Genomic DNA, 120144 nt, shown 5'->3' on the forward strand with positions numbered 1-120144 from the left:
GTGTCGCTTACTTATATTGATAGGTATTGACGTTCCACTTTATAACAGTAATTTGTCCTACATTATACCCTCATAGACTATCCGCAATGTCGCCAAAACCGTTTGCCTGTAAATCAACGAAGCCAATATACTCAATTGGAACACAAAGAAGAGAAACGTTATACCTCATTCTAAAGAGTGCTGGAGAAGTTTAAGAGGGAAACTAGAAAGAAAATGTTGTGTCATGGTGTATCATGGCTGAGATATATCGGTAGCAATATATAGAATACATGTCCCCCTTTTATACTATTTTGGGCTCTTTATCTGATAACCCAATGATATCGTCTTACCTTAGAAAGTTCTATACATAATAGCGACATGGCATTTTAGTACTAAAGTAATTATGCTTCACATATCTATGCTACATTCAATAAGAGATACAAACGACAAAAACAAACAAAAAGGAAGCTACATTAATGAAACAAAAGGATCATGTTTGTTGGTTTTGTAACACAGCTAGACTTAACTATCCTAAAATGTTCACTTCATACAAGAGACGTGCACGAAACACCAAATTACTATTGCACAAGTACTAAATAAATTTTAATTCATATCCGTCCAATTGTTCAGTGGAAATGATATTTTGGAAAATACCACTTCACTTAAATGTTGGCTGCTTATATAGATTTCGTGATATTCACAAGTGTCAACATGGTATCCATGTTTCTATAAAACCATTCCTCTATTAGTGCTTATATAGGGACTTTCATCAGTAATGAACTGAAATTTCAAAATCAAAAGATCTGCATTTGCTAGAAATTATCAACTATATACAATGTATGTTATAGTGTTTTGAATGCTATAATGATTCAATAATATAAATTCCCCGCCAACTGGCATGCAAAACGTGTCTACATCATATAAAGATATAGCCTTTTCATATGCTATACTCTTGTACATCATTCATATATTACACGCGCAATCATGCATCATTCATATGTGATGCATTCTACAACGAAAAGCAGGAAGCGTTAACCTATAGATTAAGATCTCTTGTCAGATTGTAAACTAAGGTAGTGCATATGCACCTATACAAATTAAAGATGAGAGGATACACAGCAGTACAATATGTAATATATATAATAGCAGCATGGTATTGATTTAACGTGATACGTGAGACTGGCTGCTATGGCAACCAGGCCTTGGAGCTAAATGTCCATTATAGAGTTTCATGTGACTGAGTTTCTGTTCCATGCAGGCAGCTTCAGTGTATATGATAGTAGTTGTAAACAAAGGAACACATGAGCCTTACACTTCCTACAAATCTATAACACGTTCACTAATACATAAAGCATAGCATGTCACTATAAGGTGATTCATCGCGTAATCATAGGCTCGTGATAAATTACCACTGAGGAAATAAGAAGCAGTATACTTTAGTATATAATTATGTCTGTTACTACAATATACCAATCATCATGACACGTGCATCCAATCATAATACGTCACTGTTTAACATGCATTAATAAACCAATCAAGTCACGTGAAACAACCATAGTACGTCACTATTAGACTGATAAAGCAATCTAGTCCCGCACATCGGATCACACTGTGTCACTAACGTATAGCAATGAAGTCATATACATAAAGTCATCAAAATTAATTCAAACTAAAACAACCAAACCACGTGCACACATTACAATACGTCACTACTCGACTAATGTACCAATCAAGATACACGAAATCATAATACGTTAATTACTATACTAATATAGCAACATACAATCATGACGCGTCACTATGCAATAAAGTGTGTAAACACATATAATAACGTAGGACGAGTAGATAAAATCTTAAAAGTGGTGGATCAAAGTAAAACAAAATATTACTTACAGACTTGGAATTTTGTGGAACCAAAACCCGGAAAAAGGACGTAAAAACTCAACATTATGGAACAAGTTTTTAAATCCTGAAACAGATTGTTATATCTATAATGTTTCTCAACTAAAGCCTGTCACCATGGAGCTTAGTTGAAAACTGTTGAGCGATAATCAAGAACAGTGTGTGCAATTCAAACCCAGGAAAAGTTAAAATCTCAACATGCAAGAAGTTGTAGAATCTGAACACCAGGAACCAAGTCTATACAACCAATAATATGTTTTGGAAGGGGTGCTTAGTCTATAAAGGTTCTGATCAATGTTGTGGAATATAAGAATCGGAGCAGGGTGTCAGACTGCATGTTATAAGCATTCACTATTACACTTATTCAATCGTCCCTATATTTAACCTTTTAAATTATCAAACAACATAGGCTTAAAACAAAATGATGTGTTCTGTCAAACTATCTTTTTTTCAGCTTCATTTCAGCATCTATGTTAATATGTCAATTCATAAATAACCGTAATTTACATAAACGCATAATATAACATATGTGACTATCTATAGCTAACTACAAAACGCATTACGTCACTAGCGTCATAATAGACAGGTGATACACACATGCGGAAATAACATTTCTCTTAACTATGATGCACATAAATCGGTTAAAATGCAATATTTGATGTCATTGTTTTGCCGTATATGAATAACAGGGAAACGGTGACAGGAATACAAAATGTCTATGATTTTAAATGATTTACGTCAGACAAGGCTAATCGGTTTTTCAATAGGATATACAGATATGTAGGTGTTACCTTAAACATTTTTAACAGTTAAATATTGATTGATTATGAAACATATATGATACGTAACACGTGAAGTCAAATATTAATAGACGATTACAAATCCCTTTGGCGTCAATTAATACTATGAATAACATAATATTATATTGATCATGTAATTCAATAATACACATTTCCGTTTGATTAACATGTTCAGGGTATGAAATCATGAAAATGACAAACGTAGAGAATGCATAACGAAGTATATCAAGTAAGTTATCATAAATCATATCATCCTGCGTGTATCTATTTGATTATCTGTCCATTGTATTCAGGTGCATTTTCCCCTTTTAGTCTTTTCAGGAGAAAAAATGTTCACGTGGATATAAAAATATGCATATTTGATGGAATGCCAAATTAACTTTGTAAGTAATAGCATACTAGTAGTAGATAAGTAATATAGATAATCATTTCATTATTTCGTCAGCAGACAGCAATTCAGCTTCTTAAATTCAATATTTTAAAAATAATTATAAGTATAACTTGTATGTACCATTTGGTTCATTAAAGATTAAAATTTATACGTTATAACTATTTCCAACGAATAGTAATTTGCTAGAAAATGTATATGACAAGGGGTTACTCACGTCACACAGTAACGACGATGAAAACACTTGTGTTATATAACCTAAGGTTATGTTAATCTGTTAATATCGACTGTCTGAGCATAAATATATGGCATGTAACATATTGCAAATGATACCTCACGCTGTGAAACGCCTGATAAGTGTCACATGACAATTAAGTATCCGTCCGCGTTGATACTATATTTATCTATTTATTTATTTTATCTATTTATTTATTCAAATCAACCTATCGTGATAGATGGTTGGAGAGTTTTCGAAAAGAGAGTCCTCTTTATTCTTCCAGTGATACTTCTCGAACTGGTAGATTATATCAATAGAGGTACTCAGTCAATATTATTCTGACAAGTCGATTGAACACTCTATTGGTCGAAATCAAATATTCTTGATATCTATGTTACATTTAGTTGTACATATTTAACAGTAATTTGAAACTCGTGTAGGAGTGGGGAAATGATAGCCTGCTGTATCTCGCTGAATATAGTAGGGAGGCGACTAATTGTGGCACACCCCGCCCCTGGCCCCCTGCAGGGTCGGGAGTGGTTTCTATCATGTCTTCTGTTAACATCAGAGAGCCTAATGATAATATCATGTCTTCTGTTAACATCAGAGAGCCTAATGATAATATCATGTCTTCTGCTTACATTCGAGAGCCTAATGATAATATCATGTCTTCTGTTAACATTCGAAACTCATGATAATATCATGTCTTCTGTTAACATTCGAGAGCCTAATGATAATATCATGTCTTCTGTTAACATTCGAGAGCCTAATGATTATATCATGTCTTCTGTTTACATTCGAGAGCCTAATGATAATATCATGTCTTCTGTTAACATTCGACGGCCTAATAATAATATCATGTCTTCTGTTGACATGCGAGAGCCTAATAATAATATCATGTCTTCTGTTAACATTCGAGAGCCTAATAGTAATATCATGTCTTCTGTTAACATTCGAGAGCCTAATAATAATATCATGTCTTCTGTTAACATTCGAGAGCCTAATGATAATATCATGTCTTCTGTTAACATTCGAGAGCCTAATGATAATATCATGTCTTCTGTTAACATTCGAGAGCCTAATAATAATATCATGTCTTCTGTTAACATTCGAGGGCCTAATGATAATATCATGTCTTCTGTTAATATTCGAGAGCCTAATGACAATATCATGTCTTCTGTTAACATTCGAAGGCCTAATGATAATATCATATCTTCTGTTAACATTCGAGAGCCGAATAATAATATCATGTCTTCTGTTAACATTCGAGAGCCTAATGATAATATCCGCTGTATTCCACTGCAATTTGATCATCTGAGGAATCGGGATTTCTTTTTTTTTCTCTTAAGGGGACACTGAAGAGACCAAAATAGATATTCTGTCCCAATTGCAACACTTTCGTGCAAAACTTTTCTATTTCCTCGCTACTTTATCTTTCTGTTAAAATTCGAGTTCAATTTATTCCGTGGACCTATCGCCCCTAAGTAAAAATAAAAATATGATTATACATAAATATTCAATAGTACAATTACATGAAAAACGGAGAGTGATTAACAATACATTTTATTTAACAATCGGATTAATTATCCAATCGAAAATCGCATCCGTTTGCGAACGTATTAACTACCGTTTTCACATCATCATGATCGTTGAATCTCGCCGTTTAATCAAAAATGGGCGCCGCCATTTGTTGTGTCATGTGATCGAAAATAGTCCAAAATGGTTACTACTTTTGTCCGAGTCTAGTTTCAGGGAAAATGACGAGGGGTTTCGATTGCTCGGGATCGTTACTTTTTTAAGTAGAAATAATTGTGCTGTGATAAATATGTTTGCACTATGATCTCATTGGGATTTCCTTATACGATTCGAATTTTTAAATGTTTGATGCATGCTGATATGACAGGTGGTTCTGTTGTCACTTTATTGAGAACGCGACATTACACTGATTAAAATGTACTATGTATCCAATTACGGGCTGTCATTTTGTCACGTGATTCTCTGTTTACTTCCTAAAACAGTTTTCTGACCTGACTCACAGATTAGGCTATATAAGGCGGGTGTACCTACCGAATCCGAGATAAAGTCTTTTCATTGGATTACTTATACCGCGAATTACTTTATAACGTTAGTATTAAAGCAAAGCTCAACGCTAGGCATTAGATGAAAAATAGAAAATTATCAAAAATTTTCACGTAGATATTTACATAAATGTGCATTTATGGTGAGATGCCTTCGATTAAACTGAGGCATCACCGTCCCGCTCGTCTATCGGGAAATTAAATATATCTTGATATAGAAAACATGTTTCGAATATTTTCAATTATGTTAATATTTTCTTTATCGCGATGTTTTACCATAAAGCGCAGTTTCTGTTTAGCTGTTTGAGGTCGCCCACGTGACTACAGGTAAAACCACAAACGTCTGCGCTTGCCTTGTCAGCGAGTAATATAAGCGGAAACAGAGAAGTTCTGTAGCTAGGGGCCCTGATCTGATAAATAGAAACATTTCCATTCCTTTTTATCATTGACAGATTGAATATTCAAACATGACGTATACATCGACACAGAATTTCAACCCAAGTGAAAAAAATAGACAGCCGTCCTTGGTGAGATTGTTTAGGCTATGATGGTAGGAAGGGTTTATGAGCATTTAACTCTATACACATATGATTAAATATCCAAGAGTATTTTGTGCACATTTTGTATAACCCGATATCCACCCCGACAGAAGTCGGTCCACGGTTCCCTTGTGCTCCTTTATACTATTCCCAGCTATTCACAGTGGTGTTGTTTGACAGCATTTTACACTATATACCAAACCTATGGCTGTTTGTATAAAACGTCGTTCTTTATAATTACTTCACAAGGCCAAATCAGAGAGTATATACAAAAACATGATCAAAGCTGCTGATGAATGATAAACAAAGCTGTTTATACAAGGCGATGAAGTATTCTTGTCACTGAAACTAAAATGAAATCAATTTTAAAGGACAAAAACTTGAAAAATGTTCGGCTTCATGGTTATATTGAATTATGATTCGTATCAAGGATTTGTCCTTCTTCACAAAAGTCATCTTCATACGACCTTAGTTCTTGAGAGAGGATAATACATTCTGGGGAAAATATGTGAAATCCATAGTAATCTTCGAGTTCAGTATATTTCGTACAAAAAACAAGATATGATGTAAATCGGTTTAATCGATTACCCAGGATATTTCGAAAGTTTTCATGATCTGATTTAAACATATTTCATTTGCATATTGATTATACAGTTATATACACAAATGGATTGGGCACACGTGTTCAAACTTATACTAAGCCCGTTAAAGGATATTCACCGACTTCGAGATAAAGAGATTTAATCATATTTAGAAGCTTCGAAACGGATTGTTTATTTTCTTTTTATTGAATACCAACCACAGCAACAAAGAAAAGGATAACCTACCGGTTATGACGTACCTGATTTCTAATTTATATGAATCATTAAACCTATATAGATAAATGAGACTTTATCCTTCAACATCTGAACTGGTTTATCTTTTTGGTATCGATTAATGGGTTTAGTTCAATTTCCGATTATGTTCTTTGAAAGGCACATCAATTTCTTGTTCAAATGTATAACGTATCTTAAGGTATAAATGCATCCCTTTAACATATATGATGGTATATAATACATTACATATCTCATGATTAAAGTATGGATATCTCTTAGATGGAACCTGGTTTAAACATCCCACAAAACGATGATATCAACATGACAAATTCCAGTATTTGCGATCATGTTTATTTGAATACATTTATCTAGTTTATTTATCGTCGCTTTAAGAATGTGAAGGAAGCCTTGTAACATCCATTAAGTTAATGCCGTCCGACGCCAAATGTATAAAATACTAATTTCTCGTTTAAACTTTTTTTTCTTCTAGTAAATGGAACATGAACATTTGAAAGCATGCATACAAAGGATGCTATGGAAACATGACGTACCGACACATAGTCCTTCTCATCAAATACAACAAACTGCTGTAAATATGTGAAACCTTATCAGGGACATCTTGTTAATTAATATACAGTAATTACAGGAATTAACAGCGAAAACAGAGGCTTTGTAATTTTGAATTATAAAATAGGAAATGAGAATGGAGGAATGTATAAAAAAAAAGAGGGAGCAATAATGATTTGTAATTCAAATTAACCGGTTAGATGGGAAGTTCGATTACCAGGGTATTATTAAACTGATTCATGACATAATTAATATGATCCATTGCATTTTCAATATGATCCATGACATTATAAACATGAATCATGACATAATTAATATGATTCATGACATAATTAATATGATTCATTGCATAATTAATGATTCATGACATAATTAATGATTCATGACATAATTAATATGATTCATGACATTATCAATACGAATCAGGATATCAATATGAGTCATGACATTATTTATATGATTCATGGCACAATAAGATCCATGGCAATATTAGTATGATTCAAGAAATTATTGATATGGTCCAAGACATTATTAATATGATCAATGATATTATCAATATGATTCATGACATTATTAATATGATTCATGTATCATTAAATGATCGATGGCAATCTTGAATACTTATTGTTTTGTAAAGCCTCTACTTGATTTTATGTACTTTTGAGTAGCTCTAAATATTTCAATATTTTGATGAAAAGTTAAAGATACATCACCAAACAATAGCGAATCAACAAGGGAGATAAGTACATTCGTCGTGAGTTATATTAAATTGGTTGTGTGTTCCCTTTATCATATAAATATTTACTTATGTTTTAATATGTGTATGTCTACAAAGGACATTGGACTGTATGAGGTAGGAGCACTTATACATTGTATTGTGCTGCGTTGAGAACTAACCCAGATGACCTTGATATATTTTAAGGCTGGCAATCAGACCAGGTTTGATATATACAAACTAACAGTGCTATCTTGATCAATATTATATTTATATTACCCTGGCTGTATATAGTGACGTCCGGTATAGAGATAAATGATGGTGGAATTTTATAGTTTCGACATTCTAAGGACTACACAATACATTTATCACGTAGAGTAAGTTTTCTAAAATAAACGCCGCAGTAAAATGAAAGAGAATATGACAAAACTTCAGCCGATAAATATGAAAAACACTCCTGAGAGCCCTGTACAATCATAGGCGTTTACAGCGCTGACAAATGAACCGTCCAAGAATGGATTTAGGAACTTCTGGTTAAGGACGCTAATGGACAGATATGTTTTTGCAATATGAACAAAATCGATGAAAGAGCAGTGATCCAATATTTACATAAAAAGGTGTTTAATGCCTAAGGATATCCATAAAGATATAGTAGCAACACTAGGGAAAGATGCCCCTCCATCTGCTACAGTGAAATGGTGGGTGGCGGAATTTAAGCGCGGCCTACAGAGCCTTGAGGATGACCCCCGTCCTGGAAGGCCTGTCAATGTTGCAACCCAAGAATGGTCAATAAAGTTCATGATATTGCTATGACTGACAGACGAGTCACAGAAAGATATATAGCCAGTAGAGTTGGCATTTCTCAGGAAAGAGTACATTCCCTTCTGAACGAGGATCTTGCAATGAGAAAGCTTTCAGCCAGATGGGTACCAAGAATTCCGACAGTTGATCAGAAGCACACCAGGCGCACATTATCGCGTGCTAATCGTTACCTTTTTGCGGAAGATCCTGCCAACTTTGTTAAGAGATTTGTGACTATGGATGAAACATGGGTCCATCATTTTATCCCAGAGGCCAAACAAGAATAGAAAAAATGGAGGAACCTAGCTCTCCCCGCTAAAGAAGGCAAAGACTGTTCCATCAGCTGGGAAGGTTATGGCATTGGTTTTCTGGGATGGAGATGGTATTCTGCTGATAGATTATCTCCAAAACGGGCAAACAATTAACGGCACATACTATGCTTCAATTTTGAGGCAGTTACGGGAAAATATTAAACTCAAGCGCCGCGGAAAGCTAACTAAATGTGTGTTATTCCATCAGGACAATGCCCCTGTTCACAAGTCTGTCATTTCCATGGCTGCCATTCCCGATTGTGGCTTTAAATTGATTAAGCATCCGCCTTATTCATCTTATCTCGCTCTATCAGACTTTCATCTTTTTCCAAAACTGAATACAGCTATTTCCGGCACCCACTTTTAGTCCGATGATGACGTCATACATGCAGTGGATGACTTTCTGAACAGCCAAAAAAGGAATTCTATAAAAGTGGCATGGAGGCCCTTAAATACCTCTGGCAAAAGTGTATAGATACTGAAGGGGATTATGTTGAAAAATAATACAATATGTCTGGCAAAATTCAAATCCATCAATATGAGGCTTAAACATATCAATCAGCCCTCGTATATTTTAGTGCATAGTCATACGGTAAAGGTTGCTTTCTGACTATTCAAACAACTATTTTTACAAAAAGGTTGCAAGTGAAATCATGAAAAAGAACTTAGTTTTTATGAGTGGTACGATACTCGCGTGAGGAATCTAATCTTTAATGACATGGTACAACTGTTTAATGTTACATCTACAGTCACTACACAGTCAACTTCAAAATATTCCGCATCTAACTTCTACGTATACTTTTTAACGATTATATACAAATTATATGCTAAATAAATACATATACATGTATATGACCGAAATAGTGTTTACATCGTCAGTCCCTGTCCACGTGGCTAGCAAGTCTGGATGTGTTCAAGTTGAAAACAGCAAATGGCTGCCGGCAAGCCGTCGCGCGCTTTTGATGCTAATTATTTATCCTCTATATACAAATTTAATGACCCATTACCAGCGGTCAGGAAGTAGGCAATAATTGGAAACATGCATTATCTGATTGTGGTTGATCCAGACCAATTAATTACTTGACTAGTTCAGGAGGAGTGTTTGAATGCTGAGTATATTTGACTTTGAACACATTGTGTGTCCGAATAATAAAATGCACTGTCATTCAAACCTTACTGCTATTGACCGATATCAATGTACATTTGATAAGTGGTTACTATGATAATAAAACGCTACAATAAAACTAAATTGGTAGTCCAAGAACTCCTCTGCTCTTGTTTATCGTCGTAATTAACTCTGAACTCTGAACTCTGTCCTCCTCTGTCGACAATGTGGTATATTACTTTTTGTGTTGACGGTTGACATATTGAGGGGAAACGTTGCGTTAACGTTAGCGTACGTCATACTCCACTAGTGTATGTTGACGTTAAGGCGTGATCTTTCATTAGGTTTTGTATTTATGAAAAAAAACGTATATGGTATGCTTTATAATTGAGTGATGACGTTATGAGTTAGTATATCATAAGTTCTGAAGTTATGATTTTGGTTTGTTTTTGTTTAACGTCCTATTAACAGCCAGTGTCATTTAAGGGCGTACCAGGTTTTGGAGGTGGAGGAAAGCCGGAGTAACCGGAGAAAAACCACCGGCCTTCGGTCAGTACCTGGCAACTGCCCCACGCAGGTTTCGAACTCGCAACCCAGAGGTGGAGGGCTAGTGTTAAAGTGTCGGGACACTTTAACCACTCGGCCACCGCGGCCCCTGAAGTTATGAGGAAATGTATGATATTGCATATTTTATCATGGTGTGTTGACATGGCAACCCAGCGTTACATAGCATTACGATCAGGAAACAAGTGGGGAGACTGACGTTATGGCTGATTTTCACAGTGAGGTCTTGAACCATATGATTTGACCTTGCGTCCGCCAAATCTATGAAAGTTTATTTGGGTTTTTAAAAACGTATTCGACCCTAGAATTAAAAAGTCTAATGAATGAGATAAAAAAATTCTTTCGCAGGAGATAAACAGTCGTACGAACGAGATAAACAGTCGTACGAACGAGATAAAAAGTCGTACGAACGAGATAAACAGTCGTACGAACGAGATAAAAAGTCGTACGAACGAGATAAAAAGTCGTACGAACGAGATAAAAAGTCGTACGAACGAGATAAAAAGTCGTACGAACGAGATAAAAAGTCGTACGAACGAGATAAAAAGTCGTACGAACGAGATAAAAAGTCTTGCGCACAAGACAAGTGTCTTGCGAAAGAGATGAAAAGTCCTACGAACGAGATAAAATTAAGTTCGTACGAAGGAGATAAAAAGGCGTTCGAAGGAAAAAAACAAGTCGTATGAAGAGATAAAAATCCTACCAACGAGATAAAAAGTTGCACAAAAGAGAAAAAGGTCGTACAAATGAGATAAAAAGTCGTATGAAGGAATTAAAAAGACGTACGAACGAGATAAAAAGTCTTGTGAACGAGAAAACAGGTCTTGCTAGTGAGCATAAAGTCTTACGAACGAGAAATAAAGGCGTGCAAACGAGAAATAAAGGCGTGCGAACGAGAAATAAAGGCGTGCGAACGAGAAATAAAGGCGTGCGAACGAGAAATAAAGGCGTAGGAACGAGAAATAAAGGCGTGCGAACGAGAAATAAAGGCGTGCGAACGAGAAATAAAGGCGTAGGAACGAGAAATAAAGGCGTGCGAACGAGAAATAAAGGCGTGCGAACGAGAAATAAAGGCGTAGAAACGAGAAATAAAGGCGTAGGAACGAGAAATAAAGGCGTGCGAACGAGAAATAAAGGCGTGTGAAGCGAGAGAAAAAGTCGCATGAATGAGATAACACGAGACCGATTGGCCTTAACGGTCACCTAAGTTTTGATACATTGGACCTTGAATGAAGGTTAAGGTCATTCATTTGAACAATCATTATAGCCCTTTACCCATGAATGCTAAAAATCCAATATCAGGTCTTAGGGCCTCTTGGTTATCAAGAAGCTGTTTAAAGATTTTGACATATTTGACCCCTGTGACCTTGAATGAAAAGTCGTACGAAAGAGATAAAGAGTCAAACGAAGGATATAAAAATACGTACGAAAGAGATAAAAAATCTTGCTAATGAGAATAAAGTCGTACGAAACTGATAAAAGTCAAACGAAGGAGATAAAAAGGCGTGCGAACAAGATACGAGGTCTTGCGAAAGAGATCAAAGTCGTACGAAAGAGATAAAAATCTTGCTAATGAGAATTAAGTCGTACGAAAGAGATCAAAAGTCTTGTGAACAAGATAAAAAGGCGTACGAACGGGTAAAAAATCGTATAAATTGGATAAAAAGTCGTACGAAAGAGATAAAAAGTCTCGTGAACGAGATAAAAAGGCGTACGAACCAGATAAGAAGTCTTGTGAACGAGATAAAAAGGCGTACGAACGAGATGAAAAGTCTAATGAACGAGATAAAAAGTTATACAAATGGGAAAAATAGTCGTACGAACGAGAAAAAAAATTGTACGAGCGAGAAAAATATTCCTACGAGTTAAAAGTCTTACGAACGAGATAAAAAAAATATCTCTCACTTTAAATATTACGCAAGAAACGCGATTGTTGTAGGTAATTATTATAGGTATATCAAACAATCGTCCATATTTCTTAGTAACCATTCTAAGAGTGATAATGAAACAATGTAAGGTATTTTTGTAATTCGTTTATATATTTTCACACGAATATCGTAGAATCTATGACTTTATTTACAAACCCAATGTTATCCTAAGTTCATACCTATATAATATACTGTAGTATATATTGTTACGTATAGTGCTATGTGTCACTACACAATGTATGTCAACACGCTATGTTATCATATGGTAGGACTACATAAGTCCTAAGATGGACTATTTAAGGCTAGGACCGTTGGAGAACGTATTTGTCTATGCCCTAGGTTACCATCTCAGGTCCTAGATTTATATTGTACATAGTTCACCAGAACTAAGCTGATGAACCTGATATTGTTCGTCTGGTTTATGAGTTTGTATGCAATATTTTACCAGGACGCAATAAACATGGCCAGGTTTACGGGGTTTTAATAGCTGTGTGTGCGGCATGTTGATTAATCCACTGCATCAAGCAAGCAGCCGCACACAACATTATAACAGTCTTTGTCATACCAAGGCGCGACATGCATGCGAACATGAATTATCGGTAAAGTCGATAGCGGTACTAGGCAGCATGTGCCAACACCAATGTTTCTCTAGATAGCATCTAACTCAGAGGTTCTAAGAATCATATATAGATCACTTATATAGACACCTCACTTATAAATAATTTCACGTTTTTTATATTTAACTATTATTACCTTAGAACTTTTGATGATTTACTAAAATTTCCCCCATTTTATGACAAATTATCATAGTTTCATCTGTATATTGACAAAACCGTGGTCTCACCTGAAGTTTTGACAAAATCATGCGGTGTCACCTGTTTTTTTATGACAACTGATCATTACCTCACTGGTATATATATGGAAAAAAACCTAAGTTTTGATACATTGGACCTTGAATGAAGGTTAAGGTCATTCATTTGAACAATCATTATAACCCTTTACCCATGAATGCTAAAAATCCAATATCAGGTCTTAGGGCCTCTTGGTTATCAAGAAGAAGCTGCTTAAAGATTTTGACATATTTGACCCCTGTGACCTTGAATGAAAAGTCGTACGAAAGAGATAAAGAGTCAAACGAAGGATATAAAAATACGTACGAAAGAGATAAAAAATCTTGCTAATGAGAATAAAGTCGTACGAAACTGATAAAAGTCAAACGAAGGAGATAAAAAGGCGTGCGAACAAGATACGAGGTCTTGCGAAAGAGATCAAAGTCGTACGAAAGAGATAAAAATCTTGCTAATGAGAATTAAGTCGTACGAAAGAGATCAAAAGTCTTGTGAACAAGATAAAAAGGCGTACGAACGGGTAAAAAATCGTATAAATTGGATAAAAAGTCGTACGAAAGAGATAAAAAGTCTCGTGAACGAGATAAAAAGGCGTACGAACCAGATAAGAAGTCTTGTGGACGAGATAAAAAGGCGTACGAACGAGATGAAAAGTCTAATGAACGAGATAAAAAGTTATACAAATGGGAAAAATAGTCGTACGAACGAGAAAAAAAATTGTACGAGCGAGAAAAATATTCCTACGAGTTAAAAGTCTTACGAACGAGATAAAAAAAATATCTCTCACTTTAAATATTACGCAAGAAACGCGATTGTTGTAGGTAATTATTATAGGTATATCAAACAATCGTCCATATTTCTTAGTAACCATTCTAAGAGTGATAATGAAACAATGTAAGGTATTTTTGTAATTCGTTTATATATTTTCACACGAATATCGTAGAATCTATGACTTTATTTACAAACCCAATGTTATCCTAAGTTCATACCTATATAATATACTGTAGTATATATTGTTACGTATAGTGCTATGTGTCACTACACAATGTATGTCAACACGCTATGTTATCATATGGTAGGACTACATAAGTCCTAAGATGGACTATTTAAGGCTAGGACCGTTGGAGAACGTATTTGTCTATGCCCTAGGTTACCATCTCAGGTCCTAGATTTATATTGTACATAGTTCACCAGAACTAAGCTGATGAACCTGATATTGTTCGTCTGGTTTATGAGTTTGTATGCAATATTTTACCAGGACGCAATAAACATGGCCAGGTTTACGGGGTTTTAATAGCTGTGTGTGCGGCATGTTGATTAATCCACTGCATCAAGCAAGCAGCCGCACACAACATTATAACAGTCTTTGTCATACCAAGGCGCGACATGCATGCGAACATGAATTATCGGTAAAGTCGATAGCGGTACTAGGCAGCATGTGCCAACACCAATGTTTCTCTAGATAGCATCTAACTCAGAGGTTCTAAGAATCATATATAGATCACTCATATAATAGGTTTGAAAGGGACAATAGCTAAATACGGTGTAAATGTTAAAATACTGTATTTTTAAAACTTACCTGTATCTCGTTCGTTCTCCATCTCCTTTATACCAATTTCTGGTGTACGTTCACTTCGATGTGTAATTGTTTTTTCGCAGAAATATGTTATTGTTGTGAAGGCATTCAGTTGACTCTTGAAAAACATTTTCAAAGTAAAACCACGTTTTCATTAAATCTGAAAGTTAAAACGTTACGTAGAATAAGACATGCCCATTCAAACCTAAACGTCCAGTTTGTTTAGGGGTCCAACATAAACTGATGATGGTCTCCTAAAAGCGCTTTTGTTTTTGTAAATCACAGTAGAACAGAAAAAGAAATACTGTGCCGTCTAAATGCCTTATGAAATATTCCTATGCCACCAGTTAATGACGAAAGAAATTGATCATCATTTGTGTCTTCGAGGTCAGGCAAATAAATCTCAATACGAGGGATGACATTCTTAAAATTTCAGCCAAGGGGTTAGCCAAAGAAAGACTTCCCTGATCAGCCGATAGAGTCCTTCACTTGGGAAATTTACTTCTGTTGTTTTTCCTCAGTTGGATATGCCCATGGATCTCGTCGCTGTTTCCTTTAGCTATTTTTCATTTTCATTTTTTTTTCATTATTGTTTTGCCGGAGTTTGTGACTTCTGTAGTTTCTGTCTGTATGTGTTGACGATGCGATACTATTTCTACTGGGAAAAAACAATGATCAGCATACACTGTATATATACTAGTATTACATGAACAAGATCATATATTCTGATGATGTTGATCAACTGTTACCGAATGATGTTTGCAAACAAATATCACCTGCGTTATTTAAAGAGGTGACACGTGTTAACATCAGTTACATTCATTTTGATACCAATTACATATTGATACATATATAAGCGTACTTTTCACTCTGGAGAAATTGATTTAGAGGAGCTAAATCCTGGTGCTTTTTGTACAATCACTCTAAGACGAACTACACGCGTTTATCACGACACGTACATTAAGTTGTGAGAAGTAACAACGTGTTGTTTTTTTTGTTAATTACTTCCTTGAAATATGCTTTCGTTGTCAGGGCTTTCACTTGACCCAAAATTAACCTTTTCCATTTCTTTTAAGATCTCTGCTGTATTGTCTTCAACAGTTGTTGTTGTACATGTACCTCGATTTTGGATGGTTTCTTTTCTATGGTTTCGTTATGGATCCTATCTCCTTTTAAATTTCGGTTTTATCTTCTTTTTATTATTCCTTTTAATTTTACTTTACCCAGTTCTCCGTTGTTGTCCTTCACAATGGATCCGATATTTGGAATTATAAAGTTCTTATTTTATTTGGCTGTGTCAGTGTTATAATTCTGGTTTTTCTATGGATCCCGTCGCCATTTTCTTCAGTTTTGCTTTTATGGCGCCTTTTAATATTTCCGGAGTTTAAGTATTCTAAACTTTTCTTTTTGTACGATGCAGTGTATAAAGCTACATAGTTTCAACATGAACAAAAGGTCACATATTGGAACAGCATTGCCGAGCTGTTACTCAATGATGTGTGTAAACAGATCTCCTATCCGACATTCTGAGATATGAGATGTGTCAAGGACAGACTTATTTAAACAGCTAGGCTACACTTCACATCAAATATTTACATTCTCTACACTACGATATCAATTTTGATTGAAGCATATGATATGCTTACTTGTGTAAGTCATGGGCAATTTATAGTTAAAAGTTAATTCCATTCAGCAAACGAAAGGCAAAATATTATTACATATTAAAAGATCTTTACCTGTAATCTACATCTAACTGCAAAATTCTTCTTTTTTTTTTTTTTATTTTGAAGTTTTTGAATTTTGTCTTCGATATGAATGATTCAGGCAGATGTTCTCAGACTGTTCAGAACTGTGACCAAATGACGGTACAAGCGAAGAGTGGTCTATCTTTTTAATGACCAATGTCGGCCTTACTCAGAGTCAAGGGAGGTAATTCATTTTTGAAAAATATAAGAAAGTGTTTGTTTGCCGTTTATTCCACAATCAAATTAAAATCTAGATGGTCATTCTCACTACGTTACATGGACATCTAACAACATCGCATATGGGGTCACGTCAGAATGACCTTTTGGATTAACCAATCAAATTACTATTTACAGAATCTTGGAAATGATTTCCGTTTGTCCGAAATAGCATGACTAGAGTGCATGGCTTACATGTGTCAATCTATTTCAAGTCATTTCGTCGAACGAAGCATATAGCTATATACCTGCTGTACCGAAGTGGTTAGCTTCAGATGCATGATGTGACGATTGGGTAAGATCGATGATATCGAAAAATTGTCAATTGGACCTGAAAGCGAAATATTGAGGTAACAAAGGTCACCAGAACGTGACCCGCGATGTCGTTAGATGTTCATGTAACGTATTGAGAATGAACATCTATATTTTAATTAGATTTTTTACTCCAATGCCATCGTTCACACGGAACATATCAATTTTAAGCATCCATCTTCCCTATAAACATCTACATGTATAGAAACATTACATCAAGTTACCAATTATGTCAAGGAAAACAACTCAATATCTAAACCTTAAAAACAATTGTATTTCCAAACTTAAACAAAACAATGCACTTACATAGTAACTCATTCAGTCTGAAAATGTTCCAAAACAAGAGATCACAGAACAGAGTGATCTTGGCGCTCACCGTTGAATGATCTTCATTGGATCTATGTAAGAATGATTCGTTCCCTACTTTTCCCTCTTTTCCTCTTAATTATCCAACAACCAGGACAACCTTCATATAGATAAAATCTTATAAAGATCTCAGAAAAAAAACACAAATAACAAACTCACACCATCAAAATTCAAGATGGCTACCTGTCAGCCATTTTGTTTTCCTTATCGGATTCACAAAATTGAATTGTTACAACTAGGGAGCAAGGAAAACCTACCTGTGAAGCTTGAGAAATATCCTTCCAGTATTTTTCAAAAATAGTGATAACAAACATTGTCAAAATCCATGATGGCTATTTGTTAGTTTTTCTTATCAGAATCAAAACTTAATGGGCACAACTAGGGACAAACGGGAACCTACACGCAAAGTTTGAGAAATATCCCTCCTTTGCTTTTCAAGAAATAGGGATAAATAACTTCCATTGTCAAAATGGAAGTTGACCATCTTTCGGCCATTTTGTTTCACCAATTACAATCAAGGTTGAATGGGCACAACTAGGGATCAAGGGGCATAGAGTGATTAGACTAGTGCACCATCAACAACAGGTGGCTTATAATTTTAATGAACATGTAAACATGTGTAGTACTACAGCAGGTTTGAACACATCACACAACCACACTGCAACATATATATGATTTAACATCAAACTAAATTTAAAGATATTATGTTATGTTCAGGAACAGTTCATATCAAATCACCCAATATGCATGCGACATGTTACAAATCACATGTATAAATGTTTACGGTACAAGAGTACCATCATCGGTACAATAATTTATCCTATTTCAACATTAACATTCTTGCACACAAGGTAATTGTTATCTTCAAAATTTATATCTCATTTTTTTTTGGTTTTTTTTGGCACTTACTTTTGGAGGATTGGGTCTAATAAATTATAATTAATTGATAAGATATTTGGACAAAATCCACCTGCTTAAAATGACATTTGGTCAGAGGATCGTATATAATAAATCAGATTCTTTTGGTCGGTAGACACCACAAAAAACTATTCTTTAGTCAGTAGACACCACAAAAAACTATTGTCCAAAACAAAATCAACAAAGATCTACAATTCTATACTCAACACAATAAGCAACCATTTACAACAGTGATTTCACCCTTGTAGTTACTTCTATATCAACTGTAATCTTGATCTTTGTACAATACCACACAAGTTTTCAATTTTAAACTGACATGTACCAGGACAAAAACATTTAATGCATGTCTGAACTGTAGCAGTCTAAATCACACAAGAAGACAAGATGTCACAGTACCACTGAAATATCTGGAGACAGCAATACTCGATAATTCACTTGTTGCCTTCTTCAAAGTCACTTTCGGGAGAGAATGCATCACTAAGATGGTTATCTATGGAAGGGTAGCGCCACCTTATTCTAGCCACCACACAGCTGGGGGGTTTCGGTACTTCTATGTCACCTTTCCCAAGGTTATTCCACTGCCATAGGATAAAGCAGCGATAGGCTTGGCGTCTGTACTGGGCATTGGAGATATTACCAAGTTCTGTAAAGTTTTCGGTTGGTAACCCAATGTCTAGAAGGCCCATGAGGAGATGGTCTGGCCTGAGACACACACTGCGGAACGTCGGGTGAAAAGTGAGACAGGGAGTCTGGCCACAACACATCCGCATCAGGCTATTGTCCATCTCCACACACTGAGTACAGGTGCACCATTTAGGGGGCGTGTCTATCTGGACCCGGTGGTAGGGGGCGTGGTCAGGTTTTACATAGGACTCCACATGGAAGGGGTCATCTTCCAGCATCTGTATCAGTGCTTGTCGTGTTTGTTCAAGTGTCATCCCCAATATTTCTTGCTGAAATCAAAACAATGAAACATTCATTCATCATAATTAATTTGGAAAATCAGGCATGATAATATAGATAATCAAATATTGCATTAGCTTAGGACTCTTGACAGAAGTTCATGAGAAGCCCAGCACCATTCTAAATCATACTTCAATCTGCCCCAATTATACTATAGATGTATACTATAGGTGTGTTACTTGTGTGGAAATTTAGTTGAGAATCTGGCTAGAGTAGGGTTTTTGTCTTTTTTCCAGTCTTTTGTAACTCATCATAATTTTACATTTGGTTCATTAATCTGCCTTTCAATGACACCTCACTTATAAATAATTTCACGTTTTTTATATTTAACTATTATTACCTTAGAACTTTTGATGATTTACTAAAATTTCCCCCATTTTATGACAAATTATCATAGTTTCATCTGTATATTGACAAAACCGTGGTCTCACCTGAAGTTTTGACAAAATCATGCGGTGTCACCTGTTTTTTTATGACAACTGATCATTACCTCACTGGTATATATATGGAAAAAAACCTACATACTTAACATACATTTGTATATCTATGTTTCCAGGACAACAGACTCATAGTACCTTATATATATTTGTGTGAGTTTCGTAATTTAATAGGATTTTAGTACACTGTATAACCTTTCCTGAACCCTGGGGACACCTCTGCCACCATAATCTCACCTGAATTTTCAGAACAACAGAATGTTCTTGATAAGTTTCCAATTCTGCTTCTCTGTCAAGTTGTTCATTCATAGAAAATTCATCTGCGTTAATCCTAACGTTACGAATACTTTTGATAGCATATGGAGTTGTTTTCTTCAACTTCGTTCCTTTCTTTTTCCTGCTTTGTCTCAATGGCAAAAACATTCCCTGACAGAAAAGTAAACATAATATTAAATGCTTTACATTATAAAGATACACAGTTCGAAATGTTTCATTTCATTTCAACTTATAAAATTACAAACTACTCTTCATATGAACAACATCCTCTTTGTATCCTCTATGATATAATATCAACTTGTTCTATTTTACAACAATCATGAAACAAGTGTTATTACAGTTATATACCGTTACTAGTTATATCAACAGCCCTTGTTGGAAACATGTGAGGACTCTTATTGTGGCCAGTAGGAGAAAACTAGTCTCATTGAAAAGACAAGTGTGTTACCATTGTACCACCTGACCACATACTTTGTTTTGTTTTTGTTTAACGTCCTATTAACAGCCAGGGTCATTTAAGGACGTGCCAGGTTTTGGAGGTGGAGGAAAGCCGGAGTACCCGGAGAAAAACCACCGGCCTACAGTCAGTACCTGGCAACTGCCCCACGCAGGTTTCGAACTCGCAACCCAGAGGTGGAGGGCTAGTGTTAAAGTGTCGGGACACTTTAACCACTCGGCCACCGCGGCCCCTGAAGTTATGAGGAAATGTATGATATTGCATATTTTATCATGGTGTGTTGACATGGCAACCCAGCGTTACATAGCATTACGATCAGGAAACAAGTGGGGAGACTGACGTTATGGCTGATTTTCACAGTGAGGTCTTGAACCATATGATTTGACCTTGCGTCCGCCAAATCTATGAAAGTTTATTTGGGTTTTTAAAAACGTATTCGACCCTAGAATTAAAAAGTCTAATGAATGAGATAAAAAATTCTTTCGCAGGAGATAAACAGTCGTACGAACGAGATAAACAGTCGTACGAACGAGATAAAAAGTCGTACGAACGAGATAAAAAGTCGTACGAACGAGATAAAAAGTCGTACGAACGAGATAAAAAGTCGTACGAACGAGATAAAAAGTCGTACGAACGAGATAAAAAGTCGTACGAACGAGATAAAAAGTCGTACGAACGAGATAAAAAGTCGTACGAACGAGATAAAAAGTCTTGCGCACAAGACAAGTGTCTTGCGAAAGAGATGAAAAGTCCTACGAACGAGATAAAATTAAGTTCGTACGAAGAAGATAAAAAAAACATTCGAAGGAAAAAACAAGTCGTAAGAAGGAGATAAAAATCCTACCAACGAGATAAAAAGTTGCACAAAAGAGAAAAAGGTCGTACAAATGAGATAAAAAGTCGTATGAAGGAATTAAAAAGACGTACGAACGAGATAAAAAGTCGTGTGAACGAGAAAACAGGTCTTGCTAGTGAGAATAAAGTCTTACGAACGAGAAATAAAGGCGTGCAAACGAGAAATAAAGGCGTGCGAACGAGAAATAAAGGCGTGCGAACGAGAAATAAAGGCGTGCGAACGAGAAATAAAGGCGTACGAACGAGAAATAAAGGCGTGCGAACGAGAAATAAAGGCGTGCGAACGAGAAATAAAGGCGTACGAACGAGAAATAAAGGCGTGCGAACGAGAAATAAAGGCGTGCGAACGAGAAATAAAGTGGTACGAACGAGAAATAAAGGCGTGCGAACGAGAAATAAAGGCGTACGAACGAGAAATAAAGGCGTACGAACGAGAGAAAAAGTCGCATGAATGAGATAACACGAGGCCCATTGGCCTTTAACGGTCACCTAAGTTTTGATACATTGGACCTTGAATGAAGGTTAAGGTCATTCATTTGAACAATCATTATAACCCTTTACCCATGAATGCTAAAAATCCAATATCAGGTCTTAGGGCCTCTTGGTTATCAAGAAGAAGCTGCTTAAAGATTTTGACATATTTGACCCCTGTGACCTTGAATGAAAAGTCGTACGAAAGAGATAAAGAGTCAAACGAAGGATATAAAAATACGTACGAAAGAGATAAAAAATCTTGCTAATGAGAATAAAGTCGTACGAAACTGATAAAAGTCAAACGAAGGAGATAAAAAGGCGTGCGAACAAGATACGAGGTCTTGCGAAAGAGATCAAAGTCGTACGAAAGAGATAAAAATCTTGCTAATGAGAATTAAGTCGTACGAAAGAGATCAAAAGTCTTGTGAACAAGATAAAAAGGCGTACGAACGGGTAAAAAATCGTATAAATTGGATAAAAAGTCGTACGAAAGAGATAAAAAGTCTCGTGAACGAGATAAAAAGGCGTACGAACCAGATAAGAAGTCTTGTGAACAAGATAAAAAGGCGTACGAACGAGATAAAAAGTCTTGTGATCAAGATAAAAAGTTATACAAATGAGAAAAATAGTCGTACGAACGAGAAAAAAAATTGTACGAGCGAGAAAAATATTCCTACGAGTTAAAAGTCTTACGAACGAGATAAAAAAAATATCTCTCACTTTAAATATTACGCAAGAAACGCGATTGTTGTAGGTAATTATTATAGGTATATCAAACAATCGTCCATATTTCTTAGTAACCATTCTAAGAGTGATAATGAAACAATGTAAGGTATTTTTGTAATTCGTTTATATATTTTCACACGAATATCGTAGAATCTATGACTTTATTTACAAACCCAATGTTATCCTAAGTTCATACCTATATAATATACTGTAGTATATATTGTTACGTATAGTGCTATGTGTCACTACACAATGTATGTTGACACGCTATGTTATCATATGGTAGGACTACATAAGTCCTAAGATGGACTATTTAAGGCTAGGACCGTTGGAGAACGTATTTGTCTATGCCCTAGGTTACCATCTCAGGTCCTAGAATGTACATAGTTCACCAGAACTAAGCTGATGAACCTGATATTGTTCGTCTGGTTTATGAGTTTGTATGCAATATTTTACCAGGACGCAATAAACATGGCCAGGTTTACGGGGTTTTAATAGCTGTGTGTGCGGCATGTTGATTAATCCACTGCATCAAGCAAGCAGCCGCACACAACATTATAACAATGTGTGTCATACCAAGGCGCGAAATGCATGTTATGTACATGCAGAACATGAATTATCGGTAAAGTTTCAATTATCCCTTATCATGATTCGTCACCTACTGTCGCTGTGATAGCGGTACTAGGCAGCATGTTTCTCTAGATAGCATCTAACTCGGAGGTTCTAAGAATCATATATAGATCACACATATAATAGGTTTGAAAGGGACAATAGCTAAATACGGTGTAAATGTTAAAATACTGTATTTTTAAAACTTACCTGTATCTCGTTCGTTCTCCATCTCCTTTATACCAATTTCTGGTGTACGTTCACTTCGATGTGTAATTGTTTTTTCGCTGAAATATGTTATTGTTGTGAAGGCATTCAGTTGACTCTTGAAATTTAACATTTTCAAAGTAAAACCACGTTTTCCATTAAATCTGAAAGTTAAAACGTTACGTTGAATAAGACATGTCCATTCAAACCTAAACGTCCAGTTTGTTTAGGGGTCCAAAATAAACTGATGATGGTCTCCTAAAAGCGCTTTTGTTTTTGTAAATCACAGTAGAACAGAAAAAGAAATCCTGTACCATCTAAATGCCTTATGAAATATTCCTATGCCACCAGTTAATGACGAAAGAAATTGATCATCATTTGTGTCTTTGAGGTCAGGCAAATAAATCTCAATACGAGGGATGACATTCTTAAAATTTCAGCCAAGGGGTTAGCCAAAGAAAGACTTCCCTGATCAGCCGATAGAGTCCTTCACTTGGGAGATTTACTTCTGTTGTTTTTCCTCAGTTGGATATACCCATGGATCTCGTCGCTGTTTCCTTTAGCTATTTTTCATTTTCATTTTTTTTCCATTATTGTTTTGCCGGAGTTTGTGACTTCTGTAGTTTCTGTCTGTATGTGTTGACGATGCGATACTATTTCTACTGGGGAATATATACTAGTATTACATGAACAAGATCATCATATGATGATGTTGATCAACTGTTACCGAATGATGTTTGCAAACAAATATCACCTGCGTCATTTAAAGAGGTGACACGTGTTAACATCAGTTACATTCATTTTGATACCAATTACATATTGATACATATATAAGCGTACTTTTCACTCTGGAGAAATTGATTTAGAGGAGCTAATCCCTCGTGCTTTTTGTACAATCACTCTAAGACGAACTACACGCGTTTATCACGTCACGTACATTAAGTTGTGAGAAGTAACAACCCGTAAACATGTTAAATACACTCTTCACGTGATGTGTTACTGTTTCTTCATTGAAATATGCCATCCTTGTCAGGGCATTCACTTGACCCTGAATCAACCTTTTCCTTTTTTAAGATTTCTGCTGTGTTGTCTTCAGCATCTGTTATTGTACCTCGATACTGAATCTATTATTTTCTATAGTTTCTTTATGGATCCTATCCCCTGTTTTATTTAGGTTTTTTTTTTTATTTCTTTTAATTTTACTTTACCCAATTCTCCGTTGTTCTCCCTTCACAATAGATCAGATATTTGGAATTACAAAGTCATTATTGTTTGGCTTCGTCAGTGTTATAATTTTGGTTTTTCAATGGATCCCGTCGCCATTTTCTTCAGTTTTGCTTTTATCACGCCTTTTAATGTTACCGGAGTTTAGTATTCTAAACTTTTCTTTTTGTACGATGCAGTGTATAAAGCTACATAGTTTCAACATGAACAAAAGGTCACATATTGGAACAGCATTGCCGAGCTGTTACTCAATGATGTGTGTAAACAGATCTCCTATCCGCGACATTCTGAGATATGAGATGTGTCAAGGACAGACTTATTTAAACAGCTAGGCTACACTTCACATCAAATATTTACATTCTCTACACTACGATATCAATTTTGATTGAAGCATATGATATGCTTACTTGTGTAAGTCATGGGCAATTTATAGTTAAAAGTTAATTCCATTCAGCAAACGAAAGGCAAAATATTATTACATATTAAAAGATCTTTACCTGTAATCTACATCTAACTGCAAAATTCTTCTTCTTTTTTTTTTTATTTTGAAGTTTTTGAATTTTGTCTTCGATATGAATGATTCAGGCAGATGTTCTCAGACTGTTCAGAACTGTGACCAAATGACGGTACAAGCGAAGAGTGGTCTATCTTTTTAATGACCAATGTCGGCCTTACTCAGAGTCAAGGGAGGTAATTCATTTTTGAAAAATATAAGAAAGTGTTTGTTTGCCGTTTATTCCACAATCAAATTAAAATCTAGATGGTCATTCTCACTACGTTACATGGACATCTAACAACATCGCATATGGGGTCACGTCAGAATGACCTTTTGGATTAACCAATCAAATTACTATTTACAGAATCTTGGAAGTGATTTCCGTTTGTCCGAAATAGCATGACTAGAGTGCATGGCTTACATGTGTCAATCTATTTCAAGTCATTTCGTCGAACGAAGCATATAGCTATATACCTGCTGTACCGAAGTGGTTAGCTTCAGATGCATGATGTGACGATTGGGTAAGATCGATGATATCGAAAAATTGTCAATTGGACCTGAAAGCGAAATATTGAGGTAACAAAGGTCACCAGAACGTGACCCGCGATGTCGTTAGATGTTCATGTAACGTATTGAGAATGAACATCTATATTTTAATTAGATTTTTTACTCCAATGCCATCGTTCACACGGAACATATCAATTTTAAGCATCCATCTTCCCTATAAACATCTACATGTATAGAAACATTACATCAAGTTACCAATTATGTCAAGGAAAACAACTCAATATCTAAACCTTAAAAACAATTGTATTTCCAAACTTAAACAAAATAATTCACTTGCATTGTAACTCATGCAGTCTGAAAATGTTCAAATCAAGAGATCACAGTGATCTTGGCACTCACCGTTGAATGATCTTCATTGGATCTATGTAAGAATGATTCGTTCCCTACTTTTCCCTCTTTTCTTCTTAATTATCCAACAACCAGGACAACCTTCATATAGATAAAATCTTATAAAGATCTCAGAAAAGAAACACAAATAACAAACTCACACCATCAAAATTCAAGATGGCTACCTGTCGGCCATTTTGTTTTCCTTATCGGATTCAAAAAATTGAATTGTTACAACTAGCGAGCAAGGAAAACCTACCTGTGAAGCTTGAGAAATATCCTTCCAGTATTTTTCAAAAATAGTGATAACAAACATTGTCAAAATCCATGATGGCTATTCGTTAGTTTTTCTTATCAGAATCAAAACTTAATGGGCACAACTAGGGACAAACGGGAACCTACACGTAAAGTCTGAGAAATATCCTTCCTTTGCTTTTCAAGAAACAGTGATAAATAACTTCCATTGTCAAAATGGAAATTGACCATCTTTCGGCCATTTTGTTTCACCAATTACAATCAAGGTTGAATGGGCACAACTAGGGATCAAGGGGCATAGAGTGATTAGACTAGTGCACCATCAACAACAGGTGGCTTATAATTTTAATGAACATGTAAACATGTGTAGTACTACAGCAGGTTTGAACACAACATCACACAACCACACTGCAACATATATATGATTTAACATCAAACTAAATTTAAAGATATTATGTTATGTTCAGGAACAGTTCATATCAAATCACCCAATATGCATGCGACATGTTACAAATCACATGTATAAATGTTTACGGTACAAGAGTACCATCATCGGTACAATAATTTATCCTATTTCAACATTAACATTCTTGCACACAAGGTAATTGTTATCTTCAAAATTTATATCTCATTTTTTTTTGGTTTTTTTTGGCACTTACTTTTGGAGGATTGGGTCTAATAAATTATAATTAATTGATAAGATATTTGAACAAAATCCACCTGCTTAAAATGACATTTGGTCAGAGGATCGTATATAATAAATCAGATTCTTTTGGTCGGTAGACACCACAAAAAACTATTCTTTAGTCAGTAGACACCACAAAAAACTATTGTCCAAAACAAAATCAACAAAGATCTACAATTCTATACTCAACACAATAAGCAACCATTTACAACAGTGATTTCACCCTTGTAGTTACTTCTATATCAACTGTAATCTTGATCTTTGTACAATACCACACAAGTTTTCAATTTTAAACTGACATGTACCAGGACAAAAACATTTAATGCATGTCTGAACTGTAGCAGTCTAAATCACACAAGAAGACAAGATGTCACAGTACCACTGAAATATCTAGAGACAGCAATACTCAATAATTCACTTGTTGCCTTCTTCAAAGTCACTTTCGGGAGAGAATGCATCACTAAGATGGTTATCTATGGAAGGGTAGCGCCACCTTATTCTAGCCACCACACAGCTGGGGGGTTTCGGTACTTCTATGTCACCTTTCCCAAGGTTATTCCACTGCCATAGGATAAAGCAGCGATAGGCTTGGCGTCTGTACTGGGCATTGGAGATATTACCAAGCTCTGTAAAGTTTTCGGTTGGTAACCCAATGTCTAGAAGGCCCATGAGGAGATGGTCTGGCCTGAGGCACACACTGCGGAACGTCGGGTGAAAAGTGAGACAGGGAGTCTGGCCACAACACATCCGCATCAGGCTATTGTCCATCTCCACACACTGAGTACAGGTGCACCATTTAGGGGGCGTGTCTATCTGGACCCGGTGGTAGGGGGCGTGGTCAGGTTTTACATAGGACTCCACATGGAAGGGGTCATCTTCCAGCATCTGTATCAGTGCTTGTCGTGTTTGTTCAAGTGTCATCCCCAATATTTCTTGCTGCAATCAAAACAATGAAACATTCATTCATCATAATTAATTTGGAAAATCAGGCATGATAATATAGATAATCAAATATTGCATTAGCTGAGGACTCTTGGCAGAAGTTCATAAGAAGCCCAACACAATTCTAAATCATACTTCAATCTGCCCCAATTATACAATAGACATATACTATAGGTGTGTTACTTGTGTGGAAATTTAGTTGAGAATCTGGCTAGAGTAGGGTTTTTGTCTTTTTTCCAGTCTTTTGTAACTCATCATAATTTTACATTTGGTTAATTAATCTGCCTTTCAATGACACGTCACTTATAAATAATTTCACGTTTTTTTATATTTAACTATTATTACCTTAGAATTTTTGATGATTTACTAAAATTTCCCCCGTTTTATGACAAATTATCATAGTTTCATCTGTATATTGACAAAATCGTGGTCTCACCTCTATTTTTGACAAAATCATGCGGTGTCACCGGTATTTTTATGACAACTGATCATTACCTCACTGGTATATATATGGGAAAAAACCTACATACCTAACATACATTTGTATATCTGTGTTTCCAGGACAACAGACTCATAGTACCTTATATATATTTGTGTGAGTTCCGTAATTTAATAGGATTTTAGTACACTGTATAATCTTTCCTGAACCCTGGGGACACCTCTGCCACCATAATCTCACCTGAATTTTCAGAACAACAGAATGTTCTTGATAAGTTTCCAATTCTGCTTCTCTGTCAAGTTGTTCATTCATAGAAAATTCATCTGCGTTAATCCTAACGTTACGAATACTTTTGATAGCATATGGAGTTGTTTTCTTCAACTTCGTTCCTTTCTTTTTCCTGCTTTGTCTCAATGGCAAAAACATTCCCTGACAGAAAAGTAAACATAATATTAAATGCTTTACATTATAAAGATACACATTTCGAAATGTTTCATTTCATTTCAACTTATAAAATTACAAACTACTCTTCATATGAACAACATCCTCTTTGTATCCTCTATGATATAATATCAACTTGTTCTATTTTACAACAATCATGAAACAAGTGTTATTACAGTTATATACCGTTACTAGTTATATCAACAGCCCTTGTTGGAAACATGTGAGGACTCTTATTGTGGCCAGTAGGAGAAAACTAGTCTCATTGAAAAGACAAGTGTGTTACCATTGTACCACCTGACCACATACTTTGTTTTGTTTTTGTTTAACGTCCTATTAACAGCCAGGGTCATTTAAGGACGTGCCAGGTTTTGGAGGTGGAGGAAAGCCGGAGTACCCGGAGAAAAACCACCGGCCTACAGTCAGTACCTGGCAACTGCCCCACGTAGGTTTCGAACTCGCAACCCAGAGGTGGAGGGCTAGTGATAAAGTGTCGGGACACCTTAACCACTCGGCCACCGCGGCCCTACGTACACATACATACAAACAAACAAGAACTTCTAAACATTAACAGGTAAGGTTAATTATGTATAAACTTATATGTTAGACTTTTAAATAAAAAACACCAATAAACAGGTTACCTGAAGAATAATGATAAGTGTACATGTATATTTACATTGTATATTCTATTAAAATTGTAAGTCTGACGTATAAGAGACTGAAAACCATAAAGTCTGTCTTCCACATAAGTACTGATTACTACCATCTCTGCTGATCTGCCTACTGATCTCTTAAGGAAGAGGATTAGTCAGATTGTAACCCTTGGCTAGAGAGTATGGACTGAAATCCTGTGAACTACTCACTGTTAACCCTTGGCTAGATATAGAGAGTATGGACTGAAATCCTGTGAACTGCTCACTGTTAACCCTTGGCTAGATATAGAGAGTATGGACTGAAATCCTGTGAACTACTCACTGTTAACCCTTGGCTAGATATAGAGAGTATTGACTGAAATCCTGTGAACTACTCACTGTTAACCCTTGGCTAGATATAGAGAGTATGGACTGAAATCCTGTGAACTACTCACTGTTAACCCTTGGCTAGAGAGTATGGACTGAAATCCTGTGAACTACTCACTGTTAACCCTTGGCTAGATAGAGAGAGTATGGACTGAAATCCTGTGAACTACTCACTGTTAACCCTTGGCTAGATATAGAGAGTATGGACTGAAATCATGTTAACTACTCACTGTTAACCCTTGGCTAGATATAGAGAGTATGGACTGAAATCATGTCAACTACTCACCGTTAACCCTTGGCTAGATATAGAGAGTATGGACTGAAATCCTGTGAACTGCTCACTGTTAACCCTTGGCTAGAGAGTATGGACTGAAATCATGTGAACTACTCACTGTTAACCCTTGGCTAGATATAGAGAGTATGGACTGAAATCCTGTGAACTACTCACTGTTAACCCTTGGCTAGATATAGAGAGTATGGACTGAAATCATGTGAACTGCTCACTGTTAACCCTTGGCTAGATATAGAGAGTATGGACAGAAATCCTGTGAACTACTTACTGTTAACCCTTGGCTTGATATAGAGAGTATGGACTGAAATCCTGTGAACTACTCACTGTTAACCCTTGGCTAGATATAGAGAGTATGGACTGAAATCATGTGAACTGCTCACTGTTAACCCTTGGCTAGAGAGTATGGACTGAAATCATGTGAACTACTCACTGTTATCCCTTGGCTAGATATAGAGAGTATGGACTGAAATCCTGTGAACTACTCACTGTTAACCCTTGGCTAGATATAGAGAGTATGGACTGAAATCATGTGAACTGCTCACTGTTAACCCTTGGCTAGATATAGAGAGTATGGACAGAAATCCTGTGAACTTCTTACTGTTAACCCTTGGCTAGATATAGAGAGTATGGACTGAAATCCTGTCAACTACTCACTGTTAACCCTTGGCTAGATATAGAGAGTATGGACTGAAATCATGTGAACTGCTCACTGTTAACCCTTGGCTAGATATAGAGAGTATGGACAGAAATCCTGTGAACTACTTACTGTTAACCCTTGGCTAGATATAGAGAGTATGGACTGAAATCCTGTCAACTACTCACTGTTAACCCTTGGCTAGATAGAGAGAGTATGGACTGAAATCCTGTGAACTGCTCACTGTTAACCCTTGGCTAGATATAGGGAGTATGGACTGAAATCCTGTGAATTACTCACTGTTAACCCTTGGCTAGATATAGAGAGAGTATGGACTGAAATCCTGTGAACTACTCACTGTTAACAAGAGACTTTTACTCAACTGTAGGTCCCTTTTACTCACCTGTAGGTCCCTTTTACTCACCTGTAGGTCCCTGAAGCGACATGCATTGTTGTTGCAGTTTGAGCAGCCACTTGATTTACACGGACATGTCCCACATGTACCTGTCCTGTAGCACGGACAACACGGGGTTTCAAACTTCTACAAAGAAATATAACATGTACTTGTCTAGAGTTGGGTGACACACTTGATAATTGTTGATGTTTTTGAACACAAAATAAATGAAATTTGATAGAATTTGGATAACAAGAGTACCACAGAGTGGAACAATGAACTATTATATTATATCTGATGCCAAAGAGACATAGATTATTGTATCAAAATGTTGTTCAATAAAAAGTAATAACTATATGTCATGGTAATATATTCTACCAAGTTTAGAAAGATCTGTTTAAATTATACCAAGTCAGGAAATGTCTGGATCAGATTAGAACATATGTGAAAAAAAATGCAGCAACAACTTTTTCAAAACAGGAATTCCACAGAAGTGGATGTGTCGCCTGCGAAGCATGTTGGGTGATTACAAAGAAAGTGATACAATTCAAACAAAAAGGAAAGACTTTTTGGGGTGTTTGAAGCTCATAAAACATTTCCCGACAGATAATGCACATTATATACAAAACAGGTTTTTTTATTCATTAATATACATATTATGTAGCTTTATAGCTAAACAGTGTATTCAATGGTTTCTTTTCTGAGAACTACCAGTTACCACAAGTCATTATTTCATGTACCAGGTAATTTAAATAAGCACTTGTACTTTTGGTAATGAATGTCTGTATGAATGTCTGTTTGAGCTTAATCAGCCCAAGGAAACTTGAGTTATGGCACAGAAACTAATTTTCTAATTTTAGTAACAGTGACCTTGATTTTTGACCTTCAGGTCTGAAAAGCAGTCCCATGCAAGCCCTTTTGGTAAGGAAGGTCTGTATGAAGTTTTTAGCTTGATCAGCCCAAGGAAACTTGAGATATTGCACTGAAACACATATTATATGTATAGTAACAGTGACCTTGACCTTTAACCTCCGAACCTGAAATGAAATCCCATTCAAGCACTTTTGGTAAGGGAGGTATGTGTGAAATTTGGGTTTGATCGGCCAAGGAAAGCTGACTTATCGCATAGAAACTTCTTGTGTGGACGACACTGCTGCTACTGTCGTCGACAACATTGTGATCCCTATATGTCTCTTGCTTTTCGCAGGCGACACAAAAATTACTGCATTAGAAGTGGCTAGGAAAATTCAACTACATGCATATCAAAATTATAAAACTACAAAGTTTACAAAGTATCAGTGGAATATAACAAAGGAGATCCCCAGACAAACAAAAGTTTACACGAGATGGACAGATGGACATGTACAGTACAATACCATACCATAATACTCCCATCAAATGACATGCATATGAAAAGAGAATCTAAAAAGAGGACTAGAGTGCATGTATTGCTCAGCTGGATATTCAAGTGATTATGGTAAAACACCCCCATTTGAGTTACATTACAAATACTGTCTGGGTTTGGGATCCGCCACTAAGTATAATGCATTGAGGTCAACACTTTCCTTTATGTAATGTTTCGCTTTCTGGTTCCAAACGTTGGACGTTAGGACTTCAAAATCTATTGCAATTATACATACAGTTAAACCTGTCTTAGAGACCACCTTAATTATGCCCCTGGGTAAGCGACTCCCTCTCCTATTTGACCGTAATTTTCAATTCCAATGTCATTTATATTCACTAGTTAGCTGAACCTGGATTATAGACCACCTGTCATTAGTGACCTTTTTATTACATCCCTTGGAAGGTCACATATGACAGGTTTGACTGTATTATGATGGGACTCTTGCTCATGTGACTTCCTTCTTGTTCCACAGGGATCTGGATGCTTCCAGTCAAACTAAGTTAAATTTCAGTCATTGGTTACGAAGTAATTTGAAGAATTTATTCAACTTACCGGACAATGGAAGATACGATGGTTTTGATGAACTTCAATACTGGGCAAAGTCACATATATGCGTTTTTCTTGGCGAATTCTCATCTTCAGCTTTTCCACTAACTCCAAACCACACCTCAGGTTTTTGGACATCTCTACCCTTTTCTTTTTAGTACTAGCCTGAAATGAATGAAAAAATGTCATAATAATAACAAATGTAACGACAAGTCCACAGTACTACAGATTACACACTGAGACTCAATAGTCCAGAACAAGTTTAGATTTTCTGATGTTGTGAATCACTTCACTAGCCCACGGACCACATGGTTTTTACCCATTGTCCATGAAAAATCCCATTAACACAAGGATACTCCAATCATGTAAACTGCCTTCACATGTACTAAAAGAGCCGACTTAATTTTAAAACAGTTAAATTTAATTTTCTATTTCTTTCCCAAATACTAAACTTGACATACTATATACTAGATTGAAATGACACTAAATTATGTAGAATCCAATTCCTAAAATAGATAACATTACGATTTTATATGAGTTTAAGGACATCTTATTACCAGGATAACCTGGTGTTGTTGTAGTATTGTTGTGAAAGATGACCAAATTTACAATATTATATACTCAATATCTATAATGCCGACAATGGCAGGTGTAGTCTACGATCACAAAAGTACAGGTACAGTGATGTATCATGAATTTTTTTTGTCAGTTCCACCACTTTGGTCTTTGGGGTCAGTCATGGCCCTAAAACCATATAAATCCCCCTTGATAATTAGGGCTGCAATAGGTACAATGTAACCTGTCACAGGTCATGGTCAGGTTTGAGATCTGAACCAGGGTTGAAAAACATGTACCAAACCTTAAGTATGTGTACTACAATTTTATCAGATCCCAATCAAAGTACAAATATTTTTTTCAAAAATACTCTGGTGCCTTTACTGTTTGTCATTGGACCTACGTTAAATCCTATCATGTTCTGTGCTCTTCAATAAGGTTAGGAACACTTACATTGTTACACACACTTTCTCATGGTCAACTTTTCTCACTCTAACTCAGCAAAACACAAAGGCTATACTTAGTCTATTACTTACAGTGATCCAAGAGTTGGTTTCCTTTGGCACTTTTTTAATAACATATATAGATATATAACCGACTAACACTAATACCCGCTTAAAAATATTTCTTGAATACATAATTATATACTAGATTAATAATTTATTAAACAATCTTACCAGATTATTGATTTGAATCAAAAATGCTAAAACTTTAAATACAAGTACTTGCAACCAACTTCTATTAAAATGGTACAATTGTTTCCCAATCAGAAATGACATATTGCTGTGCTCTACATATACTTGGTTTGTTTTTGTTTAACGTCCTATTAACAGCCAGGGTCATTAAAGGACGTGCCAGGTTTTGGAGGTGGAGGAAAGCTGGAGTACCCGGAGAAAAACCACGGGCCTACAGTCAGTACCTGGCAACTGCCCCACGTAGGTTTCAAACTCGCAACACAGTGGTGGAGGGCTAGTGTTAAAGTGTCGGTACACCCTAACCACTCGGCCACCGCGGCGCCTTCTCTACATATAATGACAGAAACCAATCAAGTCAGAACCATAGCTAACATGTTGTACGACATACAGAATGCGGGTCTTGCTTTCATAGTTTTATCAAAATAAGCAAGATATCCAGAAAACCACACTAAAATAGGGACATTGACATTCTGTAAATGAAGGACCATAGCTAATTGAATATAAACAAATAACTACTGCTATCAAAGAGTATTAATACATTTCATGTCATCAAAATTGATCAACCATTCCAATAGTGATCAGTTTTTCTTACCCTGAAGTCTGTAAATCTGATGATGCTGTGTATGGATATCAAAGCAGGACATGGCTGTTTCATGCCAGCAGTTGAGGATTTGCGAAGTCTACATGTACATTCTTCTGTGCAATCCTGAAAAAGAAGCGAAAAATGAAAACAAAATAAACATTAACAACAAATGTCTCACATTCTGTCTCACACCATATCCCGCCTTCTATATCACACCATGTCTCACATTCTATCTCACACCATGTCTCACATTCTATCTCACACCATATCTCACATTCTATCTCACACCATATCTCACATTTAATTTCACACCATATCTCACATTATGTATCACCCCATATCTCACATTCTGTCTCACACCATATCTCACCTTCTGTATCACACCATGTCTCACCTTCTATCTCACACCATGTCTCACATTCTGTCTCACACCATATCTCACATTCTATCTCACATTCTATCTCACCTACTGTCTCACACCATATCTCACATTCTGTCTCACACTATGTTTCACATTTAATATCACACCATATCTCACATTCTGTCTCACACCATGTTTCACATTTAATATCACACCATCTCTCCTACTACAGCTCACCTTCTGTTCCTCTGATGTTTTGTTACACAATGCACACCAGGATTTCTTCTTTACTTTACTTATTTTAGGGTTGCGGTTGAAGCGACACATTCGAGTTTCCCTCCCTAGTATCAAGTAAGGTACATTGTCCGCCACAAAGTCAGCTGGCTTCCAATGGTCCGTGAGAGGAGCCCATCTTACCCGATGATTGTCCAAACACTTAACCTCTGTAAATGAGTATTTGAATCTGACAGTCATGGAACAACAGTCATATTAGTTTTTAGAATTGAATTCTTATCAAATCATGAAACAGTACTTAATGTTCAGTAACAAACTCAAGTGTGAGATATCAAAAAGTGAAACTTACAATTCTTTCTGTTAATTCAGCAATAAATATTGATACTGTCATGTAATTTCACTTTTATCAAATATTGGAAAATAATTTTGGGAATTTATAATATTTGTCAATTTCCATATCCACAGAACTTCGACACAGTTTTACAGTAAGACTAATCATAGAAATAGCTTTAGCTGGCCCATTTCAACTGCCCCTTTGGGATTGGGGAACTTTTTATATGACAGAGCTGGACCTCATATTATCCAAGATGCTACATTTGAAATTTGGTTAAAATCCATGTTGGAGTTCCTCAGTAGAAGTCACTTAAAGAAAATGATGAAAAAATAAAGGACACAGCAAAAGCTGACCATGGTCCTTTGAACCAAGTTTGATATGTAGTGTACTTAGTTTCAGGGTAATTGGATCATTTATAAAGTTGGTCGAGCGAGTCTATCCCTAAATAACCTCGCCGATTCATCAGAGGGAATAATGAGCTAATTTAAATCTTAGTGCAACAAATCATTATAAGATGAACAGTTTGTATATTGGTAATATATAACCTTTGTGATATAGAACATATATAAAGGTACACCTATCCACATCATTACCTGTTAATCCTAAATCAGTAATCCTCGTAGTTTTATTGCACCGAAATATACTGAACGTGTCCTCTTCATACTTTGTGATACATTCTTCCATAACACTTCTATCGTCGGTGTAGAAACAAGTATCTGACACAGCAACGCTTCCTGCTATACCTCTCCATGGCACTTCCTTCATCGGCCTTTCCGGTGAAACATGTACAGATTTCTTGTACTTTTGTTGAATATTTAATTTTGGAGTCTGGAGTGACTGGGCTTGCTGCCTAGGTGATGCGGAATTTGACAGTGTCTGTTGGACTTTCTCTCCTGGTGTGTTTATCAACACATACCCCGGAGTCTGGCCTGGTGTCTCTAACCAAACCAATTTTGCAGGTGTGGGAGCTGTTTGGGACACTGATTTGGTTGGAGAAGACATCAGGTCTGGTGACAAAGTATTCATTGATGCCAGAGCACTAGCTGCTATATTCCTTGGTGAGGGGGGTTCCAATTCCAGACCTGTTGGTAAACTAGTTGGGGACGACATATCCATTTCCCCATCTGCAATCTGTTTTAAAAACAAGTGCATGTTCTGAAAATTTTTTTCTCTTCCTGCCGTGCAGAAATATGATCCAAAAATCAGTCGCTGCAATTTTGTGTAGGATCAGAGAACAATTCTGTTACAGTTAAATATCGTTATTTCGAACTCTGATTACTTGAAGGCCATGCTTAATTCAGAATAAACATTCAGTTCCAATACCAAAAATATATAATTTACTTGAGAGCCCTCGAATCCTCAGAATATGTCAAGTTTTCCTGTTTTTCCTGACCCAATAACTTCGAGATAGCGAGGTTTGACTCTATTACATTTGTTATCAGAATATTTTGTGCATCAAATTTCCCGGTACAGTGCAATTTTACAGAGTGTATATATACTGTAGAAGTTTTTTTTTATGGTTCAATTTGCTGGTTTTACAAAACAATAGATGGACTTTTGGCAGAAATTGTTAAACAAACTATCCCCTGAAAAAAAATAGTGGTAACCATGACAGCCCATAAGGTACTATATAATGACCTGGATCTCTACTCGACAGTGCTCCTCCTCCACCTTATCCATTGGCTCCTCTTTTATCCTACTACCTATCAATTTCTCAGGCAGGGACTGCAGTAGCTCGTTCAGTGGAATCTTGATGACTTTCTACAATGAAATATTTAACACTGTATCTTCTCAAATACTGAAATTGGTTCAGAAAATTAGGTACTGATTGATAACTTGTGATCTGAAGTAAGATGGTGGGTGTGTAAAAGGTGATTTACCTCTTTGAAAAAACTATCCTGGAATCACAAAATATTTGTATAGGCAGAAAGACAAAGATACTGCTCTCCAATTAACTTTGAATAAATACATTAAGAACCAAAGGTTGTCAATTTTACCCGCGGGTATATACATTGTATGTGTTGCCATACAACAATTTTCCATTTTGTAAGTGAATGGAAACCTAATAGCTATGTAGAGTGGATGCAGGGTATGTCATGTATGTGTTAAATTTTCTGTATTTGACATGCTACTTCTGACTGATGAACAATGACACATGCTACTTCTGACTGATGAACAATGACAAGTGCTTGCAGAGTACATGTATACATACCCCTGTTGGAAGTGAAGGTGCATGATTATGATCCTCTTCCTCCGGCATTCTTACATAAACTTTGTACTCCTTTATAGTGGACTTGTTTTTAAAACTTTTCTTCAGCTTCTCTGACAGAACTGTCCTCCGGGCCCTGCCCATCATGTCTTTACCTTCGCTCTGCATCAAAATCAGGAGAAATCGGTTACATTCATTAATGTTTGGTAAAGAATGGCCTTAACAAATAAAACAATAAATTCAACTCCGATATTTTGTCAGTTGAAATATTGTGTTTGATTATGAAATCATAATACATAAATTGTATCATAATTATACTACTTTGTCATGCTTTCACCCATCTGTTTAGGTCTGGTAAACGGACCCATTTCCAATGAAAAAAAAGTGTGATTTTCCCAATTTCCCACTTGAAAATTTCCAAAAACAAATCATATAGAAAATATAATATTCTTTCCAATTATCATGTTGAGCGTGTCGAGAAAATAAAAATATGACTATTAGCAGCACAACTACCATTGTCATTTGACAGCGGGCAGCGGAACTAGGCAATGAGTATGGTGATTAATTCATAGAGGGTTCCAAATTCATAGCCATTTCAATGATCAACGTTTTATGAAATACGTCTGTGGCACTAGGTGTTTATAATTACAAGCGCTGATAGATCACAATAGGAACACGATGTTACACAATAGCAAGTATTATGCATTACTAGCAAACGTAAGAAATCCTACAATAAGTCTGTTAACTATATGCCCAATGCTGATCTTTCTGACCAGCGAGAAATGGACCTAGCAAGATACGAGCATTTACCGATTACGATAGCTGTACTCTGGATATAATCATTAGAGATCACCCTTGCCGACAGCTATCTAAACATGATATTGTTGCACAGGAGAGATACTTTCAATCATGGTTGGAATTTTCACACGTTTATAAAAAATAGATGTGTGTCATTGATAAAATGGTGAAGGGAAAGAAAAGCAAAGAGAGTTAACAAACAAAAAACCAAAGTGTCCTAAAAACAGTTCTAAATTTGCTATTTCATTGTTAGAAAAAAACGGGCTTAGAGCAGTTTTGAGGATGTTTAGTCAGATTTGTTGCTGCATGATTAGGGGTTCAAGATCTAGCTTAACATCTGGAAGTATCACCTCCATATGCTCATATGTTTCAGTAACAAATGTTACTGAACTGATAAATTATTGTGATCACCTGGAGAGAAAGTTGGTGAATTCTATAAATCAGGGTCAATTCTTCACACTGACCCTCTTATTTTTTGGTATTAAATGTTATATGAAACCCTAGACATTAGTTATAAATCATAACAACCATATTCAATTCAACCATTTGAATGATAAACTTTAAAAGGTTAACAATGAATATCAGAAATCAACTGGTTGGTTGGTCTCTCTATATGGAGACAAGAAATATGATGTATTTAATTTACATACATTGATTTTGGGACCTCCTGGACATTGTTTTAGGTCAAAATTTTCTTGCGCAAAATATATATGGAAAGAAGGTTTTTTCCGGCATTTTCAGCCCCAAAAAGTTACTGCACAAATTACACTGGTTTTTGCGGTAGTTGTTACAATAATATTTGTCAGAATTTCCCCAAAAAGCTGTTTTGTCAATCAATTTTTCCTAATTTGACCACAGGATCCGTTTCCCAAAACCCCCTGATAAAGCCCTGTTTTAAAGCTGTTGTACAAAACGTTATCTTTAAAAGTTCTTATTAAAAATTAAGGGAGATAACTTCTTTCCCTTCTTAATGGCAATGAATGTTATCAGTACGTTGTACCATTACCTATGTGTAAATAACCTAACCAAAACTTTGACTATTTCATCATATGCTGTAAACCAAGCAAGTTCCTAAGTTCACAATTATCTCAGAATCTCAACAAGTCAGCATAATTCCCTGGTCATAAGCTGAAGTCTCTCTAATGGTACAATTTATGATTAAGGAAATAGATCTATGGGCAATTTCAGTAAATAACTACTCAACAGGAGGGTTTGTCAAAATGGAACCACCAACAGAAATGATTAAATATCAGATACACTTTCTCCTATGACCACCATGCTGGAATAGCCCTATATATGCTTCTTCAAATGAATATGTTGTCCTGTAAGAACTCAAAAGCTCATTCTACCTACTTGACTGAGGTATTATGTGCCGAGCGCCTTCACCATCTTGGCTTATTGCAAGTTAAATATGGCATATGCTTTCTTGATCCACCTGTACAATATATCATACCTTGAATTGAGGGAATTTGATAACTTTGCATATTTTCACTTGTGCTGGACAATTCCTCAATATTCCATAGTCATGATCATCTTCATTCTGTAAATAAACGAAAAGAAAATTTCTCATTGATGGGAAGTGCTATTTGTAGATGTTGCAGTTATTCATCAAAGCTTCTATCAAGGATCATATGATTCTTTAATTCATAGCTTTTGTTTCATACATAATTGTAGTTTAAACAAATAAAGTTAGAATTAAAAATGGATGATTGACCCTGTCCAGTTCTGTTACATATGAAATGGGACAACAGACAGACAGAGTGATAACGGAAAATATTTGTTTACACAGAGAACTGTCCATGTATGGAACACTCTCCCGTCGAATGTAGTAAATGCTAAAAACTGTAAAGCCATTTGAATAGAAGTGAGAAGAACATTGGAAAAATCAACCGCAAAAATATTATTTGAAAGAAAACCTGAACTGTGAATGTTTTAGTTTTTATATATATTATTTATTACAGAAATGACTGCCAAGGAATGTAATTTCCTACTTTTGTCAGAATAAATTTATGTATCTATGTAAAATAAAATGAGATACATTATATATATATATATATAGGAACAACTAGGTATTAAAGAATTCAGAAAGTGTAATATTATTTATCAAACATAACAGTTATGTCTCATATTTACCAATTTACGCTTACGACTTTCCCTTGGAGTGTCTTGTATACAGGTCATTTCTTCATTCCCCACAATGATAAAAGGGATACTGTCAGATGCTAGGACAAACCCAAATCCACTGGCATTGTCTAGGTCCTCCCAGCATATATCACATCCAGAGGTCTTATCTATATTGAAGTAAACATTAATGTGTGCATACATAATATATGTGCAATGCATATTCACAATTTAAGTTGCTACAGCCTAAAAAAAAACACTAAAAATGACAACATATTGTCCCCCTAGTTCATACACCAGACATGGTGTCAGGGCCAGAGGAAAAAATCGGGCTAATATCCACAAATCCCCATGAATTTACATAAAGTATGTGCCCAAACCAACCGTCGATTTATCTACCCTCGCTCAACAGTGACGCCCAATACATATTATTTATAAACACCGTGCATTCATAATTTCACTTATACTTGCAGTTTCTTTGCTTATGTAAATATGTTTTGTACAATTTGGGGCCGTGTACTACTCTGATATCAATTAAGATATACCTCGACGGCAAAAAAAAAAAGTAATTTTTCTTGACGAGTGAAACCGAAAGCATAAAGTACTGAGTGGGTAACATTTAGCGTTCATAGGCGGGCGCCTGGGAAACGACACTTCGCAATCTTACCATGTACGCTTGTAGCTTTCTGGGTTTTGTATTTCATGCAGGTCCTGGATTCCTGATCAGATATGAACCTGTAAGCGTCTTCATCCGATGAAAATTCATGGATTTCTCCTATATTATGTCGCATTAAAACCTCACTGGTTTTCTCAGTCGACTCCGCCATCTTTGATGTCGACTAAAGAGGGACAGTCTGGGTTACCGGAAGTGAACGATAGTCGTTTTTAAGGACTCACACAACTAAATAATTTACTAGCCTATAACTATTGACCCCATCCCTTCATTCGCTCGTTTGAAGTTCAATCAAACCCTTCGAGGATTGAAGAACCAGAAAAATATGACAAAAAAGGAAAGGCCTGAATCAGCCAAATACCTAACTTGCTTCAGATAATCTACACCAATGTTGAATCCAATATTTTACTTACTAACAAGATGGATGAACTTAAGACCAATTTGGATTGAACGGTGTTTTTATTGCGTTTACGGTTGTATGAACGCAATGGGATACAGACGTATTCAATATATATAAACGCAACAAAAACATCGTTCAATGCATATATTTACATCAAACGAATCGTTGAAATACCTTACGAAGAAAATAAAAGTCGGATCGATGTATTGCGACGTTGGTAGTTCTACTTTGTACGACAGCCGTGGTTGCTAAGATCATATAGTTCCAGTGAATCTACGTAAAGATAATAATTTCAAAGAAAGTATCTGGGTCGGGACAAAGTTACATATTGTACATGGAAATAAATGTGTCCTGGTCGGATGCATACAGAAGTCCTGATACAACAGAGGAAAATTCTGAGAAGCTGACGAGGGAGCTTATCTGGGGTGCGAAGAATCACCGAAACGGACCGAATCGGAACCGAAACGGATCTATCAATAGGGATGAATAGCCAATAAATGTCATTTTAAAAGAATGAAATACCTCTTATATTATTTATAATCAAACTGGAACGGGAATAAAAGTATACGCTGCGTTTTCATATATATATATATATTTATCATATGACTACCGTTATATACGGTGTCATAAACCCATCACATAAATTTTCTTTATGACACTAGTGTAATAACACCTTTCGCTACGCTGATTGGCTGGTTCCGTGAGAACTGTATTCATACGCGTGGGAACGACCTACTTCTTTTTCTACGACTCGTAAAAATGGCGACTAGTGCTTGTAAACTTTGAAAAAAAATCAACTGAACGACAAATTGGTCTATTAACATAACATATTGTACAATCAAAGATAAAATCCAAGATGTAAACATCCACAAAAACGTATAGTCATCTACTGCTTATGGGCGATTTTAATCTACCCTAAATAGACTGGAAGTCATGATCTACCAAAAATGACAAGGAAAGCGAATACTTCATAGAATGTCTGAGGGATAATTTCTTATACCTTATACCAACATGTGACAATTTACACACGGTGTAGAGAAGGAACAATCCCATTAGCTTTGATCTGATTGTAACAAATGAAGAGGAAACGATAAATGAAATCAGATAGGATGCAGTGACCATTTAGTATTAAGCTTTAATTTCAATTGCAAGGAAACCATCAATAAACAAGAAATATCTTTAACAAGAAATATCTTTAAAAAAAAGATAAACGGCATAGTTTTAATGGTGGTGGTTATAACGTAAAACTACTGGTGAAATAAATTAACGAACTACATTTTAATTAATAAATGCGCAGTTTCAGCACGGATAACAAAATTATATCAGTTTGAATCATTTTTGGTGATTATAGGACTGCAAATGTGTCATTTGAATAGATGCATCCACTTATTCAGCTTGCATTCAATGTAAAAGGGAACCTTTGCTTACTCATATCCATATTGAAACAAATGACATTTATTCCGTCTTATCTAATCTGGACTGTTCCAAGGCAGTGGGACCTGATCTTGTAAATCCAAGACTACTTAAGGAAGCGGCAGCAATTTTGTGTTATCCCCTTCAAATAATCTTTAATTATTCTTTAGCCACTTCATCTTTTCCTAGTACATGGAAATTAGCAAATGTTACCCCTGTGTTTAAAAAAGACGATCCTTCTCTTCTCAAAAACTATCGACCAATATCTTTAATTTCAATAGTAGGTAAAGTAATGGAGAAATGTGTTTTTAAGTACCTTTATAAGTTTATTACTGAAAATTCTCTATTATCACCGTCTCAGTCTGGATTCAGAGCTGGTGACTCTACAGTAAATCAGTTAATTGCAATCACTAATGACATTTATTCAGCTCTAGACAAGGGTAAAGAAATTCGAATGATCTTTTGTGATATTAGTAAGGCATTCGATCGAGTTTGGCATACGGGTTTACTTTCCAAATTACGCAAAATAGGCATCGGTGGAAGATTTTTATCATGGTTTCAAAGTTATTTAAATAATAGGAAGCAAAGAGTTGTTGTTGATAGTAAGACTTCCGAATGGATGGAAATTAGTGCTGGGGTTCCCCAGGGGTCAATATTAGGCCCTCTATTGTTTTTGATTTTTATTAATGATATCGTTGAAGGCATCAACACCACAATAAAATTATTTGCAGACGACACTTCTCTTTATGCTATAGTAGATACTCCCACTCACTGTGCTGATATGTTAAATGACTGTTTAAGGAAAATACATGAATGGTCTGAACAGTGGTTGGTTAAGTTTAACCCAGAAAAAACCGAATCTCTTTTAGTGAGCAGGAAAATTAATAAACCCCGTCACCCCACATTATTCATGAATAACGTTCCTGTTAGTGAGGTCAAACATCATAAACATATAGGGCTATTCCTCTCCCATGACGGTTCTTGGTCTGAACATATAAATTATATGATTAAAAAAGCATCAAATAAACTAGCCATCTTGAGACGTTTCAGATTTAAAATAGATAGGAATTCACTTCAAACCTTATACTTCTCCTTTATCAGGCCCATACTAGAATATGGGGATATCGTCTGGGATAATATTACTATTCAACAGTCACAATCTCTAGAAAATATTCAACTGGAAGCTGCAAGAATTATAACGGGTGGGACCAAACTTACAAGCCATGCTAAATTATATGAAGAAACTGGGTGGGACACTCTACAATATCGCCGTAAAGTGAAGAAAATTGTTCAGGTACACAAAATGATTTTTGACCTCACTCCCCCATACCTTTCTAATTTACTCCCTCAACGCAGAATGGACGTTCATCAATATAACACACGCGATGCTGATAACTTAAATAATGTATTCTGTAAAACGAACTTCTACAAAAACTCTTTTCTCCCTTCTTCTATTGACCTGTGGAATTCACTACCCCCAGATATTAAAAATAGCCCCTCCCTTAGTAACCTGAAAAAATACCTACACAGACACTCACCGACAGTCCCTCCTTATTATAGTTATGGGAAACGTTCTGATCAGGTTCATCATGCTAGATTGAGGATGAATTGCAGCTCTCTAAATGCCCATCTATTTAGTCGTAATCTTATCGACAGCCCTGTATGTTCATGTAGACAAGCGCATGAAACCACTGAACACTTTCTATTGTCTTGTCCAAACTATACCATTGTAAGAAACGAATGTTTTGTAGATCTACCAATAGACTATACTTTTGATATGCTTCTATACGGAAATCCAAATCTATCGATTACAGAGAATGAAAATATTTTCCATTGCATCCAACTTTATATTTTAAAAACCAAACGTTTTTTAAATTAATAGTGCCATTTTACGAGTCCCAAGAGGTCACTAGTGCTGTATATTTACATTATATTACTATGTTTTATTATGTCATTTTGCTTATGTAGTACCTATAGTATCACTAGGTCCCATTACATCTCTCTCTCTCTCTCTCTCTCTCTCTCTCTCTCTCTCTCTCTCTCTCTCTCTCTCTCTCTCTCTCTTCTCCCCCCTCTCTCTCTCCCTCTATCTCTCTCTCTCTCTCTCTCTCTATCATCAATAGTTTTGTTTTTAAGTTATACTATTTGACTAATAAATGGCTATACAGTGTTGTCACCCGCCAATCTATTATTTAAGGAGACAGATTTAAATAAGTATTTTCATACTTTTTTTCTGAATCCTTTTATTATTATGTATCATATATATGACATGTAAATATTGAATAAAATATTGTTTAAACTAAAAGGGACATCACGGTAAAAACGTTGCAATTTTCACTGAATGTACGCGTTTTGTTCCTTTCCAGTTATGTTTCTGTGCTGTCTCAATGTCCACAGTCAATCCCTATGTCCAGCTTGACCACTAGTTGGGAATCCCCCTCTTAATTTAGCGCGGAAATTGTTTTTAAATCATTACGAGCATGACTGTTTTGAAATCGTGGCAGCACAAACACACGATAGTTTACAAGGCGATATCTATATTCCATCTAGGTTAGTTGGATAACGATATTATAGTGGTTTAAATGTTAAATAACACGTTCTGTATATATTACGGCACACATATTTACGTGAAAATAAGTGTAAGCACTGTTCATATAGTATAGTGACAGTAGCGATGTACTGGTACAGACTGTGTAACTATTACCGAGTTTGTGGAACTATTACCGAGTTTGTGTTAATATTACCGAGTTTGTGTAAATATTATCGAGATTGTGGAAATCTTACCGAGTTTGTGTAAATATTACAGAGATTGTCATGACCTACTATCAAACAATCAAGCAGAATACGAGCGGCGTCCGTATTACTGCTGTTTTCATGTTTGAACTGTTACAGTCTATTGTACTGCTTCCCAAGTTTAATTCTAGGATTGTGTTTGACCCATTTTCCTATTATTCTCTTCATTGCGGAAGCTGTTATCGTTTTCAACCGCAGTCGATTCACATTGGAAGCCATTTTTGTTTCCATGTGTTTTAGTTTGTTGTGCGCATGCGTTTATCGTATATGTCACCAAATTTTTGCATATTAGCGAATTGTGATAACCTTTTAATAATTGATAATTCTTTTTTTATGTACATATATCATCGAATTCGAATGGGTATTGTTTAGAAGGTTATTTTTTTTAAAAGATATACCCAATAATATGATAAAAAATACAAAATAAATATTGGTTTACCGTGAGGTTCCTTTAACTTTGTTTCGTTTTTAACTGTATATCTGCATTTTGCATTGACCGCTACATTGACCAATCACATATTTCATCTTGGCCAGTAACGCCACCTGTCGCGTCATATCCGGGGCCAAAACAAAATTAGACGGCTATGCCGAAAAATCAACAAAAAAACACAGAATGTGGCCACGATATATGAAAACAGGATGTGAGAGGCAAAATACAGGGAATGCACTAAGGCTATACAATACATTCATCAAAGCATTTCTTTTATTTTTTCGATCAAATGGTCTGTCTGTTCATATTTCCTTCTTCAAATAAATTTCACCATTCTTAAATTTATTAAGAATAAATAAGAGCCATTCGTACTGCACAGCTCGGCATGTATCCGTTTTGGATGAATTATGCAGTTAATTTCCATATACAGTTGGTGCTCATTTCTAAAAGTATTTAGTATGCGCTAGGCTGGTTGACACTAGGATATGAAAGTTCATGTCATCAGATTCCATATATACCATTTATACAACTTGCACATCTGCATCTGGTTAGTAATCATGATAGAAACATATTAGCCCCTACTCTGCTATACAATATTTCTTTCTATAATATATATTAACCAGATGTCTGCGATACAATATTCTTAGGTTGTGTTAAAATATTGCATCAAAATCTTAGCCTATGTTGATCTTTGACGCGAGCCAGCTGATATATATACATGTATATATATAGCTGAGACCTTTGACCTTGATTTAACAGATTAGAAAAAAATGAAATACATCATTCTACTTTTGCGAATTTTTTTTCTTCAAAATGTAAATAAATTATATCAGGTCCTAGTAAATAGGTCATATGGTCTTAATTAGTTCCATTGTTTCATTACTATCATTAAAGAGTAGCAGAATCATCCCCTACCTTGGGATGTGCTGGAGAAATCTCTTACCCTTGGGGATATTCTTGATTGTCGATCTAACTCTCAGCTCAGGCTGGGACGTATAGGAATGAGTCCAAGTCCATGGCTCAGAGGATGATTATTTTCACCCATCCTGCATACTTCCTTGAGTCGCAGACGACATAGTTGTCACTATGTTGGCTATGGCGGTGTCAGAAGCGTCAGTGTCGGTGTCGTTGGGATTCATGTCCAAAGGTCAAAGATCAAAGTCACTTACTAAAAATAGAAAAGTTGTTTCCGTGCGATAACTTATGTTCCCTTGAGCTAATCAAAATTCAACTTAAAGCAGATTTTCCTAATCAAAAGTGCTTGATTAGGATTGCTTTCAGGTCCAAAGGTCAAGGCCACTGTTACTAGACATAGAACATTTGTTTCTGTGCAATAACTGTAGTTTCGTTGTACCGTTCAAACTCAAACTTCATGCAGATTCTCCTTACCAAAAGTGCTTGTATTGAATTGCATTTCATGTACGAAAGTCGAAGGTCAAGGTCACTCTTACTAAAAATAGAATTCACTTGCTGTGAGAACTCAAGTTTCTTCAATTTTCATGCAGTTTTACCTTAACACAGTTGCTTGCATGGAACTGTTTTTCACTGGTCCAAAGGTCAAGGTACCCGTTATTATAAATAGAAAATCAGTTATCAAAAATAGCAAATGTGTTTCCTTGTGATAACTCAAGTTCCTTTTGGACCATCAAACTAAATTTTCATGCAGTTTTTCCTTACCAGAAAAAACTTGCATGGGATTGCTGTTTGACTGGTCCAAAGGTCAAGGTTACTGTTACTAAAAGTAGAAATTTATTTCTATGCAATAACTCTTTTAATCACTCAACTTCCTGCGCAGGTGACACATCCACTTCCGTGGAATTCTTTGTTTTATTTACCCAGGGTCCAAAGGTTCAAATGATAATCTTTATGACAACACCAACACAGAGGGTTGAGATCTCCTTGTCACACTCCCACAGGGCAAATGACTTTTTTATGATCTTACTCTGTTTACTCTCTTATGTATCCAATATTGACGCAATGCAAAACAATGTTGACGTATGATTTTGACGTCACTTCATACTATTGACAACCACAGATACTCCATACAAATATCTTTGTTATATACAGTGTATTGCAATTTCCCTTAATCCCTCAGAGGTGTGACTGGCTCCTAGGCCAAAACCTGATGGCCAACCTCTTAGCCTTCCTACCAATTGTGGTTATGGGGTGTTGTTCTTAGCTTTTTCCGTGTTATAACTAAGGAACGGACTCCATCCATCATATATTAAAGGTGTATACTGTAGAGAGCTCGCCCAAGGATGTTCCAAGCCACTTTTGGTTAAAAACCGTTTACTGCCACAAAAGTTTGGAGGCATAAAATTATATAGGTTTACCTTGATTTAAAAAATATTTTATTATCATAAATAAGGAAAGTTTTGATTGGATTTTGGCATGTAAGGAACACCCTTTCCTTTACTTTCCATATATAGCTCTATTCTTCTGTTCAACAGTACACCCTCATTCAACAGTAAATGTTCCAGACCAAATTTAGGCATATTCAGCTCAGTCATTCTGAACAAGTAGTGTTGTTGTTGTTTTTTTTGTAAAGGAAAAATTGACAATGAATGGTGCATCATTGGACAGACTGAACCAGTAGAAATATCAGACTGATAAAGAACCAACAAAAACCAGTCTTTGAAAATTCAGTTGATTTTTTATTATGTTTATTAGTTTTTTTTCACTTACAGATAATAGGAAACTAAATAATGCTTAAGTGTTTCAGATCTATTAACACACTAATATTACAACTAACAGAATGTCAAACTGTAGGAGCTCTGCTTTTACAATTTGGCTAATTTGTTCAATAAATATTAACACTATATGCAAACTGAAATCACCAATGGCATTTACTTTCCAACTATCAAAAAAAGGTACATTTTGTCACCATTCTTGTTACGGTTTGTTATATATACATAATACTGACTTTTATGTATATAACAATCCGTACAACAATTGTTACTACAGTAGTACCATATTACCATAGTTAATATACAAAATCAAGACAAAACTTTACAATCCATATTTAGAAATGGTTCCCCTTGAAAAAGCATATCAATATCGACTAGCAGGAGTAACTAGACATCATTGTTGTATGTACTTGTCAATGTACATGCCTCTTATCTATCAAGTGGTGACGTCAAATTTCTTTCACAATTTGAATTAGTCAACAGGGAATGATGTCCTTTATTACTTTGCGTACTAGTATAAAGATTACATATACACATGTCAGAAACATCTGATTAATTAGTATAAAGTTAAAACAATGAAATAATTTATGTGTGAAAAAATCAACAATTCAGATCATACTGTTCTATATGCTCCAATGTTGACAAACAAGTGAAAGTAGTAAAGGAAAGCAACAAACAATTCACCAGTTGTAAACAACAATGGACCATTCTCTGTAATGCCATTCCACTATCACAGTCCTGAAATCCAACACATATTACCAAAGACTTTTTAGAAATTTCCTTATCAAAGAAAGACTAAGGCCTAAGAAAAAGTCACACCAGAAAAATGACCATAATATCATAAGAATTAAAATTTATGAAGCACTTTTAACAGAGAGAAAAAAAATCTGCAGTTACACATACATACAGAGGCTAAACACAAGACTAGGCAGCAATAAAGGAATGTTGTATGGATATTGTGTCTGAATTTATCCAGATGGACATACACATAGATACAGCACCATCACTCACCTAACTACTATGACCACTAATTATACCTGATTTTAAAGGTATCTATATATCATAATCTCTCAAGTAAACATGTCATATACAATCAAATAACAATCCTTACTGCAGTTTTACAAACGTTTAGTGATAACCATCTTGTTTTACAAACGTTTTAGTGATCTCGACAGTTTTATTACTCGACATATTTTCATTAGGTGAACATTTAACTTAATTGGCCTAAATAATAGGACAACAGTAACATGCATTATATAAACATTTTAGTGATCATAACGAATGCTTCAATGATATTGACATTATGTTACAGTGTATTACAAAAATTTAAGAGACCCGGATATTTTTTTTTAAATGTAACCCTGATGAATACTAGCTGCATTATACCACTCGGCTAGAGATATCTTCTCTTTAGCCCTGATCCATTGAGTGTAAGACTAGTTAGCTAGAGGTCCTGGGTTCGATCCCTAGGGGAAGCAGTGATTTAAATTTAATTAATCAAGTGCTCTGTTACATAATCTTCTAAGTGATCAAGATTTTATATCAAACTATCTTTTAAAGTGATCATGATATTGTACTACGAAAATATGTCAGTGACTATGATAACATGTATTACAAACACTTCAGTGATCCTGATGTTTTATTGCAAAAACTTCAGTGATCATGATATGCATTGAAACTGTATACTAAAACAGAGCGTTGTCCACACCAGCATGTGGCTAAACTTGACAATACCAACATACACATCAGTTAACCATTACAGATATCTACACATGTACAGGGCTCGCTCCACTACCAACATGTTTTTTTCATGTTAAGAAAATCAACAATTTACGAAGAAATTATTTGTCAACAAATTAATGATAAATCAGCAACAACACGAAAATCTTGCCATGTCATGACTATTGAGAAGTATTTACCGAATTAAAACACGTATTATCCCGGGATATCCAGGTTTGGTGGGGAATGACGACTCCGACAATACCAACTTAACTGATAAAATAGAGTTTAACTGCATATAACAAGTTGCTGATAGCACAATCTTTATAATATATACCAGGACATAAACTTGATCATATCTTACAGAAACTATTTACACGTTAATATTAAATAGATAATTATTATGACATGTAACATTGTTATGATGACATGGAAACCATATTTGAGAAATACACACTTTTATATTGCATACATTTACGGCAGAATCTCAGTTCTTTCTACATGATGTATTTCAATCACTGTTACAGGCTCAAAAAGACCCTAACGTAAAGAGTACTAATGCCTCTTTTTCTATAATAGTGTTTCTTCCAATTCCTTTCCACAGAAGCATTCAGCCATGTAAATTTCAGTATAAAATGCAACTTACAGATTCTGAATTAAATACTGACCAGTGATCCACTATACAATACTGGGTCTTCATCACCCAATATTGATTCGTTCCAGGTGAATTTTGAAAGATTTCACTCAAAAAAACTGTGACAAGGGAAGCAACTCTTCCTACACAAAATCACTTTCCTCTAAAAAAAAAATTATCACAACTGATCATGATAGATCGGTACCCTTTGCCTCAGAAATTTGGTAGATCTCAACCTCATGATACCATCAACATGATGTAGCTTAAAGTTGTTACAAAATCAAACTAAAATTTTCCATCTCAGGTCCAAATAGTGTAGAGTTTTACTGAACTGGATTTTTATACACTGACAGTTGCTACCAATGAAAATAGATGAAGAATAGCAACTGTTTTTTTAGCAAAACATAATCATTAAAAATAAAATAGGTTAATAAGTTTGGAATAAATCAGGTAAGTATTGAAGATAAACAGCATTGTATTATGTCAAACCGGGCCAAAAGTTGGAAGTATTGATTCCATATTTGAAGGGAATGATGCTGGTAAAATAATCATACAATGATATCTGTGTAGCTGCATCATACAACAACCTATACCCTTCATAGTTGAGTTCAAAATACAAACAAAAAGTTAGAATTGTTACAGAAATTATCAAACAGATACTAACAAGTTTGCCTCCAGAAGCATTACTATAAAACACAGTACTCAGTCTTTAACACAAAGATAAAGATACCAGCACAAAGATAACCGTTTGGAAGACGAGACATTCCATCGAAACCTTCAAAACATCCATCTCTCCACACATTCCAAATAGATCAATCTTTATATTGTGTAATCTAAAAATAAGTTCATATTTTGTAAAGACTGATCTAAACTCCCTTGCGTTATATGGTAGAAGTCTGAAAGTTTTACTGTATCTATCGTAACGTTTATCTCCATTAAAAAAAATAATTCACAGACAATGAGTGTGAGGGTGCGGGTGTGTGTGTGTGTGCATGCACATACATGCAGAAAATATGGGGCGACACTGCCCCCTATGTTACACAGTGGCCCCTCATCACACCTGTGTTACAACATCCTATATACTGTGATATATAAGTGATATAAGTCCAGCAGCCTATACATGGTCAGCAGTCGATCCTGGGGACCAGCCATTACAACACCTCTCTAGGTGTGACGTCGTAAACCGCAGCTAGAACTGACCTATTTCTCTAGGTCTCTGCATTTGTCTTCATCACTTTACACACCCAGTGGCCGATGTCCACATCTTCTGTCTCTGACCGGGTCACAAAGGGATGATTCTGTCCATACAAGGGGAATATATTTTTACAAGGTATATACTATTTACATGCACATACAGTAAGTGCACCCCAACCTTTTCTCTGGTAAGAGGATGGGTGGGTTTTTCTCACTTAAAACCTCAACCTGTAAAATGGTTGCTACCTCAATGATTTGCCGATACAATTCTAGTTATGATTTAAGAAATTTTATTGAAAACGACTTTTGGCATGAGGTAATTAGACATTGGAAAAGTTGAGAAACAAACTTTTCAATAATTTTTGACAATAATACTATGGGAAACCTGAGAAACATTTGATACTGTCATCTATCCATCTAATTGATCTAACATACCATTAATGAGGAAAGATCTGCTCGGTCTGATGGGTTCTTCTTCAGACTGAAAAATACAAAACGGTATTGGTCAGTGAGCCACACAGGCTTCACAAGGACACAATTATCATTGTAAACAATGCTATGGTCTAACATTATCAACATTATTATCAAAGCTTTAGTGTTACACATCGAAATCGCACATCCCTTTTATCTCATATAGATCTATCTTGGATGTCTTTTACATTCTACTTAAAAATGAAAGCAATTCAGTACTGCTTTTTCAATTGATAATGAAAGTGTAACTGGTTATAAATGACTTCAAAAAGGAGCCCATTGTATAAACTCACCATTTGTCAACAAAATCTATGAATTCTTCAGTAAATTTCCCTTTTGGAAGCATAGGCGGAGGCTGAAGTGAAATAGTATTAAATATTAGCTTCATGCAAGGGAGACAACCACATATTACATAGAGGCATGCTCACCATATAAACGACAAATTTTCCAAAGACATTCAAGTTAGTTGATAGAAAAGGGAAATAATTACCAATTATAATCCTGAAGAATTGGTACACTGCCTCAAGACAGTAGAAATATGATGCTACAGTTATGTGAGCTAGGTAAACTTTTATAATAATGTATTAAATCTTTTCACATCCTATTTTATTTAATCCAGACTTGACAGATTGCCACAGTGAACAAACATGTCCCATGACAGTGATTGGTTGGATATTTAAAACCTTTTACATGTGTGGTAAATTCACATGTAAAAATATAGAAATTATTACAGAAACTAAATCTAAATTTTAATCACAATCAACAAAATTAATAATAAATATATCAAATCAATAGATATCAAAAGCTCAAACTCAGAAAAAATGTAAAAATAAACATGCATGACTGCCTGTAATCAGAAAATAAATGAATAATAGAATGGATGGGGTCAGCTAATATTTCTTATTATTATGAAACTATCATTAAAAAAAACCCCACCTGATTGTTGTTAATTATTTTGATTATACAATGTATATATAGGTGATGAGCAGAATCTATATGCTTACATGTAAACCTATCGGGATATTTCACGGTTTACCACATCTTTGCTAGTCAAGGATTTGTTTTGCTTTCACAAATTCATCCTTGTAGATTTAGCCTCATTCCCTAAACTTTAAATTTGTCATGCCCTAGATTTCCAGGGCATCCAATGATTTATTTATGGGTTTTACATCCGCTATTACGGCCTTACGGCCTTTCAGCTGACGATATTATCCAATGAAATTGTATCTGATTTATATATGGACTGTGGGTGGGAAATTCATGCCAAGTCCCTGTGAGTTAACACCAACTACCAAGTTGATCGCCTTGTCAACTATGTCATATGCAAAGGACAATATTTTGGGAAACATTTCCTGTATTTGATACATCGGTAGAGGTAATTGACTATATTCCAAAGGTTAATGAAAACCAAGGCGAATATATTGGTGGTCACTGACGGAACAATCTTAAATGTTAGTAAAGTTTTGCAGGTAAAGGGGGACAATTCAGTTTACTATATTGGTGACGGTTGTAAGAATAAGAAAACAAGCTAAATCTACCAAGGGTGAATACATGGAAATACAAGAGTACTGCAGGGTGGAACAAAAAACCATATATTGTTATATATTATCTTGTATCAAAATAAGATTTGCTATTATATATATGCCTGTCGAATGCCATATATTGTTATATATTATCTTGTATTAAAATAAGATTTGCATCACTTTGAGAGTGGCTATCTAGCATGCTATATCAATCTCACTTTTCACTACAAAGCTAATATATAATTTTCTGACAGTTTGAGGAAAGCAAGTACTCAAGTCTTCAACATCAGACATTGACAGCAATAACTCTGTACAAAAAACAAAACAAAAACGATAGCGAGATAAACAAACATTTGCAAAAACAATTGATAATTGGTTGGAATTTGTTTTTCAAGGAGCTTTGTATCAGGAACATGTCTTCCAAGTTTCAATGAGATCAGTAAAACAAAGGAGTAGATTGCCAGACAAAAATCAAATACTGAATAAAAACAAAGGGCAATGACTTTTGTAAAAACATTTGAATTACAACTCTTTTCTGGAAGACACAACTTCATATCAGGATCATATTATATATTAGTAGCAAGTTTCAAAGAGATCAGTAAAAAAAAATACAGGAGATTGTCATACCAAGGGAAGTTTACACTGGCCTGCCTTCTGGACAATGCCATACCACAATACTCTCGTCTTGGACGGGTGTTTAATAAATCAACCCTTGACTAGTGCAGATGGGTTTACCACTGAAATCTATAAATATTCTGTCATACAAGTGAAATTTATATGATATTCATTAGCAGATCATAAAACTTCATATTCATTACAATTTTAAGGACTTACATTTTTAAAAATCAGCATCAAATGGATGCATGATGATACATGTAGCCTTTGACATTGTGTTTTATAGAAGCTATCTTCACATGACCATGCCACTTCAAAATGACAGCTCAATTTGATATTAGTATTTTCCTTATTTCATTTAATGAGGAATTTATAAAACCCATCAACAGTGAATTCATTTAATATTGATAAAATATTGTTTGCAGTGAACATTAAGAAAACAACCACTTTAAAATCAAATCAAATTGATTTTCTGAACAGAATACTCAGCCTATTTTAATGTAGTGAACAGAAAAGTATGGCTCTCATCAGTTAAATTATAACACTTTATTATGACAGGGGATGAATTTGTTTATATCATTAATGGTAAAAAGGTTTCTGATAAGATACACAGAATACCCTGGCAGTACCGTGGTTACTATGCGTATATACTTTGACAGTGTTTATTATAAGAAGGAAACATATTTTGTGGTCCCTGGAAGTGAATTTAATTACAATATTTGAATTTTGTATTTACTAAATGAACTGCCAGTTTGCAATTGTCTTCTTGTATTTGTACTTAACTAGCTCATAATACAATTGATTTTCATGTTCAAGGTGCAATACAGAAACCAAACAATCTACCAGAATTATCGGTAGTAAATTGTAACAACTCCAAGAATAATTTTAATCATACACACTGTATTTTGCACATGCAAATTATTAAGAGAAAAATACGATATAATATCATGCATTGTCACAATATCCAACGCATATCTCGCTTGTGTTTTATTAGGAATGAACGCAAAACAAATACAAAAAGTGAAATAAATATTTGATAATAAACAAGAAAGAAATTAACAAAACAAATTAAACTCATAAGAAACAATAAACTGAACAAAAATAAACATAAATTATTTGGAAGCAAATGATACCTTAGTTTTTTTTTGTTTTGTTTTGTTTTTGTTAATGGAGGAGTTTCAAGAAATGCTAGTCACTTATAATTAAGACAGTGTTAAGGCCAACAGGACATCGCAGATGATGTATGTTAAGCTACACAATAATGGGCAAATTCAGAATGTTTATCTGTTTGGTAAATAAACATGTATCAGTATCTAAGCTCAGTAACAGGACAGCTATATATAACGCAGTGTCTACACTCAGTAACGGGACAGCTAACACGGACAGCTAACAGTGTCTACACTCAGTAACGGGACAGCTAACACAGTGTCTACACTCAGTAACGGGACAGCTAACACAGTGTCTACACTCAGTAACAGGACAGCTAACACAGTGTTTACACTCAGTAACGGGACAGCTAACACGGACAGCTAACACAGTGTCTACACTCAGTAACTGGACAGCTAACACAGTGTCTACACTCAGTAACGGGATAGCTAACACAGTGTCTTCACTCAGTAACGGGATACTAACACAGTGTCTACACTCAGTAACAGGACAGCTAACACAGTGTCTACACTCAGTAACGGGACAACAAACACAGTGCCTACACTAAGTAACGGGACAGCTAACACAGTGTCTACACTCAGTAACGGGACAGCTAATACAGTGTCTACACTCAGTAACGGGACAGCTAACACAGTGTCTACACTCAGTAACAGTACAACTAACACAGTGTCTACACTCAGTAACGGGACAGCTAACACAGTGTCTACACTCAGTAACAGTACAGCTAACACAGTGTCTACACTCAGTAACGGGACAGCTAACACAGTGTCTACACTCAGTAACAGTACAGCTAACACAGTGTCTACACTCAGTAACTGGACAGCTAACACAGTGTCTACACTCAGTAACGGGACAGCTAACACAGTGTCTACACTCAGTAACAGGACAGCTAACACAGTGTCTACACTCAGTAACGGGACAGCTAACACAGTGTCTACACTCAGTAACGGGACAGCTAACACGGACAGCTAACAGTGTCTACACTCAGTAACGGGACAGCTAACACAGTGTCTACACTCAGTAACGGGACAGCTAACACAGTGTCTACACTAAGTAACGGGACAGCTAACACAGTGTCTACACTCAGTAACGGGACAGCTAACACGGACAGCTAACACAGTGTCTACACTAAGTAACGGGACAGCTAACTCAGTGTCTACACTCAGTAACAGTACAGCTAACACAGTGTCTATACACTCAGTAACAGGACAGCTAACACAGTGTCTACACTCAGTAACGGGACAACAAACAGTGTCTACACTCAGTAACAGGACAGGTAACACAGTGTCTACACTCAGTAATGGGACAGCTAACACGGACAGCTAACAATGTCTACACTCAGTAATGGGACAGCTAACACAGTGTCTACACTCAGTAACGGGACAACAAACAGTGTCTACACTCAGTAACGGGACAGCTAACACAGTGTCTACACTCAGTAACAGGACAGCTAACACAGTGTCTACACTCAGTAACGGGACAGCTAACACAGTGTCTACACTCAGTAACTGGACAGCTAACACGGACAGCTAACACAGTGTCTACACTCAGTAACGGGATAGCTAATACTAAACTCAAACTCTTAAAGCTTCGACTGAAAGGCTCAAGAATATGATAGCTAGGGAAGCATCACATGGTACTTCTGCATTGAAGATGAATAAAAAGATGTTATTACTATTGATAGAATAATTGACTGAGGACTTTGGACCACTGATATTAACCCTACGGTTTGTAAACACTACTGACATCTAAAACAGTGTTTATGTACAATCATGTCTAATTGGTTAATTAAGAACACCTAAGACGAATTGTTACGTCTTGTAATGGGACATTTAGTAGAGTGTAGAAAGTTGATCAAAGTAAGAGTCAATATTTCCTTAACGGTGTTTGTAGAACAGATGGTTTTATACACCCAAGAGTACAATAATTTGATTGAGAAGGTCATTGAAGTGTATTGTAAGGAATACCAAAGTGAGTAAGAAGGAACTAATCTTCATGATTTCAGTTAACTGATCATTTGAGTTATCGATGTTACATTGTCACAAAATATACACCAGTATAAGACAAGCATTGTATAACATGATTACATACCTGATAAGGTTAACACAAAAATACTATTACAGCAACTCATAGCTAAGTAACTGCCACACCAACTCATAGCTAAATTACTGCCACACCAACTCATAGTTAACTAAATATTACACCAACTTTTAGTTAAGTAAATTATTACACAAACTCATAGTTAACAAAACTATTACACCCACTTTTAGTAAACTAAATTATTACACAAACTTATAGTTAAAGAAACTATTACACCCATTTTAAGTAAACTAAATGACCACACCAACTCATAGTTAACTAAATTATTACACCAGCTCATAGTTAAAGAAGCTATTACACTAACTCATAGCTAACTAACTATTACAACAACTAATAGCCAACATAACTATTACATCAGCTCACAGTTAACTTTTACACCAACTCATAGCTAACTAACTATTACAACAACTAGTAGCCAACATAACTATTACATCAGCTCACAGTTAACTTTTACACCAACTCATAGCTAACTCTTACACCACACCATAGCCAACTAAACTATTACACCAACTTATCTTTAAATAAACTGTTACAATACTAACTCATAGTTAACAAACTATTACACCAACTCATTGTATACAGTTATTATATGGGTGTGAGGGAAATAACACTTTTATTGTCCCCTGAGATATTAAGTATTTCTCGAGGCAAAGCAGAGGGGAAAAGTTAATGTCAAGGGGACAATAAAAGTGTTATTTCAAGAAATACCCATACAATAACTGTTTTATAATACCCACATTGAGATGATTCCATCTCTCGAACCAGTGATTATATCCTCAAGTGTTCCTAATGCCTTTTCCCTAAAACAGTCTTTCAGTATGCTAACTGCCGTTTTTATTACTAATTGTGTGTTAGCGCTGTCTTTTTCAGAAACAATCCTCTCCATCGATTCTTCATACAGATTATGGAATCTCGTAGATGAAGCTATTTTCTTAAATGTTCCTGTAGCATTCACACACACACAATTTTAGCAAACAGAGACAGCTTCATCTTGGTTTTGAAAACGCTTTCCTTACAAATGCGTTGTCAAATCAGAATGAACGAAGCAAACAAATCCGCAAAAATATGAATGCAGGTCAAATAACTCATTCCAGGTAAGTAGCCCTTTTGACTATTGACCTGGTTATAACATTTTTGGAGGAGGTGTTTCAAATAGCATTTCTATTGTCTACCTTTTATATGGTGTAAAATAAGGAAAAGTAAAATAATTAACTATAAAACCAACTCATAGTTAACTAAACTTTTACAACAACTCATAGTTAACAATAATAAGTACAATATGATACCAGCTGATAGTACACCATTACACAAATTTAAAGTTAACACAAGTACACTATTACAATGTACATCATCTCATAGTTAACACAAGAACACAATGTTAACCGATAGTTAACACAAGTAAATTATTGCACCAAAACAGTTATAAGTACACTATTACACCAAATATAGTTAACACAAATACACCATTACACCAAATCATAGTTAACACAAATACACCATTACACCAAATCATAGTTAACACATGTACAAGCCACTATTACACCAAATCATAGTTAACACAAGAACACTATTACACCAAATCATAGTTAACACAAGAACACTATTACACCAAATCATAGTTAACACAAGAACACTATTACACCAAATCATAGTTAACACAAATACACCATTACACCAAATCATAGTTAACACATGTACAAGCCACTATTACACCAAATCATAGTTAACACAAGAACACTATTACACCAAATCATAGTTAACACAAGAACACTATTACACCAAATCATAGTTAACACAAGAACACTATTACACCAAATCATAGTTAACACAAGAACACTATTACACCAAATCATAGTTAACACAAGAACACTATTACACCAAATCATAGTTAACACAAGAACACTATTACACCAAATCATAGTTAACACAAATACACCATTACACCAAATCATAGTTAACACAAATACACCATTACACCAAATCATAGTTAACACAAATACACCATTACACCAAATCATAGTTAACACAAATACACTATTACACCAAATCAGTTAACACAAATACACCATTACACCAAATCATAGTTAACACAAATACACCATTACACCAAATCATAGCAATACGTACACTATTACACCAGTTGATAGTTAACACAAGAACACTATTACACCAGTTGATAGTTAACACATGTACACTATTCCACCAGTTGATAGTTAACACAAGAACACTATTCCACCAGCTGATAGTTAACACAAGAACACTATTACACCAAAACATAGCTAACACTATTGAATACTATTACAAAATAGAGAGTTAACACAGGTACACTATGACACGTACAGTTGATAGTTGATACAAGTACACTATTGCATCAACTCTAGTTAATACAAGTAAATTATAACAATATCTGATTGTTAACAAAGTATACTAGGACACCAACTGATATTTGAATTGGCAAAGTGGATGGTTTGGTTGAAGATAATTTTTTGACACACCTCCCTGATGTAGATGTATTTCCAACAGTAGGCAGCATTTTACCTCAGATTACAAAAATATATTGATAAAAATCCAGGACACTTCCTTTTTGCTTTTACTTCAGTAGGATTTTAAATATTACTCTTCATACATTTATTTGGTTTGGTTTATCTTGTTTAAGGTCCTATTAACAGCCAGGGTCATTTAAGGACATGCCTTGTTTTGAAGGTGGAGGAAAGCGGAGTACCCAGAGAAAAACCAACGACCTATGGTTAGTACCAGGCAACTGCCCCACTTGCGTTTAGAACTCACAACCCAGAGGTGGAGGGCTAGTGATAAAATGTCAGGGCACCTTAACCACTTAAACATTTATTTTTCATAAGATTACAACGTACATTTACTTTTTCATTAAGAAAACAAATATAATTAAAAAAATAAGAGGCCCAGAGGGCCTGTATCGCTCACCTGGATTTAAAAAATTTGAATCCTTACCCAAAAGGATGCTACCAGTCAAATATGAGCTGTTTCAGAGAAGTTGATTTTGAATCCCCACCCCATGATCATGCTACCATACAAATGTGAGTGATATCCATTGCTCAGTTTCAGAGAAGAAGTTGTTTATATCAATTTAACCAAATTGACCCTTTTTGGCCCGCACCTCAGCCCCCTGGGGGTTATTTTTAGCCCTGTCATTTGTTCAATTTTGAATCCTTAACCTAAGGGAATGCTACCAGTCAAATGTTAGAGATATCCATTGGTTAGTTTCAGAAAAAAGTTGTTTATATCAATTCTGCCAAAATGACCCCTTTTTGGCCCCACCTCTCAGTACCAAGGGAGGTCGGCCCCACCATTTGTACAATTTTGAATCCCGACCCCAAAGGGATGCACACAGTCAAATATGAGCAATATCTATTGCTTGATTTCAAAGAAGAAATTGTTCATATCAATTTAGCCAAATTGACCCCTCTTGGCCCCGCCCCTCAGGCCCCCGTGGGGTCAGCCTCACCTTTTGTACAATTTTAAATCCCCACCCCATAGTGATGCTACCAGGCAAATAGAAGCAATATCCATTACTCGGTTTCAGAGAAGAAGTCGTTTATATCAATATAGCCCAATTGACCACATTTGGCCCCGCCCCTCAGGCCCCTGGGGGATCAGCCCTACCATTTGTACAATTTTGAGTCCCCACCTCATAGGAATGCTTCTGACCAAATTTGGTCAAATTCAGACCAGTGGTTATGAAGAAGAAGTCAATTGTTGACGGACGGACGACGAACGCTACGGTATGGCATAAACTCACCTTGGTCCTTTGGACCAGGTGAGCTAATAAAAGAACTACATATACAATGAAAAAAAACTTAATTCAACAAAAGAGAAAAGCAAACACTAAAAACAAAATTCTTGCTGACTTATTATTCCATCAATGCACAACATTAGCTGAAAGCAAGTCTTTGTAAAATATGTATTAGTGATCTGACTGCAACAGTAGGATGGACACATGTATCATTAGGGAAGGTAATCTTCCTAAACTGAAGGATGGATATACTGTAAATGAATGGTTTTTCTTCTTCAAATCAAAGTTGTTTAAACATGAAACTAGATAGGAAAGCCAACAGTTCACTGTCCCGGACCACGGATACATGTAAGATATGAGGGAGATATGGACAGTTCACTGTCCAGGACCACAGATACATGTAAGATATGAGGGAGATATGGACATTTCACTGTCCAGAACCGTGGATACATGTAAGATATGAGGGAGATATGGACAGTTCACTGTCCAGAACCACAGATACATGTAAGATGTGAGGGAGATATGGACAGTTCACTGTCCAGAACCACAGATACATATTTTTACATGTAAGATATGAGAGAGATATGGACAGTTCACTGTCCAGAACCACAGATACATGTAAGATGTGAGGGAGATATGGACAGTTCACTGTCCAGAACCGTGGATACATGTAAGATATGAGGGAGATATGGACAGTTTACTGTCCAGAACCGTGGATACATGTAAGATATGAGGGAGATATGGACAGTTCACTGTCCAGAGCCACAGATACTGTAAATCACTTATATTTCGCGAGTACTTAATTTCGCAAACTCACCTAATTTGACTTATTCGCGAATACATAATTTTGCGAATTCCGATCTCAAAATGACTTTAAATTCGCGAATAAAGTTAACAGATCGGAGATATATCCATGTTGGTAGCCATTTTGTTTATGAGAATCATATGACGGTACAAGAAAGGTCATGTGATTCAATCATGTGATATCGGTGTCTGGTCATACTGAATTGTATTTACCGTACCTGTATACGCCTCTCGGCTATATACAAGTGGATTAAACAAAAGAAATGTGGTGTTCAACGTGCGTTTATATTTGGAGGGTGAAATGAGTTGTTTTCAATATAAATAAAGCTTTCACGCCCGTTCATATGTAGTTAGTCTGGATTATTTCACCGACATGACCACGCTTACAAAGGCGGTGTCAGACATTAGACAAAACCCACGGCTCATTAAGAATGCCTGGGAGATGACGGGACTACAATAGGTTGTGAGTAATTAACGTACATTGTAATTAACGTACGTGTGTATACAGTGATACCGATGAACAGTTCTCGGGACAGTCTATTTCGAATAATATATACTCCAGGCGATTATTTGTTCTGAATGTTTGAATTAAATAAATAATCTGTTTGATTTCAACTTTATGGTAAATATCTTTTCGAGAATAAAGCGATGTGAAGTGCTATATATACATGTAACCTTCCATAACTTACAACAGCGTGCGTAATAAAGTACGACATATTCCGGATGACCATCCGGGATCCTCGGGGCCGTACCTAATTAACTACATGTAAAACGTTGCCAAGAAATTAATTAAGTCCGAGTTCAACCACAATATTAGTGTTCAGTGGGGTTTTGTGTGTGTGAAATTTTGGTGTTTTGTGATATAAAATTACACTCTGATCTACATGTAAGTATATAATCTATCATTCTATTATTACTTTAATGGCGATGTCTGTTCACCAACTAAAGATTACGATCAATTCAAAATGGACGCCAATTATTCTTGTCATTTTTATATAAATATTCGCGAGGGATTTGAATTAGCGTTTGACTCTCCTAGCAAATTAATGCGAAAATAAATCCCACGCAAAATATAAGTGATTTACAGTACATGTAAGATATGAGGCAGATAAGGACAGTTCACTGTCCAGAACCACAGATACATGTAAGATATGAGGGAGATATGGACAGTTCACTGTCCAGAACCACAGATACATGTAAGATATGAGGGAGATATGGACAGTTCACTGTCCAGAACCATGGATACATGCAAGATATGAGGGAGATATGGACAGTTCACTGTCCAGAACCATGGATACATGTAAGATATGAGGGAGATATGGACAGTTCACTGTCCAGGACCACAGATACATGTAAGATATGAGGGAGATATGGACAGTTCACTGTCCAGAACCGTGGATACATGTAAGATATGAGGGAGATATGGACAGTTCACTGTCCAGGACCACAGATACATGTAAGATATGAGGGAGATATGGACAGTTCACTGTCCAGAACCGTGGATACATGTAAGATATGAGGGAGATATGGACAGTTCACTGTCCAGGACCACAGATACATGTAAGATATGAGGGAGATATGGACAGTTCACTGTCCAGAACCACAGATACATGTAAGATGTGAGGGAGATATGAACAGTTCACTTTCCAGAACCACAGATACATGTAAGATGTGAGGGAGATATGAACAGTTCACTGTCCAGAACCACAGATACATGTAAGATGTGAGGGAGATATGAACAGTTCACTTTCCAGAACCACAGATACATGTAAGATATGAGGGAGATATGAACAGTTCACTGTCCAGAACCGTGGATACATGTAAGATATGAGGGAGATATGGACAGTTCACTGTCCAGGACCACAGATACATGTAAAGGTATGTGGGAGATATGGGCAGTTCACTGTCCAGAACCACAGATACATGTAAGATGTGAGGGAGATATGGACAGTTCACTGTCCAGAACCACAGATACATGTAAGATGTGAGGGAGATATGGACAGTTCACTGTCCAGAACCACAGATACATGTAAGATGTGAGGGAGATATGAACAGTTCACTGTCCAGGACCACAGATACATGCAAGATATAAGGGAGATATGGACAGTTCACTGTCCAGAACCACAGATACATGCAAGATATAAGGGAGATATGGACAGTTCACTCTCCAGAACCGTGGATACATGTAAAGATATAAGGGAGATATCGACAGTTCACTGTCCAGGACCACAGATACATGTAAGATATGAGGGAGATATGGACAGTTCATAGTATGAATTTACAAATAATTGCTCGATAAGAAGACCGAGACTCCATTGCAGCTAAAAGATTGCATGATTTGAAAATGATACACTTTTGGTCACTTCATTTATTTTACATCAATTGTAAAAGCAGTTTTACCAACTTATCACTCTTGGTGGCCTTGAAGGAAGGAAGCGAGGGGTCTTACTATGGGAGGAAACCAAAGTATAAGGGGAAACTCCACATGGTCGGGCTAGTGACCGTACTGAAATCTTAAGTAAAAGGCAAAAGATTTATTGCTGGATTTGAAGAGAAACCAGAGACGAGGATGGTACTGCTGAACTGATTTTAGATGGTAAAGGATGCTGGGAAGATGTGCACATTTTTAAAATAAGCTGGTTGGATTTTAAACAAAACAGAAACTAAGGGTGTTCTAGAAAGAAGAGAAAACCAAGATTTTTTTTATGATAATTTATCATAAGTTGAAAAAGCCAGGTATAATTCTTCATATGGCAAAAAGGCCTAATATAATTCATCACATGGCGAATAGGCCTGGTATAATTCATCACATGGCGAATAGGCCTGGTATAATTCATCACATGGCGAATAGGCCTGGTATAATTCATCACATGGCGAATAGGCCGGGTATCATTCACCATTTGGCAAAAAGGCTGTGTATAATTCATCATATGGAGAAAAGGCTTGGTGTAATTCATCATATGGCGAAAGGGCCTGGTATATTTCATCATATGGAAAAAAGGCCGGGTAGAATTCATCACATGGCGAATAGGCCGGGTATTCATTATATTGAAAAAAGGCCGGGTATTCATTATATGGTGAAAAAGTCAGGTATAACTTAGTCTATGGTCAATGTGGCGAAAAGGTCTAATATAAATATGACAGAGTATTATTTTTCTGTATATTTGACAAAAATTATAATTTTAGTGGATATACAACGACAAAATGTTCTAAAAGCAATGTAAACAGTTTCTCCTGATGCCTGTGATATTTAATCGTGGGAAGTTTACTAGCCTACAGTCAATGGGAAAAGCTGGTGTATAATAACCAGGAACCTATGAGTAACTAAAGTATCTTTACTGACTAGTAATTGGACAGTACACTGTGAGAAGGTGTTAGTTTTCATGTTATAACAGGATGAGTGAGAACACCATACAGAGAATGTTAGGTTTTATGATATTAATACATGATGGCCTAGAGTAGCGTCCGTGTTATATAGGCCTTAACATACCTCATTGACAATAAAATCTAAAAGCTCAAAAATGGCCATGGGGCGTGGTCCATCACTGCCGGGCGGCGTGGGGAAGCTAAAGCTATTTCTGTTTGATCCTAAAATGCACAAAATAAAATCAAACAGCAACATAAAATGTAGAACAACATACCAGTAAGCATAGAGTATTCAGAGAACAATCAAAGCTCCAGGCCAAGTCCAAACCACAGTCACACCAATATTGGCACCACAGAGGTCACACTTACACACACATTTAACCACCTACGGCATTTGCAATAAAGTTTTGATAAACACATCACACATTATTTTTCTGCAAAAGAAATTCTTTGAATCAGTTTATGTGCCATTGGTGGAAAGGTTGCAGTCTTGGCCTGGATGTAATCAAGTCATACAGTTACAAACCAAAAACAGATAAGGCAGATGTCGACACTATATGTATATATAGATATATATGGACACAGTCTTAGCAGATACCCACAGACAACCCCGCCTGCTTCAGACAACCCTGAAACTTGTATTACACCAGACACATCCTACTACTACACGCACACACCGCACTATTTAGTCCTACTACACACATACACCACACTTAGTCCTACTACACACACATCACACTTAGCCTTACTGCACACACATCACACTTAGTCCTACTACACACACATCACACTTAGTCCTACTACACACACATCACACTTAGTCCTACTACACACACATCACACTTAGTCCTACAACACGCACATCACACTTAGTCCTACTACACACACACCACACTTAGTCCTACTACACACACATCACACTTAGTCCTACTACACACACACCACACTTAGCCCTACTACACACACACCACACTTAGCCCTACTACACAAACATCACACTTAGTCCTACTACACACACATCACACTTAGCCCTACTACACACACACCACACTTAGTCCTACTACACACACATCACACTTTAGTCCTACTACACACACACCACACCTATAGCCTACTACACACCATACACCACACTTAGTCCTACTACACAACATCACACTTAGTCCTACTACACAGCACATCACACTTAGTCCTACTAGACAACTACTACACCACATCAACTTAGTCCTATACACCATAACCACACTTAGTCCTACTACACCACATCACACTTAGTCCTACTACACATACATCACACTTAGTCTACTACACACTACATCACACTTAGTCCTACTACACAACACATCACACTTAGTCCTACTACACACCATCACACTTAGTCCTACTACACACACATCACACTTAGTCCTACTACACACACACACACTTAGTCCTACTACACCACAATCACACTTAGTCCTACTACACACATACACCACACTTAGTCCTACTACACACACATCACACTTAGTCCTACTACACACACATCACACTTAGTCCTACTTCACACACATCACACTTAGTCCTACTACACACACATCACACTTAGTCCTACTACACACATATCACACTTAGTCCTACTACACACACACCACACTTAGTCCTACTACACACACATCACACTTAGTCCTACTACACACACATCACACTTAGTCCTACTACACACACACCACACTTAGCCCTACTACACAAACATCACACTTAGTCCTACTACACGCACATCACACTTAGTCCTACTACACACACATCACACTTAGTCCTACTACACACACATCACACTTAGTCCTACTACACGCACATCACACTTAGTCCTACTTCACACACATCACACTTAGTCCTACTACACACACATCACACTTAGTCCTACTACACACACATCACACTTAGTCCTACTACACACACATCACACTTAGTCCTACTACACACACATCACACTTAGTCCTACTACACACACATCACACTTAGTCCTACTACACACACATCACACTTAGTCCTACTACACACACATCACACTTAGTCCTACTACACACATCACACTTAGTCCTACTACACACACATCACACTTAGTCCTACTACACACATCACACTTAGTCCTACTACACACACATCACACTTAGTCCTACTACACACACATCACACTTAGTCCTACTACACACACATCACACTTAGTCCTACTACACACACATCACACTTAGTCCTACTACACACACATCACACTTAGTCCTACTACACACACATCACACTTAGTCCTACTACACACACATCACACTTAGTCCTACTACACACACATCACACTTAGTCCTACTACACACACATCACACTTAGTCCTACTACACACACATCACACTTAGTCCTACTACACACACACATCACACTTAGTCCTACTACACACACATCACACTTAGTCCTACTACACACACATCACACTTAGTCCTACTACACACACATCACACTTAGTCCTACTACACACACACCACACTTAGTCCTACTACACACACATCACACTTAGTCCTACTACACACACATCACACTTAGTCCTACTACACACACACATCACACTTAGTCCTACTACACACACATCACACTTAGTCCTACTACACACACATCACACTTAGTCCTACTACACACACATCACACTTAGTCCTACTACACACACATCACACTTAGTCCTACTACACACACATCACACTTAGTCCTACTACACACACATCACACTTAGTCCTACTACACACATATCACACTTAGTCCTACTACACACACATCACACTTAGTCCTACTACACACACATCACACTTAGTCCTACTACACACACATCACACTTAGTCCTACTACACACACACCACACTTAGTCCTACTACACACACATCACACTTAGTCCTACTACACACACATCACACTTAGTCCTACTACACATACATCACACTTAGTCCTACTACACATACATCACACTTAGTCCTACTACACGCACACACCACACTATTTAGTCCTACTACACACACATCACACTTAGTCCTACTACACGCACACACCATACTATTTAGTCCTACTACACATACATCACACTTAGTCCTACTACACACACATCACACTTAGTCCTACTACACACACATCACACTTAGTCCTACTACATGCACATCACACTTAGTCCGACTACACACACTGCACTTAGTCCTACTACACACACTGCACTTAGTCCTACTACACACATCACACTTAGTCCTACTACACATACATCACACTTAGTCCTACTACACACACATCACACTTAGTCCTACTACACACACATCACACTTAGTCCTACTACACATACATCACACTTAGTCCTACTACACACAAACATCACACTTAGTCCTACTACACACACATCACACTTAGTCCTACTACACATACATCACACTTAGTCCTACTACACACATCACACTTAGCCCTACTGCACACACATCACACTTAGTCCTACTACACACACATCACACTTAGTCCTACTACACGCACATCACACTTAGTCCTACTACACACACATCACACTTAGTCCTACTACACACACATCACACTTAGTCCTACTACACACACATCACACTTAGTCCTACTACACGCACATCACACTTAGTCCTACTACACACACATCACACTTAGTCCTACTACACACACATCACACTTAGTCCTACTACACACACATCACACTTAGTCCTACTACACACACATCACACTTAGTCCTACTACACACACATCACACTTAGTCCTACTACACACACATCACACTTAGTCCTACTACACACACATCACACTTAGTCCTACTACACACACATCACACTTAGTCCTACTACACACACACCACACTTAGTCCTACTACACACACATCACACTTAGTCCTACTACACACATATCACACTTAGTCCTACTACACACACACCACACTTAGTCCTACTACACACACATCACACTTAGTCCTACTACACACATCACACTTAGTCCTACTACACACACACCACACTTAGTCCTACTACACACACATCACACTTAGTCCTACTACACACATCACACTTAGTCCTACTACACATACATCACACTTAGTCCTACTACACATACATCACACTTAGTCCTACTACACGCACACACCACACTATTTAGTCCTACTACACACACATCACACTTAGTCCTACTACACGCACACACCATACTATTTAGTCCTACTACACATACATCACACTTAGTCCTACTACACACACATCACACTTAGTCCTACTACACACACATCACACTTAGTCCTACTACATGCACATCACACTTAGTCCGACTACACACACTGCACTTAGTCCTACTACACACACTGCACTTAGTCCTACTACACACATCACACTTAGTCCTACTACACATACATCACACTTAGTCCTACTACACACACATCACACTTAGTCCTACTACACACACATCACACTTAGTCCTACTACACATACATCACACTTAGTCCTACTACACACACATCACACTTAGTCCTACTACACACACATCACACTTAGTCCTACTACACACACATCACACTTAGTCCTACTACACCACATCACACTTAGTCCTACTACACACACATCACACTTAGTCCTACTACACACACATCACACTTAGTCCTACTACACACACATCACACTTAGTCCTACTACACACACATCACACTTAGTCCTACTACACACACATCACACTTAGTCCTACTACACACACATCACACTTAGTCCTACTACACACACATCACACTTAGTCCTACTACACACACATCACACTTAGTCCTACTACACACACATCACACTTAGTCCTACTACACACACATCACACTTAGTCCTACTACACACACATCACACTTAGTCCTACTACACACACATCACACTTAGTCCTACTACACACACATCACACTTAGTCCTACTACACACACATCACACTTAGTCCTACTACACACACATCACACTTAGTCCTACTACACACACATCACACTTAGTCCTACTACACCACATCACACTTAGTCCTACTACACACACATCACACTTAGTCCTACTACACACACATCACACTTAGTCCTACTACACACACACCACACTTAGTCCTACTACACGCACATCACACTTAGTCCTACTACACACACATCACACTTAGTCCTACTACACACACATCACACTTAGTCCTACTACACACACATCACACTTAGTCCTACTACACACATCACACTTAGTCCTACTACACACACATCACACTTAGTCCTACTACACGCACATCACACTTAGTCCTACTACACAAACATCACACTTAGTCCTACTACACACACATCACACTTAGTCCTACTACACGCACATCACACTTAGTCCTACTACACACACATCACACTTAGTCCTACTACACACACATCACACTTAGTCCTACTACACACACATCACACTTAGTCCTACTACACACACATCACACTTAGTCCTACTACACACACACCACACTTAGTCCTACTACACACACATCACACTTAGTCCTACTACACACATATCACACTTAGTCCTACTACACACACACCACACTTAGTCCTACTACACACACATCACACTTAGTCCTACTACACACATCACACTTAGTCCTACTACACACACACCACACTTAGTCCTACTACACACACATCACACTTAGTCCTACTACACACATCACACTTAGTCCTACTACACATACATCACACTTAGTCCTACTACACACACATCACACTTAGTCCTACTACACGCACACACCACACTATTTAGTCCTACTACACACACATCACACTTAGTCCTACTACACGCACACACCATACTATTTAGTCCTACTACACATACATCACACTTAGTCCTACTACACACACATCACACTTAGTCCTACTACACACACACCACACTTAGTCCTACTACACACACATCACACTTAGTCCTACTACACACACATCACACTTAGTCCTACTACACACAAACACCACACTTAGTCCTACTACACACACCACACTTAGTCCTACTACACACACACCACACTTAGTCCTACTACACACATACACCACACTTAGTCCTACTACACACACATCACACTTAGTCCTACTACACACATACACCACACTTAGTCCTACTACACACACACCACACTTAGTCCTACTACATACACCACACTTAGTCCTACTACACGCACATCACACTTAGTCCTACTACACACACACCACACTTAGTCCTACTACACACACATCACACTTAGTCCTACTACACACATCACACTTAGTCCGACTACACACACTGCACTTAGTCCTACTACACACACTGCACTTAGTCCTACTACACACACATCACACTTAGTCCTACTACACATACATCACACTTAGTCCTACTACACACATCACACTTAGCCCTACTGCACACACATCACACTTAGTCCTACTACACACACATCACACTTAGTCCTACTACACGCACATCACACTTAGTCCTACTACACACACATCACACTTAGTCCTACTACACACACATCACACTTAGTCCTACTACACACACATCACACTTAGTCCTACTACACACACATCACACTTAGTCCTACTACACACACATCACACTTAGTCCTACTACACACAAACATCACACTTAGTCCTACTACACACACACACCACACTTAGCCCTACTGCACGCACATCACACTTAGTCCTACTACACACACATCACACTTAGTCCTACTACACGCACATCACACTTAGTCCTACTACACGCACATCACACTTAGTCCTACTACACACACATCACACTTAGTCCTACTACACGCACATCACACTTAGTCCTACTACACACACATCACACTTAGTCCTACTGCACACATACACCACACTATTTAGTCCTACTACACACATACACCACACTATTTAGTCCTACTACACACATACACCACACTATTTAGTCCTACTACACACATACACCACACTATTTAGTCCTACTACACACATAAACCACACTATTTAATCCTACTGCACATACATACACCACACTTAGTCCTACTACACACACATACACCATACTATTTAGTCCTACTACACACATCACACTTAGTCCTACTACACACACATACACCACACTTAGTCCTACTACACACATAAACCACACTAGTTAATCCTACTGCACATACATACACCATACTATTTAGTCCTACTACACACATAAACCACACTATTTAATCCTACTGTACACACATACACCATACTATTTAGTCTTACTACACACATATACCATACTACCGCTGGTATTTAGTCCTATAACTACTGCACACATATACCACACTAATTAGTCCTACTACACACATACACCACACTTAGTCTTACTACACACACATACACCACACTTAGTCCTACTACACACACATACACCACACTTAGTCCTACTACACACACATACACCACACTTATAGTCCTACTGCACACATACACCACACTTAGTCCTACTGCACACATACATAACCACACTATTTAGTCCTACTAAACACATCACACGTAGTTACAGTACATACACACATCACACTTAGTCCTAATACAAACTCCACACATAGTACCTCGATTCACTGGCATGGTTTTGAGAACATTGAAATAAGAGTTAAATGATATTCCTAAATGAGGATCAATAAAACTAACAATCATAACTGTAAGCTGATAAGGCCAATGTGTAGCATGACATTTCAATGAAATAATACCAACATCAAATTGCCTTTTTGTGTTAGGACAACACCAAACTAAATCTTTACATGAGCACCAATAAAACCATATATGAACATCAAGGACTATATAGCTAAGTGAGGATTTTAATGGAAATCCTGTATTATAAATAAAGGGTCATAGATATAAATAACCCAAGGTGAAGGCCAGTATCATATTTGTACAACTATGAATCAATAGCTTAATGATCAATAACCTTATGGGAGTATCAACAACCCCATCATGTCACACAGCATCAATAACCTATGTAACCCATATGAACACCAATAACACTATCTGAACACCAATAACACTATCAGAACATCAATAACACTATCTGAACACCAATAACACTATCAGAACATCAATAACACTATCAGAACATCAATAACACTATCTGAACATCAATAACACTATCTGAACACCAATAACACTATCTGAACACCAATAACACTATCTGAGCATCAGTAACACTATCTGAACACCAATAACACTATCTGAATACCAATAACGCTATCAGAACATCAATAACACTATCTGAACACCAATTCACTATCTGAACACCAATAACACTATCAGAACACCAATAACACTATCTGAACATCAATAACACTATCTGAACATCAATAACTTGAACTATTGATCAATGACTTTATGAATCTAGAAAAGGTATCAATACCCCTTAGGACCAATAACCTACATATAGCATCATTTACAATACGAAGCATCAATCAATGCAAGACATTCTGATGCAATAAACACCTTAGATACTGCGTTAGTAACATTCTCTCAGTAAAACATCCAGCCTGGTAACTGCTAGTGGAACTATGGAGATCTAGAGCAGGTTTCCATGGTAACTATGTCTGAAGCAGGTGGTGCTACTGTGGTGAGATGCCCTCAGACAGGTCGTGCTTTACCTCATTAACTATGTATTCTAGTAGCTCAAATATGGCCATAGGTAAGGGGCCGTCTCCTGTTATCACCTGAAAGTCGCCAGGGCAGCCTGAAATGGGCAGTAGATCTTTCTTACACCACACAATACATGCACAAAATATCTTACAGGCATTGTCAACCACAGGGGTCACATGCTTGTGTAGTTCTTCGGCTTGTATTATCAATCAAGCTTACAGTATACGTACTATGCAGTCGTGTGAACAGTTTCCATATGGAGTTCACATGAACTTTACAAAGGAATGCTGTACAGCTGCTATTTTTTCTCTGTGTACTTACAAATTTGGTGAATGCATACCAATTCACACATTCAAGCATCTCATAAATTATATGCAAATTAGAAGAAACTTTACAGTTAAATGTAAATGTCCAGAAGTTATAAAAGTCTACATTTTTTGTATTTTGAAGACCGATGTCAAACAAATTATTGTTTAATCCTCTGATAAGTACACTCTGTAGTAATATATTAAAACTTCTGATAAGACTTCTCAATATAAATTGAGAAAAAAGTAGCAAAAAGCAGTATACTACCTCCATATATAGTCAGGGTATTACATAAACTCTATATGGATTAATGTACATGTCTATATGCATGGTAGTAGCCTAATCTTCGTTTGACATGAGCTTATAGCTCTTGAATTTTTTTGCCCTTTTACCATTAAAACAGCCACTGCTTAATTCATTGGTGTATACTTACCAGCAATGCTATCAACATACATATTTTTGCCTCTTTCTGCATATGGCTTTCTCATATAAGGGCAAAATAAAATGAGAATATTTTCCATCTTGCAGTATATATGTCAATATTTACAACATCAATTTAATATGAAGTACATATGGTCATAGTAAATAAGTACCCATATGTAAAGAAGCTGAAATAAATGTTTTGTTTACCACCATGTAAACACAAACCCTTTTTTATAAAATACAACTTTATGATCTTTGAGACCTGAAATATAAAAGTGCATAATTTCTCAAGACATAATTTGCTATATTTGCTTACAGATATGAACATTTATACAATATGATGTGAATCAAGCCACCAAATATGCAGAAAAAACCGGGTATTTTATAACAATACCTGATCAGTGCTGTTGTTGTTGGATGACAGGTGCTGAAGTATTGGTTATGCTGTCGAGTTGTACATTCTGAGCAGTGTATGAAGTTTGAATGGCATTGGCACAACACAACTCGAGATATTGAGAAGAAAAAATCCTTTGTATACATATTAACAAAGACCTTGACTTTTGACCTTCAGATTTTTACCTTAGACATTACTAGTCTGGCTTGAAAACTAATTCTGTATACCGTATCTGGTTGCAAATGTAGAACTGGTTGAACATGAAAGAAAACGGTTGGCACAGACCTGCTCGAGGCTGACCTCATGGAATATTCAGCCCATGTAGTAGTCCAATTGTTGGACTATCTTACCCCTAGTAGTCTAAACATTAGGACAATCTTAACCCAACGACTAGTAGTCCAAATGTTTGGACTATCTTACCTCATAGCATTCCAAATGTTGGACTATTCTACACTGTAGTAGTCCAAATGCTGAATGATTTTACCCCTTTGTAGTCCAAATTATATAGAATCGTACCCCTTAGTAGTCCAAATGTTGGACTATCTTACCCTTGAGTGGTTTTCCTGTTTTAGATGCTTCTTTATGTTCTTCTAATACATCATCACCAAAAATGCTGGCAAGATCTTTAGGGTCCGGAGGAGGGATAGGGTACCGACCGATGGCCATTTCCACCAGGGACAACCCCATACTCCAGATATCTGACTGTACAGAGTAGTGGGTTCCCTGGAGACGCTCCGGCTGCAACATGGATAACAGGTTGAATTTACACATTTATAGGGCCTTCAATGCTGTATTTCTTTTGCAAATAAGCCACTGCCTATAATTAAGGTCTCTCTTCAATTTTGCAGAATCGTCAATTTTAAAACAATAGTAAGCTGAAAGTGGTTCAAAAATAAGCCCTCCCCAAACTTAAATACATTGCACTGAACATGTTCCTTATGTTTGAGGATAAATATAGTAAGTGTTTACACTTTTACATACTGGCTACTTAAATATTATCATCCAACTAAGATAAACTCAAATGAAGAAATGCTCAAATGGGAACTGTCTTATCTTCCTTTTGGTCATGTTGGTTGGTAACATATTTTGTTTTCATGTTGTTTATATAATTTCACCATAGCTTAAGACAGAATCATGTAAGATTAAAACCTATAACCAAAGTTAACCTGACATGCTCAAGAGCAAGAAAAGCTTAATATGCTATGGGTGTTCAATTACTAAGTACAAGAGATTTTGTTCATATAGACACCATAGCATTCCTACATCAATTCCACAAAATGTTTGGTAAAAAAAATACTTATAAAAATCCTCTAATAATTTAGTTGAGCTTTAATTTAAAAACACTTGTTCAGAACCATCTACTTAACATTTACAAAATTATAAATTATTACTAACGCAATAATATGTGCTATAATAAAGGTTCCATTAAGTTTTGAAGAAAGTGGTCAGGTTGGCACTCTTGAATTGCATTTTCACTTTAAGCAGTACTACGTAATATACATTGCTGTAAGAACCTGTTACAAATCCTCCTTGATAGTAAGTTTCATCAATATTGATTAAGAAAAGTTTACAGACAATGGACAAAGTCTTGTAACAATAGCATGTATGATGAGCCTTCACCTCAGGTAAACTGCTGTCTTGACATTCCAACTTACCGACATGTAAGATCGAGTTCCTACAAAGGAGTTGGCCATGGAATCTATGAGTTGACCACTCACACCAAAATCACAGATCTTTATCTCTCCACGTGAGTTCACTAATATATTGGAGGGTTTAACATCTGAAACAGGACAAAAATTAAGTACATGTACTAAATGCTGGTAACATTATAAACCAATGTCTTAATCTACAAGAAACACTTGGTGTACATTAATGACATCATATTGATATCGTGTCTGATGCGACATTTCAGGTTTCTACAAGCGTGATATTTTACTAGACAACAAGCTCAGTAAACAATAGTAAAAAAAATTATATACATACCTCTATGCATTATTTGATGTTTTTCCCTCAGGTAGGACAGTCCTTTTAAAACCTGAAAATATGCAAATTATTTATGTGTCTGTAACAAAATTGAATGCTCAGATGTGTATCTTGTTCATACTCAAAAGTCAATACAAGTTAATACAAGTAATACTACTAATAAATTTGTAAATGGTCTATCAGAAACACGTACATTATAGAAAATCAGATATCAAAGCTCTATCTGAGAGCAGGATACATGTACCGTATATGACCTAATAAGGGCGCCCCTTCCTTTTTTGAGAAATAACTTTTGTTAATTCATGTTGTCAACTAAATGTTTTTTAAGAACACAAAGCTAGTAAAAGACAGTGTAAATCAATTATCAGGTCAAAAAAACGATGTCTGATATGATCTGGGAAATCACCTGTGTCTATAAATAGAACACAAAAGAGTTCCATTTGAACATAAATGGTGGAACACATGTTCTCTGTTCTAAAGAACAGCTAGCATGGTTTACAAGTTTACAGGAATAGTGATGTTTAAGCTTAATTTATGATAATGAATAGATATCATCATCTGGAATATTTGTATGACTGAATATTTTACCGTTTCCACAGCCTTGGGTATTCTGCTATAAGGTATAGTCTGTTTCATAAAAATTCATAATAGAGAATCTTAATAAGGGTGCCCCCACTGTCAATTACCCGCGTCGTGCACCCTTATTAGGTCATATACGTTTTTTGTTGTTTTTTTTCATGTTTTCTTGATTTCTGGGTAATCCTGATTAGAATCAATTCAAAGTTACTCAAATTCTAAATATTGCGTTAAATTACATATAGGTAGCAAAGCCAAAGTACAGTACTTTGGCTGATTTCTGAATAATAAGTGGTATGTCCTGGTCCTAAAGATGTAAATATAGCAGGATAACAGTTCAAAACATGTATAAGCATGTAATCTGTACATATATTTATAAACTACATGACAGCTGCAATTTAAATAAAGAAGTGAAAATCTATTATTGTTGTCCTATATTTAAGACTTGTGAAAACCATGGTAACAACATTAAAAAAATGTAAAAATAATTGCAGAAAAACTATTTTTAACCTGAAAATTAACACACACATCCCCCCCCCCCCCCCAGATAGGAATTTTTCTCACAAAACCTGTCTAAAATTAAATATCACTTTCATGTGTTCAAAAAATTATAGTGAAGATTTTGCTTTCAAATTTCATATAACAAACAGGTTATTTATTGTATAAAAATATCAACTTGGCCAGTCTCAGCTACTTTGGTCTGCTACTGTACATGCACTATCTTTTCTACTGTTTTCATTTCATTTTCATTTCAACAAATTTTATTATACAAGATGTTATAGTACAAAGGGATTTGACAACAGGCTTTGCCTATATCAGTCTTTCTACTGTTAATATTTTCTACTGTTAATATCCCTAATACTGGCACAGCTTTGAATTAAAATCATCGAATTATAATTTACTAAATATATAGAACACACATATTTTTTCAGCAAAAAGATAAGTACCGGTATATACTATCAAAAAATTCACTTGAATTAAGACCTGTTAGAATTTATTGATAATCCCTGTAAAAGAAATTAAAGGATAACAAAATCTCTAAACGAAGCAATGCCTTCTGGACATTCTCTACCAGTTACAACTGTCTTTTGCTATTAACAAACTGACAATATCATTTGAAGTGATTCTAACTTTAGTACATTATACGTGATTTTAATTTCTGTAGAGGTTGTAAGATTTGTATGTATTGTACTTACAGCCACTGTAACTTTGCCCAGGATTTGTTCCGGTATCCGTCCCGCTTTTTTCAGGATCAGATCTAATGACCCTCCATCCTGAAAAAATCACAAAGAAAAGTTTTCAAAACATTACTTGAAAAATAAAAATATTGATGCATTTAAGAAAATAAAAACAAAGGTACAATTCAATACTTTGTAATTACCTGAAGAATCGATAAGTGTATTTATAAACATTCTACAGATGAGAATGAATGTCTAGCTCACCATGTATTCCATACAAATGCTGATTTCACCATCACTGTAGAATGCTCCGTAAAAACCTACGATAAAAGGAGAGTTACACTCGTGGAGGACTTTGAGTTCCCTGATGATTTGATTGCGGACTGCTGGTTTTATTTCAAGGTGTATGAGCTGTAAAAACAGAAAAGATAAAGGACTGTATTTTTTGCAGCATTATATCATAATGTTGGGTATCTTATGTGTACCACTTAATATTTAGAGTACAGGGCTTTTTTCCTGGTTTTGGATGGGTTTTTTTTTTGCCTCATTATCATTTTTGGTGAATTTGGAAAGGACATTTTTCAGGAGTAAGATGCAAATTTTGGGAATTTCGCTTACATATGAAATATGTTTCAATTGGGAACATTTTTGACGGGGGTCTTTATCAGCCCAAGCATCCCTGGAGTATATAAGACTGATTAAAGATTTGAAATAATTCTACTAACCAGCCTATAGATTAATTATTCCATATTGAATGTTTTCCTTAGCCTTGACCATTATCTATATATTAAAATGGAAGATGTACTAGTCAGACTGATGGAATGGCACAACTTTGTTTGGGATAACTACCTTGATCTCTCTTATCTATCATATCATTTCATTTATTCATTTGGCACCTCTAACCCTTGCAATTGTCTATTTTCAAAATAATAGCACAGCAATATACCGGGTAGGTAATTAACATGCCAGCATGTTGTTATGGTGACACAAGTTTCAATCATGTTCCGTGGAGTGGTCATCCTATGTCAACGAGATCAGAGACATCTAATTACACCACATTTTATTAAGTCATGATATTTTAAATTGCAATTACAAGAAAGAAGGATGGCAATACATTTATAATCAAGCAAAGTGATAAAATACCTTTCTGGCCATAACTAGACCCAGTTTGCTGTGACGAACTTTTAGAACAACCCCGCCATTGCCTGCTCCAAGTTCTCCAAGCTTCTCAAAATCCTCAGCACATAGCTCTCCCACTTGTTGTTTCTGTGTGAGGAAAGATTCAAGTCTCTCTCTTTGCTGGTCATTCAGGTCCAATTCTTTAAGTTTCTGCTGCAATGCCTCAAGGCTTGCAGTTCCTGTGTTGGACTTGCTATAAACATAATCATTATGTACATGTGTAACTGTTTTTGATCTGTTAAAATCATAAACCTTGCTAAACATATTTCGTTCAGAAAGATACATATACAGGTTTTGGAAACCATCAACTTGCGTATGACACACAACCATGCTTATTTTACGTGAACTGAGGTTGCAAGTTTTGTTACTAAAAATAGCCAAAATCACTGTAAAGTTAACTTTTTTAAAATTTCCGTACAGGTCGCATTTATTTAAGCATTGACCTGCTTTCAGTTGGAAGTTATGAACTGATGAATGCCAACTAAAGAAGCGCACTAGCGCTGAATTTGCATTTGTCCAGTTGGCATTCATGATCATCAGCCCATAACTTCCAACTGAAAGCAGTTCAATGCCGATATATTTACATTTGACAAGGACTTTTAAAGACTATATCCAGGAATTTCGCTCCTATGATGAATGAACAAATTATTATCCTCAAAGACAGAACAGCCTTTTCAACAGTCATCTTTCGTTATGGCAGACTGACAATTATGATGTCACAATAATAATGACGTCATAATAAAGGTTTGGAAGTTATGGACTCATAATCTTCAAGTGAGATTGGTATATCTATATAGTGGAGCTGCATCGCAGTGTACATGTAAATATTTGCATCATAACGCAAAAAAAATAAAAATCTGCTAGAGAAACAAGTTTCTAAGTAGACAAAGCTTTCAGTACATTTAAATATTATTAACCTTGTCGGAAATTAATGCGCCATTAGATAATATATTGCAAACTTTGCTGTTTAAGTGATTTTGGTTATTTTTAGTACAAATCCATATTACTCCAACTGTACAATACATGAATGCCTATTATACGTTTTACCCAAGTTGGCAGTTGTCACCAACCTGCTTAAGTATATTACAGTAACACATATATAATACAGATGAAAATATCAATTTTTTCTATTGTTAAATATCAGGTAGACTTTTCTTGGAAAATCAATGCAATTTACATTTTATATGAATTTGCATGTTAAGCCTTAAATCAGGAACTGAATATGTATAATTCTGTATAGGTATATGTCGAAATGGTCAACATTGTAAAGTGAAAATAAAACAACACACACTCTACACTACGAAGCATTACCGGTGGGCCAGTTGCTATAAGTTATAAAATCAAAGCTCTGAGATTCTAAGGAATAATTTATGCTCGACTTCCTAACTCCGACGCCCATTTCGCGTGGGCGTTTTTCCGTCTCTAAAATATCGATTAACGAAGGCTTTAACGTCGCAAAATGCATGCAAACGTGACATTATTTTGATATATCTTTTAAACATGCCATTTCTGGGTGAGCGAAAAATTGCACGATAATATAAGCCTTACTCTCCATCCAGTCCAGCGGCGCATGCTGAGCCGAGTTGCTCAGATCCAGAGGTGGACGGCAGGCGCAGATCCGGTCGCTTTCGTGGTTTACTCATCACAATTTCACCGCCAAACCGAGTCGACAGACTATAAACAAAGCATTTGTTCCTAAATGCTAAAGCTTGAGGATAAAATGACGAGAATGATGGCCTTTACATCTAGAAAATATCCTATGAAACCCCGAGATGCAAGGTCCTAATCGTCAACCAGATCGATAATTTAGATACGGAAGTGACGTCCGGCTGAATGAATTTATTTTACTTAACACAAGTAATCATAACAGAAAACTGGTTCCGTAACCGAATCTTATGATGGAATGTGAAGTTATTTTCGATGATTTCTGGTTAAAGAACTAGTTGAATATTTCATCCGATCTAAACGTATTTTGATGTTTACGTAAACAAATCGGTAAACTATCTGATTTTAAGGTGTTGTGGTACCGTGCCGTTTTCCCTACTTATTCGTTTAATCAGAGACATATATAAATGTCGCTGGTTTAATAATGTAAAAAAATACATCAGTCGGTTTACTTCTTTGTAATATAAGACCGATTCGTTCGTCTATCGCATTTTTATCTATTTATCTTATTTTAGTATGATCATTATCTTTTTTTTTTTTATTTTTTTTTATTTTTTTTTTCGAAAATATTTTTGCATGTTTCATGGGATTCATTGGACCAGAGATTGACCGATTTACTTCCAGGAACAAGCTATATATCTGATAGAAAAAAAACTGACTCTAACCACAGGCGTCTGCTTCTGATTACATATGATTAATAGAAAAAAATATTAGCCCCTATCCTGCTATATCAACAAGGTTCCAACAGACAACGGGTTTGTGAGGACATGTTTGATTTTACAAATGGGCTAGCTTAATCAGAAGCCTAGGCAATATATACAATGTAGTTCACTGAGGAAGTTCGTCAAGAATGGAAAAAAGAGAGTTTAATTTATTGTGGATGATGTCACAGTAAACCGGATGTGAAAGTTGTGGGTAGTAAATAAGCGTAGGTATACATGACATAAACTACACTAAAGGACGATATGGTTTCAAACTATCAGCTCCTGATCAGTCCTAGGTAAAGTCGACCATCCAAGGTAGTCTCGTTGAACAATCGGACATGGGTTACCGACGGTAACACTGGGTAGTCTCGTTGAATAATCTGACATTGGTTATTTATGATAGCCCAAAGTAGTCTCGTTGAACAATCGGACATGCACGGGCTACCGTCGGAACCCAAAGTAGTCTAGTTAGACAACCCGACATGGGCTACCGTCGGTAACCCAAAGTAGTCTAGTTAGACAATCGGACATGGGCTGCCGACGATAACCCAAAGTAGTCTAGTTAAACAATCGGACATGGGTTACCAATTAATCAATCATCTTACTTATTAAAGTGTCATACAATATATATTTACAAAATTTAGGTCATTCGGGCAGAGACCTATATACTAAATAATAAATATTATCAATCATCAAACATGACAGTGTTGTTTTTTTTGTTTTTTTTTTGTTCATTTTACTTAAGACTTTTGCTATAGCATTTGTCTAATAAACAAGAAATATCTCCAAAAAAACATAAAGGCATAGTTTTAATGCTGGTTTTTATACTGTAAAACTGCTGGTGAAATAAATCAACGAATCACTGGTCTAGTGGTGGGTGCAGATGAGCTCTAAGGCCTATAGGTATATAAGATATATAACATTAAACAACTACAGATGTGTACAGGAGAGTGTTACATACATGTACATGAAAACTGTTCAATATAAAATTATCTACACTAATAAATTTTGTCTTTTGCAAGCCAAGTATAGATATTAACCTAAATTTGACAACTCTCTAACATTATTAACAGATAATAGTTGGATTAATTTAAAAACAATGTCTTTTGTAGTAATATTGTTTTATACATTTTACCCTCAGACCTGTATATAATGAACATATCAAAATAAAATGAAACTCATCCTCGATGTCACAAATCACAATTGTTACAGGTTCTATTTCTTTGGGTAATATTATTATGTCTACCTATTTCTATATTTAATTTGTGTGAGGATGCTCCACATACATTTATATTTAGTTTCTATAGGTTTAAAACTGTACACAGTGGCTATCTATCAGATATCGATATATAATCTACCTTTCGACGAACTAGATATCTGTTAACATGTTTTGTTTTGTAACATCGGTCAATCTCTGCTCAATGCTTTTAAAAGCATAGTCTACTGGTGAATTAGAATAAAACATGTACTCAATACCTAAAGTGGCTAATTCATTCTTAATGTCACATATCCACACGTCATTCTCATTTACCATTTCATCAAGACATGTTTTCAATACCAGATTATCCGACTGTTTCACCAATATTTGAACACTCTTAATTTTCTCATAATAGTTAATGGTAATCTACCCAATTCACAGTAAACGAAGTCATTGCAAGTTGATTTAGGCACCTTATTAAGTTAAGTACTTTTTTTTACAGAATTTCTAATGTACGCTTTCGACATCCGGTGCTTTATGAAATCCCCATATTTCCGATGCATAACGTAAAATACTATTTACATACGAATCAAAAATAGAACAATAAGTTTCTACATTCAAGCAATGATTTCTAAGAGAGTTTTTGTGTTTTGTAAAACTTCCCATTGTAGTTGAACAGCATAACCAAGTATTTAAAACTGTCAACAATTTCTATATTGTCATTATTATTCATTATTATATTTCCATGGCTCATTATTTCTTATTTGTCCACAATTTCTAAACACCATGATTTTAGTTAGTACAAAAACAACAAAGTTGACGGTAAAGGCGCGTGTATATAGATATATGTCTGATTATTTATAGGCCGAATTCTACCATTCCTGAGGTTGAAATCTAAGGTTATAGCCCCTATAAAAGGACCATCTCTATCCTAAGTGGTAAACTCTCACATCGTAACTTTGCTAAAATGTTCCGGTATGGTCTAAAAATAGGCTGAGTGATGTAATATTCTGGAAATTTGTCCTTTTTGAATGTTCTGTATGTTCTAAGATTATTAGCTCCATTACGGTTAACTCACAGCTTTATAAACCAATCTGTATGGCCGTGTTGGAGGAGCTTAGCTTTAATGAGTTTTATTGACGGGTTGGGCCGTGTCATGGAGTTTGTCATTTAAGCTTTGACCCCAGATGGCAGCACAGTTAATCAGAATAGGGTCAACTAGACTTTCGTGTAGTTTCGTGAAAACTGCGTTTTGCTATTAAAAGCACTCTACTTGCCCTTGTTTATCGGGTTACTGCCCAAGATGAGTCCTGTGGTCAGAAATCTCCTCGCGCAATCCAAAGGCCTAAATATTAATTTCAAAACGTAACTTCGCGGCACCGTAAAACTGAGGAACTTGAAGTCAAATTATTACTATACAAATTAATCAGAAATACTGCAACCAGGAAAGTCCCTACTTATAACTTATAAATAGTTATACAAATAAATAAAATGCAGAAAAAGGAATAAAAACTGGATCCAACAAATCACCTAGACTAGATTTCTTTCGTCCTATATTACTAAAATAGATACCTCAAAACAAGGACAGAATCATTGGAAGATGGGAAATTCCCCGAGAGTTGGTGTATATCCCACGTATCATCATAATTTAAAAGTGGGGGCCCGAACAATAATCTATCTGAGGAAACTACTAGTCTACAGCGAAAAGTGAAATATTGGAACATTTTCATTGAACATCAACATGGTTATAGACACTTGGAAGTCCTTGAACACTGGACTGAGGCCACAAAATAGACAGCGTGGATACAAAATATTTGGACTTGATCAAAGCGTTTGAAAAAGTTCCACATGAACGCCCACTAAAAGTGCACGGATACTGCACATTTAAATCTGGAAACACCTTGCCATGGTTAGAGGATTTTCCTCGCCGTCTTACTGTTCACGACGTGTAGTTATTCGCGATGGAATGTCCATTCTGATGGAGGTAACAAGTGCTGTGACACAGGGAAATACACTCTGTCCTGTTCTATTTTTAATTTATATTAATGACATCCCCGACGTAGTCTATCAGGTTTTTTTTTAAATGAAACATTTTACCGATGACTCAAAACTCTTTAAAAGCAACAATAGCTCATCAGAATCATAAGACCTTAAAGCAAACACCATTAAATGGATCACAAACGGGAACATTTGACACTCTTGCGCAAAACTCGAAATATCATTTCCCATCAAACGAATAGAGAAAGTTACAACAAAGAAAAAATTTGGTGTGGTTTTAATAAACTAATTCATCAAAGTAAACCGGTCATTTTGGGTCTATTTTCAGAACATTTATCTTTATGATATGATAATATTTATAAATGGAGAGACGATTAACTGGGTTGTGTTTTTCAGAACTTGAGGCGGTAAAGAAGTAAAGATTTAATCTAACGAACATTTTGCTTGACTCTAATATAAAGTTGAACGACCACGTGTATAAATTGTATTAGTTGAATAACAATATAGAAACCTAGAATATAGGTCTTTATAAAGTTAAGACATTCGTACTTAAAACTTTATTATTAGAATAAAAACATCAACACCTAGTATAGTTTTTTGTTAATACTAAGTTTATATATGAAAAACTATATAGACTCTATCACAGTTTTTTTTTAAACTTTTCCTGTATCACTGCAAGATTTATATATTGTTACTTTTTCAAAACTTTTGAAACATAATTGAATCAATTATTTTTAATGTATTTCTATTATTAATTATTCAATTTATAAAGACCTTTACTAGGGTATGTTATTCTATTTTTATAGATGCCTGTGAAACGACTTAGATTATTTGTCACACAGATTCTCGTGAAGACCTCTTTTTGCGTGTGCGAAGTAAGACTTTAACAAAATGCCAACTTCCTCTTCCGGCTCAATATAGGGTGAGAATGTGTAGATATTTATCATGCCTGCAAAATCCAAATAAATCTCCGTCATCTGACAACATACTGATTATTTTTCGTCGATGTTATAAACATTAGATATTAATCTAAATATTTCCAGCATTATGACACATTACATTGACTGATTTCCTCCACAAATTCGATATTGAATATGAAATGAAACCGACGTTATATAGGCCTAGAGTAGATAGAACCAGAGTTGAGAGGACTAAAAAATAGTAAAAATCGAACTCATTGTAATTAAACATTATAAATACGTTAACTTTTTCGGCGTAGTTCACAGTGTCATTAGTTTATTTGTTCGTTATGACATTTTGAAAGTAATGTAATTTTTGTTTAGTTCATGCACACTGTTGACATTTGTTGGTACTTGCATAGAAAGTTTACGACGCCAGTTTACGATATATTGGCCGGGGTCGGGTGCATATTTTAAAGTCAGCATATCAAGTTTTAAAGTTTTATATACAACATATTTGAAGTTTCTTCATCGATTCATGCTATCCCGGCGAAAAATTAACATTTGTTCTGTAGGGGGGGGGGGGGGGGGTGTTGTACACGCCGTTATCTGTTGTCATCTGCTAAAAGTGCCTATGTCTAGATCTATATACACCTGAATTAGATAATAGATCTAGGTGCATTTGCAAACATTTTTCGAAATTGTATCAAAAATTATCCGAGGGTTAACCACTGTGACAAAATTTGCATACTTGTGTCAATATTATAATAATAGACGCATTTAACTGTGCGGAATGTAAATATGAACAGTTGTAATTCTTAGTATGTCATAAAAACACTAAAAAACACACATCAAATACTTGTATTCGGAATAACAAGCTACATGAATGATGCTATGTGTAATTTAAAATAATGTCCTACAGCAACTTGATAGTTACTTTTATCTGGATCCACCCCATTTAATATTACCTGCATTGTTTTTAGTTGTGTCTAAACTAAGGCACACATCTTGATCTCGGATATTGTAATCTGGCTGGTTTGTTTGGCGTTTACTCCCAAATTATGTAAATAAGTGATCATGTCATCCAGTAGTACTAGTGGTAGAACCTGCTTTGCAATGCAGTACTGATATTGTGGTGATATTCATGAAATTGAATAAACATTTAGGTTTTAGATATTAATTCCAACTTAGTATTGAAACTAAAAGTAAAATATTTGATTAATTTTTCAGAACCAGCCGACAGTATGACACGATATTCGTCAGAGCCTGAGAACCCCACAAAGTGTAAGTAGTCACTAAGTATTTGAGAAATTAATCAAAATTGTTTGAACTTTGTAGTATTCAAAAATAAATCATTTTGAGACTTGTCTACTGGTGTTTGTAACTTATTTTTCTAATGAAGTGAGAGATTTCATGTTCAAAATTATGCTATCAAAAACTTGATTATAGTTGTGATTATTTTCATTCATTTGCTGGTTGTTGATAGCTAGCTGTAGCTATGAATGTAACATCAATACACCAATTAACCTTTTTTTCTCTTTGTAGCTGCCAAGGCTAGGGGTTCATACCTCAGGGTTCACTTCAAGGTAGGCTTCAATTCATATGCAAGGAATTTTATGCTGCCTGTATAACTGAAACTTACCCAAGGCCTTTGTCCATCCATCCATGATTAGTTAATTACAGTTAATGACATGTTTTGAACATTAAATGTTATTAATTCCCATCACAAATTTAATCTGGAAGTTTTGCAGCATTTGCTATTCACTGTAGTCTCATTTCTAGTGATTGTATCGAGGGTGTACATGTGTGTACTGATATTTAACATGAATGTTCTTTTTCAATCAAATAATTGATAAAAATATCCTTCAGCTATGCTAATTATTTTGAAAATAGCCATTGATACTTAGATGTTTTAAAATTGCAGAACACCAGGGAAACGGCTCAGGCTATAAAACGTATGCACATCACAAGAGCCACTAAGTACCTTAAAAATGTGATGGAAAAGAAGGAGGTTATTCCCTTCCGCAGATTCAATGGTGGTGTTGGCAGGAACGCACAGGTAAAATTTCATAATCAAATGTACATTTACTACCAAGTGATCATGAAAATAGTCAGTTTTAAAGGGTAATTTCAGAAATATTTTCTCTTGTTTCTCTTGTTGAAATAAAAAAAAAATTGGAATGAAAATATGTAACAGATATATATATCTGAGTGAAATGTTGGAATTGGTAAGCACAAACCTATATTTAATGTCAGGGTGCCTTTGGCACCTGCCGTTATAGTCGTGGTGGGATAAATATTGTTAGTCACACTATCTGTTTCCGGCTTAACTATTCCTCTTTTCTGTCATACAAGTGATATACATCCGCAGCCTAATATAGTTCGTATTTTAATAGCAATTATTGACACAATTTAACTGATGGTTGTAAACCGTGTTTACTGCAATCATTTAAAGTGAAATATGAATGTTTGGTGTTTGAGGATATTTAGATTATAAATATAAACATTTTACTCATCAGTATATGCAATTTTGTTGGCGTAGGATTATATGTAGTTCTGTCTCAATCCTGCCTTGAAAACGAAAGTAAAAATTTACATGTGTCCACAGAGAAACTATACATATGTCTTAGACTCATTTATTTATCCTTAGTTCATATACAGGAAGATTTCATATAAGCCTAAAACCAACCGTGTTTACTATAGTCAATGTTTACAATTCTATAAATAGCTTTGCAGCCAAACATTCCATGGGATAACTTCAGCTGTCACGTGACTAATCACATGATCATCACTAATCTGCCAAAATGGCGGTTATGTCTAATATAACTAAACCAGCATCCGTTCCCAGTTTCATATTTATTTGTATACACTAGAATACGCATCGAAATATCAGCAGGAATTGAAGGCAAGTTGTAACAAACTACTTTGCTGTTTTTCATGAGGATTTTATTAACTGATATTATTATTTGTTTATTTGAAAAGAATCTTAACGATTATGATCCATGACTGACTGTAGGCCTATACATGTATGTCTCGTTGGACAGCGCGACTGCAATTTTCCATCTGAGTTTAAAAACTTGCATTCTCGATGTTACTAGGGGTCATAATATAGATGTTTGCTAGGCCTAGTTAACATCTTACAAATATAAAAAAAAAACTTAGGCTGTATACATCTTGGATTTTATCTCTGGTTGTAACTGTTAATAGACCGATTTGTCCTTAAGTTGATTTTTTTTTTCAAAATTTACAAGCAGCTTTACTGATTCAGAAGTATATCAATAATCTTCCACAAACATTAAAGAAATAGGTCAGGGAAAGAACTACTGTATACTCAGCTATTGGAAAGTTGTCAGCAGAAAAATATGTTAAACAGTATATACATGTAATCTTAAATAGATATAGAATAGGAAAGAACAGATTAAGACATTTCATCTGATACAAATGTAGCTGTCTGACTATAAATATGACCTCAGACCCTGTCGTTTCTCAGGTGATCTATTTATTGAATGTCAATGAATGCAGAACACACACACACAAACCTTTTTGTTGTGAGAATGAACATTTCCTCTAAGTAAATTGAATCAATAAATATGAAGAATTCTGCTTATTCTCAGCTTTTCAAGTTAAGAAAAGTCTAAACTTTACACTCCTGTAAGTAAATTGAATATATAAATATGAAGGATTCTGCTTATTTTTAGCTTTTCAAGATGAGAAAAGTCTATATTTAGATTATTTTTGGGTTCTTTTCCAATCATAGATAGGACTTAAAAAACACCTTTTTGAAAATTAAAAGGATTTCTTTGGCAACCTCCCCTATTTTTTTCTGGCATATTAGCAGAAACACATATATTATTTTTCAGGCCCTGTTTAAAATCAAGCAATTGTGAAATAAGACCTAAAAAATACACATTTTGTAACATTTGTTAATGCCATTCCTGTTAATGTGCAGTAAAATCTTGTTCTGTCTTGTAAAAATATCTAGCAATTTTAGTGTGTATTAAAAGAGAAGAAAATGTATTTGATTTTTAGTCCTGTAAATAGCAAATCAGCTGTTTTTTATATAATATAATTTACACAAACACAGGATGATCATTTATCATTTGGTATGTATAGATTATTTCTGATTATCTTTCAGACCAAACCATTCAAGGCATCTCAGGGTAGATGGCCAAAGAAAAGTGCTGAATTTTTACTCCAGCTTTTGAAGAATGCTGAGAGCAATGCCGAATACAAGGTGAGTATACTGTCCTCTCGGCCAAGGTGGTTCATTCTGAACCAAGGTGGTATTGTGGTAGTTTATAGTCTGTACCAAGGTTGTATTGTGGTAGTTAAGTCTGGACCAAGGTGGTATTGTGGTAGTTTAGACTGGACCAAGGTGGTATTGTGGTAGTTTAGTCTGTACCAAGGTGGTATTGTGGTAGTTCATACCTGCCATTTTGTACGATTTGGGCGTAATTTGTACGAAAAATAAACGGCAAATACGCCCTACGAATTTTAACAATTTTATTACGAAATTCTAGTAACCCTTGGTCAAAAATTAAAAAATCCGTAATTTCTGCCGTGTCCGGGTCGAAAATTAAGCTACACGGTCACTTTGGTGCTTGAACACTATGAGTCTTCTATATGCGTCAAACGCACTTACGACGCTGTTCTGTACACCGCATGGCATTGTGTTTGTCAAAATGGCGGCAGTGCAATGAAGCGGGCCGAATGAAGCATGTGTTTCGGCATTCAAAATGTCAGAGGAAGATTCTGACCACGATAAGCGCGGGAAGCCTCAATACAAACAGAAGTTTAAACCGGAATACACTCGTATCTCAGGTATTGTAGCTTCTAAACAGGGTCAACTGTTTGCACATTGCAATGTTTGCTCCTGTGACTTTAGTATTTGTCACGGCGGTCAGAACGACGTCGAAAAACATCGGCAATCCAAAAAGCATAAACTATGTGAACATTCTAAGCAGGGGACGTCAAATATATGCAACTTCTTTATAAAAGACAATGAATTTTCAGTAATACAGGCGGAGATGTCGTTCACAGAATTTCTCCTGGAACATTCGATTCCATTCGCTGCTTCCGACCATCATACATTATGATTATGTATGTGAATTTGTTTTAATTCAGATTCTGTTTGTTTTTTGTTGTGACATAGTTCTTTAATAAATACTTTTTTGTTATGAAGAGTTGAGAAATTTATTTGAACACAAAAATATAGGAGCTACTGTCTTTATTACATGGTCGAATTCCTATTCTCAAGGAGTCTTAACTGAGTCACCACAATGCAGGAAATTGCATCTGAGACCACCAAGAAAACAAAAATTTTCAGGGGGGGGGGCATGCCCCCAGACCCCCCTAGTAAGGACGGCCCGGTGGGCCGTGGCAGCCCTGCGGGCTGCTACCAGCCACTCTGGAAATTAAATCTTCCTCTTTCACATTTTGAAATACTGGCAGGTATGGTAGTTTATAGTCTGTACCAAGGTGGTATTGTGGTAGTTTAGTCTGTACCAAGGCGGTATTGTGGTAGTTTAGTCTGTATCAAGTTGGTATTGTGGTAGTTTAGTCTGTACCAAGGTGGTATTGTGGTAGTTTAGTCTGTATCAAGGTGGTATTGTGGTAGTTTAGTCTGTACCAAGATGGTACTTGGGTAGTTTAGTCTGTACCAAGGTGGTATTGTGGTAGTTAAGTCTGTACCAAGGTGGTATTGTGGTAGTTAAGTCTGTACCAAGGTGGTATTGTGGTAGTTAAGTCTGTACCAAGGTGGTATTGTGGTAGTTAAGTCTGTACCAAGGTGGTATTGTGGTAGTTTATAGTCTGTACCAAGGTGGTATTGTGGTAGTTAAGTCTGGACCAAGGTGGTACTGTGGTAGTTTATAGTCTGTACCAAGGTGGTACTTTGGTAGTTAAGTCTGGACCAAGGTGGTATTGTGGTAGTTTATAGTCTGTACCAAGGTGGTATTGTGGTAGTTTAGTCTGTACCAAGGTGGTATTGTAGTAGTTTAGTCTGTACCAAGGTGGTACTGTGGTAGTTTAGTCTGTACCAAGGTGGTATTGTGGTAGTTTAGTCTGTACCAAGGTGGTATTGTGGTAGTTTATAGTCTGTACCAAGGTGGTATTGTGGTAGTTTATAGTCTGTACCAAGGTGGTATTGTGGTAGTTTAGTCTGTACCAAGGTGGTACTGTGGTAGTTTAGTCTGTACCAAGGTGGTATTGTGGTAGTTTATAGTCTGTACCAAGGTGGTATTGTGGTAGTTTAGTCTGTACCAAGGTGGTACTGTGGTAGTTTAGTCTGTACCAAGGTGGTACTGTGGTAGTTTAGTTTGTACCAAGGTGGTATTGTGGTAGTTTAGTCTGTACCAAGGTGGTACTGTGGTAGTTTAGTCTGTACCAAGGTGGTATTGTGGTAGTTAATCTGTACCAAGGTGGTACTGTGGTAGTTTGATCTGAACCAAGGTGGCATTGTGGTAGTTTAGTCTGGACCAAGGTGGTATTGTGGTAGTTTAGTCTGTACCAAGGTGGTATTGTGGTAGTTTATAGTCTGTTACAAGGTGGTATTGTGGTAGTTTATAGTCTGTTACAAGGTGGTACTGTGGTAGTTTAGTCTGTACCAAGGTGGTATTGTGGTAGTTTATAGTCTGTTACAAGGTGGTATTGTGGTAGTTTATAGTCTGTACCAAGGTGGTATTGTGGTAGTTTATAGTCTGTTACAAGGTGGTATTGTGGTAGTTTAATCTGAACCAAGGTGGTATTGTGGTAGTTTATAGTCTGTACCAAGGTGGTATTGTGGTAGTTTATAGTCTGTACCAAGGTGGTATTGTGGTAGTTAAGTCTGGACCAAGGTGGTACTGTGGTAGTTTATAGTCTGTACCAAGGTGGTACTTTGGTAGTTAAGTCTGGACCAAGGTGGTATTGTGGTAGTTTATAGTCTGTACCAAGGTGGTATTGTGGTAGTTTAGTCTGTACCAAGGTGGTATTGTAGTAGTTTAGTCTGTACCAAGGTGGTACTGTGGTAGTTTAGTCTGTACCAAGGTGGTATTGTGGTAGTTTAGTCTGTACCAAGGTGGTATTGTGGTAGTTTAGTCTGTACCAAGGTGGTATTGTGGTAGTTTATAGTCTGTTACAAGGTGGTATTGTGGTAGTTTATAGTCTGTTACAAGGTGGTACTGTGGTAGTTTAGTCTGTACCAAGGTGGTATTGTGGTAGTTTATAGTCTGTTACAAGGTGGTATTGTGGTAGTTTATAGTCTGTACCAAGGTGGTATTGTGGTAGTTTATAGTCTGTTACAAGGTGGTATTGTGGTAGTTTAATCTGAACCAAGGTGGTATTGTGGTAGTTTATAGTCTGTACCAAGGTGGTATTGTGGTAGTTTAGTCGGTACCAAGGTGGTATTGTGGTAGTTTAGACTGGACCAAGGTGGTATTGTGGTAGTTTAGTCGGTACCAAGGTGGTATTGTGGTAGTTTATAGTCTGTAAATAAAGATATATTTCATACATTATCATTCCTAAAACAACTACCCACATTTTTACATGAAGAGGTGCTTGTGTTTTGCAGGGTCTAGACACAGATCATTTGGTCATTGAACACATCATGGTCAACCAGGCCCCTAAAATGAGAAGGCGAACATACAGGGCTCACGGACGTATCAACCGTAAGTATGGCCAGCATTTTACAGCTCTAAATCATTTCAACTTTAACTGAAATTAAAACTCTTAAAGCTCTTAAACACATTTCCTAATTTAACCTTAAATGTTACGTGACAAAAAATCAAATAAAGCTCCACCTGCATTCATGTGAACTGACCCAATAGCTGTACATGCACACCTGTTGATCATGGGGCAAGACATTAACAAAAACCATAAGGCCTTGGTTGTAGCAGGCGATAGAGGACCAAACTATATTTCACAATTTCTCTGTGACATGTCTATCTGATTTTCTACCTGAATATATTTGACACTAACAGCGCTGTAAAACGTTATCCTCCTATGTAGAGGATGTGTCACAACTGCTTACCTTTTGTAGCATTCTCCTGTGTACATGTAAGAATAGGAAAACTAGTTTCTGGAACACCTCTGTATCTTACATTCATTCAGAAATTATCAAACACTAGGTTGTATGTATATGTCAGTTGAGATTTTAGCAGATATTTCTTTGTTTCTGAACAATCAAAATCAAGTGAAAATGTTTATCCATTGTTTCACGACAAGCACTGACCATATTTGTATAAAGAACATTTTACAAAAAAAAAATAGTGAAAATTTCACTTGTGGTCACCTGAATTTATGCATGATGAGCTGTCAATTTTAGGTCAGCACTTTGGCTTTTGAAATATCATTGATGCATAATTAGATTCTATTTTCATTCCACTGAAAACTTATCATCAATATCTGGTCAACAACAATAATGTCAGGTGAAAAAAAAACTTCCTGTAAGGTGATTTTTTCTTCATTTATTCCACATGAATCTTTTCCCAGAAAACTGGGCATCATTTTTACACATGAATATCAAAGACACTAAGACTTTCACTACAACTTGATTCCTCCATTTCTTCATATAGATAGTTTTGTGTAAATTGATTTTGTACAAGGGAAATAACTCTTTGTTCTTTTGACAGCCTACATGAGCAGCCCCTGTCACATTGAGGTGATTCTGGCAGAGAGGGAACAGGCCGTACCCCGCCCTGGCCCTGGCGGTGATGATGAACCAGTCAAAAAGAAGGTCTCACAGAAGAAGCTTAAGAGGCAAAAGATGATGATGAGGGACTAAATACAATTATTAAATTAAACGTGTCTGGTTCACATCAAGAGTTTGTGTTTTCGTTTCGACAGAATGCCTGTGTTCAAAATTTAAAGTCTTGGCAGACCACATTCTCACAAACTAATGTATACATGTAAACTGAGAACCATAAAATGATATATTTATATGCCATTTTTCTTTGTCGAGATTCTATTATATAAAAATTAATGTTGCTATTCTATAAAAGTTTCCAAGATTTTAGTTCTTCTGAAGATAGCTTTGTCTGGGACCAGGGAATGGATTTCAATGATACTTCATTGTACTTGCACAAGGTCACTGTCGGAATTTTCCAGTAAAATATTTCCCTAAAGGGAATACCCCAAGTTGCCTTTCAGGAAACCACCAAAGGAAATGATTTGATAATCAAATACATACTTTACTAGAATAGGCCTTGGTGTGGAAGATGTTAACAATAATCTGGGTCCTCTGCAAGAACTCTATAAACTTGAGTGTCATTCATCCATTGTCTAAACCTGTGTTGTGAAGGCATTAAACGAGCAAAGTTGAATTTACTTGAACCAGCATATTATTTATTCAGAATAGCACAAGTTGTTCCCCTCAACACTTTCCCGTTTTTTTTTTCTTCTAGACATTGAATTTACTTCAGACAGATTTCTAACATCCAATTCATATCCTACATATGCATCTGTATAGGGAGATATAATTTCAATTCACATAGGAAGAGTTCTCGGAAGTTGAAAGTTTTGACAGTTCAAAGAGAAATTCAATTTTGGTTTTGACAGTTCAAAGAGAAATTCAATTTTGGTATCTGTAGCATTGTAGACCAAATTAATAGAATCGCAGGGGCCTGAAAATTTATAATAGTTTACGTGTATTTGAACCTTCCAGAGAGGTGTCATTTTTACCTAATTTTAATCTAGCCCCCAAAATGTCTGAAAATGTGCAATACACACTAGGGAAGATCCAAATATACGTAGACTTCACAAATTCTAAGGTCCTTGTGGACAGAATTTGAAGAATCGACATTGCAACAAAAGGAGGTTACATGTAGGAGAAGCTTTCAAAGAATTGAATCAATGCTACATCCTGGAGACGTTCTTATTTGATTAAAAATCAAACCTTATATTCCAATCTGATGCAGAAAAAAACAACTTGGAATCCCGGATGATATAACTGCTTGTACAATGTTTTAGCCCATGTTTATTCTGAGTAACAAAGTACTTTCTGTGAAATGGAGGTAAACGTGAAACGGCTATATGGACTATGAATCTGAAACGGAGGTAAACGTGAAACAGTAGTCTAAGCTATATGGACTATGAATCTGAAACGGAGGTAAACATGGAACAGTAGTCCTAGCTATACGGACTGAACTCACGCTAACTACCTTACAATGGAGAATTTGTAGTTTCATGCTCAAGGCCAAAATCTGTTCTAGTAGTCCTAGCTATACGGACTGAATCTGTGAAACGGAGGTAAACATGAAACAGTAGTCTAAGCTGTGAAACAGTAGTCTTAAGATATACGGACTGAAGTGAAGCCCGAGATTCCTCTGATCATCTATTGCCAACACAGACGACGCCAGACATCTTATCGGACATGTGTGGGGCATACACCCAACACCTTTCTATGGTGGCTCGTTAGGGCCAAGTATCAATTCTCGCACTCTCGACCTTAGGTCGAAAACGCGAGAATGCGAAAACTCGACGGCGAGAATATGAAAACGCGAGATTAATCTCGCACTCTCGCCGTCGCGTTTTCGCATTCTCGCGTTTTCGACCTAAGGTCGAGAATGTGAGATTTGATACTTGGCCCTAACGAGCCACCATACCTTTCCGTTAGAATACCAAACGTTACATGCTTAGTGCTATTACCACCCTCCAAAAGCTCGAGCTTATCTTGTTAATTCAAATTGTGACTAATTGCGTACTAAGAAACTTTGTCGTATTAAACTTTTAGGACATTGTTATTAATTATTTTCGTTTTTGGTGTTAGATATATTTGGGTATCGATTTATAAATACATTTTGTGACAAGCAGTCGGCGCGGTAGCATCTTTAAATTGTCTGACGTCTCGTCAAGCCAGATAAAACTCGGTTCATGAACTGTCAGTTGGGAATTTGCACAAAAGTACCTTTGATAATAAGTTTTGACCTGCGTGCGGCAGAGAGCTATGTTTCGAATTCATTCCATATCCCATTAGTGTAGTTGTTATTGACAAAATTAACTAGGCCTAGTTGTCTAAACAACAATTTTTTTCTACTGCTGTAATTGAAAGTCGATGAAAACAGGAACCTTAAAGACAACACCGTTAAACACATTGAGTCATGTATTGCAGTATGAAAAACAAAGTAACCGAATGTAATTTGGACGGTTAGACTAGTTAGATTGGAACAAACTAATAAAGCGACATGCCGGAAGCAATTTAGGACTTTGGCAAAGTGAAATACAAAGTAGATACAATGGAGGGGTTAACAGTAGACGTTGTGTTATAACAACGACGAATGGGGTGAAATATAAACACTAGGAATTAGGCACTCAGAATTGTGACCCTGTTGACTTGCCATATGAGAGATGCATGCGTGTGATGAGAGTGTTTGGGAGGCTGTGGTATGTTCGTGTTTGTCTCCTGCCGAAGACACCCAGCAGGACACCCCACCCAGTCAATGCTGAGTGTTATGCGAGCAGCAGCACAGGGACTTGATAATTAGTTACAGTCTACATGTCATTTTTACCGAATTTTAATCTAGCCCCCAAAACGTCTCAACATGTGCTATACACACTAGTAAAGGTCCAAATACATGTAGACTGTAACACATTCTCAAGTCCCTGTGATACACACTAGTGAAGGTCCAAATACATGTAGACTGTAACAAATTCTCAAGTCCCTGTGATACACACTAGTGAAGGTCCAAATACACGTAGACTGTAACAAATTCTCAAGTCCATGTGAGCAGGAGTAGAAAACTATCATTTTTGAGACTTCATGACCTAAAGTCTTCCTCACAGGGGCGAACGTTCAACTAACGACCTAAAATTAGACAGTATCGGCGGACATTGTGTTATATATAAACTTATTGCATTCAAACTATTTATTTCTAATTTATGTTTTCATTCGGTTTTCAAATACATACACATGACAATATTTGGTATACTATAACATACAATGTACTTCACCTTATCCATCTAAACATTTCATACATATCGTACATCTGTATTGAGCATTCATATTTAATATTTCATACACTGCATAATCTGACCATACATATTAGACATTCCTTACAGATCATACTTATGCATACACACCATAATGTGTGACCTTTATATTAAACATCTCATTCATTACTGTACATAATGTACGTACAGTGTCTATACATATGTATTTAGTTCCTACACCATTATATATATAAATACAGAAGCAAATGCGCTAGTACATGATTATAGGTTTAATAATGGTCATGCTTTCATTTTCATCTAAGAGGTCATTTTAAAAACATCGAAATACAAACTAAGAAAAGCAGTCATGTGTAGTTTTTATAAACGCAAGGAAAAGAACTGTAAACAAACAAAAAAACACACCAATACAATACAGACAACAAGCATTCAAACTATATATTGTACAAAGATATATTTCTCAGCTGAAGCAATGAGCCCACGAGAGAATTTCTAGTAACGAGACCGACATAATAATATTAAACGTTTCTAACGCGTTCGGTGATTTTTTTACGTGAACAGATATAATATATCTGGCCTTCATAGATTATATGACTATAAAAATATGTTGATCTGTGCATGGATCAAAATTTACAAAATGTCAACTCAAAGTATATGTTATTGTTCAAATAAACAATAAAATCACTAATGTTTTGAGTGACAAAGGGATTCGAAAACTGGGTATAACTGTTATAGTCGTTTCCGACAATATTACAATTAATAAGGTATGAACTTAATCTGATACAATGCAACGGAAATGGTCAGTTAGCACCAGTTCACGGTGACTCGAGCCTTGTCGGTATCGTTACCATGGTTCCGCATGTACCTGGCGGTCTCATTTAGCCAGTGATAAGTAAAATTACTTACCTAGTGACTGAGTAGATATCATACCTTCGCGCTTAGCGAACTCACTTGGTATCTGGACCAGTCTGTAGTCATTCTGACAATCGGGAACGGTCAGTCTGACAATCGAGACTGGACAGTGATGGAGTCACCCCCGGGATGTAACCGTGACGGTCCCGTCAAGAATCTGAGCCGTACACTCAATGGGTCCTACCTAATGGCCTGTGGTATCGGAGAGGATGGGGACTCGTCCGATCAGCAGGTAAGATCCGCAGGGACCTGATACGAGTTTCCAATCACGGTCCATTATATACACGAATTACAATTTACGTATAAAAGGTATGGACAGCGGGGTTGGGAATTCGTGCCAAGTGCCTATGTACAATCGTATTAAACTGCAGTCTTTGGACACTGCTTATTTGACAATAAAATTAATAAGCACATAATTTAGTCCACCATTACCAGGTGACGGACTCTGTATTCAAATATTTACACAAGATGACATTTGAATTTACGTAAAGTAATTTCATTTTTGAAAATATGAGTAGAGATAGGGTGATAATAAGAGGGAAACAGAGGAAGAGCATTAAGAAGTCTCCTTCATTTACAATCTGATTTACTATTTTTGAATAATAATTAGAACATTTTTAACATGAAAGTTTTAAAATATTATTTTTAGACAGAGTGAGTGATCTTTCTCGACTCAGCTGACATTTGTTGACATTACACTATTCCATACTTTCAGCTGTTCAATGTTCATCATATCTCATGCCATGTTTTGCTTTCATCGTTGTCTTTCCTTTCCTTCTGATATATCCGTTTCACAAATGCCATATGAATCGAGAAAGATCAAAGACGCTGTCGTTAGTTATATAGTATTATATACATATATATAATTGAAGGGACATAGTTGACTAAAGGAAGAGAAAGAGAGCTGATAGGGAGGGAGTGATAGAGGGAGAAGAATAGTGCGGAGGGAGATACAGAAATCAAAATCCGTTTGTATCACGAATATATTGCTAAGTGTGCAGATATATTTTTCGTTTTCTTCTTTTGTAAAAATCAGGACTTCCATGTAATATTAGTTGCAGTTCTAGTGGGATGAACTCATTTAATTCGCGATACCATTTTACTCTCTGATCTACATACTTGTTACAATTAAAGAAGAAATGGTAAGCATTTCCTATATAGTGTCCACATTGACAAATTTGGAAATCAATCAAATTAGCATGAAATAAGTCGTCATTTAGAGTACTCGATCTACATCTTAATCTGGCATGCAAAATATTAGTTTTCCTGCCACCAATCAAATAATAAATAGGAATAGTTATGTAAGTTAAGCTTACGAAGAGTGTCTTTAAATACTGAGACTGACATGCTCTGTCTAATTAGCTCACTGGTTACGAGTAACCGAGAGCTAATGCTGTCACCCCGGCGTCCGCGTCGGCGTCGGCGTCCCACCCCAAAACTTTAAAGTTTTTGGAGTAAGTTTTTGGAAAGCTTGTAAGTCCAAAAGTATACACCTCATGCCCTTCTTATTTGGTTTATACATTCATTAGAGGTCTAGGAGTGATGTTATGGCAAAACTATGCAGAAAAAAATGTGATTTTTTTCGCATTTTACCATTTTGTGCACTTAACTTTTTTGGCACCAAAACCCACTTTAAGGTTTTTGGAGTAAGTTTTTTGAAAGCTTTAAAAAGTCCAAAAGTATACACCTCATGCCCTTCTTATTTAGTTCATACATTCATTAGAGGTCTAGGAATGATGTTATGGCAAAATCATGCAGAAAAATATTGTGATTTTTTCGCATTTTACCATTTTGTGGACTTAACTTTTTTGGCACCAAAACCCACTTTAAAGTTTTTGGAGTCAGTTTTTGGAAAGTTTGTAAGTCCAAAAGTATACACCTCATGCCCTTCTAAATTGGTTTATACATTCATTAGAGGTCTAGGAGTGATGTTATGGCAAAATCATGCAGGAAAAAAATTGTGATTTTTTCGCATTTTACCATTTTTTGGACTTAACTTTTTTTGCACCAAAACTCACTTTGAAGTTTTGGGGGTAAGTCCAAAAGTATACACCTATCACCCCTCTAATTTGGTTTATACATTCATTAGAGATCCAGGAGTGATGCTGTGGCAAATCATACAGAAAAAAATTGGCATTTTGGCATTTTACTACATTTATTTAGTGGACTTACTTTTTTTGACACACAAACTCACTTTAAAGATTTTGGGGGTTAGTTTTGAAAAGCTTACAACTAAACAAGTAAGTCCACACCCTTCTTATTTGGTTTATACATCCATTAGAGGTCTAGGAGCGATATTATGTGACATAAAATTTCAAAATGACATGCTTATACATACATAAAAAATGAATGCATAGTGTGATTGCTGCCGCCGGTGAGCTTTCGCAATCATTGATTGCACTTGTGTTAAGTTCTAAGTTGTTCCAAAGTCGAATAGTAGAGGGAAAAAAAGAAGTGTTAGTAAGATGAAGTCTAAAATTAGGTAAACAGTAGTTGTTAGCATTACGGAGGTTATATTGTGTATTTTGCGAAACTAAAGGAGGAAGTAAATCTGTAAGATAGTTCGGCGTTAGATTAGCGTGAATTTTGAAGAAAAGTTGTAATTTTCTCCTTTTCCTTCTATTTGTTAATGATTCTAGTGTACTCAGAATATAATGATTCCCTACTTGTATAAGAAGGTAATCCAGTAATTATACGAATAGACTCTAGCTGGAGTTTTTCTAAATTGTCCGCATCACCCGTCCCATACTTTACAGCAATATTCTAATAAAAGAAGAATGTATGACCTGTAAATTTTGTCTAAGGTTCGTCTGTTCAACACATACTTCAGTTTTCGTAAAACACTTACCTGTTTTGACACATTTTTACAAATATTTTCAATATGGCAACTCCATTTACAATTTTCATTTAATATTACTCCTAGGTGCTTATGATTCTCTACAAAGTCAACATTTACATTATTAAACTTTATTTCAATAACATGGTCAAGCTCAAAGTTGGAAACAAGTAATGCCTCCGTCTTAGCAGGATTAAAATTTACTAACCACTTATCTGCCCAGTGTTTAATTTTACCTAGATCGCTATTTATCTTTATTTCAATGATTTGAGGTGAGGTATCCGAGTAGAGTAAGGAAGTATCATCTGCAAATAATTTACATAATTTTTCAAAGTTATCGGCTATGTCATTTATATATAGAATAAATAAAAGAGGGTCTGATACCGAGCCTTGAGGAACACCGGCATTTGTCGGCATTCGTTTGTGGCCCGTCCGTCCGTAAACGAATCTTTTGTTTCCCTATTTCCTGAGAAGTATATACGTACTTGAAGGATTTTCTCAAACTTCACGTATATTCCCATACATACATGTAGGTCCCTTGTTGTGCCCCAGAAAACAAAATGGCCACCAGGCGGCCATATTGGATTATGATAGTTAAAATTTGTTATCGCTATATTTCTTGAGTAGTATTGGAAGGATTTTTCTCAAACTTCATAAGTAGGTTCCCTTTGATCCTTTGTCGTGCCCATTTAATTCGGGTTCGATCGGAAAAACAAAATGGCCGCTTTTGGTAGTTGTAGTTTGTTATCGGCGTTTTTTGTGAAGTGCAAGGGAATCTTTCTGAACCATTAACACGGATATTTCCTTCGGTCCTTAGTTGTGTTCATTCATTTTTAAGTCCGATCGGGAAAACGAAATGTCCATCTCAGATTTTGACAGTTTTGCTATCACTATTTACTGAGGAGTACTGGAGGGACTTTTCTCAAGCTTTACATATACCCATTGATCCATAGTTTTGATAATTTGTTAACAAAATGTCTAAGAAAGTTTTTCTTATATCTTTTTTTGAACTTCATACTTGCCCTGCAGGTAGGGCGTAAGAATTGTACCTGCTGCCCCCATTGTATGATCGTAAGATGCGACTAATTTGGGATCTTATCTTTTCTTTTCTTTCTTAACAACTTTCTTCTTCCTAATGTCTCCCTTGACAATGCCTCACTTTTGGCCTCTAGTTGAGCGTTCGCCCCCGTGAGGAAGGCTTTGGGTTCTGTCCCCTGGCCGAGACATACCAGAGTCTTTAAAAATGGTAGTTGCTACTCCTGCTTGGCGCTCAGTATATTAGGAGTGGGACGACTGGTTCGCCTGTTGTCAGTATAATGTGACCCGGTGGGGTGTGCTGCTGGGTGTCTTCGGCAGTATGCTTCAGTGAGGTAGCACTATAAATCGGCAAAAGTTCTGGCCTATCACAAGGAGACTTAACACAAACATACCGCGGCCTCCCAGGACACACATACGCACTCACGCATGTCGCACGCACGGGAGGCCGTCCTTAAATGACCTTAGCTGTTAATAGGACGTTAAACAAAATAAACCAAACCAAAAGAACTTCATACGTAGTTTTCACTGATTAAATGAAGAGGGGAAAGAAGGGAAAATTCATTCAATTGTGGAGGCCAAGATACTTCAACCGACACGACGCCCGTCATAAGATTTTCGCCGTGATATCCTCTAAGTTTGTTAGAGTAGGCGCCAAGGTTCCCCGAGATATCTTATTCATATGAAGTATGTTTTTAGATATGTATATTTACACGCGTTTTAAGGGTGACGTTTATAGACAGATCTGAGATAGAATGACATTCGGGCCATCACAATTGAGAGAAAGTAAAAAAAATCTGGTGTTGGGACCGGAGGAAACTCGGACTAATTTTGTCTGACGTAGCAAAATGTAGGTATATATCTCCTTTAGCCAATCACATTCTGCCGACTGACTCTTCAATCCGTTTAATGATTTTCACATCAAACAACAGTTTTGAAAAAGGCCAAACGAAGTACATGTAGGTATCAGATTTAAATATCTCCTGTATGCTGACAATAAGAGGTTGAAGAATGGCAACTCCCTCCGATACCGATGATGTATGTATACATTATAGTGACAGTGTAATATACTGATGGTGTATGTATATATTATAGTGACAGTGTAATACACTGATGATGTATGTATACATTATAGTGACGGTGTAATATACTGATGGTGTATGTATACATTATAGTGACGGTGTAATATACTGATGATGTATGTATACATTATAGTGACGGTGTAATATACTGATGGTGTATGTATACATTATAGTGATAATGTAATATACTGATGGTGTATGTATACATTATAGTGACAGTGTAATATACTGATGGTGTATGTATACATTATAGTGATAATGTAATATACTGATGGTGTATGTATACATGACAGTGACAGTGTAATATACTGATGATGTATGTATATATTATAGTGACAGTGTAATATACTGATGGTGTATGTATACATTATAGTGACAGTGTAATATACCGATGGTGTATGTATACATTATAGTTACAGTGTAATATACTGATGGTGTATGTATACATTATAGTGACAGTGTAATATACTGATGATGTATGTATACATTATAGTGACAGTGTAATATAGTGATGAAGTATGTATACATTATAGTGACAGTGTAATATACTGATGGTGTATGTATACATGACAGTGACAGTGTAATATACTGATGGTGTATGTATACATTATAGTGACAGTGTAATATACTGATGGTGTATGTATACATTATAGTGACAGTGTAATATACCGATGGTGTATGTATACATTATAGTGACAGTGTAATATACTGATGGTGTATGTATACATTATAGTGACAGTGTAATATACTGATGGTGTATGTATACATTATAGTGACAGTGTAATATACTGATGATGTATGTATACATTATAGTGACAGTGTAATATACTGATGATGTATGTATACATTATAGTGACAGTGTAATATACTGATGGTGTATGTATACATTATAGTGACAGTGTAATATACTGATGGTGTATGTATACATTATAGTGACAGTGTAATATACTGATGGTGTATGTATACATTATAGTGACAGTGTAATATACTGATGGTGTATGTATACATTATAGTGACAGTGTAATATACTGATGGTGTATGTATACATTATAGTGACAGTGTAATATACTGATGGTGTATGTATACATTATAGTGACAGTGTAATATACTGATGATGTATGTATACATTATAGTGACAGTGTAATGTACTGATGGTGTATGTATACATTATAGTGACAGTGTAATATACCGATGGTGTATGTATACATTATATTGACAGTGTAATATACCGATGGTGTATGTATACATTATAGTTACAGTGTAATATACTGATGATGTATGTTTACATTATAATGACAGTGTAATATACTGATGGTGTATGTATACATTATATTGACAGTGTAATATACTGATGGTGTATGTATACATTATAGTGACAGTGTAATATACTGATGGTGTATGTATACATTATAGTGACAGTGTAATATACTGATGGTGTATGTATACATTATAGTGACAGTGTAATATACTGATGATGTATGTATACATTATAGTGACTGTAATATACTGATGGTGTATGTATACATTATAGTGACAGTGTAATATACTGATGATGTATGTATACATTATAGTGACAGTGTAATACACTGATGGTGTATGTATACATTATAGTGACAGTGTAATATACTGATGGTGTATGTATACATTATAGTGACAGTGTAATATACTGATGGTGTATGTATACATTATAGTGACAGTGTAATATACTGATGGTGTATGTATACATTATAGTGACAGTGTAATATACTGATGATGTATGTATACATTATAGTGACAGTGTAATATAGTGATGATGTATGTATACATTATAGTGACGGTGTAATATACTGATGGTGTATGTATACATTATAGTGACAGTGTAATATACTGATGGTGTATGTATACATTATAGTGACAGTGTAATATACCGATGGTGTATGTATACATGACAGTGACAGTGTAATATACTGATGATGTATGTATACATTATAGTGACAGTGTAATATACTGATGGTGTATGTATACATTATAGTGACAGTGTAATATACTGATGGTGTATGTATACATGACAGTGACAGTGTAATATACCGATGGTGTATGTATACATTATAGTGACAGTGTAATATACTGATGGTGTATGTATACATTATAGTGATAGTGTAATATACTGATGGTGTATGTATACATGACAGTGACAGTGTAATATACCGATGGTGTATGTATACATTATAGTGACAGTGTAATACACTGATGATGTATGTATACATTATAGTGATAGTGTAATATACTGATGATGTATGTATACATTACAGTGACAGTGTAATATACTGATGGTGTATGTATACATTATAGTGACAGTGTAATATACTGATGGTGTATGTATACATTATAGTGACAGTGTAATATACTGATGGTGTATGTATACATTATAGTGACAGTGTAATATACCGATGGTGTATGTATACATTATAGTGACAGTGTAATATACTGATGGTGTATGTATACATTATAGTGACAGTGTAATATACTGATGGTGTATGTATACATTATAGTGATAGTGTAATATACTGATGGTGTATGTATACATTATAGTGACAGTGTAATATACCGATGGTGTATGTATACATTATAGTGACGGTGTAATATACTGATGGTGTATGTATACATTATAGTGACAGTGTAATATACTGATGGTGTATGTATACATTATAGTGACAGTGTAATATACTGATGGTGTATGTATACATTATAATGACAGTGTAATATACTGATGGTGTATGTATACATTATAGTGACAGTGTAATATACCGATGATGTATGTATACATTATAGTGACAGTGTAATATACTGATGGTGTATGTATACATTATAGTGACAGTGTAATATACCGATGGTGTATGTATACATTATAGTGACAGTGTAATATACTGATGGTGTATGTATACATTATAGTGACAGTGTAATATACTGATGGTGTATGTATACATTATAGTGACAGTGTAATATACCGATGATGTATGTATACATTATAGTGACAGTGTAATATACTGATGGTGTATGTATACACTGACACGTCATTATAGTGATAATGTAATATACTGATGGTGTATGTATACATTATATTGACAGTGTAGTATACTGATGGTGTATGTATACACTGACACGTCATTATAAGGACAATATGAAATACTTAGATTCTCTTGTTGGGATACATGCATGTTGTTTTGTCTCCAATTGGAGTTTTGGTCAACTGATAGCTCTTACATGTTATGCTCAATCAAAAAAGGCATACAGCGTCGATTGTTTGCAGGTATGTCTATGAATTCAATGTGTGGAAATAACAGTTATTTAAAAAATGCCAATGCCATGTTTTTGGCATGCATTTTCATTGTGAAAATTATTTTATTTTCTTATACCCGGCCGAACTCAACCTTCGTCCAACCTTTAATCAGTCTTTCCGTTCGTAACAAAGTTCGGGTTTAAAAGATTTGTAGAGTTTTTTAGAATCAAACTTAACTGTTCACGGTTTCTTATCTCCAGGACTATAGATATGCTGATCAGGATCGGAGGGGCGGTGGTCATTGCACGTGCGACGGCGGTGATGTCCCACACGTGTACGAAAACCCACTGGCCTGTGACGGAAGTAGCGAGAGCGTGACCCTCAACAGCAGCTACACAGAGGAAGAGGAAAGTGTGACCGCCGCACAGACCTCGCGCTGGGTCCAGCAGACACGTGATAGCCAAAACAAGTCTAAGTTGTCAAGAGTCATTTCTGTGGACATCGCTGACCGTTCGCTTCCCGCTCCCGCGGACATCAGGTAAGAAATAAGATCGCATGAACCTGATAATTTGTTACGGCCGAGGTGCATACACAGGGACTTGAGGATTTAATACAGTCGAAGTGTACACACAGGGACTTGAGGATTTATTACAGTCGAGGTGTACACACAGGGATTGGTTTGGTTTGGTTTATTTTGTTTAACGTCCTATTGACAGCTAAGGTCATTTAAGGACGGCCTCCCGTGCGTGCGACATGCATGCGTGTGGTGAGTGGGTATGTGTGTTTTGGGAGGCTGCGGTATGTTCGTGTTAAGTCTCCTTGTGATAGGCCGGAACTTTTGCCGATTTATAGTGTTACTTCACTTAAGCATACTGCCGAAGACACCCAGCAGGACACCCCACCCGGTCACATTATACTGACAACGGGCCAACCAGTCGTCCCACTCCTTGTATGCTGAGCGCTAAGCAGGAGCAGTAACTACCATTTTTAAAGACTCTGGTATGTCTCGACCAGGGGACAGAACCCAAAGCCTTTCTCACGGGGGCGAACGCTCAACTAATGGCCAAAAGTGAGGCAGTGTCAAGGGAGACGTTAGGAAGAAGAAAGTTGTTAAGAAAGAAGAGAAAAGATAATATCCCAAATTTAGTCGCCTCTTACGATCATGCAATGGGGGCAGCAGGTACGATTCTTACGCCCTACCTGCAGGGCCAGCACACAGGGACTTGAGGATTTATTACGGTAGAGATGTATACACAGGAACTTGAGGATTTATTACGGTCGAGGTGTATACACAGGGACTTGAGAATTTATGCGGTCTAGGCTATTTGGAACTTTCTAGTGTATGTATATAAGGGGGTTAGGTTAACATTTGGAAAAATGACTTCCCTCGATTTTCTAGAGATGGATTTGTTCAATTTACATATTAATATGTTTTTGTTTCAGTGATGGAGTGGTGGTGTGTCGGATTTGTCACGACGATGATTCGGAACAACCTCTAATTTCGCCCTGCTTCTGTTCGGGATCTATGGGTATGCTACACATGTCCTGTCTGGAACAGTGGCTCGGCACCTCCGACACAACGAAATGTGAAATATGCCAGTTCCAGTTTTCCATTAACAAAAAAGCCAGATCCTGTAAATGGGTAAGTACAAGTAACGGTACATTGCCACTTATCTTACACACTAAATGTCAAATAGTACCAACTGTGGAAACAAATAACCAGACATCACTTCACAGACATATTAGTATGATAATCAAGAGCTAGAATACAATTAAATCCAGTTATGAAATGGAAGCGAACTAAGGTGCTGTCTTTCCGTTGGCGATACGGAGGCCAACGTTAAGATTCTTTTTAACCAGGTTTCTCAAAATCTATAAGCGACATGGCAACCAACTTTGTGGATTATAATGTGAACAGCAAAGATCGGGATAAGATTTGATTTGGCTTTCTTTGATTTTGTATTTTGAACTGAAAAAATAAAATTTTGGTGGATATAGAAAATTGACGAAGTTAAATCAACTTGAATTTTCGCAGACACCTTTGACAAACCATGTACTTTACATATGATGATGTCTCTTTGTTTGATACTTGTTTCCGAATTTCATCTTCCTCCCCTTTATAGTTCCTGACCAATAAGAAGCTGGGCAGAGAGAGACGGTTACTGCTGGCTGATCTGTGCTGTTGTATGTGGTACGCGCCCTCTACTATCGCCACCACATTGTCCTGTCTGATCGGCGCCACACACTTCACTTCCGCCAAGAAGAGCTGGGAGGCCACTAGTCTCATCCTTCTGGCCACTATCAACATGTGCTTTTTTATGTTGTGGTGTGGGGTATGTGTAAATAATATCCTTTATAATACAAATATATTAGCCATGTCGGGATATCTACTCCAGTTAACATGGAAATGTCGCGCGATCCTTCAAGAATAAAGAACAATTATTTTGCTTACTGGACAACTGCTTCAAACCAACTCTGTTTTGTTAACATGGTCAGATTCCCCAGGAGTGGAGAACCATACCTTTCTAGATTTAAATCAACATGTCCATAACCCCCTTTTTTAGTGAGTTCATGGGAACTTCATTAGTACAAATTATCATTCAATTGTCGATACGTACCTATATACGTACCGTTATGTTTATGCATGTCAACCATGGCAATCTCCATTGAACTCGCGTGTATTCGAATGTTCTAATAATAACATGATTCTTTTTCAGCTTGCCTTTCGTCGAAATTTGAGAATATGCAATAAATGGAAGGAAACCCACCAATTGATTCGTATTAAGTACAACCCTCCATCAAAGAAAGGCGTACACAGTCCCTCTCCGTCGCCTTCCGCCAACAGTAATTCCGTTGACATTCCACCGGAAACGCCGTCTGCAACAAAGTCAACAGAAATGGCGCAACGGGAGCGTATCACCGGAACGCCGTACGGGTCTCCGTGGCCGCGACGTCACTCAAAGTTAAACAGTACGTCCACTCCACGCATGCCCAATGCATATACCAAGTTGAATGACAGCTGTTACAGGATGCCAGAACAGACACCGATTAACTTTATCCGAGACCATATGATGCGGAAATGGGGACTGTATTCCAACCATTCGTCCACACCAGTCCGAGGGCATGACGTCACCGCGGTCAGACAAACGAACCAGAACGCTGACTGCCGGGAGGTGTTATGTATGACGCCCATCGCACCAGACGATATAGTGACGTCAGCAGACCCGCGCGCACCTGTTTCTGCCATTTGGCGGCAAGGCTTGCAGGGTTCCGAGGTAGAAGGCGCCGATGCAGTGTAACTTGTGTTCATAAGGAATAATGACATCTTCACCATTCCAAAGTCTAATTTTTGGAATGGAGAGACATTTGCATTTTGAAACGTAAAATTATGGTGTAATATATTTATATATAACAATGCTATCATTTAACTAGTTTAATTAGTGCTACTCTATGACCTGTGTTATGCTTTTTTGAACAGTGTATCAGCCATTTTCTGATATTATATAATTGCCGATAGGAAGATGGCTATATACTGCATATGTTCTCCAGATTAAAGTCTAAAACGTGACATAAAATGTATATTTTTGATAAAACAGAAATAATTGTCAATGCCATTGCTGTTTTCATAAACCTGATCATAAACATTTTACATATTGTCCTTGTTTGTGTAATATTAACGTTGAAATTTCACACTAAGCGAGATACTTATGGGTGTTTGTAAATACAGTATGTGAGTAAATTCTTATCTGTACATTAAACAAGGAAGAAATTCCAACTCTGCAGACATAGGGGGTCGTCCAAGGAGCTACTGTGTATCGGATAACATACAGAAAAACAAAACATTTTATTATATTAAAAAACATTGAAGACGGATAAATGGTATTTGAAATAGATACCCCATTCACTAAAACAAGATGAAGGGAGAATAATTGCATCATCCATATCGTTGACAGGTTTGAAATCAACTGTGGAAGAGATATATATTTGAAGAAACCGCTTACGTATCGTCGTTATTGGGAGACAACTGCAACTCTGTCTACGAAATCACTAGCTAACGCCCTGTCAGTTACCTTCTTTGATCCCTCGGAGCTCCTGTAGGGCCGCAGTATCGATGATGACCTAGTCCGAGTTTCCTCTGGCCCTGACACCAGACATGTGTAAAACTCTGGCTAAGGATGACCGTGATGCAAAAATTACTTGATACCATTTATCCGAATTCACCTAAATAACTCATCTTTATTCTCATGTACTATTCGACTTTGGTACCATCTATACTTCGAGGTTAGGTAAAGTGTTTCGTATGAAATATTAACAAAACTCCTTTATTAACTGTACACAAATCCTAATTTATTTTATTGGAAAATATCAATCTAACATTGGACGACAGATAAGAAATGATACATAATGATTTTGTAGAAGAGGTGTAATACTTTAAATAATTCCCTGCTCCAATCAAATTTGATACTCGGGGACACGTGAAATGATAAGGAGATACCTATGCACGGGATGTGACGAGCCCTTGTACAAGTTTGAATAATGATAGTCAGAACCCTCGGTAGGAACATATTAACAAATCAAATAAGCTATTGTTAATATATATTCTAGATACAAATAAACAAACTATTGGGGCTCCAAAACAACTCGAGGATGACTGACAAAACAAAACACTACACAATCTCGAATTCCAGGGACACCGCCAAGAGAGGTGAAAATCGAACATGTAATCTACGATGAGGCTATCTATGAATTTGAGTATGTATTGGTAAAACATGGAACACTTGGATGTCATCTCTTTTATCAGAGTTACTTCCCTTTGTTCCTGTAAAGCTCGAAGTCTTTTCCACTACTTTGTACATGTATCTTTTGTATGGTATTTTGTAGTACTGAGAAGTTTTCTGTGTTCAGTTATAATCGGCCATAAAGTGTTCATTTCACAAATGACTTTTGAACAGTTTCTTTCTTTGATTTTATTTATTTTAGTGTTATTTGTTTTAAGACCCAATGTTCCCGACATTCATAACAATGTAGCTATCAACGCGATTTAATTTAACTCTCGGGATCATATAATATAGTGTGACGAATCGTGATGTAATAAATCTACACACACCATCAATTGGACCATGTGCAATGCCATGCAATCATATTGCAGTTAAATCTTCCGGTAAACAAAGATATACTGATAAAAATGGACTTACATGTACATATGTTGAGGTTATATATATATCGCATCATTCAATTTCAAATTTCCAAATCGTATCACCCTACAATTACTGTGTGCGTCGTACATGGCACGCGATGTCTAATGTCACCAGAGACGTATATATACAAGTCTCTGATGTCACACAGGGCTAACTGCGCGTCAACAACGGCTAATTAGATCAGATGGTCATCTAAAGCGTTTACATAAACGAAATGAAATTATAAAATCAATTCATGAAGATAAAATTCAAAATATTCTTACTAAAAACCACGAATTTTCTATGATAACACTAATCATGATAGGGGACTGATGGAGAGATGGTATCTTCACCAATTCATATCAAATATCAGTAATTGGAATTATAGAAAAAGTTCAATAAATCATTTACGATCTAAAAACTGTCAGCAAAAGCAACACATTTTATTCCCCAAGTACCAGCAATTTTGGCCATTACAAAGACAAGAATCTAGAAAATAGAATTCTGTTACATCCAGTAGTTCGTGCTTTACCAGTAATCTTGTTTAATATTTTTCTCTCCTGTGTGTTAAACATGTATTATATTTACGATTTTGATATATAATTGTTTGGTTCTATTAAAACAGAGACGAATCACGTCTCTGATTGAAGACAACAATATTTAGACATTGTGAATCGTCAATTTTGCACGCTGCATTTATTAAGACTCTTGGATGGGTCTTGTGGGTCGAGAACAAACGCCACTTTCATTTCTTCGAGTTCAATCAACATTTACTCGTGTCTATGCTTGTATAGGTTGTATTGACGAGAAACAAATCCATTTATTTTGTAATCCTCTATTGTACGTCTCATTGATAATAAAAGTCCAATGTTTTCCTATCTAATTACCTATAATACGTAATGACGTCACCTATTGTCGTATTAATATTATAAAGTATGTGTTTGTTTATGCTGCAGAAGACTTATTAATATTGTAAGCTGCATTATTCTCAGGCTACGATAATACTTCTTTTTGGGTCGGTAACCTCAGTTTTCTGCATACACAGGAACTTGATACAAATACATGTATGTACATGTACCTAACAATGATGTATACTTGGTATAGACAATGGGTTGAGAATGTGTGCCAAGTCCCCGTGTCTGTACTACTAGTGTAAGAATATTCATTAAAAAAATACTTGACAGAGGATTAGACATCGGTTTTCACAGAGACATACATATGGCGTGGTATAGACGTCTCTGGTTTTTACAACATAGTAGACGCAAACACAGAAGCAAAGCCAGATGTTGACAATTTGTAGAAACGAAAAATATTCTCGTCTAAGGAAAGATTTTTATGCACCACTACACGACAATAATTATAAAAATGATACAAATTTGATTTGTTAATTTGTTTTGGAAAACAATATTCTAAGCGCTTATTTGTCCCGTGGTTCGCATTTGATATAATCAGAGAGCGATATAGTTTTTATAGCCATGCTCGACATTTTGGCGGGAAATAAGCATGAAGAGATTCATAGAGTGATGTCCCTTTTAAACGCAGAGCAGCAGAGAAGCTCAAGACTGGCTGCAGCAGTACACGTGCGTGATACGATATAGGTAGAGGAGGGGTCATCGCGAGACACCCTTTCAATGTTTTTAAATGTATGCATGTTGTGGTAGTAGTATGAAATAATTGTAATATGATTTGTGTAAGATAATTGCTTGATTGCTGTCAAAAATGACATCAGTGATGCATCACAACATAGAACTAGATTTTCGTCCATGGCAAAAGTCAACTGACTAAACAAAATTCCACACCTTAGTCTCGCAGGTACTGGAGGTCACTTTCATTTACAGACTTCACAAATGGAGAATATATATATACATGTCCATGTGTCCTCGCAACATCAAAGTAGCAGGTGCTCTCCACATTGGAGGTAAATTTAGAAAAGTAGACGATTGTATTACAAAGTATTACATACGATATATATCAAACCAGAGACATATAATAACTCTGATCAAACCTAAGTGATATATATATCGGAGCAGTAAAACAGTTTATTGCATTTTTGCCAGTGAAATTTATCATACTAATAAAACTTATATTTTCACTGCAGCGATGAGCAGTGAAAATATAAGTTTTCCGTTTGTGACCAATCGGAGCAGACCTTTGTATTCACCTCGTTGAAACTTGCCGATTTTTCCAATCGAAGCGGAGATAGATAAATTGGTTATTTTGCTGTATTTCTGAAATATTCTGACTAGTTTTTGACTTAATACTCACTTGACTTTATATAGCTATTCATGCACAGTTTCTCCGATAACAGCAAAAAACGCTTAAAATGCGCTGATCAGTCCTTTCAAAATGGCGCCGTCAAGTTGACGTGAAGTAATATAACGTCACAAAGACATAACGTCATTACTGATTCTCAAAAAATATTCTCGCACTTTTTGACTATCAATTTTTCGATGTTTTTAATTTTGTTTTTAAGTTTGTGAAATGCAATAAAAAGAAAATTGAATGGTTTCCCGTTAAATATAAGTCGGTGTAGGGGGGAAAAAAGTTCCCAGTTTCTACATCACCATGATGTTCAAACAACGATTGATGCCTCTATACAAGACAGAAGACTTACTTCAAGGCCTTTACTTATACCAGCGAATTACCAGCGATAACATATCTTTCACTCGTATGACAGAATATTTCGATATTTTTCACTCGTGCTTCGCATTCGTGAAAATATCGATATTCTGTCATACTCGTGAAATATATGTTCTATTAAACGGGAAACCATTCAATATCCTCTATTTATTATGATGTTGTCTGTATAGGCTATTGACCAATTTGTATAATAAAGTAGGGATTAGTTGTATTTATGATTTGAATTATAATTTGTATACTAAAATGGTAAGTTTGAAGTTTAGCCTACCTAAAATACCATATTAGTTCAGTATTTAAATGTAATAATTAGTCATTCTGCAGTGTATTATAGAGTAGATAAACATTGAATTGTAATTACCATGTCTAGTTTTAATTTACATATTAACTTCTTTGTAAACACCAGCTTAGTGATGTCCTTGGATTTAAAAATATGTTGGCCTCTACGATACAACATATATGTAACTTCATTATAGGGAATTAAAAGTGCTATATATTTAACATATGTTTGCTCGCTGCATACTTGCCAACTTTCCCGATTTAGTCGGGAATTTCCCGATTCCAGACTCCCTGCCCCGTCTCCCGATCGTATAGATAAAACATAGTGTATTCTCCCGATTTTGGAGAATATGTCTTGATAACCCCGTATGGAGCCCCTATTCATCTTGTTAGATTCACTTAGGCCTATGACAGGTAACGCTTGCTGGCTAGTGAAAGACATATGTGTAGGGCATTGGTCAGTTAACTGACCTGCTCACAGACCGTAAAGAAATTCTGACACTTCACTGACTGCAAGGGTGACAATACCCCGATAAATAAACAATTAATTAAACCAATTAAGCTGAGGACGCGTGGTGATGGTTTTGTAGCAGGTCAGTCATGGTTGATTAAACGCTTGTAAATGGCTTCGTATACTGCCTTTGATGTCAAGCGCATAAACGACCTCTACTTGACAGTATATCTCGGACAGAAAAAGTGAAAACAACACTGGCAATGTTATCAACGGAGTATCAAATTTGACAGATTACTTATTGAAATGTTAACTACATTTAAACATTGGTTGATCTTTAGATAATTAGCACAAGGAAATAAATTCACAATAACGACCATATAGACCGAAGGCCTGGTTGCCGGTAGGTAACGTCGTTTCAATCACCGTATCATCAGCATACTTAGTGTCAATTAGCAGAGACTTATTTTGGCAGAAACTTTCCCAATTCACATTTTGAAAGACAAAAACATGTCCACAAATACTCACTTTCTTAAACTAAATACTGTCATGTTAAAAACTTAGAATTTAAGTATCAGTTGTAAGCCTATAGTGAGTACAACTGCTAGTACAGCCCTTTTTTTTTTTTTTTTTTTTGTATTATTGTCTTTGTTGTAATCCAAAGGAAACTTTTGAAATTTCATTCAGATATTATATTGTACTCTAGATATTTATCGTGACATTTTAGGTATTTTCTTTTGAAGTTTACTGCCGGAGAGAAAGCTTGATAGAAAGTGATATCATTGTGATAATTTGAATTTAATTGACTGACATCTATCTTACAACATAATTTTCATAACATATCTAAGTAAATACTTTTATTTAGAGTGAACAGTGAGTTAAATAATTTCCAGAAATAATTAAAAATGATGTAATTTTGCAGCTATTTTTTTGTAACTTGTTGCTTATATAATTATCTTTCCGAACTTGAATAAAAAAAAAGTCATTGGCCAAGCTTGAAATAAGTTTTTTTCCCCTTTTTTTCAGTGAGGGAAGGAAGCTTAAGTGATCATGCAAGGAATTTATTTTCCAATAGCAAATTATCTCCCCTTAGTTTTTGTTTGCTAAATGTGTCACGCGTGAAATGTGTTTTCCGGTCAAAAATGTCGCTCACGCACTTTCTCCCCCATGAGAATTTTAAAAAGTTGGCAAGTATGTCGCTGTAGATAAAAAACCTACATTGACTGGTGTTTTATACACTTGTATGACAGAATGATGTATATATCTGCAATACTGACTAATCTCAAGGTGACTTTTATACAGGTATGGTTAAATGGCCTCCAATCCTCACCTGTTAAAGTTAAATTCTATTGTCGGTGATAAACGTCGGGGGTATTTACAGTGTGTAACATATACATGGAGTGGTCAATTACACAAATCCGTTTCGATTAAAATTAAATAAAGATGCATGCTTATTGGGTATTACACATTCACCATTAAAGAATATATATCATGTATTCATAAAGAGGTAAAGTATATATAAAAGGTTCTTTTGTGATAAAATCTCGTAGTCAGAAGTTAAAAAAGTCATCAAATAATTCTGTATAAATTACTGTCTGTTTACTATGTAATATATAAGATATACTGGAACTCATTAATGTTACTGATCCATTAGGTAATACCTAACACATAAAATGTGTATACTGCTGTACATGCCAGAAAGAAATTGGGTTGGTAGGTTGAGAATTCTTTTTATTCTTTAATAGTTTGTACTGAAGTTATATAGACAAGGAATCTTGGCACTAATAGCCAAAAAAACTGGCATCAAGAATATTTTTTGTATGGTCAGTAGGGTTGGAGGAAGCAATGGTATTTTTTAGGCCTAATAGCTATATAGATATTACTTGTATATATCCTTAACAACCTGAAAATATGTGTGTAAAATCCAGCATGGTTTTACCTGCCACCCTGGTATGTATAGCTATGGTCAGAAAGTGTAAAAAAAAAAAAAAAAAAATGGATATATTATGAGATGATGAGGACCTGTAGGAAGTATACAAGACAATATGTGACAATACAGGTTGGGTAACTTATCATATGTTGTGACTTTATAGTGATACTAGTGACAGTGTTCTGCGCACTCATGAAAAATATCAAAACATTAGCCCCACTTGTGAAATATATTTCAGTATTATTGAAGATACTGTTAAATATCCTATATATATTATGATACAATTAATTATAATGATATCACAAATTAATTCAGTGTTACAATTCATTATAGTGATATCACAAATTAATTCAGTGTTACAATTCATTATAGTGATATCACAAATTAATTCAGTGATACAATTCATTATAATGATATCACAAATTAATTCAGTGTTACAATTCATTATAGTGATATC

At 36.0% G+C, this 120144-nt stretch overlaps 5 protein-coding genes across 6 annotated transcripts; 2 read left to right on the plus strand and 3 right to left on the minus strand.

The window, feature by feature from the left end:
- Positions 1-18635: 18635 nt before the first annotated feature.
- Positions 18636-20897, minus strand: LOC117334328. The gene is made up of 2 exons (XM_033893869.1): positions 20328-20897; positions 18636-19643 (listed from the first exon to the last, which is right to left on the minus strand). The coding sequence occupies exons 1-2, from the start codon at positions 20511-20513 to the stop codon at positions 19122-19124; spliced, it is 708 nt and encodes a 235-aa protein (XP_033749760.1). The 5' UTR covers positions 20514-20897; the 3' UTR covers positions 18636-19121.
- Positions 20898-26206: 5309 nt separating this feature from the next.
- On the minus strand, positions 26207-42116 carry LOC117334327. Its single transcript, XM_033893867.1, has 12 exons — positions 41918-42116; positions 41263-41420; positions 40583-40669; positions 38335-38493; positions 37761-37883; positions 36716-37253; positions 35792-35997; positions 35203-35316; positions 33367-33525; positions 31440-31556; positions 28870-29058; positions 26207-28184 (listed from the first exon to the last, which is right to left on the minus strand). The coding sequence occupies exons 1-12, from the start codon at positions 42075-42077 to the stop codon at positions 27663-27665; spliced, it is 2532 nt and encodes an 843-aa protein (XP_033749758.1). The 5' UTR covers positions 42078-42116; the 3' UTR covers positions 26207-27662.
- A 7476-nt stretch (positions 42117-49592) lies between these two features.
- LOC117335235 (dual specificity mitogen-activated protein kinase kinase 1-like) lies at positions 49593-83521 on the minus strand. The gene is made up of 11 exons (XM_033895226.1): positions 83252-83521; positions 81668-81896; positions 80789-80935; positions 80543-80620; positions 78771-78822; positions 78443-78567; positions 77336-77525; positions 67133-67230; positions 53958-54019; positions 53629-53674; positions 49593-53297 (listed from the first exon to the last, which is right to left on the minus strand). Exons 1-11 carry the CDS (start codon positions 83344-83346, stop codon positions 53208-53210), a joined length of 1212 nt encoding a protein of 403 aa, XP_033751117.1. The 5' UTR covers positions 83347-83521; the 3' UTR covers positions 49593-53207.
- Positions 83522-88166: 4645 nt separating this feature from the next.
- LOC117334505 (60S ribosomal protein L17-like) lies at positions 88167-96962 on the plus strand. Of its 2 annotated transcripts, XM_033894170.1 has the most exons (7): positions 88167-88190; positions 89398-89451; positions 89713-89753; positions 90092-90226; positions 92303-92401; positions 95717-95813; positions 96777-96962. In XM_033894170.1, exons 2-7 carry the CDS (start codon positions 89412-89414, stop codon positions 96926-96928), a joined length of 564 nt encoding a protein of 187 aa, XP_033750061.1. In that variant the 5' UTR covers positions 88167-88190; positions 89398-89411; the 3' UTR covers positions 96929-96962. The 2 variants fall into 2 exon arrangements, with proteins under 2 accessions (XP_033750061.1, XP_033750060.1); XM_033894169.1 differs by lacking the exon at positions 88167-88190 and having other exon boundaries at positions 89339-89451.
- Positions 96963-101012: 4050 nt separating this feature from the next.
- On the plus strand, positions 101013-112860 carry LOC117335242 (E3 ubiquitin-protein ligase MARCH8-like). The gene is made up of 5 exons (XM_033895244.1): positions 101013-101233; positions 109474-109751; positions 110657-110855; positions 111337-111546; positions 111931-112860. Exons 1-5 carry the CDS (start codon positions 101114-101116, stop codon positions 112510-112512), a joined length of 1389 nt encoding a protein of 462 aa, XP_033751135.1. The 5' UTR covers positions 101013-101113; the 3' UTR covers positions 112513-112860.
- Positions 112861-120144: the final 7284 nt, after the last annotated feature.

This window comes from Pecten maximus, chromosome 9, assembly GCF_902652985.1.
Source record: "Pecten maximus chromosome 9, xPecMax1.1, whole genome shotgun sequence".
Classification (NCBI taxonomy): domain Eukaryota; kingdom Metazoa; phylum Mollusca; class Bivalvia; order Pectinida; family Pectinidae; genus Pecten; species Pecten maximus.

Excerpts from the sequence above, each read along its gene's own strand:
- LOC117334505 (XM_033894170.1), top strand. The coding sequence starts at position 89,412 with ATGACACGATATTCGTCAGAGCCTGAGAACCCCACAAAGT. Across the intron at positions 92,402-95,716 it reads AGAGCAATGCCGAATACAAG|GGTCTAGACACAGATCATTT; the intron begins GTGAGTATACTG and ends TGTGTTTTGCAG. Across the intron at positions 95,814-96,776 it reads GGCTCACGGACGTATCAACC|CCTACATGAGCAGCCCCTGT; the intron begins GTAAGTATGGCC and ends TTCTTTTGACAG.
- LOC117335242 (XM_033895244.1), top strand. The coding sequence starts at position 101,114 with ATGGAGTCACCCCCGGGATGTAACCGTGACGGTCCCGTCAAGAATCTG. Across the intron at positions 110,856-111,336 it reads AAGCCAGATCCTGTAAATGG|TTCCTGACCAATAAGAAGCT; the intron begins GTAAGTACAAGT and ends TCCCCTTTATAG. Across the intron at positions 111,547-111,930 it reads TTTTTATGTTGTGGTGTGGG|CTTGCCTTTCGTCGAAATTT; the intron begins GTATGTGTAAAT and ends ATTCTTTTTCAG.
- LOC117334327 (XM_033893867.1), bottom strand. The coding sequence starts at position 42,077 with ATGGCGGAGTCGACTGAGAAAACCAGTGAGGTTTTAATGCGACATAAT. Across the intron at positions 37,254-37,760 it reads ACTGTCGAGTAGAGATCCAG|ATTGCAGATGGGGAAATGGA; the intron begins GTCATTATATAG and ends TTTTTAAAACAG. Across the intron at positions 28,185-28,869 it reads CTGTTGTTCTGAAAATTCAG|CAAGAAATATTGGGGATGAC; the intron begins GTGAGATTATGG and ends TTTTGATTGCAG.
- LOC117335235 (XM_033895226.1), bottom strand. The coding sequence starts at position 83,346 with ATGAGTAAACCACGAAAGCGACCGGATCTGCGCCTGCCGTCCACCTCT. Across the intron at positions 80,621-80,788 it reads GCATTTGTATGGAATACATG|GATGGAGGGTCATTAGATCT; the intron begins GTGAGCTAGACA and ends TGATTTTTTCAG. Across the intron at positions 53,298-53,628 it reads CAGATCTTTCCTCATTAATG|AATCATCCCTTTGTGACCCG; the intron begins GTATGTTAGATC and ends TTGTATGGACAG.
- LOC117334328 (XM_033893869.1), bottom strand. The coding sequence starts at position 20,513 with ATGTTTTTGCCATTGAGACAAAGCAGGAAAAAGAAAGGAACGAAGTTG. Across the intron at positions 19,644-20,327 it reads CTGTTGTTCTGAAAATTCAG|CAAGAAATATTGGGGATGAC; the intron begins GTGAGATTATGG and ends TTTTGATTTCAG.